Genomic DNA, 110,800 nt, shown 5'->3' with positions numbered 1-110,800 from the left:
TTTGTTCTCTATCTCTGTAAAAGGTAACACTTAAAATAATCTTTTTATTGTAAAATGCATACAGATTAAAAACTATATCAAACAAATCTGTAGCTAATAATAATTACATGAGTATATTATATATTATAAATATAATCTATTTTAAGATAAACACTGTTGCAGCTAACTCAGATCAAGACATTAAAACTTTTCCAGCCTACAAGTTCCTCTATGCCACCAATCATAATTACAATCTCTTCCTTCTTCCCCAAATTAGATTATCTTCTTGATTTTTATAGTTTCACTTCCTGTATCTCTTTACATTTTTATTACCTAAATATGCATACTTTGATATTGTGATGGTAAATTATATATGTTGTGAAATAACAGAAAATATATATTGGCCTCTGCCCCAGTTCCTAACACAAAGATCCTAAAAGCTCTCATATTTTCCTAAGTGATAAGAGGATTAGGTTTCCCAGCTAGCAGCTAGTGGTAAAGAACCTGCCTACCAATGCAGGAGACATAAGAGATGAGGGTTCAATCCCTGGGTTGGGAAGATTCCCTGGAGGAGGGCATGGAAATCCACTCCAGCATCCTTGCCTGGAGAATCCCACGGATAGAGGAGCCTGATGGGCTACAGCCCATAGGGTCACAAAGAGTAGGACACAACTGAAGCAGTTTAACACATGAGCAAGAGCATTAGGAGCATCCTTAGTTTTAACATTTGGTCTTCGATCCCCATTCTTGACATACGGTTTCTAAATCCCTTGGGATTTTGTGAGTGATAGGAGCCTCTTTTGTTCTTTTGAGGTGACTCTTGGGCTTCTGGATAGGGGCTAGTCACCGGAAAGACCAACCCATGATTAGAAGCTTGAAATCTTCACCCCTTCATTCTCTAGAGGGGCTGGAAATAGAGTTAATGATCAGTCAACGTATGTGATGAAGCCTCCATAAAAATCTTCAAGGTATAGATTTTGGAGAGCTTCTGGGTTGGTGAATACATGGAGCTGCTACCAGAGTTGCCCACTCAGAGAGCACATGGAAGCTCTGTGCCCTTTCCTATACACCTTGCCTCTCTCGACTGGATGTTTACTTGTATCTTTCATCATATCCTTTTAAGTAATGGTCAGGCCAACAGTAAGAAAACTGTTCCCCTGGGTTCTGTGAGCTGCTCCAGCAAATTAATTAAACCCAAGGAGAGGATTATGGGAACCTTCTATTTATAGGTGATCAGTCTGGATCATAGTAAAACCCTGGACTTGCAATTGGCATCTGAAGGAAGAGCAGCCTTGTGGGACTGAACCTTTAACCTGTTGGATCTGACGCTATCTCCACATAGTGTCAGAATTGAGTTAACTTGTCTGGCACCCAGCTGGTGTCACAGAATTGGCTGGTGCATGTGCAACGCCCCACATATTTGGTGTCAGAAATATTGTGAATGTGGTAGTAGTGTGAGAGTAAAGGAGAGACACACAAGAAGAGAAGAGTGAATATTTTCTAAACATATGTCCACTTGCCTAGGCCATGGTACCCATATATCAGTATTTGGTCAGTCATTATTCTAGATGTAAAGGTATTTTTTTAGATGAGATTAACATTTAAGTGAGTAGACTTTGAGTAAAGCATATTGCACTCTATAATATGAGTAGGTCTTTCAGAAAGGATAATTTAAATACGATAATTAAACATTTACTCTGCCTTGGCAGTATGAAATGTATATCTGAATATCCAGTATTTCTAATAGATGAGGGAGAATTCTTCTTTACAAGAAGATTTCCAGCAAATTTCTATCAAATAAATGTAGAAAGAATGATAGAATTATAAAATGATTTTACTCCACAGTTCACTGATTAAAGTGAGTCTTCAACAGATAAAACTATCAGATGAAAATTAATGATATATTTTAACAACATTAAATTGGGGATAACTAAAAATTATGTGCCTTCTGATTTGATTCAAAATGAATTACTTCTTGTAGAAGGCAGAATAATGCCTGCTCCCTCTGCCCTGAAAGATTTCCATGTTCCTAATTCTAGAATCTGTGAATGTGTTAGGTTACATGACAAAGGGGAATTAAGGTTGCAGATGGAATTAAGGTTGCTAATTAGGTGGCCTTAAAACAAGGAGATTCTCCTGGATTATCCACTTGGTCCCCAGTAATCACAACAGTCCTCAAAAGAGGGAGAAGGAAGGAGAAGATTTCAGGATGATGCAATATAAGAAGGACTCAGCCTGTTAGCTTTGATGGTGGAGAAGCAAAGCCAAGAACTGAGGAACACAGGCAGCCTTGAGAAGCTGGAAAAGGCAAGAAAACTCTGCCCTAGAGACCTCAGTAAGGGATGCAACCTGGCCGAAGCTGGATTTTAGTCCAGTGAGATCCACATGGGATTTCCAACTTATAGAATTGAAAGTAAAAAAATATGCATTGTTTTTAAGCCACAAAAAATATGTATTGTTTAAAGTCTGTGTTGATTTGTTAAAGCAGCAATAGAAAACTAGTATACCACTTATAAAATTGTTTTTGCTAAAAAGTTAAACTTGAATATAATGAATCAGAGATCAAATTATCAATATTCGCTGGATCATGGAGAAAGTGAAAGAGTTCCAGAAAAGCATCTACTTCTGCTTCATTGACTACCTAAACTCTTTGAGTGTGTGGATCACAACAAATTGTGGAAAATTCTTAAAGACATGGGAATACCAGGCCACCTTACCTGCCTCCTGAGAAACCTATATGCAGGCCATAAGCAACAGTTAGAATTAGACATGGAACAACTGATTGGTTAAAAATTGGGAAAGGAGTATGTCAAGGCAGTATACTGTCACCCTGCTTATTTAACTTATATGCAGAGTGCGTTTTCCTGCATGCTCAGTCGATCAGTCATATCTGACTCTCTGCGATGCTGTGGATGTAGCCTGCCAGGCTCCTCTGTCCATGGGATTCTCCAGGCAAGAATAGTGGAGTGGGTTGCCATGACCTCTTCAAGGGGATCTTCCCAACTCAGAGATCAAACCTGATTCTCTTATGTCTCCTGCATTGGCAGGTGGGTTCTTTACTGCTAGCGCCACCTGGGAAGCCTGTATATGCAGAGTACATCATGTGAAATACCAGGTTGGATGAATCAAGCAAAAACTGAAATCAAGATTACTGGGAGAAATATCAACAACTTCATATGCAGATGATATACCACTCTAATTGCAGAAAGTGAAGAGGAACTAAAGAAACTCTTGATGAGAGTGAAAGAGGAGAGTGAAAAGGCTGGCTTGAAACTCAACATTAAAAAACTAAGATCATGGCATCGGGTCCCAATCACATTATGTCAAATAGAAGAGGGAAAAGTGGAAGTAGTGACAGATTTTATTTTTTGGGGCTCCAAAATCATTGCGGATGAGGACCACAACCATGAAATTCAAAGATGCTTGCTCCTTGAAAGGAAAGAAATAAAAACCTAGACAGCATATTAAACAGCAAAGGCATTACTTGGCTGACAAAGGTCCAAATAGTCAAAGCTATGGTTTTTCCTGTAGTCATGTATGAATGCCAGAGTTGGACCATAATGAAGGCTGAGCGCCAAAGAACTGATGCTTTCAAATCGTAGTACTGGAGAAGACTCTTGAGAGTCCCTTGGACAGCAAGGAGATCCAATCAAGTCAATCCTAAAGGAAATCAGTCCTGAATAATCTTTGGAAGGACTGATGTTGAAGCTGAATACTTTGGCCACCTGATAGGAAGAACTGACTCACTGGAAAAGACCCTGATGCTGGGAAAGATTTAGGGCGGGAGGAGATGGGGACGACAGAGGATGAGATGTTTGGATGGCATCACCGACTCAATGGACTTGAATTTGAGTAAGTTCTGGGAGTTGGAGATGAACCAGGAAGCCTGGCGTGCTGCAGTTCATGGGGCTGCAAATAGTTGGACGTGATTGAGCCACCAAACTGAACTGATTTGTTTGTTTGAAATGCTTCATATGAAAACATTTTTAAAGAAAGAAAAAACACTTCCAAGGGAATCACTTTTTCATGAAATCATAGTGCTTGGAGTGTTTCATTGCCTTCCAAGGCAATTTTACCACATGAGGATCACAGTTAAGGCCAACCCTAAATAAGATTATGACTTTAGTATTGTTTACACTCAGAGCTCCTGTTACAGTAGAACTTTCTAGTGTTCCTGATCATAAAGCCTCTGAGGGAAAAACTTTGATAATTTCACTCTTATTAAGGTATAAATGAGTACTTTTGTAAATAAACTAAAATAAGAATGTTTTAAATAAAAAAATTTCAGACTGTGGAATACATAGCGCCATTAACACTATTTTTGTTTTGTTTTGAAAGAGGGTACTTTTTCTTGAATTACTTAACAAACTTGACTAAGCTGCCTAAGGTAGTTTAAGAGAATTAAATATACATGGACCAGAAACCATGTGTTATACATTCCCATCCAGAGAGTAGACTAATTTTAACTTCATCAGTTTATAAAGGGGCATGGTAGAGATCTTAGGGAACTTTGAACAGAAAGGATCTGATGCTGAACTGCCTGGTTTTAATACCTATATCACCACTTACTGGCTGTGTGACCTGGGCTGTTATCTAGCATCTCATGCCTCAACTTCCTCATCTGTAATGGGGCTCATAGCTGCTGCTGCTGCTGCTAAGTCGCTTCAGTCGTGTCCGACTCTGTGCGACCCCATAGACGGCAGCCCACCCGGCTCCCCCGTCCCTGGGATTCTCCGGGCAAGAACACTGGAGTGGGTTGCCATTTCCTTCTCCAATGCATGAAAGTGAAAAGTGAAAGTGAAGTCGCAGCCTACCAGGCTCCTCCATTTATGGGATTTTCCAGGTGAGAGTACCGGAGTGGGGTGCCATTGCCTTCTCCGGGGCTCATAGCAGTACCAACCTAAACAATGGTTGTAAAAATTAATTAAGTTAATACATAGAAAGCAGGTAGAGCAGTATTCTCACCTAAAAAGGATTCAATAAATATTAACCTGTTATCTCTGACACTCCTTTCTACAGGAATAATTAAGAATCAATTAGCTACTATGTTTTTCAGAAATAAGGTGTCTGAATAAGTGAGAAGGTCATTATTCTGAGAAATGGCTACTTCTTGGCTAATATTATGGTATAAGATTCATGTATTTGCCAAGCAATTAGTACCTACTTTTTATTACTTGTTACCTTGTGCAGAGTTTCTGAATGAAGCAAAAAGACTGAAACTTCTTCCTTTGGAAGAAGTAATCAAACAAAAAAATACCCAAAGACTTTCAAAGTGATTTCGATCTAGCTCTTTTCTTCACTCCAAAATATTCAAAACTCTGTAGCTCATCAATCCACCCACTTCCCCGCGAAATTCAAGGCTCTGCTCCTACAATCTTACTTCCTTTTCCCACCTCATACAACTTTATGCGTTTATACACAAACCCCTGCAATATTACTGACATTGCTCAGCTAACGTTCAAGGGCAGTTATATGAGCCACTCCCTGGATTAGAAGGGAAAGGAGTCTTCTAGAGGCTGTACACACCCTTTGCAGGGAGCTCAGGAGTGTTGTTAACTCCTGCGATTTTACGAATTTCTTTCCTCAAGACACTTTGTGACTCCGTGGACTGTAGCCCACCAGGCTCCTCTGTCCATGGGATTCTCCAGGCAAGAATATTGGAGTGGGTTGCCATTTCCTTTTCCAAGGGATCTTCCCAACTCAGGGATCGAACCCAGGTCTCCCACATTACAAGCAGATTCTTTACCGACTGAGCCACCAAGGAAGGCTTCCTCAACACTCACACCCCCCAACTTTTCTTGCCCAAAGCAGGTAAGTGAGGGAGTGTGACTCGCCGCTGGAAAGGGCCAGTGAACTTGTCTTTCCTGGGGGGGGGAAAGCGCTGACATCCAGGAAGATAAAGTGCTGAGAGACTGCACTTGCTGATTTGAACGCTGCTCTCAATAAAGCATTTATTTACACGACTGGTTAGTACCAACCAGAAAGCAGAAGGACAGGGATAAAGGGCAGAATCGGTGAGTCCCGGCGGACAGTTCGCTCCCTGGGCAATAGGGGTCGGAGTGCCTGCTGGCGGAGGTAAACAGAGCTACCACGCTTGCGCAAACCCTCCCAGGTCACGTGCTGGCTCCGGCCCGGCCTCTGACTTTCTCTGGAACTGAGGGCTGGCGGCCCTAAGGGACCGTCAACAAACAGACGAGAGGCCGGCAACCTTCTCCTTTAGGGGGCGGATTCCGGGTAGGAGCCGAGCGTTCGGTTGGAAACGCCCCCTTCTTTTCGAGGCGGGGAAGTGCGACCTTGTCCTGGGCGTGCGTGGTGGCGCCGTGCTGCTTTGGGACATGGCCCGCTGTGGGGAGGATGGCGCGCCCCCCGGGGTACTTCTGGGATCCCCCGGAGTTTGCAGTAAGGGGTTGCAAAGGAAGGGACCCTGTGAGCGGCGCCGGCTGAAGGCGATGGTGTCGGAGCAGCTCAGCCAGGATCTGCTCAGGTAGGAGGAGGCGGGAACTCAGGCTCCTTCCGTTCTAAACGCTCCCCTCTCTGGACCAGAAATTGTAGCTCCTCTGTTTCTCCATCCCTCCCTTCTTTGTTCTCCCCGCCTCGGGCCACCGAGGGAGGCTCTCTGGTCTCTTCACTAACTGGCGGGTTCGCTCCGCTTGTGTAACCAATCCGGAGACCACGTACCAGATTCAAGAGGAAAAGCAAAGTTACTATCATAATTCTGTGCGGCATCAGTTGATGCCAAAATACTCCCAACACGGGCAGACTTAGGTCTTGAAAGGCTTTCGCTAATGTCGGGTGGACCCAGGTTTCGGGGTCCTGAAATACAACTTTATACAAGTTTAAACGATTCTAAGAAAAAAACGATAAAATTTGGTAGAAGGGTGAGTATTTACAATGAGTAAAAATGGAACAACCCACTTGAGCGTTGGAGGTATCTTCTTAGCTTTCTTTAAACGGTTTAGCAGAAATGCTTACATAGAAAAACTTCCTGATTCCAACCTGACTTCCCCTCTCCTCCTAGAATACTCTGCGTCTCCCGGCAACTCCCAGCTCCCCTGAGGACTTAAGCAAATGCAGAGTTGTTGTGAAGCTTAACTCAGGCTGTGATGAATCTCGGGAGAGTCATCCCTGTTTTTAAAGAAAAATGAAGCTCAGAAATATTCCCTATTTTCCATTTCTACCAAAACAGTGATTCTTGAACTTTAGTGTGCATCAGAATCACCTGGAGAGCTTAGCTATACTGGGGCCCAGACCCTTGTTCTGGTACTATTGGTCTGGGATGGGGCCTGAGATTTTTAAATGTCTAACGAGGTCCTAGGTGACTTTTGCATTTTTAACAAGGGTCGCAAAAGTCGGACGTGACTGAAACAACTTAGCAGGCACGCACCCCAGGGAATGCTGATGCTGCTGGCCTGGGTTTCTGGTTGAGAACTACTCAACCAGTATACACCTAATTACTGTCAATACTAATAACCAACAGTTGTGCAAAATTTAAAAGTACTTATTGTGGCTCACAGTTAAAGCTCCAGAAGCTATTAATATAAACTGAACTTTATAAAGTTAAAAGAAAAGTTCTTTTTTTTTTTTTTTTTTTTTAGAAAAGTCCTTTTAATGTGGGCATTTCCATGAGAGATTCTGCCTTGTCTCCACCACTTGGGGAATTGATGTAAAAGACAGAAAAAAAGAGTGACGTTGTTCTGCTTCTAGGATGAATCTCTTAAGGATGAGGCACGCCTTTTCTTAAGTGGCTTTATTCTTCTGGCTGTATTGTTAACCCTGAAGTTGTCAGGAATTTAAGGATGGTAATGCACCTAATTTATATAAAAATGAAGTTAAAAGTATAGCAGGTGATGGATTTTGCCCTAGAATAACTATAGCATTTATGGAGACTTAGTTGTATTTCCCAGTAGATAGGAACCGACTCCAACAATAAATTTGATAATAAAGAAAGTATTGCAGATGAACAATTTATCCTCATTCTCGCAGCAAATAAGGATAGGATCCTGAACTCCCAAGTTCTTGTTACAAGGAAAGGTTTTGTTTTTAAAACAACAAAAAATTTTCATATGCTCACCCAGCCACCTTGAATGCTATGTTAAATTCATCTTCAAGCACAGCAATATCATTGATTAATTCTACAAATATTAACGAAGTAGCAAGCACCCCCCATGTACTTAACACTGTATTACATTTTAAAGAATCAAAGGTTAGTAAGATACGATTTTGATATTATGCTTGCACTCTGTAGTGAGAGAGATAATAGCCAAACAAAAGGAATGGGGAAAGGGGTGACGTGGGTGAGGCTTTGTAGGTGATGGTTGAGTGATCTCTTGGGGATTGATTAAAAATTTATTACGTAGAAATTAGGAAAGGAGAAGTTGGAGAGTATCTAAGGGAGGAGAATGGCTTTTATAAGGGCATAGAGATTTGGAAGAACTTAATTTTTGGGGGGGGAAAGCGAGTTATATTGGATTGTACCAAACAGCAAGGAACAGAGACACCTCTGGGTTACCTGAGGCAATAGGATATATGGAGAAGTGAGGAAAAATGGGAAACAGTTTCAGTTGTTAAAAAGCTAGATTTGATGTAGAATTGGAAAGTTGATTGGGATGTGACAACAATTCTCTTGTAAGACCTCATTGAGATATGGATGATTGTTCAAGACAATTGTAATAAAAATACCTAATACTTACTACCATCCTACTGGACACTGGGCTGACATGCAATGTTTTATTTATTCCACTGTGAGGTAAATCTTGTTGTTGGTCAAATTTAACGGATAAGGAAACTAAGCATCAAGTTCAGTTCAGTTCAGTCGCTCTGTCGTGTCCGACTCTTTGTGACCCTATGGACTGCAGCACACCAGGCTTCCCTGTCCATCACTAACTCCCGGAGCCTGCTCAAACTCATGTCCATTGAGTCAGTGATGCCATCCAAACAACTTATCCTCTATAGTCCCCTTCTTCTGCCTTCAATCTTTCCCAGTATCAGGTCTTTTCAAATGAGTCAGCTCTTTGCATCAGGTAGCCAAAGTATTGGAGTTTCAGCTTCAACATCAGTCCTTCCAATGAATATTCAGGACTGATTTCCTTTAGGATGGACTGGTTGGATCTCCTTGCAGTCCAAGGGACTCTCAAGAGTCTTCTCCAACCCCACAGTTCAAAAGTATCAGTTCTTCAGCACTCAACTTTGTTTGTAGTCCAACTCTCACATCCATACATGACTACTGGAAAAACCATAGCCTTGACTAGACAGACCTTTGTTGGCAGAGTAATGTCTCTGCTCATGCTGTCTAGGTTGGTCATAACTTTCCTTCCAAGGAGTAAGCGTCTTTTTATTTCATGGCTTCAGTTACCATCTGCAATGATTTTGGAGCCCCCCAAAATAAAGCCTGCCACTGTTTCCACTGTTTCTCCATCTATTTGCCATGAAGTGATGGGACCAGATGCCATGATCTTAGTTTTCTGAATGTTGAGCTTTAAGCCAACTTTTTCACTCTCCTCTTTCACTTTCATCAAGAGGCTCTTTAGTTCTCCACTTTCTGCCATAAGGGTGGTATCATCTGCATATCTGAGGTTTTTGATATTTCTCCTGGCAATCTTGATTCCAGTTTGTGCTTCATCCAGCCCAGCATTTTGCATGATGTACTCTGCATATAAGTTAAATAAGCAGAATGACAATATATAGCCTTGATGTACTCCTTTTCCTATTTGGAACCAGTCTGTTGTTCCATGTCCAGTTCTAACTGTTGCTTCCTGACCCACATACAGATTTCTCAGGAGGAGGTCAGGTGGTCTGGTATTCCCATCTTTTTCAGAATTTTCCAGTTTATTGTGATCCATACAGTCAAAGGCTTTGGCATAATCAATAAAGCAGAAGTAGATGTTTTTCTGGAACTCTCTTGCTTTTTTGATGATCCAGAGGATGTTGGCAATTTGATCTGTGGTTCTTCTGCCTTTTCTAAAACCAGCTTGAACATCTGGAAGTTCATCTGGAATATGCCAGCAAATTTGGAAAACTCAGCAGTGGCCACAGGAATGGAAAAGGTCAGTTTTCATTCCATCCCTAAGAAAGGCAATGCCAAAGAATGCACAAACTACTGCACATTTGCACTCATCTCGCACGCTAGCAAAGGAATGCTCAAAATTCTCCAAGCCAGGTTTCAACAGTACCTGAACCATGAACTTCCAGATGTTCAAGCTGGTTTTAGAAAAGGGAGAGGAAGAAAAAACATCAAGAGAAGTGGTTAAGTCTGAATAAGAACCTTGACAGTCTGGTTCCAGGGACATTAAAGTGACTTGCCCAAGGTCTCATGGCCTGAATAGAGACCCAGTCAGTCTTCTTTCTCTAAAGTATGGTAGTTATGTGAAATGATCTTCTAGTATCTTTATTCCTTCATTTCTGCTTCTCTCCTTACCCATTCCCTTTTCTTACTGTACCTTGGATTTTCTTTGAAACTCCCTTAAGAGTTCTATCAGTTGGCTCTTGATTATTATAGAATATCTCTGCTAGAGTTCACTTGTTTAACTACCACATTGGCTAATGGTTAACCTTGGCTCAGTCGATTGTCCATTCAGAGGTGACTAAGAGCTTCAGGGACATGTGGCACAATTTGGTAGCTTTATTTAGGAGGGGACTGTGGGTATGGCAAGCAAAGTGACAGTAGATGAGGGTGAATGGGTAAAACTAAGACTCGATCATAGAGACCTTTCTTCAGTGAAGAATTTGGAATGTATTCTGGAAGCAGTGGAGAATCATTGATATTTTAAAAATAGAAGATTTGCATAATTAGATATTGAATTGAGGAAAGAAATTGGAAAAAAAATAAAAGGAAACCAACTAGATTTTGTGATAGTCAGGGGATACATAATGGCAGTGAAAAAGGAAAAGATAAAATGGATTTCTGTGCAGTTCATGAGCATGGTGACCAATTACATGTGGAAACACAGAGAAAGAGGAACAGAAGATGGTGCTGAATCTTAGGACATTCAAAAGAGAGGAGGATGGTGAATATTCAGGAAGCCTTATCCAGGGGACAATTGAAAATATGTCTGGAGTTTAGGAGGGAAGTTAGCATAGAAGATAAAATGACTGGTGACATCACCAGCACCCAGCTGTTTAAGCTAAATATGAGAGAGATCCTAGGTTATTTCCTTTTTTTTTTTTAAGATCATTATGATTTTTTTTCATTTATTTTTATTAGTTGGAGGCTAATTACTTTATAATATTGTAGTGGTTTTTGCCATACATTGACATGAATCAGCCATGGATTTACATGTGTTCCCCATCCTGATCCCCCCTCCCGCCCCACCCCATCCCTCTGGGTCATCCCAGTGCACCAGCCCTGAGCACTTGTCTCATGCATCCAACCTGGGCTGGCAATCTGTTTCACACTTGATAATATACATGTTTCAATGCTATTCTCTCAGATCATCCCACCCTCACCTTCTCCCACTGAGTCCAAAAGTCTGTTCTATACATCTGTGTCTCTTTTTCTGTCTTGCATATAGGATTATCGTTACCATCTTTTTAAATACTGTATATATGCATTAGTATACTGTATTGGTCTTTATCTTTGGGCTTTCTTCACTCTGTATAATGGGCTCCAGTTTCATCCATCTCATTAGAACTGATTCAAATGTATTCTTTTTAATGGCTGGGTAATATTCCATTGTGTATATGTACCATAGCTTTCTTATCCATTCGTCTGCTGATGGGCATCTAGGTTGCTTCCATGTCCTGGCTATTATAAACAGTGCTGTGATGAACATTGGGGTGCACATGTCTCTTTGAGATCTGGTTTTCTCAGTGTGTATGCCCAGGAGTGGGGATTGCTGGGTCATATGGCAGTTCTATTTCCAGTTTTTTAAGGAATCTCCCCCGTCCCTGCAACACACTGTTCTCCATAGTGGCTGTACTAGTTTGCATTCCCACCAACAGTGTAAGAGGGTTCCCTTTTCTCCACACCCTCTCCAGCATTTATTGCTTGTAGACTTTTGGATAGCAGCCATCCTGACTGGTGTGTAATGGTACCTCGTTGTGGTTTGATTTGCATTTCTCTGATAATGAGTGATGTTGAGCATCTTTTCATGTGTTTTTAGTCATCTGTATTTCTTCTTTGGAGAAATGTCTGTTTAGTTCTTTGGCCAATTTTTTAATTGGGTCATTTACTTTTCTGGAATTGAGCTGCAGGAGCTGCTTGTATATTTTTGAGATTAATCCTTTGTCTGTTGCTTCGTTTGCTGTTATTTTCTCCCAATCTGAGGGCTGTCTTTTCACCTTACTTATAGTTTCCCTAGGTTATTTCCTTACCTTCACCTTCTGCATCCAGTTACCAACTCCTGCCATTTTATTATCTAAATATATTTTAAGTTAATCCCTCATTTTCTATCACCATTGTTTCTCTCCTGGCTCAAGCCATGTACATCATTCATTTGTGTTGTGCAGTAGGTTTTCTCCCTCCAGTCTCATTTTCCCCTGATTCCTTTTCTACACAATAATAGATGATATTTTGAAAAATAAAATTGCCCATGTTGTGAACTATTTGGTCATTCCCCTTCAGCTGTGAGGTAGAGTTAAGCTCTTTGCCTCTTACTCATCTTTATCCCTGCATCTTCATCTGTCACTTCTTACCTCTCAGTACTCTATTGACCAGTTTGTAGCTCCACACTCACACAAACCTTTGTAAGGAACATGGAGGCAGGAATCCCTCCTACTTTGCATTGCTTTCTTGACCAACTCTTACTCAGTCTTTAAAATTCCATATGGTTTTCCTGTCCTCTATAAGGTTTTCTCTTATAACTGTCCCTGAAAAAATTTTACTGGTTTGTCCTATTGAATATTTCATACTTTTTAATTTTCAGACCTGGCCTCCATCTCTTCTATAAACTCCTTGAGGGCAGATACTATATTTTAGTCATCTTTGTGTCCCCAGTGCTTAGTTCATATTACACGCTCAATAAATTTTTAGTGAGAAATTTGGTTTAATCAGTGGACCAAAATGCTTTTGATAGGTGAATCCAGTACCTGACAGAGAAATAAGATGCAGGGAAGCTGGGTCTGGACACCACTGAGCCTTTCCTCCAACCTATCCTTCTAATAGGGTTTATTATTAGATGAACCATTAACCTCCCCTTAGCCAGATATTGTTACTTGTATCAGATAACAAGGGCTTCCCTGGTGGCTCATTGGTAAAGAATCCTACTGGTAATGCAGGAGACTCAGTCTGATCGCTGGGTCAGGAAGATCCCCTGGAGAAGGAAATGACAATGCACTCCAGTATTCTTGCCTGGGAGAGTCTATGGACAGAGGAACCTGATGGGCTACAGTCCATGGGGTCGCAAAAGAGTCAGACCCAACTTAGCAACTAAACAACAGCAACAGATAACAGGATATAACAGGATCCAAGTGGTTTTATATAATAAAAAGCACTGTATTTTCAGGTTAACGTTTTTAGAAACACATTGACTTTTTTTATTTGACAAATACTTATAAGCATCTATTATAAACAAGGCAGATTCCCTAATAAGCTGTATAGCTATCAGCTCCCCCAAGTAAATTCTTGTTTATTTATTTGGAGAGGAGCAGGGGAAGGGTAGAAGATGGGTGGAAAGGAGAATAAATGGAGTATTTGTACAATTTGAGTTTTTGTTAATGTTTGGAAAATCAATATATTTCTGTGTAAATTTAACAATCACTTATGAAAATAATTTATTAAAATAGTAACTAAAATGCATCTTGTTTGGTCATTGTTTCCAAGGTTCTAAAAGCTTTGTGCTCTGAAACATTTGTTTTGTTTAGGGTAAAATACAACAAAATCCAAAAAACAGATATTGAGCTATCTAATGAAGATACACAGTTTTTGCCTTTAGGGAGTTCATTATCTGGTAGGGAGAAAGATATATAAAAATAATAATGATGCAATGACAAAAGTGCTATAGAGGTATGTACTGAGGGACCAGAGGAAGGAGCCATTAACTGAGTCTTGGGGGAGTGTATCAATGGCAACATTCTAAGCTTTTACTGTAATGGATGTCTTTATCCATACTTGTACCTCCTGTAGTGTTTTAGTGCGATCACCAGTTATATCCTGCAATACAGAAGTCCTCTGAGAATGCATACCTTGCTGATGATAATGTTATGTAATATGAAGTATTATTTAATGTTTGCAGAGTAAAAATACAGAGTTAGCACACAGAAAAAGAGATTGATGACAGTTTTCTCTTATGATGCTGGTTTCTGTTCTTCTGTCACTTTACATGACAACTTTACCATAACTATGCCTGCACATTAGCTATTGTCCACACTGAATGGGCATTCCACATCAGCCCATCATTTTGATAATAGATTAGAGCATGATTAGTTCTGTTTTTTTTTGGGGGGGGGGGGTAGATGAAAAAAGGCTTAAATGTCACATTCTTGACAGCTAAGCCTGCATTTCAGACTTGTATTTAACAATGGAACACAATAGTGTACCAGTTTCTTACCACATCTGGTTTGCTGTTTAGTTTTTTGGCTTGTTTTAGTAAGATTTTTAAAAGTTGATTCAATAGTCAATGAACACATGACTTTGTGTTCTTTCCAAAATAAATCTAAAGTATGTACATTTTAAAGGAAAATCAAACTACGTAGAAGAGAATTTTATTGTTAGAAGGAATTGAAAAGATATGTTTTGAAAAAGTAATCTTACTCTTTCAGTGTAATTACCTTCGTTTTCATTATAAATTTTAGAGAATTGCGTTCTAAACCAACATTAAACAATGTTCTTTGAATGAGTTGAGAATAAACTCATTTTCATATTATTTTGTTATCTGTATTTTTAGTTTATGTATTATTTTAAAAACTTATTTTATAAAAATGAGTGCATTATATATTTCTAAGCATCACTAATTAAACTGTGGTTCCTTTTTATTCCTTATAGGCTTCTAAGAGAAGAAGTGCATACAGATGTTACTTTCTCTATAGGTTGTACTTTGTTCAAAGCACACAAAGCAGTCCTTTTAGCGAGGGTTCCTGATTTCTATTTTCATACTGTTGGACAAACAAATAACTTAAAAAATCATGAACATGTCACTCTGGAGAACTTTGAAGCTTCAGAATTTAGAACATTTTTACAGTAAGTGCTTTGTTTACCTTTTTTTCTCTTACTTAAATCTAGTATGTATTTGTTTATTTTTTAAACATGTGTGTGTGTGTTTCATGTATTTTCATAGCTGTTTTATAGCCTTCTAAGAAATCCATTCATTTAAATTTCATATTGTCTTAATAATTAGTGTTAGTAGAGTCTTAGTATTAAGAGTTTTTAGAGGATTAGTATTCAGAAAGGCTAATTTCTAATTTGAGATTGATCCTGAGAGAGGAGAAATGGTACCACTGCCCAGTAATTTGAATGAATTACTCTATGCTGAGGTTTCTTAACCCTGGCACTATTAAGTTGGATAATTCTTTGTTGGGTGGGAGCTGTACTGTGCATTTTAGGATGCTTAGCAGCATCTCTGGCCTTCAGCCACTAGCTGTCATTGGCAATTCTCCTAGCCTTCCTGAGTCCTGACCCCAAGTTGTAAATACCAAAATGTCTTCAGAGATTGCCAAATGCCCTCTGTGGGGTAGAATTGCCCCGTGTTGAGAACCATTGCAACATACTGACTTCTGTATTATTGTTATGTAAAGCATTAAATTATATATGTTTACAAAAATATGAGGTCATAACTTTTTAATCTCCTGGCTTGTATGTGGTCAAAATTTTTGAAGAAATGACCCAATCAAAAAATGGGCCAAAGAACTAAACAGACATTTCTCCAAAGAAGAAATACAGATGGCTAACAAACACATGAAAAGATGCTCAACATCACTCATTATCAGAGAAATGCAAATCAAACCACAACGAGGTACCATTACACGCCAGTCCGGATGGCTACTATCCAAAAGTCTACAAGCAATAAATGCTGGAGAGAGTGTGGAGAAAAGGGAACCCTCTTACACTGTTGGTGGGAATGCAAACTAGTACAGCCACTATGGAGAACAGTGTGGAGATTCCTTCAAAAACTGGAAATAGAACTGCCATATGACCCAGCAATCCCATTCCTGGGCATACACACTGAGGAATCCAGATCTGAAAGAGACACGTGCACCCCAATGTTCATCGCAGCACTGTTTATAATAGCCAGGACACGGAAGCAACCTAGATGCCCATCAGCAGACGAATGGGTAAGGAAGCTATGGTACATATACACAATGGAATATTACTCAGCCATTAAAAAGAATTTATTTGAATCAGTTCTAATGAGATGGATGAAACGAGCCCATTATGCAGAGTGAAGTAAGCCAGAAAGATAAAGACCAATACAGTATACTAACGCATATATATGGAATTTAAAAAGATGGTAACGATAACCGAATATGCAAAACAGAAAAAGAGACACAGATGTATAGAACAGACTTTTGGACTCTATAAGAGAAGGTGAGGGTGGGATGTTCTGAGAGAACAGCATTGAAACAAGTGTACTATCAAGGGTGAAACAGATCACCAGCCCAGGTTGGATGCATGAGACAAGTGCTCAGGGCTAGTGCACTGGGAAGACCCAGAGGGTTGAGATGGGGAGGGAGGCGGGAGGGGGGATCGGGATGGGGAACACATGTAAATCCATGGCTGATTCATGTCAATGTATGGCAAAAATCACTACAATATTGTAAAGTAATTAGCCTCCAACTGATAAAAATAAATGGAAAAAAAAAAACCCCAAAATTTTGAAGAGGACATCCATCGAACTTCTTAGTAATTTGGGGTACTCATGTTTGGTAATTGTCATTAGCTAAATCATGGGAGATACTAAATTAATCTGTATTCTAATTAAATAGAATTCCATTTTAATGCTTTACTGTTATCTGCATAGATGTGTAATTATTTGACCCTCATTCTTTGCCAAATGTATCCAGAAGGGAAATACTTTCTAAGGTAGTTCTTCAGAATTACATCTCTTTTTAAAAAAAAATCTATTTCAATTACTTTAGAGGGGACTTTAACACTTTAGAGTTTAAGAACATGTACTGTAGAGCTAGAGGGCCTGGATTCAGATTCCCTGCTCTGCTATTCGGTAGCTGTGTGCCTCAGACTTCATCCCTCCTGCCTAGAATTTCCTCATCTGTAAAATGCCTGGCACACAATAAGCACCATAAAAATTGTTAACTAAGTTTTTGCACTTGTGAAGCTTGAGGTGCTAATTTGTACCTCATTTCATTCATTTAAATCCTGCCCTCTCATAACTTCCCTTTCTCCAGTATATGGAAGGTAGTATTGTTCTAATGATATTCTAAATTTTTCTGTCACACCCCCATCACATACACTTATTCAGCAGATATTTATTTGGTCCTGTTTGTGAAGTCCAAGTATGTACTGATTAGTGATTCTTGATTTTAGTGTTTAATAATTGATGTTATGTAAATGTGGAACTAAGTTTTGAAGCCAGTACTGGCAGTTGTGTCATTATATAGTACTATAGGCTTATCAATTACTGGTTTTTGAAAGCATCTTTATTGAGGTATAATTCATATATCTCAGATGTAATTCATCTGTTTCAAGTGTATGATTCAATGATTTTAATATTTATACACAGTTATGATCACAGTTTATTTTGGAGCATTTTCAATACCCCCAGAAGAAACCCCTAACCCATTAGCTGTCACTCTACACTCCCTCACTTCCTGCACTAGGTAACACTAATCTATTTTCCGTGACTATTCTGGACTTTTCACATAAATGAAATCATGCAATTTGTGGGTTTTGAGCCTGGCTTATTTCATTAAGCATAATGTTTTCTGGGTTTATCCATACTCCTGCATATATCTACTTCATTACTTCTTATTGCCAAATAATATTTCATTGTATGGCAATACCACATTTTATATGTCCATTCTTCTGTTGATGGACATTTGTGTTGTTTCCACTTTTGGTTAATGTTTCTATGAATATGCCTATGCAATTTGTGTGTGTGTGTGAACCTGTTTTCATTTCTCTTGAGTACATACCTAGGAGTGGAATTGCTGGATCATATGGTGCTATGAGGGCTTCGCTGGTAGCTCAGCTGGTAAAGAATCCGCCTGTAATGCAGGAGACCCCAGTTTGATTCCTAGGTTGGGAAGATCTCCTGGAGAAGGGATAGGCTACCCACTCCAATATCCTTGGGCTTCCTTGGTGAATCAGACAGTAAAAAATCCACCTGCAAAGTGGGAGACCTGGGTTTTATCCCTGGGTTAGGAAGATCCCCTGGAGGAGGGCATGGCAACCCATTCCAGTATTCTTGCCTGGAGAATCCCCATGGACAGAGAAGCCTGGTGGGCTACAGTCCATGGGGTCACAAAGAGTCAGACACGACTGAGCGACTAAGCACACACAGCACATTGTGCTGTGAACACTGCTATGCAGTTTGTCTCTGTGTGTGTGTGTGTGTGAACCTATGTTTTCCTTTCTCTTGGGTCAATATACCTAGGAGTGGAATTGCTGGATCATATGGTAATTCTATGTTTAACTTTTTGAGGAAGTGCCAAACTATTTTTCCAAAGAGGCTATACCATTTTACATGCCTTCAAACCGTGTATGAATGTTTCATTTTCTCTACATCCTTGTAACACATGCTGTCATCTTCTGTCATTTTTATTATAGCCATCCTAGTGTATGTGAAGTGGTATCTCATTGAGGTTCATTTGTGCTTCCCCAGTAGCTAATGATTTGGGCATATTTTCTTGTGCTTGTTATTTGTATGTCTGCTTTGGAGTACTGTTTATTCACATCCTTTGTCCATTTTTCAATTGGATTATTTGTCTTTATATCATTGAGTTATAAGACAGTTCATGTATTTTAGAAAGTAGGCTTTTATCGGACATGTGATTTGCAAATATTTTCCTCCGTTCAGTGGGTTGTCTTGATGGTGTCATTTACAACAAAAAGGTTTTAGATTCTTAATGTAGCCTGCTGCTGCTGCTGCTAAGTCGCTTCAGTCGTGTCTAACTCTGTGCAACCCCATAGATGGCCGCCCACCAGGCTCCCTCATCCCTGAGATTCTCTAGGCAAGAACACTGGAGTGGGTTGCCATTTCCTTCTCCAGTGCATGGAAGTGAAAAGTGAAAGCGAAGTTGCTCATTCGTGTCCAACTCTTAGCGACCCCATGGACTGCAGCCCACCAGGCTCCTCCATCCATGGGATTTTCCAGACAAGAGTACTGGAGTGGGGTGCCATTGCCTTCTCTGTTAATGTAGCCTAGTTTATCTAATTGTCTTTTGTCACTTGTGCTGCTGGTATTATAGATAAGAAACTGTTGCCTATTCTAGGATCACAAAGATTTATTCTTACACTTTTTTCTACAAATTTTTTGGGTTTATGCTTTTAGCTCTTACATTCAGATCTGTGATCCATTGTGAGTTAATTTTTGTATATAGTATAAAGAAGGAGACCGACTTTATTCTTTTGTGTTTTGGATATCTAGTTGTCCCAGTACTGTTTTTGAAGAGACTATTCTTTCCCCATTGGATTGTCAATATATCCTGTTGAAAATCAGTTGCCTATTGCTGTGGACTGAGTTGACCCCTGAAAATTCATGTGTTGAGGCTCTACTGCCTAATGTGATGGTTTTAGGAGACTGTGCCTCTGGGAGGTAAAGTAAGTTTAGGTGGGACCTCATGATGAGAACAGTACCATTATAACAAGAGACACCAGAGAGAGTTGTTCTCTCTCTGTTTATGCCATGTAAGGATATAGTGAAAAGGTGACTGACTGCAAGCCATAGAGAGTTCTCACCAGAACCCCAGCATGGTGGCACGTGATCTTGACTCGCTTCCAGAACTGTGAGAAATAAAGTTCTGTTTAAGTCACCAATCTGTGATTTTTGTTATGGCAGCCCAAGCTGACTAATACATAGACACTAGGGTTTATTTCTAGTCTCTCAATTCATTTCCTTTGGTCTGTATGTCTGTCTTTAATACTAGTACCAATTGTCAGTTTAACTTTTATGAGAAATCAGAGTTGGATTTTTATGTTGTTATGTCCTGAGTCCTAGCATTTTTTAGATGCTAGTCTTTTAGTTATTTGCTGACATACTTTTTGCCTATAATAAAAATCATGTTGACTTTAGTGTAGAAAATTCTTTTGGATAATTAAACTTTAAATATATGTGAGTGATTTGGCTTACTTTTCTTCATTTTATGCTCTGACAGTTGCTTAAATGATCTGTTTTTATTATTTCAGAGTTTTTTCATATGAAGCTACAATAAGCATAAACAGAAAATTGTCCAACTTTGGCTTTCTGTTTGTAAGAACAGTATGATATGCTATAATTTAAACAGATACTTTAAGTGTAATTTAGAAAATCATCATTTTCCAGTGTATATCATCGGCTCATTGTTGAGTTCCAACCATCAATTTTAAAATACGGTATACACTTTTGTTTTTCTAGCAGGTGGTGGTGTAGTGGCTTTGTTGTAGAGTAGGCTCTGTGATCAAGCAAGTCTACCGTTTCTAACTGTGTGAATGTGGATCACACTAATCACTTCCCGTTAGTTTTATCACCTTAATAAAATGGATATAATAACAATACTTACCTCATAATGTTGTTGCGAAGGTTAAATTAGATGCTTTTCAAGCACTTAGCCCAGTGACCTGGCATATAGTAAGTGCTGAATACATTTTAGTAAGTATTATTCCTAGTAGTAGCCCTGTGAAATTATACATTTCTCCAGCTAATGAGTGTACATTTAGAAAAAGATGCTTTGGGAAAGGTCAAATTTTGTGTATGAGAGAAAGAGAAATTATATTAATGCTACCCTTTATTTGTTATCATTGAAATGTTAGGGGAAAAGGTCAAACGAGAGACAGTATGGTAGAGGAGAGCAAGCACTGACTCTGGCAACAAGACAGAGCTACCTTCCGCCTGTGCGTTACCTTGTTTTATGATTTCTTTGAGTCTCAGTTTTCCATATTTAGAATAATAAAGTTGGAGTAGATGACTTTGTGCTTCCTAGCACTTCACAATCCTCTATTTTAAGCCCTTAATCACATTCTGCTTCGTGTTAGATTAGTAATGTATGTCTGAAGTATGTTAGGTAAGCTCCTTGAGATTAAATCTGCTCATCAATGTGAACATTCTTAATGATATCTCATCAGTGTCTTCCATATAGAAAGTTCTTGTAACATACCTCCTCCCCCCTTTTTTAAAGTTTATTTTTTATTGAAGGATAATTGTTTTGAAGAATTTTGTTGTTTTCTGTCAAAGCTCAATGTGAACCAGCCATAGGTATACATATGTCCCCTCCCTTTTGAACCTCCCTCCCATCTTCCTCCTCATCCCACCCCTCTAGGTTGATACAGGGCCCCTCTTTGAGTTTCCTGAACCACACAGCCAATTCCCGTTGGCTATCTATTTTACATATGGCAATGTAAGTTTCCATGTTACTCTTTCCTTACATCTCACCCTCTCCTCCCCTCTCCCCATGTCCATAAGTCTATTCTCTATGTTTATTTCTCCATTGCTACCCTGTAAATAAGTTCTTCAGTACCATTTTTCTAGATTCCATACATATGTATTAGAATATGATACTTAACCTTTCTCTTTCTGACTTACTTCACTCTGTATAATAGGTTCTAGGTTCATCCACCTCATTAGGACTGACTCAAATACATACCTTTTTACAGCTGAGTAGTATTCCATTGTGTATATGGCCCACAACTTCTTTATCCATTCATCTGTCAGTGGACAACTAGGTTGCTTCCATGTTCTAGCTATTGTAAATAGTGCTGCAGTGAACAATGGGATACATGTATCTCTTTCAATTTTGGTTTCCTCAGGATATATGCCTAGGAGTGGGATTGCTGGGTTATATGGTGGTTTTATTCCTAGTTTTTTAAGGAATCGCCATACCATCTTCCATAGTGGCTGTATCAATTTACATTCCCACCAACAGTGCAGGAGCGTTCCCTTTTCGCCACACCCTCTCCAGCATTTATTGCTTGTAGACCTTTTGATTATGGCCATTCTGACTGGTGTGAGGTGATATCTCATTGTAGTTTTGATTTGCATTTCTCTAATAATGAACTGTGTTGTGCATCTTTTCATGTGTTTGTTAGCCATCTGGATGTCTTCTTTGGACAAATGTCTGTTTAGGTCTTTTTCCCACTTTTGATTGGGTTGTTTGTTTTCCTGGTACTGAGTTGTATGAGCTGCTTGTATATTTTGGAAATTAATCCTTTGTCAGTTGTTTCATTTGCTATTATTTTCTCCCATTCTGAGGGTTGTCTTTTCATCTTGCTTATAGTTTCCTTTGCTGTACAAAAGCTTTTAAGTTTAATCAGGTCCCACTTGTTTCCTTTTGTTTTTATTTGTTACTCTAGGAGGTGGGTCATAGAGGATCTGCTTTGATTTATGTCATTGAGTGTTCTGCCTATGTTTTCCTCTAAGAGTTTTATAGCTTCTGGTCTTACATTTAGATCTTTAGTCCATTTTGAATTTATTTTTGTGTATGGTGTTAGGAAGTGTTTCAATTTCATTCTTTTACATGTAGCTGTCCAGTTTTCCCAGCACCATTTAGTGACGAGGCTGTCTTTGCCCCATTGTATATTCTTGCCTCCTTTGTCAAAAATAAGGTACCCATAGGTGCATGGGTTTATATCTGGGCTTTCTATCTTGTTCCATTGGTCTATATTTCTGTTTTTGTGCCAGTACAATGCTGCTTTGATGACTGTAGCTTTGTAGTATAGCCTGAAGTCAGGAAACTTGTTTCCTCCAGCTCCATTCTTCTTTCTCAAGACTGCTTTGGCTATTCGGGATCTCTTGTGTTTCCATATGAATTGTGAAATTTTTTGTTCTAGTTCTGTGAAAAATGCCATTGGTAATTTGATAGGGATCACATTGAATCTGTAGATTGCGTTTGGTAGTATAGTTATTTTCATAATATTAATTCTTCCTACCCAGGAACATGGAATCTCTCTCCATCTGTTTATGTCATCTTTGATTTCTTTCTTATAATTTCTGTCTTATCATTTTCTGTGTACAGTTCTTTTGTCTCCTTAGGTAAGTTTATTCCTAGATATTTAATTCTTTTTGTTGCAATGGTGAATGGGATTGATTCTTAATTTCTCTTTCTGATTTTTCTTTGTTAGTCTATAGAAATGCCAGTGACTTCTGTGTATTGATTTTGTATCCTGCAACTTTACTAAATTCACTGATTAGCTCTAGTAATACCTCCTCCCCTTTTAAAAAGAAGATTGTATTGAAATTTGTCTGTTTTAATATAAAACATGAGGAGAGGAATAGAAACTATTGAGATTATGATATTTTTAGTAAAAATTCTGATCAAATAGTCTTTGAAAAAATTTTTTATATATAGCGACTTCAGATATGGCTCAAATGATTGGCAGTGGAAAGTACTGATAGTTTCTTTATGACCTCGTGATAAAAATCTTTAATTTCCTAAGACTTACTGCACTATAGTTGTCCGAGAATGTGTGTGCGTGTTTATGTGTGGTTAAAACGGGAAGACCTTTAAATTTTCGGTTTAACATCAATGCTAGGATAAAATATCAACCAAGTAAACACATAGAACAGCAGCACAGCATGAACAATTCCATTTTCCCTACGCTTTCTCAAGTGGTGGCTGTTTTCTTTCCCAAATCCCTTATACTAGTAGGGCTGAAGTGGGTGGAACAGGTGCCTTGTAATATTAACTATATGTATAGACAGCATGGCAGCCCACTCCAGTATTCTTGCCTGGAGAATCCCGCGGACAGAGGAGTCACGTGGGCTGCAGCCCACGGGGTAGCAAAAAATTGGACATGACTGAAGCGACTGAGCGCAACAGAGCACACGAGTATAACTTGGACCCTCACTGACTGGGGAAAGACTGCCCTGCCCAGAGTTAGCTAATTCCCAGAGCATGCCTTTGATATACAGACCAAGTAATCCTGAATCCATTCCTACACCCATCTTTCCGTCTGGTTCTTACACTCTAGAAGGCAACACTCCTCTGCCCTGATTATCCCAGACCCAGATACCAGACAACCAGAGACCACCTTTATAGCTCAGAGCCCCGTCTTACCCAAATTATTCAAACTCTTTAGTCCTAAACTTACTCAGCTGCTTACTTTGCCTCACTCGTTCCTTCCTCCCAAAACCACTTTTGCCCCCTCCTTTTGCCTCCAAATCTATCCTATTGCTCAATTCTACCCTTTGAGTACTTTGCTTCTGACACTTCCAGTCACCAGAATTGTAGTTTTTTTTCCCCTTACCAAGCAATTTTTAGGTTCTCCAGATACCAGTTGGGTGTCCTACAGATTTAATTCAATTCTGACACTGTCTACCTGGAGATTGTTACCTGTGCTTCTGACCATCTGAATGCAGATTCCTATGGCTCCTCCCTCAGGTTCAGTTCATTTGCTGGAGCAGCTCATAGGACTCAGGAAAATATTTCACTTGACATATTATTGGTAAAAACTGAGAAACAGCCAGATGGAGGTGATGCATAGGGCACGGGTTATGGGAAGGAGCTTCCATGCCCTCTCTGGGTTCACTACTCTCCCAGTACCTTCAAGTGTCCACCAACCCAGAGGCTCACTGAAACCCATCTAAAGATGCAGGCTTCATTACATAGGCATGATTGATTAGTGTGTGTGGGTAGCTCAGTCATGTCCAAATCTTTGTGACCCCATGGACTGTAGCCGCCCAGCTCCTCTGTCCATGGAATTCTCCAGAGAAGAATACTGAAGTGGGTTGCCATTTCATTCTCCAGGGGATCTTCCTGACCCAGGGATCGAATCTGGGTCCCCCGCATTGCAGGCAGATTCTTTGCCGTCTGAACCACCAGGGAAGCCCACTCATTGGTCTTTGGTGGTTAATTCAGCCTCTCTCCTCTCCAGAGGTGGAGGGAAGGGCTTAGTTCCAACCTTCAAAGCACTTGGTTGGTTTTCCTGGATTCCAGTGCCCATCCTTATGGGCTTTCTAAAAGACACCTACCTCACTAATATAAACTCTGGTGTGTTTTAAAGGGGCTTACTATGATTAATGAAAGACATACATTTCATTTTTATCCTTCTGGAGCTATTTCAGGAACTGGGAATAAAACTAAGTGCTGTAATAAAGTTTATTCCCCAACCAGTAATGCTGAAGAAGCTAAAGTTGAGTGGTTCTATGAAGGCCTACAAGACCTTCTAGAACTAACACCCATAAAAGATGTCCTTTTCATTACAGAGGACTGAAATGCAGAAGTAGGAAGTCAGGAAATACCTGGAGTAACAGGCACCTTTGGCCTTAAAGTACAAAATGAAACAGGGCAAAGGCTAACAAGAGTTTTGCCAAGAGAACGCACTGGTCATAGCAAACACCCTCTTCCAACAACACAAGAGAAGGCTCTACACATGGACATCACCAGATGGTTAATACCGAAATCAGATTGATTATATTCTTTGCAGCCAAAGATGGAGAAGCTCTATACAATCAGCAAAAACAAGACCAGGAGCTGACTGTGACTCAGATCATGAAGTCCTTATTGCAAAATTCAGACTTAAATTGAAGACTGTAGGGAAAACCACTAGACCATTCAGGTATGACCTAAGTCAAATCCCTTACGATTATACAGTGGAAGTGAGAAAAAGATGCCAGGGATTAGATCTGATAGACAGGGTGCCCGAAGAACTATGGATAGAGATTTGTGACATTATACAGGAGGCAGTGATCAAGACCATCCCCAAGAAAAAGAAATGGAAAAAGGCAAGATGGTTGTCTGAGGAGGCCTTACAAATAGCTGTGAAAGGAAGGGAAGCCAAAGACAAAGGAGAAAAGGAAAGATATACCCATTTGAATGCAGAGTTCCAAAGAATAGCAAGAAGAGATAAGAAAGCCTTCCTCAGTGATCAATGCAAAGAAGTAGAGGAAAACAACAGAATGTGAAAGAAAATTAGAGATACCAAGTGAACATTTCATGTAAAGATGGGCACAATAAAGGACAGAAATAGTATGGACCTAACAGAAGCAGAACATATTAAGAACAGGTGGCAAGAATACACAGAAGAATGATATAAAAACGATCTTCATGACCCAGATAACCACAATGGTGTGATCACTCACTTAGAGCCAGACATCCTGGAAAGGGAAGTCAAATGGGCCGTAGGACATCACTATGAACAAAGCTAGTGGAAGTGATTGAATTCCAGTTAAGCTATTTCAAATCCTAAAAGATGATGCTGTGAAAGTGCTGCACTCATTATGCTGGCAAATTTGGAAAACTCAGCAGTGGCCACAGGACTGGAAAAGGTCAGCTTTCATTCCAATCCCAAAGACAGGCAATGCCAAAGAATGCTCAAACTATCACACAGTTCCACTCATCTCACATGCTAGCAAAGGAATGCTCAAAATTCTCCAAGCCAGGCTTCAATAGTACATGAACTGTGAACTTCCAGATGTTCAAGATGGATTTAGAAAAGTCAGAGGACCCAGAGATCAAATTGCCAGCATCCACTGGATCATTGAAAAAGCAAGAAAGTTCCAGAAAGACATCTACTTCTGCTTTATTGACTATGCCAAAGCCTTTGACCAAAGCCTTTGACAACAAACTGGAAAATTCCAGACCACCTGACCTGCCTCCTGAGAAATCTGTATGCAGGTCAAGAAGCAGCAGTTAGAACTGGACACGGAACAACAGACTCGTTCCAAATCAGGAAAGGAGTACCTCAAGCCTGTATATTGTCACCCAGCTTATTTAACTTATATGCAGAGTACATCATGAGAAACGCTGGGCTGGATGAAGCACAAGCTGGAATCAAGATTGCCAGGAGAAATATCAATAACCCCAGATATGCAGATGACACCACCCTTATGGAAGAAAAGGAAGAGGAACTAAAGATCCTGTTGATGAAAGTGAAAGAGGAGAGTGAAAAAGTTGGCTTAAAACTCAGCACTCAAAAAACTAAGATCATGGCATCCAGTCCCATCACTTCTTGGCAAATACAAAGGGAAACAATGGAAACAGTGACACACTTTATTTTCTTGGACTCCAAAATCAGTGCAAATGGTGAGTGCAGCCATGAAATTAAAAGACCCTTGCTCCTTGGAAGAAAAGTTATAACCAACCTAGATAGCATATTAAAAAGCAGAGACATTACTTTGCCAACAAAGGTTCATCTAGTCAAAGCTATGGCTTTTCCAGTAGTCATGTTTAGATGTGAGAGTTGGACCATAGTGAAGGCTGAGTGCCAAAGAATTGATGCTTTTGGACTGTGGCGTTGGAGAAGACTCTTGAGAGTCCCTTGGACTGCAAGGAGATGAGACCAGTCCATCATAAAGGAAATCAGTCGTGTATATTCATTGGAAGGACTGATGCTGAAGCTGAAACTCCAGTACTTTGGCCACCTGATGCGAAGAACTGACTCATTGGAAAAGACCCTGATGCTGGGAAAGATGGAAGGCAGGAGGAGATGGGGATGACCGAGGATGAGATGGTTGGTTGGCATCACCGACTCAATGGACATGAGCTTGGGCAAGCTCTGGGAGTTGGTGATGGACAGGGAAGCCTATCGTGCTGCTGTCCATGGGGTTGCAAAGAATCAGAAATGACTGAGCAACTGAACTGAACTGTAATAAAAGATATCCTATGGCTTTTACATAGGAAGTTAGAAAGGTTTTGGAATCTATGTGCTGGGAATGGTGTACAAAATTCATATTACAAATCACCATGTCACAACACCCCTGTCACTTCCCTGGTGGCTCAACGGTAACGAATCCGCCTGCCAATGCAGAAGACGGGTTCAGTCCCTGATCCGGGAAGATCCCATGTGCCTCGGCACAACTGAGCCGTGTGCCACAACCACTGGGGCTGAGCTCCAGAGCCTGGGAGCTGCAAGTACTGAAGCCACGTGCTTAAGAGCCCAAACTCTGCCACAATGGAAACCACCGTCGCGAGAAGCCCAGGCATAGCAACTAGAGAGTAGCCCTCGCTTCCCTCAACTAGATAAAGGCCCGCGCAGCAACGAAGAACTGGCACAGCCAAAACTAAAATTAATAATAAAAAAAAAAAAAAACACCCCTGTCAAAAATCAGTTGCCTATAAATGTATGTTCAGTTCAGTTTCATTGATCCATACATCTGTCCTTATGCCAATACCACACAGTATTGATGGCTGTAGCTTTGTAGGAAGTTAAGAATTCAGAAAATGTGAATCCTCCAAATTTGTTCTGTTTAAAGATTGTTTTGGCTATCCTAGCATTTCTATTTTAATTTGAGGATTGGTTTGTCAATTTTTGCAGAAAACTAGCTGAATTTTGATAGGTGTTGCACTGAATCCATAGATTAATTCAAAGAGCATTGCCATTTTAAAAATGTTAAATTATCAGTAGAATGTGTTTCCATTTGTTGAATTGCTTTCAGCATTGTTTTGTAGCTTTCAGCATATAAGACTTGTGCTTTTTGTGAAATATTAAGATATTCCTAAGTATTTTATTTTCTTGATGCTGTTGTAAATGGAGGTATTTTCTAATTTAATTTTGGATTGTTTGTGATTTTTGCATTTTGATCTTCTCTTTTGCAACTTTGCTGAACTTGTTTAGCAAACAGTTTAGGGATGAATTTCCAAGGATTTTCTATGTATATGTTTGCTATTTGTAGTTGAAGATAGCTTTACTTATTCCTTTCCAGGCCAGCTATTCCTTTTTCTTGCTTAATTGCTCTGGCTGGAATCTCCATTTAAATGTTGAACAGAAGTGGTAAGAGCAGATAGACATCCTTGCTGATCTTAGGAAGAAAGTTTTCAGTTGTTTACCATTAAGTCTGATGTTAACTGTGGGTTTTTCATATGTATGTTTTATCGGGTTGAGAATGTTTCCCTCCATTCCTAGTTTGCTGAAAGTTTTATTATGACAGGGTGTTGGATTTTGTTAATATACAATTTTAGGGGACATAAACGTTCACAGTAGAGCATATGGTGTATAACATTGATTTTCATATGTTTAATTACCCTTGAATTCCTAAAATAAAGCCCAGTTGGTCATGATGTATAATTCATTTTATATGTTGTTGGATTCACTTTGCTATTATGTTGTTGAAGATTTTTTCTCTATATTAATAAGAGATATTGGTCTGTAGTTTTCTTGTGATGTCTTTGTCTCCTTTTGAGTCAAGATAGTACTGGCTTCACATAATGAGTTAAGTGTTCTGTCTTATATTTTTTGGAAAAGTTTGTAAAGGATTGCCATTAATTAATTTACTTTCATTTGGTAATGTTCACCAGGGAGGCCACCTGGTCCTGTGTCCTTCTTTGTGAGAAGTTTTTGAATACTAATTCAATCTCTTTACTTGTTATTTGTCTATTCGGATACTCTTTCTTTTTAAATTAAGTTTCATAGTGTGTGTCCTTCCTAGGAATTGTCCATTTCATTTAGGTTATATAATTTGTTGGCATTTATACATTCCTTTTTAACATTTTTTTATAGACTACTTTTCAAACTTCCTGCTATTTTAGATGGACCTTTCTTTAGTTAGTATAGTTTAAGAAGATTTTCCAACTATGTGGCTGTTATCAATGAAAGCCACACATTGGGAAACTAGGTTTTAAGAATAACCAGCATTATTTTTACTAATATTTTGCATTTTGTCTTTTAGGATTGTATACTCATCAAACAGAAATATAAAAAACTACGAAGAAGAAATTCTTAGGAAAAAGATAGTGGAAAGTGGAGTACCACAAAAGAAATGTGACTTCAGTGTTGGAAATTGTACTGACAATGATAGAAGGTTATCTGTAGAGTTCTTAAGTAAAAGATCATCTGATAATTCTCTTCTGAAACATGAAATTCCAAAAGATATCAACAGCAAAGAGGAAAATGTAATTTCTACTGGTGAGGTATTTTTTGTGGATTTTTATAAAATTTTATAACCATGAAAGTAATTATATTCTGAACACTTAGAGAAAAACATACTTCAAAGATCAGCTCTATTGAACATTTTTTTATAAGTAGATGAAAGTCAGTGTAAATGAAAGTAAATAATTTATGAGTAAATGGAAATAATAATATGGCCTACTCCCATTTTTCCCAAGTAATTAGAGATGAAGTTATTATTTAAATATAGACATAATTCACAATTTTCCTTTTAAGCTTCTATATATTTTCATTCTTATTCTAATGTACACCAGCAAAAGCTTTAGCAAACTGTGGAATCAGTTCTAGCACAATATATGTATTCCTTAAAAAACTCCATGCAACACAAAAACACCAATACATTTTGTTATGACATAAAGTCACTGAAACTTTTGTCATGACACATTTTTAAAAGATAGGAACCTCATAATGGTGGCATAGTTTTATCCATATTAAATGGTTCAGCAATACATAAATACTACAATAAATATGGCATTTGACCTTGAAAAAGAGCTCTAGTTTGTAGAAGTGGGTGTCAAAAGGATTGCAGCTTGTGAATTACTGTGAATTGGTGGAAGGAGGATGTTAAGGGTGTAGATATAGATACAATAGATATTCCAGCAGGAGACTCAAGAGCCTTGAATAAGAGAACAAACTGTTTACTACTTATAGAGCATCTCAGAACCACTTCCCAACCCTCAGTCCCCATGAGGGCTTAATGTTACCTGCCGTTCACATGCAATGGGGTTGCACCATAGGAGGGGAACACCAACTTCATGAGACTTTTATAGGCTTCTGGCAGACCTGCTCATCTACCTGCACAGGGGGAGGGACCTTTTCTTTGAAAGGTAGATAAATCTTCTCTGGTGAGGGGAAGGTAGGAGTGTCAGGAGGTGATTTTGAGGAGAGGATAGTCTCTGAATCTTTCTGGAGCATCTCATTATCTCTTAACTTCCAAGATGTGTTTCTTGTTTAATCACCCTTTATCCAAATTTGCCAGTGCTCTGCTCAGAAAGGACAGACCATACTAAAACACAAAAATGTTCATAGAAAATGGTCTCCAAGCAGTTATCTAAAATCAGATGGAAATTTGTAACACCAGAAATGAGTAGGCATGGGTGAACTGAGGTTTCTGGTAGGTGTTTTAGGTATTTATGTCTTATGTATATTCTTTCCTGGCTCAGTCCAACTGGGTACAGTTCCTTGCATTGACTTAGTATTTCTCATGGATTACCTTTCACCTAAGGAAAGGAAAAATTCCCATTATGCAAAAATTGTTCCCTAATATGTCAGTTGTGTTGGATCAAACTCGTTTTCAAAACATGTGTTATAGTTGAACTGACTGTACGTGATAGTATCTGTTAACTAAAGGATTTTTATTACTGATGTTTAGTGCAGCAACAATAAAAAGAAACAAACAGATTTAAGCTCAGTTAGCTTTCTTTTATATATGTTCACCATATTGTATTATGGTAAATGCATGCAGGCATGCATGCATGCATCTTCTAGACTTGAGATAGATCTGTTCACTTTTTAAACTATCTCATTTAGTCTCAGTCCTACAAAGAAAGTGGTTACAGTCTGATTTTATAGATGAGGACAATAAGGCTCAGAGAGTGTAAGGGACTTTCCAAGACCACACAGATGGAGCAGTTGACCGAGCGGATATTCAATACCCATTTTTCTTGCCTCTAGTCTAGAACTCTGCCATGGGCCCACAATAGCCGATTAAAGTGGCCAAACAGATTTTTAGTGTAAATAGAAAGAGTTCATTTACCCCTCAACCCCTTGCCTTTTTCTATTTTCTCCTCCATCACTCCATGGAAATCCCACCCCCCGCCATGTTGACCAGTTTTATAGACACTTGTTTGTCCACATCTTAGAAAGTCCTTTGCCATCCTCCATACTGTCAGTGCCACCCTCCTTGAAACTTCTCTGTCTTCTCTGACACTGTGCTGTCTGGATTTTCCCTCTCAGTCCCTGCTCATGTCCTTCACCGGCACTTCCTCTTTAAATTTTTTTTTTTTTTTGAGCTTCATATCCAACCACTGACCAGACATATCTGTCTAACTATACCTCTAAATATAAATAACTCAAAATTTAACCCGTGTCAGACTGATCTAATCACCTGTCTTTCCCAGCCTGCTCTTCTCTTAAATACTGCATAGTGTGAATTATATTAATTATATTACTATCTTTCTTTCTTCCTTTTTTTTTTTTTTGAGTCTTTCTTCCTTATTTTTTTAATTCACTCTTTTATTTATTTATTTTAGACCTCACCATGTGACATTCAGGATCTTTGTTCCCAGCCCAGGGATCAAATTCATGTGTTATATTGTTTCCCACACTTCTACCAACCCAGATTTTGTGTTAGAAAAATGTATATAAAATATTTGTTAATGTTGCAGGCTTTGTGGTCATATCTTTTTGCCTTTTCATGCTGTTCATGGTGTTCTCAAGGCAAGAATGCTGAAGTGGTTTGCCATTACCTTCTCCAGGACGCCATATACCTTCCAGTTATATTCATTTATTGATGCTTTGGCTTATAGGACTAAAAGTTAGTAAACAAGACTGATATTTCCAGAAAACATTTTAATGGCCTTGGAAGTTTTATAATCCCTTCCTGTTATTGCACTGTAAGTATTAAAGGGGGGTAGAGCCTGCCACCATGAATATGTGTCTTTGGCATAAGGTTTTATCGTGCCCCCTGCAGTGGAATCATGGAGTCCTAGCCACTGGACTGCCAGGGAATTCCCTATATTAACTATCTTTCTTCTCGGTTACTCTTTTACCCTTCATTCAGTTCATGAGCATGTCTGTTGATTTGCCTCCTAAATATTCTTAAATACTTCTGTCCTTTATCTTCCTGCCATTTCTTTATTTCAGTAAGTTGCTATTTTCCTTGAGTATTTGCACCTCATCTGGTCACCTGCCTTCTTGTGCCACCCTCCATTTCTATTGTATAGAACAAAATTTGTTCATTGCAAGTCTGACCATGGCACTTGCCTTACTAAAATTCTTTAGTAGTCTCCCATAGCCTTAATATAAATCCCAGCTTCTTTCCCATGGTATAAGGGGATTTGGGAAACTGACTGCCGCCCAGTACTCTGCTGCCTCCTGTCTTCACAACCGCTCACACCCGCTGAGCTCCGCTCTCACTGACTTGGCATTTCATCTGAAACAACTATATTTTGTCACTTCTGTGCTTTTGTACTTGCTATTTGTTCCTGGAATGCCATTCTAATCATCACATTATTCAAATACTAACTTTTGAAGATTTTATATTTGAACAAAAGAGATAGTGTTACTGTCCTGCAGTTTAGTAGGAGGTATAATCAGATTAGTTATGTTCCAAGTGTGTTAAGGACTCAAACAGGGCACATTAACCTAGACTTATGCCTTCAGAAAAAACTACATGGAAGGAATAATAGGCCTTCAGTGAAAGCTGCATGGAAGGAATAATATCTGAACTGAATCCTGAAGAAAAAGCAGATGTTGACCAGATGTAGAGAGTTTAGGGAAGAAGTATTCCAGGCAAAGGAAACAGCACTCCTGGAGGCAAGGAACCAGGCACATAGCAAATTTGGAACACCACACATGGTTTGTTGTGGGTGTAGGGTGAAGTAGGGGAGAAGAATGGTCACAGTAAGGGATGAACCTGGATATGTAAGCAGAAGACAGACAATGAAGAGCCTTATTATATAAAGGATGACTTTATATTTTGTGGTTCAAACAAGGATTCTTTTGAAAGAGTAAAAAATAAAAATTATCATTGCTGTTGAATATTATTCTGGGGCAACAGGCATTAACTGGACTGCCCCAGGCAAACCAAGAGATATGGTGGCCTTATTCATAAGCTCTTGTAAGGCATTTAAGTGGTACTATTTTGCAGGCTTAAAGAGTATGAACCAAGCAAGTTTAAGGTAGAATGGAATGATGACTTCAGATTGAGGAACAGTTTTGGGTTTCTGTAATTGTGTGTTGTTGTTGTTTTCCTTTTCTGGGTACCACTTCTGACTCCAAATGTGTGTGGGGTTTTTTTTCCCCACACATAACCAATTCTCCTAACACCAGCTGGGCATCCAACAGTTATTCTAACGGTAACTGTCCAGAGTTAGCAACAGATAAATCCCAAAGGTTAAGGGCCTAATCCTGTAATATTCTCCCCACTTCAGATGTTAAATGCAAGTCGGGTGCCTAGGCTACTGTTGGGGAGGAAAGAGTTCTTTCTACCTTCTTAGGTTCTGTGACTGACCTAAAAATTAAATTGAAATAAGATTAACAGGAGGGGGGAGAAAATGGTTTTCATCACTTATTTTTGCACCAGGAGTTTCACCAAAAAAAAGGAGATTCAAGAAGATGGCTAGATAATCGAGGATTATTTATCATCTTGACCTTCCCTGGTGGCTCAGCAGTGATGAATCCTACTGCATGAATCCACCTGCAATGCAGGAGACGTGGTTTCGATCCCTGAGTCAGGAAGATCCCCTGGAGAAGGAAATTGCAACCCACTCCAGTATTCTTATCCTGGAAATCCCATGGACAAAGGAGCCTGGTGGGCTACAGTCCACGGGGTTACAAAAAGAATTGGACGCAATTTATCGACTAAACAACAAAATATCATCTTAGGCTAAGTGAAGGAAAGGCATTCTGGGCTACTAGATGGTGGAGGCAAGTTATGGGAAGGTGAGGGGATAAAATGTATGGTGAATAAGGGTTGTCTTGTTACACAGATAATAGTCAAGTGAAGAGAATAGTTTCTTCCTAAGAAGGAGAAAGCTTTGCACGTGGAAATTTCCTTTACAAAAGGGAAATTTTTTACTTTTATTTTTAGGCAGTTGGGGGCTGTAAATAGCTTTCCCTGCATCTGCTCCTTCTCAAGTACCTTTAGCTCAAAATAATCCTCATGCCAGAGTGGCATGTTTTGGGGTGACATATCCCCATTACTACCCACGCTTGTGCCCAGCGACTACAAATTCCGGAGTTCTTATGACCACCCTCCTCCAAAGTTCAATAATTTGCTAGAATGACTCACAGAACTCAGGAACACATTTCACTTATATTCACCTATTTATTATAAAAGATATAATTTAGGAACAGCCAAATGAAAAAGATACAGGGCTAGGTATGCGGGTTGGGTGGAGAAGGGAAGGTACACAGAATAGATATCCATGCCCTCTCAGGGTGTGCCATCGCTTCAAAAGTCAGTGTGTTCACCAACCCAGTAGTTTTCTGAATCTTATTGTTCAAGAATTTTTATATTTCAGTCTATAGCCCCCTCTCCCTCCCTAGAGGTAGGGGGAAGGGCCTGAAACTTCCTCCTCTCTAATGACATATTTGTCCTTTCTGGTGACCAGCCCCCATCCTGAAGCCCTTTAGGGGCCTTAACCCAGAGTCACCTCATTAATACTCTGGTTTCTAAATATATAAATCTGTAAATTGGTTACTGGGAATCTGTTCCCAGGGACCCATTCTCATCAGTTATACTAACAAAAATTTCCAGACTGATAGAGCTATAATATACAAAGTAGTATTTTTCTTTTTTAATATATATACATGTTTTATATTTCACTTCCCAATGCCTAAATTGTGAATCTTTTGAAGTAGAGGTAGTTCTTAAAATATTTTCTATAACTCTCTATACTGTATAGAGTACTAGACTCATAATAAGTACTCTATAAGTCCCATTGATTTTAGTTGAATTTCTGTTGGTTCACAGATCATCCTAGCCATAAATCCATGAACAGAAATAGGAAGAAACTAAGTGATGAAAAAGAATATCAAACTTGGGAAATTTTTTTCATTTTTAAGTCAGATGTTTGTGAAGTGGCTTCAATTTTGGTGTATAATTTGTAATAATATTACTATATTTAAATGTGTATCTATATTTAAAGGTATATCTATATTTAAGTATAAGTAGAAATATATATTTCAGAGCAGAAAGAATTGATGATTTTAAAGTTTCATTCTACTTTGAATTTACCACTTAAATATTTCAGTCACTGTTATTTTGTTTCAGTAACTAATCAGGATAACCATGTGGAAAAACATTTTGTTAGTATTAGAATACAATGGACGAGTTTGAGCTAAACTCCGGGAGATAGTGAAGGACAGCCTGGTGTGCTGCACAGTCCATGGGGTTGCAAAGAGTTGGACACAACTGAGTGACTGAGCAACAACAAGAATACAAAATTTTGAAGTATATATACTATTAAAGAAACTATTTTTTGTCTTGTTTTTCTCTTTTAAAGATATTTATGACTTGGAACCTGCATCTGAATTAGGAGAAGATTTATTGAAGCTTTACGTGAAACACTGTTGCCCAGATATTGATATTTATGTTGATGGAAAAAGTTTTAAAGCTCACAGGTAAATAGGCATGTGATTAATTTGGTGTTCTGGTTGTGACAGAAAAGTGTCAAAGGGTGGCTGTCTTTTTCTAGCACAGTGGTTTTCAAGATCTGATTCACATAGGCTGCAGAGGTTCCATGGTGATGCCTCAGGAGGTCTCTGACGGGAAGAGTTTGGACCATAGACAGGATTTTCTATCTGCAGTTTCACACATGCACAGATGACCCACTGAGACATGTGCACATGCTCAGCTAGAGCAGATCTGTGCTGTGCATTGGGCATGAACCTAAGATTTCATTAGAAGAAAATATACTGTTGCCTAAAATAGATGTGAAAGCCACTGAGAATATCATTAAATGCAGTTTTTAATTTCATAGTCATTATGGTATTGAAAATGATTATTTCTACATGAATGACATGTATTTTCTCTGAATGCATTTTGGCTCAAAGTCTTTAATTCTGAATAGATGATTCTCATGAATAGCATTGATTAGGAGGTTTAATTTTTCAGTGTACTTTTTAAAAACCATTATTCTGCTGTAGAATTGGGTTGCTTAGGCATTCCAGGCTTTTAGAGTTTAAATTAAAGCCTGCTGCCTGTTTAGGTCAGGCTCTTTTTTTGTAAGTAACTAAAATCTGCTTAAAGAAAGAAAAGATGTTAATAAGAAATAGAGATTTTTTTTTCTTGGAGCTCAAGGGAAAGAGGTACAGCTGGGCCTCACAACAGACTAGAATTGGAAAGCTGAGGAACCCAAAGTTATCTTCCCTGCCTCTTTGTGTTTCAAATAGAATGTTAAGTTATTCTGGTACTGCGGAAGAGGAAGAAACAGACTATTTTTGCAGAGGCTAGAAGCAGTCTTGTAGGTTCAAGGGTGCACAGCCCTTAATAAAGTTAGATTTATTGGGTTTAGATTACATAAATCCAAGCCAAACAGTAGCAATGTTTTGTATTCTCATAGTGGTTTTGCTACTTAATTGACTGAAGTACATTGCTGAACTCTTAAGACTGCCAGTTTCCATCAGACTGCCATTCAGAATTTGAACTTTTCTTTCTGAGAACATATGTTTTGTAAATATATATACACATTTTCCTATTTTTTATGAAATACCCATTATGTATAGTAAAATGCAGAGTGTGATAGAGATTTATTTATATATTTTCCATATTATGGATCTGTATTTTCCTTATTTGGGAATATAAATATACATATTCCCAAATGGTATGTGTGCGTGCCTTTCTTTCTTCTTGGTTAGTGTGGGGGGACAACACAATTTTACTTTTAAAATTAATTTACTTTGAGTTTATTTTATGCCAGATCTTTATTGAAACTTATGGAGGCCTAGGACTATTGTTGTCATACAGGGAAAGCAGGACTCTGTGACCATTTGCAGTGTGTTTTCCAACAGTGTCTGTATTTGGCTTCTTCCTGTGTACTTCCTGACACTGGACTGTTTTAAGAGCTGGATCTAGAATATTAGCTTTGTATTTTAGGACAGCTCTTGCTACCTTTCTGGCTTATTTTGTTCACCTAGCGATAAAAAAGAAATTTATATTAACTAGAAAGGCAATTTCCTGAGGATAGGTTTCAAAAAGATCTGGCTCAAGTTTTCTTACTTTGTTAGTACCCTTATATGAGTTAAAGTGGCAGATTCTAAATCCCAAGCTTACCTTCCTATTCCAAACTTGAGCGTTTTTCTGTTTGTACCTACAATTTTATTATGTCAATAGTTCAGAAAACACAGGCATACTTCGTTTTCCTTTATTGCACTTTGCAGATAATTGCATTTTTTACAACTTGAAGATATGTGGCAGGTCTGCATCGAGCAAGGCTGTCAGCACTATTTTCCCACAGCGTTGGCTCACTTCATGACTCTGTGTCACCATTTTAGTAATTCTCACAACATTTCAGACTTTTGCTTGATCCACAGCCCAATACCTGGAGTCCTTTATTTGCTGCAAGATGATCTGATGCCAGTCACTTGCTTGTGGTGGCACAACTAAGCTGAAGAAGTCATTTATAACTGGGTAATTAAAAGTGTGTGGATTGTGTTGGAACCTGTCTGCCTGGGTTTGAATTCCAGCTTCACCATCTTTAGCTGTATTAGTTTGGGGAAGTTATTAATAATTAATTCTGTGTTTTAGCATCCTCAGCAAAGATGGAGATTATAATAGTACCCATCTTGGAGAGTTATTACTGGGTTTCCCTGGTGGCTCAGTGGTAAAGAATCTGCCTGCCAATGCAGGGGACTCAGGCTCGATCTCTGGATCAGAAAGATCCCCTAGAGAAGGAAATGGCAACCCACTCCAGTATTCTTGCTTGGGACATCCCGTGGACAGAGGACCCTGATGGGCTACAGTTCATGAGGTCACAAAAGAGTTGGACATGACTTAGCAACTAAACAACAACAGCATATAGGGTTATTATGGTGATTAAATTACTAAAAACGTTTAAAATACTTTGAACAATGCCTGGCACGTAGTAAGTACCATGTAAGTGTTTGCTGTCATCATCCAGGTAATAGGCCTTTGAAAAGAGCTGTGTAGATGGTAGCAACAGCTTGAGTGTCCTTTATTTATGTGGGACATGCAGAGAAAGGTGATTTGAATCACTTGCGTTTCTCCCCAATCCAAGGTGCAAAGGGGTAGCAGTAGGCTTCCTACACTGTTCTGTCTCTACACAGGCCTTACCCTCTCCACAGTGTTACTTCTCCATCCTTCCGCCGTCTTAGTTCTTGCTCCCCAAAGGAGATAAGAGAGCTTTTTCTCCTGCTCAAAGGAGAAAAAGAGAGCTCTGTTTATTTGCAGGCAGAGAGGTTATAGTAAAAGGACTCATTAGAGTTCATGGATCCCATTTGTTAGTTACTGCTTTTCTGAGTGCTGCTTCCTGGAGCACTACAACACTTCACTCCTGTTGTGGATCTCTGTAACATCACTTTTCTGCCTGAATTGCTCTCAATCCCCAGATGAACACCATCTGTGTACTCGGCGTTTCTCTCTACTTGTATTTCCTCCTGTCATCTTTAGCCTACCTCAAAGTATCTACCTGATCTCTCATTTCATAGTGTTAATTATTATCCTGTTATTTTCTTAATGAAATTTAATCTATGTTTTTTAAACTAATTTATTTTTGTACTTCAGTATTCCATAATTAAGATTTTCTCATATTACTTTATTGAAAAAGCAGTGATTAGGCAGCGATTCCTAATTTTAGTTTTCTAACACTTAAGATCCTATATCCCTTCCAAATACCTTTTTTATTTTTTTCTTCAGTGCCTGATATTGTACCATCAGACTTTCATTCATGGGGTTAAGATGCTGTCAAATTTCCCTTTAAAATGTAGATTCTCTAGGTCTTTTCTGGTGGGTCAGTGTTGAAGGCTCCACCTGCCAGTGCAGGGGACACGGGTTCGATCCTTGGTCCAGGAAGATCCCACATGCCATTGAGCAGCTGAGCCCATACACCACAATTGTTGAGCTTGTGCTCTAGTGCCTGGAGCCCGTGCCGCAAGTTCAGTGCCACAACTACTGAAATCCCTGTGTCCGAGAGCCCATGCTCCACAAGAGAAGCCACCACAATGAGAAGCCAGCACACTGCAACTGGAGAGTAGCCTGCTCACCACACCTAGAGAAAAGCCTGTGCAGCAACTAAGACCTAAGGACAGCCAAAAGTAAATAAAATTTTTTTAATTGTTTTTAATGCAGATTGTCTGAAACTACAATTTAATAAGTCAGCACTGAGTTAGGAGATCAGTGTCCTTCAGTCAGTTCTGGACACTAGCGTCGCTCAGTCGTGTCCGACTTTTTGCAACCCCTTGGACTGTAGCATGCCAGGCTTCTCTGTCCATCGTAACTCCCAGAACTTGCTCCAGCTCATGTCCATTGAGTCGGTGATGCCATCCAACCACCTCAATCGCTGTCATCTCCTTCTCCTCCTGCCTTCAATCTTTCCCAGCATCAGGGTCTTTTCCAGTGAGTCTGTTCTTCACATAAGGTGGCTAAGTTATTGGAGTTTCAGCTTCAACATCAGTTCTTCCAGTGAATATTCCGGACTGATTTCCTTTAGGATTGACTGGTCTGATCTCCTTGCAGTCCAAGGGAATCTCAAGAGTCTTCTCGAACACTACTGTTCAAAAGCATCAATGCTTTGGCACTCAGCTTTCTTTATAGTCCAACTCTCACATCCATATATGACCACTGGAAAAACCATAGCTTTGACTAGACAGACCTTTGTTGGCAAAGTAATGTCTCTGCTTTTTAATAAGGTTGGTCATAGCTTTTTTTCCAAGGAGCAAGCGTCTTTTAATTTCATGGCTGCAGTCACCATATGCAGTGATTCTGGAGCCCAAGAAAATAAAGTCTGTCACTGTTTCCATTGTTTCTCCATCTATTTGCCATGAAGTGATGGGACCGGATGCCATGATCTTGGGTTTTTGAATGTTGAGTTTTAAGCCAGCCTTTTCACTCTCCTCTTTCACTTTCTTTTCTTTTTTTTTTTTTAATTTTTTTTTATTAGTTGGAGGCTAATTACTTCACAACATCAAGAGGCTCTTTAGTTCCTCTTCACTTTCTGCCATAAGGGTTGTGTCATCTGCATATCTGAAGTTATTGATATTTCTCCCGGCAATCTTGATTCTAGCTTGTGCTTCATCCAGCCTGGCATTTCACATGATGTACTCTGCATATAAGTTAAATAAGCAGGGTGACAATATACATCCTTGACATACTCCTTTCCGAATTTGGAACCAGTCTATTGTTTCATGTCCAGTTCTAAGTGTTGCTTCTTGACCTGCATACAGATTTCTCAGGAGGCAGGTCAGATGGTCTGGTATTCCCATCTCCTGAAGAGTTTTCCACAGTTTGTTGTGATCCACACAGTCAAAGGCTTTGGCGTAATCAATAAAGCAGAAGTAGATGTTTTTCTGGAACTCTTTTGTTTTTTCAGTGATCCGACGGATGTTGGAAATTTGATCTCTGGTTCCTCTGCCTTTTCTAAATCCATCTTGAACATCTGGAAGTTCACAATTCATATACAGTTGAAACCTGGCTTGGACAATTTTGAGCATTACTTTGCTGGTGTATGAGATGAATGCAATCATGTGGTAGTTTGAACATTCTTTGGCATTGCCCTTCTTTGGGATTGGAATGAAGACTGACCTTTTTCGGTCCTGTGGCCACTGCTGAGTTTTCCTGATTTGCTGACATATTGAGTGCAACATTGTAATAACATCATCTTTTAGGACCCTTAGTCTATGCAGTATTAATTATTATAGACCTGTGTGTGCATGCTAAGTTGCTTCAATCCTGTCTGACTGTTTGCAACCCTGTGGGCTGTAACCCACTGGGCTCCTCTGTCCAACGGATTCTCCAGGCAAGAATATTGGAGTGGGTTGCCATTGCCTCTTCCAGGGAATCTTCCCAACGCAGGGATCGAACCCTCATCTCTTTATGTTTTCTGCACTGGCAGGTGGGTTCTTTGCTACTAGCGCCACTTGGAACCCTAGTCTTACTAATTACTATATAATCCTGAGTTGTTTAGTCACTAAGTTGTGTATGACTCTCCTTTTGCAACCCCATGGACTGTAGCCCACCAGGGTCCTCTGTCCTCGGAATTTCCCAGGCAAGAATACTGGAGTGGGTTGCTGTATCCTTCCCCAAGGGATCTTCCTGACCCAGGGATCAAACCTGAGTCTCCTGCATTGGCAGGTGGATTCTTTACCACTGAGCCACAAGGAAGCCCGTATTCTTGAGTACATCAGCTGAAAACTTTTTTCAGAAGTATACACTTTAGTAGTTCAGAAGTTAGTCTTTCTGAGTTTTTATTGCACCATTTATTAATTGTTGAGAAGTTACCTAGGGATGAGGGATCGGGATGGGGACTACGTGTAACTCTATGGCTGATTCATATCAATGTATGACAAAACCCACTGAAAAATAAAAAATTTTAAAAAAAGAAAAAAAAAAGAGAAGTTACTTAATCTCTCCAAGTCTCAAATTCTTTACCTGTAAAAGAAATAATGATAGTAATTATAGCATAGGATGGCAGTGAGGATTGAATCAGGTAATGTACATAAAGTACTTAGCATGGTACTGTGGCACTTTGAAGCATTCAGTAAACATTAGTCGCTAAAAGTATGTATTAGATATCTGGGAGGCAGGCATTTTGTTGTCTGTTTGGAGGTTGGCAAACTGTGGCCCACCCTAAAGAATAATATGCAAAAGGGACCTGAAAAACCTAATATACTTATATTTTTATTTACTATCTGGCCCTTTGCAGAAAAAGTTTGCTGTTCCCTCCCTTACTAGGATTGCCAGGGAGCATTAATGAAATAATTATAATAAAATTCCAAGTTATCATGCAGTAAAGTGGGTTATGAATCTCTGAATATTAATTACTTTATTAATGATAAATGGTCAACCCTATCCTCTTAAAAGGTTTAAAATAATAAATTAGATGTGGGAACAGTAAAGAGAAAAGAGGTGAGATTCTTTAGTACCATGGGCCTTTGAGAGAGGCTGCAGTGGGGAACCAAAGCCAAAGAGAGTGGATGCCTAAGAGGAAAGAAGTCACCTAGAGTAGAAGCTCCTTAACCAAACTTGACTAAACCTGCTCTTCACATGGTCTCTGCAGAACATGCTGACATGGTAGGCAGAACTCTCAAGACTACGATGCCATTCTCTAGTATATCTGTAACATTTCCATTCCTATCATTGAGTTTGTGTCTCTTGAGTCACTTGGGTTTATTCCCAAACCTGTTTGATGCCATTTGAATTTCTTATTTTGATAGCGTGACTAAATGATGTATCATATAAACCAATGATACATGAAATATAAAAGAATTGTTGTTCCAGTGAAAACTAAAGTGAATGTTTTGGAAAGCTTAATAAGGGAGAGGCATTTAAAAAATTGTTATTGAATTCAGTTTAGATGAAACAATACAAAAACTTGAGGGGAAATTATAAAAATCTTAAATGCTTCTATACTTCAGATTGCTTCATACAAGTTTTAAATTTCTTCATTTTAGAGAAGCTTGAATTAGAAATCATAGACAAGGTGTATAGGTGTAGTTTTTGCAAGACATAGGAGGCTCCAATCAGCAAATTCACACTAAGAAAAAAAAAGATTGGCTTTATGGTCGAAGATTTGTGAATGAATACATACTTATTTTCTAAGTTAGAATAAAATGATTATGGTATAGACAAATCATTTTAAAAATTCTCCTGATTTTTTGATTAACCAGACAACTATCAGTCTTCATTGTACTAGATAACAAGGCATCCGCTCTATTTTTCCAACTCATTTTTTAAACTTATGTAATCCTACGAAAGCTGTAGTCAGTGTATGTTAAGATGAATGTCTCAAGAGAAAGTTGACTTACCATTTTTAAAGTTTACATTCTCTAAAATATTTGCAGAGTCATGGGTGATAGTGACAGCTCCAAAAAGTTTGGATTCACTGATGTGGGTTTAACCCTTATTAGGTTATGTGGAACTGATAGGGGGGAAAATATATATACACACACACACACACACATACATATATATATATATATATATATATATTTTTATATATATATATATATAAATATATATATATTCTTGGAGCAAGACTACTTAAAAAATAGTCCTAGTGAAAAATTCTTTATTTAGAGTTTCTCTGAGTAATCCAGGCCATTATTATGCCTGGAGGAGTGAGTCTGGTTGAGCTAACATCAAGAAGTATTGAATAGCAAAGTACTATAAAGCAAGAGTAAGTGGGAAATTAGGGCACCTCTACAGAGCCAGAAGCAGCCTTGTCAGTTGAGATTACATTTAGTCAAAAGGAGAAAATAGTTTTTGGTGTGTTGGAAAATAAGAAATCTGTTAAAGATTTTAACACACCTATCTACAACATATTTTTTTTTAAACTGAGGCTTGAATCCAATTAAATAGGAATGTTTTCATAAGTTTCTCTCTTAAGAACAATGTAATTGTTTAAGCCTCAGTCACTCTTAGTCTTACTTAAATGGAAATGGCTAGCATGCAGCATTTAGTTCAAGTCTTCCATATTCTTAACTGATTTTTTTGTGTACTTGTCCTGTTAATTACTGAGAAGAATGTTGATGTCTCCATCTCATCCTCTGTTGCCCCCTTCTCCTCCTGCCTTCAATCTTTATACTCTGTGACAACCTAGAGGAGTCGGAAGGGGAGGGAGGCTGACGAGGGAGGCGACATATGTATACCTACTATCGCTCCATGTTGATATATGGCCAAAACCATCAAAATATTGAACTCTGTATGGAACAACTGATTGGTTCAAGATTGAGAAAGTAGTACCAGAGGGCTGTCTGCTGTCACCTTGTTTGTTTAATCTATATGCTGAGCTCATCATGAGAAATGCTGGGCTGGATGAATTACAACCTAGAATCAAGATGGTTGGGAGAAACATCAACATCCTCAGGTATGTGGATGATACCACTCTAATGGCAGAAAGCGAAGAAGAACTAAAAAGCCTCTTGATGAGGGTGGAGGAGGAGAGTGAAAGAGTCGGCTTAAAACTAAATATTAAAAAAAACCTAAAATCATGGCATCTGGCGTCATTGCTTCATGACAAATAGAGGAGGAGAAGGAAGAAATAGTAACAGATTTCTTCTTTTTAGACTCTAAAATTACTACAGATGGTGACTGCAGCCATGAAATCAAAAGACATTTGCTCCTTGGCAGGAAAGCTATGACAAACCTAGACAGTGTGTTGTAAAGCAGAGACATTATTGTGCCAACATAAGTCCGTATAGTCAAGTCTGTGGTCTTCCCAGTGGTCATGTATGGTTGTGATAGCTGGACGGTAAAGAAGCTGGAGCACTGAAGAATTGATGCCTTCAAAAACTGTGGTGCTGGAGAAGACTCCTGAAAGTCCCTTAGACAGCAAGGAGATCAAACCAGTCAATCTTAAGAGAGATCAACCCCGAATACTCCTTGGAAGGACTGATGCTGAAGCTGAAACTCCAGTTTTTTTGGTTGTCTGATGCTTATAGCTGACTCATTGGAAAAGTCCTTTTGCTGAGAAGGATTGAGGGCAGAAGGAGAAGAGAATGTCAGAGGATGAGATGGCTGAATGGCATCACCGATGCAATGGACACAAACTTGGGCAAACTTTGGGAGATGGTGAGGGATAGAGAGGCCTGGCATGCTGCAGTCCATGGGATCACAAAGAATCAGACACAACTGAGCAACTAAACAACATCACAATATTGTAAAGTAATTATCCTCTATTTTAAAAAAATGAACTCAAAAAAGAATTCATATACAATCAAATGCACACAACTGAGAGTCTAATTTGATGAATTTTGACAAATATATAAACCTGTGTAACTCCCACCACAATCAAGATACAGAGAATTTTTATTACCTAAAAAACCCTCCTGTGTCCATTTGCCACTAGTACCGTCCTTCTCTCTGTTGTTGTTATTTAGTTTCTAAGTTGTGTCTCACTCTTTTGGGACCTCACTGCCCACCAGGCTCCTCTGTCCATGGGATTCTCCAGGCGAGAATACTGGAGTGGGCTGCCATTTCCTTCTCCAGGGAATCTTCCCAACCCAGGGATTGAACCCATGTCTCCTGCATTGGTAGGCGGATTCTTTACCACTCAGCCAGCAGGGAAGCCCTCTCTCTCTCTATCCTCAGGCAAAACTGAGTTTCACATGCTTATTTTCCATCTGTATTTCTTTGGTGAGTTTTCTCTTCATATCGTTTGCCCATTTTTAATTGGACTTCTTTTGTTTTCTGATTGTTGTGTTTTCTAAATTATAGTTTATTTTACCTGTCCTAGAATTTCACATAAGTGATCTCAGACATATTATTGAACTTCTTTTGCTCAGGATAATGTTTTTGAACCTCATCCTTAGATATTATGTATATCATGTTTCATTCAGGTTTTGTTGCTGAGTAATGCTACACTGTGAGCTTCCCTAGCGGCTAGTAGTACAGAATCCACCTGCAGGAGACGTAAGAGACACGGATTCAATCCCCGGCTCAGAAGATCCCCTGGAGGAGGAAATGGCAACCTGCTCTAGTATTCTTGCCTGGAAAATTCCATGGACAGAGGAACCTGGTGGGCTACAGTCCCTGGGGTCACAAAGAGTCAGACAGGACTGAGCAGCTAAGGACACACACACTGTATTTAGGCTAGATATAGATCACTTCAATCCAGTCAGGGATTGAGCTCATTCAGAGCTGGGCTTCGGTTCTAAAAAAGGCTTATTTATTTCCTGTTCCTTCTTCTTTCAAAGATGTAGTCCTTTAGAGTCCAGCTGAAATTCTGGGACACCCACCAAAGTCTCTCCTCCTTTTTGTTGCTGTTGTTCAGTCACGAGGTCCTGTCTGACTCTTTGTGACCCCATGGACTGCAGCATGCCAGTCTCCTCTGTCCTCTACTATCTCCCAGAGTTTGCTCAGACCCATGTCCATTGTGTTGGTGATGCCATCAAACCATCTCATCCTCTGTTGCCCCCTTCTTCTCCTGCTCTCAGTCTTTCCCAGCATCAGAGTCTGCCAGTGAGTCAGCTCTTCACATCAGGCTGCCAGAGTATTAGAGCTTCAGTTTCAGCATCAGTCCTTCCAATGAATAGTCAGGATTGATTTTCTTTAGGATTGACTGGTTTGATCTTCTTGCAGCCCAAGGGACTCCCAAGTGTCTTCTCCAACACCACAGTTCAAAAGCATCAGTTCTTCAGCACTTGGCCTTCTTTATGGTCCAGCTCTCACATCTGTACATGACTACTGGGAAAATCATAGCTTTGACTGTGTGAACCTTTGTCATCAAAGTTATGTCTTTCCTCTTTGCTGGATCCCAAATTCCAATTTTGTGCCTCCAAGCCTGTAAAGATTGCCAGAAGCAATCTAGATTCAGCTTCTTAGCTTCTCAACCTTACTTTTGCTTTCAGATATATGTGTGTATGTGCCTGTGTGTATGTGTGCATATATTTTTCCCCCTTATCTTTCCAAGCTATTCAGCAGGAAGGTTAGTCTGAGACAACCTAATAAGCCATTGCCAGAAGTGTCTTTTTATTCTTCTTCTCCCCTTCCCCTTTTCCATCCCAGCCCCTGCTAGAATATTCACATTTTTACTGTATCTAATTTACTGTTATAGTCCCTAGAGTAGTGCCTAGCACAGAATAGAAGTCAGTAGGTATTTGTTGAGTTAAATAATGGATGAATTAACATTCAATCTGAGGAGATAGAATGGGCATTCAAAACAAAATATTTTTCCTATAATTTTTCGAATTTAAGAGAAAGGTATCCATGAGCATAATTATGCTGAGTTTTAAACTGGTACTCAGGACTTTTAGAGTTCTAGTCTCTTACTGATATTTCCGCAATGTCTTAACATCATTTGGTTTTTATTTCTCCCTTTGTAAATGATCTGTTATTCTCTCACTGATGAAAATTGTTATTAAAATTTAAGAGCTTTCAAGAGAAAAAATTAAATGGGATTTCCCTGGTTGCCTAGTGTTTAGGATTCTGGGCTTTCACTGCTATGGCCCAGTTTCAGTCCCTGGTCAGGGAACTGAGCTTCTGCAAGCCACATGGTGCAGCCAAAAAAAAAAAAAAGAGAGAGAAGAAATTAAAAAGATGAAAAAAAACACTGGAATTAATGTTCTAATGAAGCAATCAAAATACTTTGGTATAAGTTTAGGTTTATAACTTCTATTATTAAATTCTACCAGTGAATACAAATGACAGGTAAATTGTTATCATGTTTTAAGAGGTAAAGATGAAAAATTTCATTAAAAAATTATATTTTGCAATTGTGCATAAATGTTTGTCTGTGTTTTCTCCCCCTCTTCCTTTAGAGCCATTTTAAGTGCCAGATCTAGTTATTTTGCTGCAATGCTGAGTGGCTGTTGGGCTGAAAGCTCCCAGGAGTGCATTACTCTTCAAAGGTAAGCATAATTTTTACAAGGAAGCTTGACTGCAAATGATTGCAAATAATACTTCATACAGATCGCTTTTCATGAATCTGATTACTCTGTCTGTTCAATGAAATGTTTCTCATGTGATGGAATTCCACAAGTACACTTTCTGAAAATGAGAGGAAGTTGAGAGCGATTAGTGATAGAGATAATGTGTTACTCTTCTCAGACTTCCGTAACAAAATAGCACAAACTGGTTGCTTTAAGCAACAGAAATTTGTTCTCTCACAGTTCTATAAGGCACCAACCAGCAAGGCTGGTGCCTGATGAGAGCTCTTACCTTAGGTCCTTTGAATGTGGATAGGCACTTTCTGCTGTATGCTCCAGTGACCCTTTTTTTAGTGCATGGAGCTGGGGGACCACAGAGGGGAAAGGAAGGTGAAGGGAGAGAGCTCACTCTGGTGTTTCTTATAAGGACACTAATCCTATCATATCGGCTAGGTCCCTACCCTTATTACCTCATTTAACCTTAATTATTTCCCTAGAGAGCTTCCCTGGTGGCTCAGATGGTAAAGAGTCTGCCTGCAATGCAGGAGACCAGGTTCGATCCCTGGGTCTGGAAGATCCCCTGGAGAAGGGAGTGGCTACCCACTCTGGTATTCTTGCCTGTGAAATCCCATAGACAGAGGAGCCTGGTGGGCTGTGGTCCTTGGTATTGTGAAGAATTGGACACAACTGAGCCACTAACACACACACACACACACTTCCTTAGAAGCCCTATATCCATATAGGTACACGGGGTTAGGGCTCCAATATGTGAATTTAGGTGTATGGAGGAACATAGATTTTTAGTCTGTAATAGGTAGTTTCTTTATTAAAGAATAATTTGCATAGGTGTGGATTTCAGTGACCTATGATAGTGCGTTGGTGAATCTACAAAATTGGGGCAGTTTATATCAACTGCTGAGACAGTTATTAAGAGATGAACTACTTCCTTACATGGTGAAATGGAATATTTTTTGGTCACAGATGATCACTGTGAGAATCTAGAGTATACAGTAGTGGGGAGGGCTTTCTCAATAGGAAAACTGCCTGGGAGTCCTGAGGGAGAACTCCCAGCTTTCATCTTCTCGCTGCTGATGCTTCCTCAACTGAGTCAGGCTTGGCTAGAGGCTTGGATGTGGAATGGTGGTAGTGATGATTCCATAACAGTGGATGTGTGAAAAGTACTGATAAACTCTCACTGTTTTTCACACTAGTCTATAATCTTTAGCCTTGTAGGTTACAGCTGTCTGATTCCTTACTAAAATCAATCCCCAAATGCCTCTCATTTGTAATTTCTCACTCTGTTGAAAAATGGAAAATTAAAACATTATTTTTAAGAATATGTTATGTGTTTTTATCTCTTTTCATGTTTCATTTATTTAATAGAGATGAAACATATGCAGAAGAACCTAAACCTCTCTTCTTTCATACCAGCATTTCTAGGGAGTTACGTTTTAGTTCTATCACCTATTGTTTTGATCTGGCAACCACTAGGTAGTTCTTGATTATGGAAGATTTTATATGCCAAGCAAATAGTTTATTAGCCTGTGGGTAAAAAGAATGTGTAGTTGAGTCAGTCAGTGAAATTTTATCATCACTGCTGAATTTTAGTATATGTGCTGCCGAAGCGAGCACTATCATCACTGTTGAAAAACAGCCTGAAAAATATGTGTCCTGCCAATAAGATCTCTTCCTTTATGGTGAATTTAAAATGTCTGATGAGTATTGGAAGAGAAATAATGTTTGCAGAGGCCAGAATTTCTGTAAGTGTGTCAGTTCTAGGGATAATCATCATTCTAGTGTAATTTTGGAAACGTGTCCAGGGATTGTGTTTCAGATGTTTTAGATATCTTTTTAAAAAACTATCTACTCTCATTAGAGGTGAAGTCACTAAAAATTTAAATGGAGAGGTAACCATGTGATTCTGTTCAGTGAGATAGACGTCAAAAGAAGTGTATGATTATTGGACCTTATTTGACAGCAGGGGAAAGTAATTCACAGAAAACACTTTGTCTAATTTCCTAGAAGAAGTCTTAGTTGCTTATAGGTTTAGTGACAGTGTTTTTACTATCTGATACCAATTGCATACACCTTTGTTCCTCTTTCCAAATAGATTGTGTCCTTAGCAGTGATAATACCTTACAATAACATATATTTTCCATGTTACTTCCATAGTTACAATGCTCTTTAATTTTTAGATTCAGTCTTTGAGAGAGCTGGTGTATTCACAGATTACAGATGAGAAGAAAAAGATCAGATAAATTAAATCTCTTCCAGGGGTTCCTTGGCAAATAAGTGCTATGCTAAATATGTTACATGTTTGTTGATTCTTAATTCAAAGTCCTGCAGTCACTGAAGAAATTAAAAGTTTCCCATTGGTATGTGTTCTTGAACTAATTCAGACTGCTCTTTTCCACTGTTTAAATCAGTGATTTTTCCACAGGAATGGAAAGTTCCTGGTAGTTCCTTAGGGAATACATGGCATGGGGTTGGGATATGGGCACATCTTCCACCAGAGCTGCTCTACTGTTATCTGTTCCTTATCACTCAAAACAACCTCTGTGTTTAGCTATGGGAATAAGTTAGAGTGAAAGTCACATCACTCAGTCGTGTCCGGGTCTTTGCTACCCCAACCCCGTGGACTGTAGCCCACCAGGCTCCTCCGTCCATGGGATTCTCCAAGCAAAAATACTGGAGTGGGTTGCCATTTCCTTCTCCAGGGGATCTTCCCGACCCAGGGATCGAACCTGGGTCTCCCGCATTGCAGGCAGACACTTCAAAACTCATGAGTGATCAGATTAAACTTTCAAAACACAGGCTTTTAAAGGTGGAGTCTGTTTATTAAGAGGTTAATAAAGAAGTAGTAGCTTAACTGTTGGTCTTTATTCCACTACCTATAATTTTCCAGCTTCCATTATGATGGAGGTAATGGATAAATATCTCCTCTTATAATATGGCTCAACTGCTGCTGATCAACTTTAGTGGTATGTTCAAGGGAGAACCAAATAGAAATAGCCAAATTTGTTTCAAACTGTCATTACGAATAAGTAGACTGTACGTTGTAGTAGTGCCAGCAGTCATCAGGCTCTCTTCTACAGTATGTTCCCTTTACTTCTGCTGTAAGCTAGGGTCTACTCCTTACTGGCTCATCTTGCACAGAGCTGCTATTTTGTCATTGGAGGCTTATTCCTAATCAGCTCCTTTATTTCTAATGCTGTTGTTGTTAGTTGCTAAGTTGTGTCCAACTTTTTTGCAACCCCATGGACTGTAGCCTGCCAGGCTTCTCTGTCAATGGGATTTCCCAGGCAAGAATACTGGAGTGGGTTGCTATTTCTTTCTGCAGTGGATCTTCCCAACCCATGGATTGAACCCCTGTCTCCTGCATTGCAGGCAGATTCTTTGCCACTGAGCCAACAGGGAGGCCCACTTTTAATACTAGCACATCAGAAATGAAGATGCATTTCTTTTTGACTCTTTCATCTTGTTTGATATAACAAGGCTTTCTAATGCCAAAACAAAAGGGGGATTTCCTGACAGATTCTGGGTTTTATCTACATCTTTTATTAGTATTATCATCACACAATATGTTTTGCTTTCCCCTCTTGTTGTTCAGTCCCTCAGTCATGTCTGACTATTTGTGACCCCGTGGACTACAGCATGACAGGCTTCCCTGTCCTTTGCCCTCTCCCGGCGTTTGCTCAAACTCATGTCCATTGAGTTGGTGATGCCATCTCATCCTCTGTCGTCCCCTTCTCCTGCCTTCAGTCTGTCCCAGCGTAAGCCTTTTCTCCAATGAGTCAGCTCTTAAATAAATAAAAATAAAGCATCGTTTTTTATTTCAGGCGGCCAAAGTATTGGAGCTTCAGCTTCAGCATCAGTCCTTCCAGTGAACATTCAGGCTTGATTTCCTTTAGGACTGACTGGTTTGATCTCCTTGCTGTCCAAGAGGCTGTCAAGAATCTTCTCCAACACCACAGTTCAAAAGCATCAGTTCTTTGGCTATCAGCCTTTTTTATTGTCCAGCTCTCATATCTGTACATGATTACTGGAAAAAACATAGCTTTGACTCTACGGACCTTTGTTAGCAAAGTAATGTCTCTGCTTTTTAATATGCTATCTAGGTTGGTCATAACTTTTCTTCCAAGGAGCAAGCATCTTTTAATTTTCATGGCTGCAGTCACCATTTGCAGTGATTCTGGAGCCCAAGAAAATAAAGTCTGTTACCATTTCCATTTTTTCCCCATATATTTGCCATGGAGTGATGGGACCAGATGCCTGCCATGATCTTAGTTTTCTGAATGCTGAGTTTTACACCAGCTTTTTCACTCTCCTCCTTCACCTTCATCAAAAGGCTCTTTAGTTCCTCTTCACTCTCTGCCATAAGGGTGGTTTTATCTGCATATCTGTGGTTATTGATATTTCTCCTAGCAATCTTGATTCCAGCTTGTGCTTCACCCAGCCCAACATTTCCCATGATGTACTCTGCATATGAGTTAAATAAGCTGGGTGACAATATATAGCCTTGACGTACTCCTTTCCCAATTTGGAACCAGTCTGTTGTTCCATATCCGGTTCTAACTGTTACTTCTTGACCTTCATACAAGTTTCGCAGGGGGCAGGTCAGGTGGTCTAGTATTCCTATCTCTTGAAGAATTTTCCACAGTTTGTTGTGATCTACACAGTCAAAGGCTTTAGCATAGTCAGTGAAGCAGAAGTAGATGTTTTTCTGGAATTCTCTAGCTTTTGCTATGATACATTGGATGTTGGCAATTTGATCTCTGGTTCCTCTGGCTTTTCTAAATCCAGCTTGAACATCTGGAAGTTCACAGTTCACATACTGTTGAAGCCTAGCTCAAAGGATTTTGAGCATTACTTTGCTAGCATGTGAGATGAATGCCAATTGTGTGATAGTTTGAACATTCTTTGGCATTGCCCTTTTTTGGGATTTGAATGAAAACTGACCTTTTCCAGTTCTGTGGCCACTGCTGAGTTTTCCAAATTTGCTGGCATATTGAGTGCAGCACTTTCACAGCCTCATCTTTTAGAATTTGAAATAGCTCAGCTGGAATTCCATCACCTCCACTAGCTTTGTTCATAATGATGCTTCCTAAGGCCCACTTGACTTCCCTTTCCAGGATGTGTGGCTCTAGGAGAGTGATCACACCACCGTGATTATCTGGGTCATGAAGATCTTTTTTGTACTGTTCTTCTGTGTATTCTTGCCAGCTCTTCTTAATATCTTCTGCTTCTGTTAGGTCCATACCATTTCTGTCCTTTATTGTGCCCATTTTTGCATGAAATGTTTCCTTGGTATCCCTGATTTTCTTCAAGAGATCTCTACTCTTTCCCATTCTACTGTTTTCCTCTATTTCTTTGCATTGTTCACTTAAAAAGACTTTCTTATCTCCTTGCTATTCTCTGGAACTCTGCATTCAGATGGGTCTATCTTTCCTTTTTTCCCTTGCCTTTCACTTCTCTTCTTTTCTCAACTATTTGTAAGGCCTCCTCTGCTGCTGCTGCTAAGTCACTTCAGTCGTGTCCGAGTCTGTGCGACCCCATAGACGACAGCCCACCAGGCTCCTCTGTCCACGATTCTCTAGGCAAGAATACTGGAGTGGGTTGCCGTTTCCTTCTCCACAGACAACCATTTTGCCTATTTGCATTTCCTTTTCTTGGGGATGGTTTTGATCACCGCCTCCTGTACAGTGTTATGAACCTCCGTCCCCTTCAGGCACTCTGTCTATCAGATCTAATCCCCTCTTGTATTACATATCAAATTGACTGTGTCAAATTACCACCTAAAATGTTATTAGTATCATGGTGTATAAAACTGTCAGAAGGTTAAAGCATATTTAGGAATTTTACTTTTTTAAAAAAATCACATCTTAAAAAAATTTTTATAACGTAACAAAGTAATCTATAAAACAAATTGTCTTTCACATTAACTTCTATTGTAAGCCTGAGTAGATGTTTCCAGGGGTAGTGTGGCATAGTAAAAAGATCATGGACTTCGGTGCCCTTACAGGAAGTCCTCCATCCAGGCCCAAACGGTTACATGACTTTGCGACGTCACTTACCTTCCCTGAGCTTCCTGAGGTTGTTGAAAGGAAAAGCTAGGCATAGTGTTTGGTGTATAGTCTGTAGTGCTGATTATTATTTGCCTTTTTTTCTTTCCTTAAATGGTGTTGTTCTCATTTTTCTAGAGAGTAAAGGGTTCAAGTGAGGGCCATTTCCAGGACTAGGACAGCAACACCTGCTTTGCTTGGTCAGTAACCTCTTTTGGAACTGTGCCACTGTTATATATCTGTAGGATGTTTTCTGCAATAGATTAAAATTGGAATCTTGTCTGTCCTTACAGAAAAGAACCAATCATTTTTTGGTTCTGTTTTGAGCTGGTAGTTCAAACATGTAATGCATGTGACATTTTAAAATGGGACAGCCTTCAATAAATTAAGGTAGGAATAGTGGAATCCTATTATCCTAGTTTTAGGGCTTCCCAGGTGGCGTAATGGTAAAGGATCTGCCTGTCAGTGCAGGAGATGCAAGAGACATGGGTTTGATCCCTGCATCAGGAAGATCCTCTGGAGGAGGAAATGGCAACTGGCTCCAGTATTCTTGCCTGGAATCCCATGGCCAGTGGAACCTGGTGGGCTACAGGCCACAAAGAGTGGGACACGACTGACCAACTGAGCACACACGTGTAATCCTAGTTCTACCCATGTCCCAGAGTTGGAAGGTGGGAGGGTAAAGCTGAAAGAAAGTTCCCCTGGTGGAAAGGAGACGCTTTCCACATCCAATACTGAAAATTGAGCAGCCAATATTTCCACAAAGAAACCCCACATGTTTCCATTTTATGTAAACAGAAGTCTTCCGGTGGTCGCTTGAGACTTTAGAATATAAATTTGAATTTTTTCATCTCCCTTCAGAGACTCCTGGCTTGCTCTGAACCTTCAGGATGACCTTTTCAAATGTAAGTCAGGTCATATTTCTCTTCTGGTCAAAATCCTTCAATGCCTTCTCATCACAATTAGAATTGAACCCAAATCTTTATCATAAGCTATAAGAACCTGTATGATCTGACCCATAAGATTCTCCCAGACTTCCCCACCTAAAGGAGCTACAGCCCAGCTCTCCAGTTACTCTTTTCTATGTTATTCTGTTGATTGTCTTCATTTTTCACTGTTAACATCATCTTCGTACATTTGTTGATATGGGTTTCCCTGGTGGCTCAGACAGTAAAGAATCTGCCTGCAATGCATGAGACCTGGGTTTGGCCCCTGAGTTGGGGAGACCCCCAGGAGGAGGGCATGGCAACCCACTCCAGCATTCTTGCCTGGAGAATTCCATAGACAGAGGAGCTTGGTGGGCTATAGTCCATAGGGTCACACAGAGTCTGACTTGACTCTTGAGTGACTAAGCACACACACTTGTTGACATATTTATTGTCTGTGTCCTCTCTTTAGAATGTAAGGTCCAGAATAGCGCCTATCATTCAGTAGATATTGAATGTAAATGAATGATGAATGAGTGAATGAGGCCCTATGTTACCTTAGCCCACATATGTAAAAACCTGAAACTTCAGGAAACACATATTTGGCACAGGGATTTTAGACTGGGTGCATGTTACCTCTGATCCTAGTGCTCTGTTCTCTCATGGTCTTTTTATTTTTTCTAACTGTTGAGTGTATATAATACTTTCATCTCCTATAGGATTTTATTCTGTTTACATTTAAATGGGAATAGTGCTTTAAATCTTTTCATTTATTTAAACTGTGGGTTATTGCAGTAATTTTTTTTTTGGCGAGTCAGTTGATCATGTCTTTATAAACATTTTTCATAAAAATACAGATGACTTACAATAATGAGGCTGCAGTTTAATAAAACAGCTGTCAAGACAGCAGGAAAACAGTTTCTTGCTGTTTTTATAGCTATCATGTATATTGATATATAAGCTCAAATATCCAGATTTTGCTGTTTATTTTAATAAAAGTTTTATTTCTACCTAGTCATTATTTTCCTTTGCTTAAATATGTCAAGTCTTAGAAGAAACTATTCTTATAAATATTCAATCCTCATTAACACTAATAAGAATGGCTCTTGAAATTTCAAGGAAAAGTGCATGGGGTGTAACTATTATGCTACTGTTTTTTATGAACAAACTACAGATAATATAGCATAATTATACTGAGATCAACTCTTGTCATATCCATGTGTATAAATGAGCATATTTAGAGATTTGGCTTTTTTCTAAGTGTTAAAGAAGGGATGTGGAGTTTTGAATCAGCAGAAACGAGTAGTTGGCCATTGTAGAAGCCAATAAATTAAGTAAATTTAAAAATATTTATATGTTTTCAACTCAATATTCCTTCTGAAGGTTTGGGAGATGCTTGCAACTACCCTAATAAGCCATTCATTAAATATTCGTTAAACATCTGTTGAGCATGTATTATTTAAGGCCACAGAGTCAAAGCAAACACCTTTCTGAGTCGTACCCTGTGGAACTCCCCTTTCTTTTCTTCTTGCCTTTCTCCTTGTCTCCCTTCAGCAGACATTAGATTCTGTGCTTAACAAACTGTGAATGTCTTATCAGCACTGTCCCCAGCCTGCTTCCAGGCAGAGCTCCAGTATTATGCAGGGAAAGGAAATTCTGATCCTGGGAACATTGAATCAATGCTGACATTCTGCTTCTACTAGAAATGCAAGGGTAAATGAGACACACATCCTGCCCGCACAGAATTCAGTTTAGAAGGAGAAACAAATATGTAAACAAAGATATTATAAGTCAGTTTGATAAATGTGATAATGGAAGTGTGTGTGGGGGAGGTGTATTATACTGCTTAAGAGCCCAGGCATTGGAGTATGGATTTAAATTCCAAATTCCAGTGCAGTCTGCCTGGATTTAAATTCCAGTGCATCACTGGCCACTTGACGCTGGGCAATTTATTTTTTTCCCGGCACCCACCTCCATGGGCACGTTACTTAATTTCAGTTTTTTCATTTACAAGATAAGACTAATAATAATAACCTCCCATTGAGTTGTTATGATTCAATGAGCTAATTGCATTGAAATGCTTATTAGCTCAGTGACTAAATCATAATAAATGCTCAATAAATGTTAGTTATTATTTATGTTTAACATTCCATGCTTTCCTTTTTTTCCCCCTTGGGAGTGTTAAGGAAACAATCAGAGGTAAAGAGCCACGTGTCTTGTGTCTAAAAGATGAAATAAATAGAGAGGGAGAGAATTTTAAGCAGAGTGAACAGTATGTGATAAGGAACGGATGTATAAGGAACTGTAAGTCGTTCAGGTATAGGAAATGGTAGTTTGCTTATCCTGGTCCTGGAACAGCTGCTAGAGAGAGAACCAGAGATCATATAATAAAGAACATTCTATGCCAACCTAAGGAATTTGGGCTTTTTTTCCTAGGTCCTATGGAGAATTGCTAAAGGGTTTTAAAAATCAGGGACTATGTCAGATTTACATTTTAGCAAAGTCACTGATTGCAATGTGTGAAATGGGATGCAAGGAGGTAATTTCAGACAAGAAGCCTACACGAGAGTACTGTGATGAAGTATAGTACAGATGAAAGAAACTGAGAGGCTAAACTGGGGCAATAAAAGGGGGAAACATGTAGCAAATGGGCTTCCCTGGTGGCTCAGTGGTAGAGAATCTGCCTGTGAATGCAGGAGACAAGGGTTTGATCAACCCAGGGTTTGATCCCTGGGTTGGAAGATCCCCTGGAGAAGGAAACAGCAACCTACGCCAGTATTCTTAGGTGGCTCATTGATTAAGAATCTGCCTGCAATGCAGGAACCACAGGAGACATGGGTTCCAACCCTGGGTCAGGAAGATCCCCTGGAGGAGGACATGGCAATCCACTCCAGTATTCTTGCCAGGAGATCCCTTGGACAGAGGAGCCTGGCAGGCTACAGTCCATAGGGTCGCAAAGAGTCAGACACAACTGAAGTGACTTAGCACACACCAGTATTTTTGCCTGGGAAATCCAATGGACAGAGTACAGACCATGGATCACAAGTCAAACACGATTTAGCGACTAAACAACGACAGCAACAGAGAGCAAAGGCTGAACTCAAAAACATTTAAAGGTGTAAAGTGATAGGATATAACGAGAGGATTAAGATGAACCTCTAGCTCTGACTTAGGCATCTAGATTATTCTTCAGTCTTCTGTTATTCCTGTTTTGTTCATAGCACTATTACAGGACTCCTTGCATCTTGTCCCACCTTCTAATCCTCTGTACCAAAAAGAGTGAATCTAGTAACCATTGGACATTGGTCAGTACGAACTCTGACCTGAGAGTTAATCTGATGATGAGAGGTAATTTGATTTCTTTTCTCCTTTCTTTGCTGAATCTGTGGAAAGAGGTGATGGGAAGAAGGGTATCTGCTATCCATCTTTGCTATCTGTTGGAGTTCTGAAGGGGGCCCAATAAATTTCTTCCTGCTCACAATAAGACAAAAGAATCAGCAGGTGAAATTAGAAAACATTTCCTTAATTTTTGATAAGGCAAGCTCTGGGAAATAGTGAAAGACAGGGAAGCCTGGCATGCTGCAGGCCAAGGGTTGCTTTTATGCAAAAGTCAAAGTTGATTTGCTTGCTATGTCTACTCTAAGACAAGCCACTTGAGAGAAAGTCTGAATCTGGATAGCAGTACGCTTCTCCCCCACCACCTCTTACCACTGGCTCAGCAGTGAAAAAAGGAGAAAAGAAATCAGTTTACCTCTCATCTAGAAAGCAGAGAGCCAAAAATTGATGCTTTTGAACTGTGGTGTTGGAGAAGACTCTTGAGAGTCCCTTGGACTGCAAGGAGATCACACTAGTCAATCCTAAAAGAAATCAATCCTGAATATTCATTGGAAGCACTGACACTGAAGCTCTGATACTTTGGCCACCTGATGAGAAGAGCCAACATAAGAAAAGATCCTGATGCTGGGAAAGACTGAAGGCAGGAGGAGAAGGGGATGATGGAGGAAGAGATGGTTGGATGGTATCACTGACTCAATGGACATGAGTTTGAGCAAGCTCTGGGAAATAGTGAAAGACAGGGAAGCCTGGCATGCTGCAGGCCAAGGGTTGCAAAGAATTGGACACTACTGAACAACTGAGCAACAACAAGAAGTTCCTCTTGATCAACAACCAGTGGTTGTTGTCCACCAGCCAGATAATTAACCTTCCTTGATACAGAGGAATAGGGGAGCAGGGGAGGGCCAAGATGCAAGAAGTCCTGTAACAGTGCTATGAACAAAATATAAGAGTAATAGAAGGCTGAATCTGGGGTGCTGGGAGAAGTTGTGAATTGAGAGCCTGAGATCTAGTAGTCAATGGAACATAAAGGTTATCACCTCAGACTACTCTTTAAGTCATGTCTTTTAAATCTGCAAAACGAGGATGTTGGCAGAGCTAGAGCCGCTGGGTAGGTATTACAAATTAAGAAATCTGTATGGCATAGCAAGAATCTTTCTAGTGAATGGAGTAGTTGTTCATCCCAGGCTTTAAGCAAAAGGAGAGGCCATTTTTCAAAGATGCTGAGGAGGATTTCTTAATGAGCCAGAGGTTGAACTATGACCTCTAAAGTCTTTTCTAACTTTATCTCTCATGGAAGATGCCCAACAAAGAATTAATTATTTTATCATATACTAATAACATTTTACAATATATAAAAACCCACACATAGCTGCAGTTATAACTTCATTTTAAAATTAATCATGGGTGTTATTTGAAAATTATGTTCTTCAGATAAAAATGAGATTAGAACTTTATCTTGACTGAAAATTTATGGGAAAATAGAATGTATCATTGATATCAGTTAAACCTTAATTATTTCTGGATTTGAATTTAGTTTTCCTTTATTTTTCAGTATAAGCCATGTAGAAATGAATGTTATGATGCACTTTATATACGGAGGAACTTTGGACTTTCCCGTCAAAGCTAATGTTGGGTAGGTATTATTTTTTAATCATTTTAAATATAAAAATATTGATATTTTGTGGCTTCTGCTTTATTGAGCTATGTTTAAAAGTGTCAGTGAAGTAGAAGTTTCACTTTTATTATTTATTTTACTGTATGTTGTACGTATTTTGGTAATATCTAAAAACAGTAAGTCACCTTATTTAGAAGAAAAGATGATCTAGCAATTCACAGTAGTAACATTAAGAAAAGTCTTTATTAGACTTAAATAGAAGGAAATGGCCACCCACTCCAGTATTCTTGCCTGGAGAATCCCATGGACAGAGGAGCCTGGAGGGCTACAGTTCATGGGGTCCCAAAGAGTGGAACACGACTAAGTGACTAATTGCTGCTACGTTTGAAAAACTTAATGTTTGTTTTGGAAAATAAATGACAGATTTTTGTAAAGTTAATTCAACTTTAGTCAAATTTGGAATTTGATAAATTTTTTTGCTACTTTATTTTTAAATTTTAGAATGTCAAAAGAAAAAAAAACCCTAAAAGTAATTTGAGAATATTGGCATCCTAAAGATCAACAATAGTATGGTTCTTTAGTACTCTATGACAACATGCCATCTAAGCTGCTGAAATCCTACTGAAGAGTGAAGTCTATCTTGCTCTTCTAATTTTCTGGATGTTCTCTCCTTTTATTGCTATTCTAACATCATATGAATGAAGCCTGCTCTTTTCATTGTAAATATTTATTAGTTCCTTTAGTTATAAACTGAATGAATATGATTTGAGGGAGAAAGTATCATGAGTCACAGGGATTGAGTACTGAAGTTTTGCCCCTGGAAACCTGTATGAAATTTTATCATGGAATTGAGACTTGTAGGTTTCCTAAGTGCCTAGCGTATGTGTGGGCACTTAGAACTCCTTGCCAATTGAAAGAAGCAACAGAAACCCTGAGTCATTGGATGCCACCTCTAATCTCATGGTACTCTGTGGGCATTTTCAATGTGATAAACATCAATTAGTTGCCCTCCCCCTAAATTTTTATTTATTGTGAGGAGCTGTAACTGTATAGCCTTTGAAGCAGTTTCCTGGGCCTTGTTGTATATATCACTGAGAATATGAGGGGAAGTTGTAAAACATCTCCAAATTTACTTTGTGTTATTCTCCACAAATCAAATCAAGCTACAGTGCTTTCAACTTTTGACCTATGTGCTTTTTATAATCTGTATAGAGTACTATGTAGGGCAGAAAGTTAGGATTAAAATAATTAAGATTATTATTTTCTCTAAACAAACTATCATTAAGAAATTATTGTGTATTATGCCTTGGTATTTAAATAGAAGAATTAACAGTGCATCTATTTTTATTTTAGTCAGATACTCAATATGGCTGATATGTATGGACTAGAAGGATTAAAAGAAGTAGCAATCTATATTTTAAGAAGAGATTACTGTAATTTCTTTCAGAAGGTAATTATTGAGTCTCAGAAATCTTTTACCTAGTACCTAAAGTAATCTATTATTACCTCCTAGGTTCTTAACTCTGTTAGTATTGTCTTTTTAGCTAATGGTAACTCTGCTGAGAAATAACTCTTAGGACATGCTTGTATAAAACAGAAATCAATTCAGATCATTTTAAATAAGATAAAACTGAGGTGGGGGTTTACTGAAAGAATATGGCAATATCCTATATAATTCGAAACTGGAGTACACAGTTGGGACTCTCAGTTAGTTAGGGTTTGGAACTGAGAGAAAGGAAGCTGGAAACTAGGATTATTTTCTCCGTTTATCAAAGGGCACCACAGTGCTTCGTCAGTTTTTTCTCCTGAAAGAAAACTCCTCCTTCCTACCACTTCTCTTTATAGCATGTACTTGGAGTGGGATATAGTTCTCTTCTACTTCTCCAGGTGCTATATGAATACTGACTTTTTAATTTTAGTTTATGCAAACTTACATTTGTTGTCTAAAGAAAGGTATTGTACTGTTTATTTCAAAGCCATTTGTACATTGTTTTGATTTTCTCTTATTTATTTTCTTATTTATGCTTTTCTTTGTAAACAATGGCCGTGTATTATGTTTATAATCATCAAAAAACAAGTATTAAAAGGATTGCTTACATAAATAGTCCCCTCTTATTGGATACTTGAACCAACAATATGCATTGTAATGAGGTAATTTTAATAATTTTAAGCATATTTAATATTAGATTTTTATGTTGGGTAGGACTTTTCCTATCTCTTTATAAGTTGTATTTGAGATATCACCCCATCGGTTAAAACAGAGGCATGAACTGGGTCTACCACCACTACTAACCCTTTCCGTTTTACTGAGAAACAGTTAAACTCCTCAGGTATATTTATCAAGCCTTTAATCAGTTACTGGTCATTCCAGCTTTTATAAGGAAGGGAACTAGAAGAAGGGGCACAGTCTGTGATATCCTCAGCACTGTAGAAAGTAAAGAATCCTAGTAAAAAGAGTTTTCCTTCTCTTTCATCTTTTTTCCTCATCTTCCCTGCCAAGTGAAAGTTAGCAGGGAGATCCAAGACTATATCCCAAATAAACATTAAAGATAGGGATATTTGCAATGAGGATATAGTGTCCTCTCAGCCCTGAGATGGGAATCTATCATGGACATCTGTATAACCAGACCACTCTGGAACTTCTATCAAAGAAGAAAATACTAAGAGATTTCTTGGAATAGCCTAAAGTATGTCTCAGGAACCAGTGAGAATATACTTAAATATGGAGATTCCTAAAAGGAGGAGAAGGCTTGCTGGAGAAGCCAGTACTAGCCTGGTGACTAGAGACAGTAGTTATTGTCATAGATAGAAAAAAAATAAAAGTCCATTCCATACCCCAAGTATACATGGTATGCAAGGAAAGAAAAGGACCTTAGTGATTCAGTGAAGATTGGAAGAGGCTGATACAGGGTCAGATAACACTGTGTCCCATGTAGGGAGGCATCGAGCATCGTGAATCCTAGAAGAACCTTTGTCCACTGAGAGGCTGGGGAGAACTTCGGTCTGTCACTTAATGAGCCACCACATTAGCAAAGGCCACGATCATCTGGATTAGATCATTCAAGGACATCTTCCTATTACCCTGCTGGTCACTGGTTAGTTACTTAAAGTGGCCATACCCATCCACAGCCCTATTCCAAAGGAGTTAGACCCACAAAATGGAGGGGCAAGGGATCATGCTCTACTCTACATTCCAGATCTCCCCAAATAAAAGTGTAGTTAGTGATGGGAAACAAAAGATTTAAATTGTGAGATAGGTATTAAAATAGTACCATACTGATTTTGAATGCCAAAAGTAACCAGAAGGTTCTGGAATGCGCCTGTAATCATTAAAGAATGGAAAAAAGGTGAATTTGACACAGCTTGGTTGATAGCACTAACTGGGGATAAAAAGTTTTCTGTTAGTATCTGCTTTAAACTGAGATTCCTCAATAAACCAGTTACATGAAACATTTTGAGACTAATCTCTATTATAGATTGTCTTTGGACCATTGCTTCTATTTTTTAGTATGTTCAAGAGTATACATAGATTACGTGCAGCTTTCAAAATTCCACTAAATTTTAAAAAATACAACGTATTTGTTGCCATTAAAAGAATAGAAGGGCCTGGCTAGCTCAGTCGGGAGAGCATGAGACTCTTAAAAGAATAGAAGGTGAAATTCTTTTGAATTATCAATATGGTGTGTTTTGTTGAAAACCTTTTTATTCTATTTTAATATAGTTTATATTACTGTGGTAACAGATATTTAAGAGCAAACTTTTTATTGATCTGATCTTGAAATTGTTTGCTTTACTACCTTGACAATATATATTTTAATAAATATATTTTTGAATATAGAATTTTTAACTTCTAGATCTCAATTATGCAGTTTCTTGGCAGTGACTTAAATATAGTAAATCTGTAGTAGCTCATCCCACAGCAATATATGTTGGGGTAAAATGTGGTGGTGAACTGGCCCCAGAACTCGTCAAGCTAGCTTCAGTCATTTCATTAAGTCACAGTCTTACCTTTATTCAAGTAAATTTTAGAACTTCATTTATATGATTATAGTGGGTTTTACATTACATGCTTTTTGCCACTGATTTAAAAATATATTTTAGGTTATGATTTAAATAGATGTCTTCCCAAATTTTATAAGCAGGTTTTGAAAACAACTAAAAGGTCCATCATCCTATTACAAAAACACTTAGGAAATCAGTATTTCCATATAAGTAAAATTCTTGGAAACCTAAAGTTATCCCTTTAAGCCAGGGATCAGTAAACTTTTACTATAAAAGACTAGATAATTAGTATTATAGGGTTTATGGACCACACAGCCTCCATCACAGCTACTCGGCTTTCTGTTGTAGACCAAAAGCAGATATGGACCATATATAAATGGAATAGCATAGCAGTGTTCCAATAAAACTTTATTCACAAAAAGAGTGATGGGCTAATTTTGGTGCACAAGCTGGTTTGCCAGCCATTGCATATGAACAGCAAATTATTTTGCAGTTTAATATTTTTTATGGAATATTATGGAAGTTATGGAATTTTATGGAAATCCAACATCTGTTGGATCATAGAAAAAGCAAGAGAGTTCCAGAAAAGCATCTACTTCTGCTTTATTGACTACACCAAAGCTTTTGACTGTGTGGATCACAACAAACTGTGGAAAATTCTTCAAGAGATGGGAATACCAGACCACCTGACCTGCCTCCTGAGAAATCTGTACACAGGTTAAGAAGCAACAGTTAGAACTGGACATGAAACAACAGACTGGTTCCAAATCGGGAAAGGAGTACGTCAAGGTGTATATTGTCACACTGCTTATTTAACTTACATGCAGAGTACATCATGTGAAATGCTGGACTGGATGAAACACAAGCTAGAATCAAGATTGCTGGGATAAAGATCAATAACCTCAGATATGCAGATGACACCACCCTTATGGCAGAAAGCAAAGAGGAACTGAGAAGCCTCTTGATGAAAGTCAAAGAGGAGAGTGAAAAAGCTGGCTTAAAACTCAACATTCAAAAAACTAAGATCATGGCATCTGGTCCCATTACTTCATGGCAAATAGATAGGGGAACAATGGAAACAGTGACAGACTTTATTTTGGGGGGCTCCAGAATCACTGCAGATGGTGACTGCAGCCATGAAATTAAAAGATGCTTGCTCCTTGGAAGAAAAGCTATGACCAAACTAGACAGCACATTAAAAAACAGAGACATTACTTTGCCAACAGAGGTCCATCTAGTCAAAGCTATGGTTTTTCCAGTAGTCAGGTATGCGTGTCAGCGCTGGACCATAAACAAAGCTGACCATCAAAGAATTGATGCTTTTGAACTGTGATATTGGAGAAGACCCTTGAAGAGTCCCTTGGACTGTAAGGAGATCCAACCAGTCTATCCTAAAGGAGATCAGTTCTGAATATTCATTGGAAGGACTGATGCGGAAGTTGAAGCTCCAATACTTTGGCCACCAGATGCAAAGAACTTACTCTTTGGAAAAGACCCTGATACTGGGAAAAGTTGAAGGCAGGAGGAGAAGGGGACGACAGAAGATGAGATGGTTGGATGGCCTCACCGACTTGATGGACATGAGATTGAGCAAGCTCCAGGAGTTGGTGATGGACAGGAAAGCCTGTCACGCTGCAATCCATAGGGTTGCAAAGAGTTGGAACTGAACTGAAGGTGGAGGCATTTCTGAAGAAGCTTTTGCCCTTTTCTGAGTGCAGAGTATCTTCAGAAGTACATATTTAGAGACTATATATACAAATTGGCTGATTGCTGGTCTTTATTAAGTATATAAATTCAGATCACAACTAGTGAATGTGTACAAAGAAAAATTGAATTGTATACACCCCAACAGGGCAATAGATGTGCTTAGGAACATAGTCCAAAACCTGAAAATACATGGCACAGGCAATATGTAGCACATATTGAGGCTTACCATTCAACTGTGACTTATATCAAATCCCTTACAATTATACAGTGGAAGTGACAAATAGATGCAAGGGATTAGATCTGATAGACAGAGTGCCTGAAGAATATGGGCGGAGGTTTGTAACATTGTATAGGAGGCAGTGACCAAGACCATCCCCAAGAAACAGAAATGCAAAAAGGCAAAATGGTTGTCTGAGGAGGCCTTACAAATAGCTGTGAAAAGAAGAGAAGGCAGAGGCAAAGGAGAAAGGGAAAGATATACCCATTTGAATGCAGAGTTCCAAAGAATAGCAAGGAGAGATAAGAAAGCCTTCCTCAGTGATCATTGTAAAGAAATAGAGAAAAACAATAGGATGGGAAAGACTAGAGATCTCTTCAAGAAAATTAGAGATACCAAGTGAACATTTCATAAAAAGATGGTCACAATAAAGGACAGAAATGATACAGACCCAACAGAAGCAGAAGATATTAAGGAGAGGTAGCAAGAATACACAGAAGAACTATACAAAAAAGATCTTTATGACCCAGATAACCACAATGGTGTGATCACTCACCTAGAGCCGGATATCCAGGAATGCGAAGTCAAGTGGGCCTTAGGAAGCATCACTACCAACAAAGCTAGTGGAAGTGATGGAATTCCAGTTGAACTATTTCAAATCCTAAAAGATGATGCTGTGAAAGTGCTGCACTCAATATGCCAGCAAATTTGGAAACTCAGCAGTGGCCACAGGACTGGAAAAGGTCAATTTTCATTCTAATCCCAAAGAAAGGCAATACCAAAGAATGTTCAAACTACCAGACAGTTGCACTCATCTCACATGCTAGCAAAGGAATGCTTAAAATTCTCCAAGCCAGGCTTCAACAGTATGTGAACTGTGAACTTCCAGATGTTCAAGCTGGATTTAGAAAAGCCAGAGGAACCAGAGATCAAATTGTGAACATATGTTGGATCATTGAAAAAGCAAGAGAGTTCCAGAAAAACATCTACTTTATTGACTATGCCAAAGCCTTTGACTATGTAGATCACAACAAACTGGAAAATTCTTCAAGAAATGGGAATACCAGACCACCTGACCTGCCTCTTGAGAAATCTGTATGCAGGTCAGGAAGCAACAGTTAGAACTGGACATGAAACAACAGACTGGTTCCAAATCAGGAAAGGAGTACATCAAGGTTGTGTATTGTCACCCTGCTTATTTAACTTCTATGCAGAGTTAAAATGCAAAATGCTGGGCTGGAAATAAAACACAAGCTAGAATCAAGATTGCCAAGAGAAGTATCAATAACTTCAGATATGCAGATGACACCACCCTTATGGCAGAAAGTGAAGAAGGACTAAAGAGCCTCTTGATGAAAGTGAAAGAGGAGAGTGAAAAAGCTGGCCTAAAACTCAACATTCAGAAAACTAAAAGCATGGCATCCGGTCCCATCACTTCATGGCAAATAGATGGAGAAACAATGGAAACAGTGACAGACTTTATTTTTGGGGGCTCCAAAATCCCTATAGGTATGACTGCAGCCATGAAATTAAAAGACGCTTGCTCCTTGGAAGAAAAGCTATGACCAACCTAGACAGCATATTAAAAAGCAGAGACATTACTTTGCCAACAAAGGTCTGTCTAGTCAAAGCTATGGTTTTTTCAGTAGTCATGTATAGATATGAGAGTTGGACTATAAAGAAAGTTGAGCACCAAAAAATTGATGGTTTTGAACTGTGGTGTTGGAGAAGACTCTTCAGAGTCCCTTGGACTGCAAGGAGATCCAACCAGTCTATCCTAAAGGAAATCAGTCCTGAATATTCTTTGGAAGGACTGATGCTGAAACTGAAGCTCCAATACTTTGGCCACCTGATGTGAAGAACTGACTCATTTGAAAAGACCCTTATGCTGGGAAGGATTGAAGGCTGAGGAGAAGGGTATGACAAAGGATGAGACGGTTGGATGCCAGCACCAACTCAATGGACTTGTGTTCGAGCAAGCTCCAGGAATTGGTGATGGACAGGGAAGCCTGTCGTGCACACAAGAGTTGGACATGACTTAGCGACTGAACTGATCTAAACTGACTGATTGAGGTTTAACACCAAGAGCAGTGAGTTTTTCTATACTTATATCTATATTTTATTTATTTACTGTTTTAGTTCATTACTTCTGTATATGTACTTTTTAAAATATGTTCATATAATCACGATCTAATTAAATTCTGTCATTTTGCCTGAGGTCAGTGTAGGATCTCCCATTGCACATGTACTTTTATTTCTACTTTAGGAAGCAGATTAGACCATATGGTTGTGTTTCAGTGTGATGTGCTAGGAATTATTCTACCACATTTAGTCTAGAAAGTATTTATGCTAAAAGAAATTAGAATAAAAACTGTGCATTCTGGCAGCTAAAAGAACTCAAATGCTATAAAAACTAAAGGTTATCAGTGCTACTTGATTTTAAAAGAATAAACAGTTTTGTATACATATCTTTATTCTGTAGTTTAGGTATATAAATCAGATCATTTTTATGAACCAAATACTTTTAGCCTTATAAGTTGAAAAAGAGTAATTGTAGTGTTTTCTATCAATTTTAGCCTGTTTCCAGAAGATTGGCATCTATATTAGAATGCCTGATTATTGCTCATTCAGTTGGAGTGGAAAGTCTTTTTGCTGACTGCATGAAGTAAGTGATCTGAAGTAGTACTGATACTATTGATTTAGGGATTTTGTTCTTCCATTCTCCTAAGTTTCTGGGAAATTTGAAACTTGGCATATTTTCTGGAGCACAATGTAAATAGCTTAATGCTCTACTAGTTACAACAATTGAGAAGTATTGACTTAGATATTACTCAAGATGCTTGGGATCGACTTTTTTAGCTGAACCATGGCTACTTATGTTAAAATCCATGCACATAACCCAAAGTGGGTTTAAAGTATGTGTTTACAGAAAAGGAAGCATACTTAAGTCCTCTACAGCACTCACAAAATTAACTGTTAGTGTTAGTTAAAACATACATATTTAAATTTTATATCATATCATATCATATTTATTTATATCATTGATAACCAAAATGTTATTGAATATTATAATGAAAAATATTTTCATTTCTTTAACTTGCGATTCTTTGATTTTCAATAGATGGATTGTAAAGCACTTTGCAAGGTTTTGGTCTGAGAGAAGCTTTGCAAATGTACCTCCCGAGATTCAGAAAAGTTGTTTTAATATGTTGATTCATTCTTTAGTAAGTATAACCTGAATACTTTTTGTTTGTCATCAAAAAGTTTACTCAGTTTTATATAAGTACTTTCTCAGTGTTTTAAATACAAAAGTAAAATTGTGTTACAAAAGCAAGATGAAAGAACCAATTCCAGATAACCCAAAACCAATTAATAGAACCTGTCTTTAAGACTGTTCCTCCATACCAGATGGAGAATTCAATCAGAGAAGCACAATCACTAGAAAGTATGTATTGGTTGATGAACAAAAGGGGCAAGGGGCATTGGCTCAGTAATATGGACCTCCATTTACTAAGGTGGGTTAGGGTATAACACTGAAACAGTGGCACCATTCTCCAAGAGGTGGCAGATTAACTACATTGGACCATGTTCCTTCATCATGGAAAAGGCAGTGCCTTGTTCTTAGTGTAATGGACATTTTCTCTAGATTTGCCTTCCTTACTCACAGTGTTTTTAGTAAAACTGCTCTGCATGGACTTATTGCATGAACTTATTGCCTTTTACACCACCATACACAGCATCACTTCTGACTAAAGAGCTCACTTCACAGCAAATGAAATACAGCAGTGGGCCCGTGTTTACTAGTTTCACCTGTCTCACCATCGCCCTGTCACCCTGAAGCAGCTGGCTTGAGAAAATGGAAGAATGGCCTTTTGAAGACTTGGTTACAGTGCAGCTAGGTGGCAGAGCCTTGTAGGCTTGGGGCAGTGTCTTCCAGGAGGTTGTATATGCTCTGAATCAGTTTTTGACTTATTGTGCTATTTCTTGACATAACTAGGATTCACAAGTCAGAAGTCAAGGTGTGGAAGTGAAAGTGGCTTCTGATGTAATTATTCCTAGTGATCCACTATCAAAATTTTTGCTTCCCATCTCTGAAACTTTAGGATCTGCTGGTCTAGAGGTCTTAGTTCCAAAGAAATGAATGCTTCTACCTGAGGACACACATGATACCATTGAAGTGGAAGTTGGGACTGCCTCCTTATGGCCACTTTGTAAATCAGCAGATAGAGAAGAGGAATTATTGTTAGATTGAGCCTATTAGGGAAGAATTGGGTTGATGCTCCATAATGTGGGTAAGGAAGAGTACATCTGGAATTCAGTACTCCCCTGTCCTGTGATTAAATCAGTTAAAAACCCCAGTTTAAACAGCACTTCAGGAATAAAAGCTTGGGCCACCTTACCAGATAAAAGAGCTATAAGTAGCATAGTACCTATAAATAGGTACTTGTTGAGGGCAAAGGAAACATGGAATGGTTGTGGGAAAAGGTAGTTATAAACACTAGGTGTGACCACGTGGCCAGGTACAGCCATGAGTACTGTAGTAGTTGTGATATAAACGTATTCATTTCCCCCCGCTCTTTTTGACTGTGCTGGGTCTCCATTGCTACATGTGGGCTTCCTCTAGTTGTGGTGAGTGGGGCTGCTCTTTAGTTGTGGTGCCTGGGCTTCCTATTGCAATGGCTTCTCTTGTTGCAGAGCACGGGCTCTAAGTTCTTGGGCTCAGTGGTTGCTGCTCATGGGCTCTAGAGCAGAGGCTCATAGCTGTGGCACACAGGCTTAATTGCTGCTAGGCATGTGGAATCTTCCCAGACCAGGGATTGAATTCGTGTCCCCTGCATTGGCAGGAGGATTTTTAACCACCAGGGAAATCCTCATTTCCCCTTTTTATATGAATGTTTTTGTATATATTAACCAAGTATTTTTTTCCCCCACTGTCTCATTCCCCTACCATTTAATATAAGACATATTGATAATTGTTAATTTTATATATCTTGGTATCTCAAGATACCAAGGGGGAGTTTGGATCAGTTTGAAGAATGTGAATATCACCCAAAGACAAAACAAGAGACTTTGTATCCTATTTTAGGGAAAGGGTTAGCATATTTGTTGTATAGTTGTATTTGTCAGGCTTTAGCACGACTTTTTGTCTCCATTTAGGAGTTAACTATGATTTAAAGAAATTGTATGGGTGCCTATTTAACAAGGGATGGACTGTGGGGTCTCTGCAGTATGTCAGCTTGGTTAGGATGAACTGTGCTTCCCAGAATTGCCTTCTTTGCACTGCTTCACTTTGCTCCCTATCCTCTTTGCTTTCTCTTACCCCTGGGCCAGGGACATGTTTTGCTCTGTGATGAAGGGCTCTAGCATCTCCCAAAGGACATTCATTGCATCCAGGTTGGAGGCAGTGAGACCTGAAATGAGCCCATCCATGTGGGTTATAGCTTGCTCTTTGGTGTTAGCTTGTCCTTACCCCTCCATCATCCCTTCTCAACTGCTTTCCCTGTGAACTTCAAACCACACCATCATATACAAAGATTGCTCAGCCAGCTCCCATAATAGCATATGGTCAAATCCCTTTAATAATACTTTATATATATAAATATATATATATACCTCTTAGTGGTTCTGTTTCTCTGTTGAACCATGAACAGTATGTCATACTGGGTTACATAGAAAATGATATCTAGATCTCACTAGGGAAATAAGTTTAGGCCATCAGTTGGTGAGATACCACTGTAAAAAATAAATCTAAATCTGTTTTTATGGTGATGAAGGACATTTTAGTTTTGTTACTTACTGTTTTGCATTATTTAGTATAATTGTTCTGCAGTTTGTGGGTCTTCTGCTCAGTGGCGGGGTTAATGGCAACCTCCTCCAAGAGGGCTTTGACCACACGCTGTGTGATCCAGGTCTGCTGCCCCCAGAGCCCCTGCCCCTGCGGCAGGCTGCTGCTGACCCGTACCCCCATAGAAGACATTCAGACACTCAAAGGCAGCTCTGGCTCAGTCTCTGTGGGGTCTCTGGGTCCTGGCACGCACAAGGTTTTGTTTGAGCCCTCCGAGCGTCTCTGGTGGGTGTGGGGTTTGATTCTAAACACAATTTCTCCCCTCCTACCATCTTTCTGGGGCTTCTACTTTGCCCTTGGACATGTGGTATCTTCTTTTGGTGGGATCCAACATTCTCCTGTCGATGATTGTTCAGCAGCGAGGTATAATTTTGGAGTTCTCGCAGATGAGTGCATGTCCTCCTACTCCGCCATGTTATTCTTAAAAAAACAAGAACTATTTTTGAGCTATTTCAAATCCTAAAAGATGATGCTGTGAAAGTGCTGCACTCAATATGCCAGCAAATTTGGAAAACTCAGCAGTGACCATAGAACTGGAAAAGGTCAGTTTTCATTCCAATCTCAAAGAAAGGCAATGCCAAAGAATGTTCAAACTACTGCACAATTGCACTCATCTCACTTGCTAGCAAAGTAATGCTCAAAATTCTCCAAGCCAGGCTTCAACAGTATGTGAACTGTGAACTTCCAGATGTTCAAGCTGGATTTAGAAAAGCCAGAGGAACCAGTGATCAAATTGCGAACATCCTTTGGATCATTGAAAAAGCAAGAGAGTTCCAGAAAAACATCTACTACTGCTTTATTGACTATGCCAAAGCCTTTGACTGTGTGGGTCACCACAAACTGTGGAAAATTCTGAAAGAGATGGGAATACCAGACCACCTGACCTGCCTCTTGAGAAACCTGTATGCAGGTCAAGAAGCAACTGGACATGAAAGCATAGACTGGTTCTAAGTCGGGAAAGGGGTACGTCATGGCTGTATATTGTCACCCTGCTTATTTAACTTCTATGCAAAGTTAAAATGCAAAATGCTGGGCTGGAAATAAAACACAAGCTGGAATCAAGATTGCCGAGAGAAATATCAATAACCTCAGATATGCAGATGACACCACCCTTATGGCAGATAGTGAAGAACTAAAGAGCCTCTTGATGAAAGTGAAAGAGGAGAGTGAAAAAGCTGGCTTACAGCTCAGCATTCAAAAACCTAAGGTCATGGCATCTGGTCCTATCACTTCATGGCAAATAGATGGTGAAACAATGGAAACAGTGACAGACTTTATTTTGGGGCTCCAAAATCACTGCAGATGATGACTGCAGCCATGAAATTAAAAGACACTTGCTCCTTGGAAGAAAAGCTATGACCAACCTAGACAGCATATTAAAAAGCAGAAACATTACTTGGCCAACAAAGATCCGTCTAGTCAAAGCTATGGTTTTTCCAGTAGTCATGCATGGATGTGAGAGTTGGACTATAAAGAAAGCTGAGCACCAAAGAATTGATGCTTTTGAATGGTGGTGTTGGAGAAGACTCTTGAGAGTCCGTTAGACTGCAAGGAGATCCAACCAGTCCATCGTAAAGGAAATCAATCCTGAATATTCATTGGAAGGACAGATGCTGAAGCTAAAGCTCCAGTACTTTGGCCACCTGATGCAAAGAACTGACTCACTGGAAAAGACTCTGATGCTGGGAAAGATTGAAGACAGAAGGAGAAGGGGATGACAGAGGATGAGATGGTTGGATGGCATCACCAATTCAATTGGACATGAGTTTGAGCAAGCTGTAGGGGTTGATGATGGACAGGGAAGCCTGCCATGCTGCAGTCCATGGGGCTGCAAAGAGTGTGACACAACTGAGCGACTGAATTGAACAGACTGATTTTGCATTAGTTTCTTTAGTCATTGAATAGTTAATCTCTATTCATGAAGGCAAATAAATGGCCCAGTTGTAATTCAGTTCAATACAAGTGAAAATATCATTTATTACTATTGCATCTATTATTATTATTTAGTGGATTTTTAAAGGACCTCTATGGTTCAAAGTATACTTTTTATTTTTTGAAATTATGTATAACATAGGTACTATTACCTCCATTTTATTTATGAAAAATTGAATCAGAAAGGTAAATGCTTTATTCAGATTCACAGTGTCAGTAAATGACAAAGCCAGATATTAAAACCAATTGCTGCCATTCTAAAGGTAATATAATAGATGTTCAACATGGGCAAAGAAGCTTTTTTTGGAAGTGTGGGCCCTGACTTCAAGGAACTCACAAATCTCTGGAAGAATAGTCACTTAAATAACAATGCAAAGTACAAGTTAGACTATGATGAATATGAACATTAAGTTCCATGTGAGTCTAATTTACCTTTGTAGCTCCAGCCTTAGGGCAATGCCTAGCACATTGTAGGTACTTGGTATGTTGATTGGTAAATAAATGAATAAGTATAATTTATAATTCAGGTATATACATGGAATCACAGAAGTAAAAAACAATTGATTCTGATTAGGAGGATAGAAGTAACATGAGATGAACCTGAAGACAGAGGACAATTTCAAAATTAAAAAGTATGTTAGGGCATTCCTGACAGAATTTTAAAATGTGAGCAGGGCCCTGGAGACCACGCAGTGCCAATATTCTGTTGTAACTGAAATAATGAGAGAAGAAGAGTCTGGGGAGAGGCTAAGGCCAGATGGGGAGGGATCTTAACTGACTGTCTCAAGAAGTTTTTTTTTTTAAACAAGTGGTAAGTGTGTTTGAAGAATAAGCTCTTCATACTATGCCTCTCACTCTCCTACAATATTTTATGTTGGTTTTATAGCTCTAATCAGTTTCTTGTAAGCTTTGTAAATCCTTGACTTTTCCTTTTAAGACATATAAAAATGAGCATCAGAACAACCAAACATTCCATATGATTAAAAGCCTTTTGACATCATGGTGATTACAATGAAAATGTAAAATCTTGTCTTTCTTTGTGGATATTCAAACCTTAATGTATTCTTCATATATTATTATGTAGATAAAATATATTTGCTTTTTTAAATAAAAATAGAATGTTTTTAATTTTTTCAAATTAAAATTTAAAATATGTTATCCAAAAAAAATGAAAGGTTAACTGAGCGGTTTTTTTTCTTTGGCTCTAATGCAGTTCAATGGCAGGGACATTACTCTATCAGTAATATGCCCAACACTGTGCTATACCAGTGGAGGTAAGAAAGTGCTGCATTGGACTATTTATGGAGAATTTTTTTAAAATTTTAATATGAGGGACTTCTTCTTGGTCACTCTGCTGCAGTTCAGTAAGAAGTGGCTACTCCCTCCTACCAAGTACAAACTATTGCTTTGGGGAGGAAGAGACAGCAGGGTAGAGAAATGAGTAGAAAGAGAAAGGTGTTGTTAGGGTTTCTGATTACTTGAGCTATTTCAAAGCATGATTAAATTTTGTTTCAAATGTTTTGTTTAAGCCTTTTTTTAAAACAAATTATGAATCATTCTTAAATATAGAAAAATTGAAACAAAATTAGTTACTGGGGTAAAACTGAAGTTGTGGGTGGGTGTGTGTGTGTGTGTGTGTGTGTGTGTATACACACACATATATATATATAAAATGCTGTTAGTTCTAAGACCAAAAGATAACTGAAGGCTATTTAATTGATACAGTATCAAAAGAATTAAATAGTATGAGTCATAGTGTTTATTCAGTATATGATGTCAGGACAATAACCAGGAAGTTTGCTGCAAAAAAGCTGGATCTATACATCACATCCTGGCATGCCAGTATACATGCCAAATGGATCAAAGATTTGAAAGTAAAGAAGATGAGGGCATTAAAATACTACAGTAAACCCTGGAAAAATTAGTTTATAACCTCATCAGGGCAGTGAGGATACAAAATTTAGAAGCCATAAAATAATTTAGTTCCATAAAAATGCAAAATTTCTATATAGTAAAAATTATCATCAGTTCAGTTCAGTCACTCAGTCGTATCCAACTCTTTGCAACCCCATGGACTGCAGCTTGCCAGGCCTCCCTGTCCATCACCAACTCCCGGAGTTTACTCAAACTCATGTCCATTGAGTCGGTGATGCCATCCAACCCTCTCATCCTCTACAAAATCAAAAGGCAAAAGACAGTTTATATCATACTGTTACTCTAATTTTTCTTTTACAGAGAGTTCCTACCGGTCAATTTTTTTAAAATAGCTAAATGTAGGATAAGATTAGGTAGTTCACAAAGCAAATACAAATGCCTATTATTTGATGAACTGTCCTCAGCTTCATTTAAGAGAAATGGACATTAAAATTACAGTGTCTCGACTTCCCTGGTGGTCCAGTGGCTATGACTCCATGCTCCCAATGCAGGGGACCCAGGTTCAATCACTGGTCAGGGAACTAGATCCCACATGCTGCAACTAAGACCCAGTGCAACCAAATATATAAATTTTTAAAAAAATTACAGTGTCAGACCATTTTCTATCAATACATTTTAGTAGGGGACAAAAAATGGAAATTTGTACTATTTTAACAAGGATGTAGGAAACAAGAACTCCATTCCTGGGAAAGGAATATATTGGCACAACTTTTGCTGTGTTTTTCAAACTTTCTTGACTGACCCAGAGCAAGTTCTTTTTATATTATAACCCAGTGCACTCACACATGTAGAACTGAAACAAGTTTCAAAAGTGAATGCATACCATATTAAATATGATGTTCTGATATTTTATATTTTTCTCCTTTCTCTTTCTTGTTTTCTAATGCTGATTGTAAGCCACTAAATATATTGCTCTAGGTTGCTAGGGGAGAAAACTACAGTTTGGAAAACAGCACTCCGTTGAATATGTGCTGGCAATGTTTTATATCCTTCTGGTGCCCCACCTCATGTCCTCTTGACCCAGGTGTGTGCTTCAGCCATTGCTGCAGCATGCAGCTGCACGCGGGTGTAACCTGACAACACTGTCCTCATCCACATCACACACACTTCTCACTTTCTGTTCTGAGGCTTTACTGCTGCTCCACCCTGGGCACCCACAGTTACGCAAACCTGGAAGTGAAAGGGAATATCCCAGGGCACAAACTTTCACCAACAGGAGACGGGAACCAGTGATTAAGTATATCCCTGATCTAGCCCTTGGATCAGGTGAATAATTCAAATTGTATTATCTGTAGCTCTTCAGGGGGTACCCAGCAAGACTGATCCCCTGTTGCCTGCAACAATTGCTATATATCATTGCTTCTCAAACTTTATATACAAACAGGATCAGGAATTCCTTGGCGGTCCAGTGGTTAGGACTCCATGCTTCCACTGCAAGGAGCACAGGGTTCAATCCCTGGTTGGGGAGCTGAGATCCTGTACGCAGCATGGCATGACCAAAAAAAACCACTTCAGAGTCTTGGTCAAATGTAGATTCTAAATCAGTAAGTCAGGGGTGGAGCCTGAGATTCTGCATTTCTAACAAGCTTCAGGTGATGTGTATTGTGGATCACACTTTTGTTACCTAGGAGCTAGGAAACATACCCTTCCATTGACTCTCTCTCCTTCCCTATTTCACTCTCTTGGGATCACTGGCATCCAAGCCTCTTCCTTAGGCTCAGTTATTAGGCAGTTCCTTGATAAGACTTGGAGAAGGCAATGGCAACCCACTCCAGTACTCTTGCCTGGAAAATCCCATGGATGGAGGAGCGTGGTAGGCTACAGTCCATGGGGTCACAAAGAGTTGGACACGTATTGATCCAGCAATATTGACCCAGCATATTAAGTTTATCCCATAGATATTCTCACATTCATGTGGAATAATGTTATCTACATGGTTCTTCATTACAACATTGTAATAGCAAAAACTGAAAACAACATAAATATCTACAGGTAGAGGACTGGTTGTATCTTATATCTGTATTAGGGACTGTTCTGTAGATGTTGAAATAATAATAAGGCTCTTTTTATTTTGATAACAAAAATATTCAAGGTGTGCGCTCAGTATAAAAGCAAGTACAGAGTACTGTGCATATTAATGCCTCCATTTGAGCAAAATGAGGGAAAAATTACCTTTTTTATTTGTTATACATAAGGTAACTCTGGAAAAATACAGAAAATAAATAATATTGATTGGGACAAGGGAAAATAGGTGGCTCAGGACAGGAAGGCGTGGGAGACTTCTTAGTAATGTCTTTTATATATTGTTGAAGTTTGAACCATGTGGTAACTATTGAATTTAAAATCTTATGTTTGCTCTAAAAGTATATTACATTTCCTTCCTTCTTTGAACTTCAAGCTACTCTTAACATTTAATGTTATTATATATTCAGATCAGTATGGAATAAGATGACATACCATCTGTTATCATTTATGTCCATATTTTAGTTTTCCAATAAATTTCAAGCTAAATTATGACAACTATACATCTATATTTTTTAAAAAGATTACTGTCAGAGCACATAATATTATGAATATAGTAAGCATTTCATAGATACCTGCCAAGTTTATTTGAATTATCTATACTTGTCTCTAATACTAGAACAGTCCCTATAGTAGAACAAATTTGGTTTATTGCCTAAAACTCTTAGTAATTGCACAATTACTCAGGAAGTCACCAGAGGAGGAAAGGATAACAGTAAATTATAATAAATATGTAAATTTTTAAAGACTTGAATTATAGCATATTACAATTTTTTTTTACTCAAATAAAGTAGGGGGAATATATGTTTTGAAAGAATTCTTGCTAAATGGGTGAAATTTTTAAAGTTTTGATGTTCAGAGCTTTAACTTAATTTATCTTAAGAATTCACTTACAGACTCTAAGTCTCTGATGTGCTTAGAGATCAATAAACATTTGAGTGTCTGCTATGACCCTGTTCTATACTAGGCCCTGTGGATACAATGATAAGCCAAAATGAACATGGTTTCACATTCCGTAAACATACAGCCTGGTGAGAGAGATGAGTATTAATCAAATAGGTATTTCGTCATTGAAAAATTACAAATAAAGTAAATGCTCTAAAGAGAAGGGACAGGTTCTCTGATGACATGTATAAAAGGAATCTGATATAGGTGAAGAGACCGGGGAAATTTTCCAGGTTTTCTAGTTATTTATTGCTGTGTAGCAAATCACCCCAAAACTAAGTGGCTTTAAACTATTGATAAAATTTATTCTCCTCTTGAGAAACCTATTATGCAGGTCAGGAAGCAACAGTTAGAATTGGACATGGAACAACAGACTGGTTCCAAATAGGAAAAGGGTATATATTGTCACCCTGCTTATTTAACTTATGTACAGAGTACATCATGAGAAACTCTGAGCTGGAAGAAGCACAAGCTGGAATCAAGATTGCCGGGAGACATAGCAATAACCTCAGATACGAAGAAGACATCACCCTTACGACAGAAAGCGAAGAGGAATTAAAAGGCCTCTTGGTGAAAGTGAAAGAGGAGAGTGAAAAAATTGGCTAAAAACTCGACATTTAGAAAACTAAGATCATGGCATCTGGTCCCATCACTTCATGGCAAATAGATGGGGAAACAGTGGCTGACTTTATTTTGGGGGGCTCCAAAATCACTGCAGATAGTGACTGCAGCCATGAAATTAAAAAACGCTTACTCCTTGGAAGGAAAGTTATGACCAACCTAGATAGCATATTAAAAAGCAGAGACTTTACTTTGCCAGCAAAGGTCTGTCTAGTCAAGGCTATGGTTTTTCCAGTGGTCATGTATGAATGTGAGAGTTGGGCTATTAAGAAAGCTGAGCGCCGAAGAATTGATGCTTTTGAACTGTGGTGTTGGAGAAGACTCTTGAGAGTCCCTTGGACTGCAAGGAGATCCAACCAGTCCATCCTAAAGGAGATCAGTTCTGGGTGTTCATTGGAAGGACTGATGTTGAAGCCGAGACTTCAATACTTTGGCCACCTGATGCAAAGAGCTGACTCATTTGAAAAGACCCTGATGCTGGGAAAGATTGAAGGCAGGAGAAGGGGATGACAGAGGATGAGATGGTTGGATGGCATCACCAACTCAATATACATGAGTTTGGGTGAACTCCGGGAGTTGGTGATGGACAGGGAGGCCTGGCATGCTGTGGTTCATGGGGTCGCAAAGAGTTGGACACGACTGAATGAACTGAACTGAACTGAACTGAATTCTCTGTGAGTCAACTGGGTGATATTTTTTTGCGTATCTTGCCATAGTTTAGTCCTGAGGCAGCTTTCAGCTGATGGCCAAGTTGGAGGCTGGGCCTCCTGCACCCTTGGTCTTTCTTACTGGGCTTCTTTTTGGCTTTGTGGTCCCAGAACCAAGAGGGTAAAGATACAGGCTGCAAGGATATTTGAGGTCTAGGCTCTGAAACTTGCACAATATCTTTGTTTGTGCCAGCAAGTAAACTAGCTAGTTCAGAATCAAGGGATGAGGAGTCAAGTCCACCTCTGGAAGAACTGAGCTACAAAGAATTTGTGGCCATGTTTTTCAGTCTACTACAATTGATCAGATAACTATTTATTCCGTAAATAGGTATGTCCTAAGGATTGTTTAAGAATTTAAAATGAAACATGAATAAAATACAGTAATTTATAAGTTGCCATTTTTTCCTTTTCCTTGGAGCACATGGTATTTGTGAAGTGTCATTCCATTTTTTCATAGAGATAAGTATTCATAATATTCTTTCCTATGGTGTAAAAATGAATCGTTATTAAATAAATAAAATGTAAAAAGAAGAATCTTACCTAGTTAGAAAGGAAGGAGCAAGTCACTTGGGTTTAGAAGTAATTTTTACCCTTACTAAATTTATAATAAAGAATATGTATTTTATAGTCAGAAAAGAAATAATACTGTGTCAATGTATCTCCATGCAGCTGTGAATATCTGTAAGCACAGAAATTAATTCAGTAGTGAAAAATCTCAGGGAAGTCAGGCTTTTCTTTGTAGTTATTTTGTAACTTTGCTCTCATGTTTCGTTTAACTATGCTTTAAAGGTGATTTGTTTCCAGCTCAAAGTTGGCCCTTTAGGATAATTTTGAATAAATGAATAAATATATAAAGCTAATGACAAAGATATTAGCTATCTGGAATTTGGGATTTTTACAGGAAGTATCACAAGAAAACAAAAGTATTTAATTTGCTTGGAAAGTTTTTTTTTATGAGCAGTAATCTAACTTTTTCCCCCAATATTTTCAAAATTATAAGAATGATAAGAATGCTGCTTTTCTTCTGATGGAAAGTGACAGGCTAATCGTCAGTTTACCCAGAGTGAAGTGGACAGAGTCAGCATTGATCATGGCATCTCAGCTCCAAGAAGAATGTATTGCATTTATTATAGAAAATTTCTCCAAGATCATTCAAAGTGAAAATTTTGCTCTTCTCTTACAGGTACTATGTCTAAAATTATATCCTATATTTAGTCCCATCTTTGTGTTTTGATTATAATTATGTAAGAGTTTTCAAATGCAGGTTCCCTTTGATTAAATTAGTATGACATAAGTAAATTCCATACCAGATGGCATGTTTGCCTAGGATTTAGGGCAGTGATGGACAGGATTTTTGGCTCATACATGAGATAATGAAGGGAGGAGGGGACAGGTTGGAGTGCCCTGGCAAGGCACAATGTAACTCTAGCCAACTCCAATCCTCAATCAGCTAAGCCGTACTTTAGAATTGAAGTCATAAAGATGTTGTTTGGAGCAGTAATACAATTATGGTCCATGCAAAATTCTCTGTCTTACTGGGACCCACATTCTCTAAATTTTGTTACTAAAGAACTTTTATTACTCATTTCTAGGCTCTGTCTTAGCACTGTTTTGGCTCTTAGTGTGCGTGTGTGTGCACACGCAGATATTTTAAACAGAGGAAAGGGGTTAGCATAATATTTATTATTATAATGATAATTATTAACAGAAGAAATATGATTTCTGATTGAATTCATAAAGCCAGTTATGATAATGGCCAGATGTTATGCCAGACTTCCATGTTTCTTACACATATTCCTATTAAATGTCAATTTCTGTGTTTTATAGTCACAAGCAATGAGTAGCACATCTGATCTGTTGGACAAAATTTTAAAAGCTGTTGAAGAAAACATTACCACTGAGAATAGTTGCTCACTTCTTATGGCTCTGGACACATTACTGAACTCTGACAGTACAAAAGAAATGGTATTAAATGTCATAAAAATTAAATAAAATGATAGAATATTTAAAGTGTTATAGGATTTAAAATATATACATATTTTAAATGTTGCATGATTCATTAAAACTAAGTGTTTGATACCTGAGGGTTGGTTATAGTCTGTAGTTTTATGTATATTTGGAATTTCTTGTAATGCATAATTTTTAAAATTTCATTTACCTCTAAATGGACTTACTATAATTATAGGAGTTTAGAAATTTAGAAGTTTGGCTAATTCTAAGCATAGTTTGGTAGCAATATTAATTGGTACAGCCTAACTTTAGTATTTCTTCCCAGTCACTCCAGTAAATTTCCTAATATAAAACTTAAAGAATTTTAAAGAATGTTTTAGAGTTTTAATCATCAGGGTCTTTTAATTTTACAATATATCTTTTAATTCCTTTTTGTCTTAAGAATAAAATCATTTAAAGCTGGGTTGACGGGGAAAAAGAAAAATTAAAATATATTTTATTTTTAAACAATTCATGAATGGTAATAAATAAGCTAATTGCAAATATTGACAATTTGTTCAACAAGAATGACAAAAAATCATCATCATATTTATTATTACTGCATAGGGTATTTGACCTTGTAATGTCATAGTTGATTTGAAAAGGATGTGGACGGTATTTATATAAAGGTTATTGGTAGTTTAAAACAGTGTTTGGTTAAAAGGACAAGACTGAAAGAATAAGGTTCATGTTCACTATAAAATTCTGTTGTTGAAGAGTAAGCCTTCATAAATAACTTGTACCCTACGATCTTAAAAATCTAAGTGATGACATCATTGATCTAGCTTAGGAGTAAGTAGATTCGGAAAGGAATAATGACTGGTTGCTATGACAATGTGGCTCTCTCACCAGCTGCTGATTTGTTGCCTGAACACAGGGTTTTACGTGCAAGATCCAGGCTCTGCGTGATAAGCTGTGGATCTTCCTGGTTCAGTCTTTCTATGCTGTTCGTCACACAGAAAACTGGAAGCTGATGAGCACAGATGATCAACAGAAAATCCAAGCAGGTATGTAGCCTTGAGATTTTTTATTCCTATAATTGTGACAAGGGATATTTTAAAGGAATTCCAATAAGTGGTAGGGTTAACGTTTATTTGCTTCTGTTCGATAATAGCCTGCTGATTGAAACTAGTGATAGTATGTTTAGGCAGTTTAATACATCATGTTTTATTTTTGTTCTTCGAAACTGAAACTCATTTTCTTTATACATACATATATAATTCTACTTTGTATTAGCAAGTGTTCTAGCAAATTTGCTTAAAAGCATTCTCGTAGAGAGATTAGAAGTATAGAAAATGTAACCCATACAGAACAGATTACCAAACATACTTTCTCTCCCTTTCAAAATATATTTTTCCATAAAGCTTTTCTATCTTCTTTTGCATAAGATACCCTTTCTTGTGGTTTTGCTTAGATTAGATGGCTTTATTTCACGATCGATTGGTTCAGTGATATGATGTGTGCTATTGCAGAGTGTCCCTCAGGAGCTGCACAGTGGTCTTTGACATTTAATAGGTACCATTTGAAATATTAGCATTAAACAAAGGAGGTATACTGCTCAGAATGTGTTCAAATGTTACAATAGAAAATTGAGGGTGTGGAACTAAAAATGGCTTCATGACTATTTTTGGATTAAAGCAGGTACCTTAGGAAAAATATTGACAGATTCAGTAAGTTTATTTTTTAAAACATTTTAAGAGACTGTATTTTATGAAGCAAACATTTCTGTACTATAAAACATGGAAGACGTGATATATTTTTGATAATACATGGATATATTAAATTCTTTAATGGTTTAGTCAGAATATGATTTGCTCTGTCTTGTGTTAGGAGTATAACATGCTAGTGTAGCTAGATGTGATCTCAGGAATACTTTGCAAAGAAATCCAACAAAATAATAAAACAACAAAACCTATGAAACAACAAAAGTCATGAGAAGGTCTTTAGAAATTGGAATTTTTTTCCTGTGACTATTTCTGTACTGATTTTTAGATGACAGTTCATCTGTATGATTCAGTGTGAAAAAATAATATCAGCATTCCATGCGTAGGTGTCAAGTCAACTCTCTTCTGTTTGAGAGTAAACTTTGCTTTTCTCTGTTTTTTAAAGGATTTCATAGTTAAGTTGGGTCCCAAACAATCTCCTTTATCTTAGTTCTGCAGAGTGCTAATATAAAATACATGTAAATACACACACTTATATACACATATCTACAACAGAATGTTATTGGCATTCCAACTAATTTGTCAAAAAGAACTTTTCAATCTACTACATCAGTGTAAAAATGATTTTTAAAATCTTACATATGTTGAATTATAATGAGTACTGACCTATGCATAATTACTGCATTGGTAAATTCCAGATAAAGGAGTAATTCTGGGTTCTCTTTTTTTTGGGGGGGGAGTTGTCATTTTTATAACATTTCTTATGTTCTAGTTTGAGTTACTGATCTTTAGGAGAAATCTTATATTAATTTCTGCCTGTATATTTTTGTGCAGTCATTTGCTGACCACAAACTAGTCCTTGTAATGCTATTTCTAGGAACCTGCTTTGCCTTGTAACATAATTCCTATAAAACAGAGATAGTAGAATGTGTATGGTAGAATTACAGATAATTTAATGTATTTTTCATCAGCTGTTTTAATAAAAATAAATTTGGAAATTATATGTATTTCTTCAAAATATATTTTAAAGCTACATGACCTTCAAAAGGAAGAAATCCATTAGCTAAACTATATTTATAGCTCTTGTATCATTATTCCTATATTTTTCTCTGACGTCATTTAAATTCTTATTTGAAGAACATCAACTTGGTTCCCAATAATCCCCATATAAACCTAAATCTATAAAATGAATTTTTATATAATTCTAAAAAGAATGATATAAGTTTAAGGATTGTCTCGTGTTTTATTTTCAACAAAACCTTATTTTTTCTCTTTACTCTTTCCTCCTGACATACCTGCAAAATTAGAAAATTTTAACAGTGCTTTTATATTTTTTAGGATAGAAATTTTCTCATATTTGATGGTTTATAAAATATTACACTTGCCACAATCTGTAATTTTTTTAAATTTGGAAAACCAGCTAAAAGTAAGTTATCTCTAAAATTTTACAACTTGAGAAAATTCTAGGTTTTTGTAAATGTACAAATCTTCTCCACAAGGCTATATGTTTCTCATGTATTAATTTTAATAACATAAAATCCATAGGAACAAGAAAATAAGATTCAAAATAAATTTCTTTAAGATAACTTCTAAAACAGATAATTATTTAGTATATTAGATTGGTTTCAGCTTTTTAAACATTATTTCCATCAAAATGTAACCATTTTCTGCTGATATATTATTATCCCTTTACTTCTGTGGTAATAAGAGTGCTTCCTATAAAAATAAATTGCTTTTTTTCCCCTACAGCTGCATTTGACAAAGGTGATGACCGAAGGCTTGGCAAAAAGCCTATATTCAGTAGCTCTCAGGTAAACTTTTACAGTTTTATAAGCCCAGATGAAAAATAATTTAAATTTTATTATTTTATATTTCAGAATAATTTTTAAAAATTTATTCATTAACTAAAGCTGTTCCTGGATGGAAATAATTTTGAGTCTTTTTTAAATCAAGTAAACAGTTTAAAATTTTTAAGTGATATGCATTTTTTATATCTAGTTGACATGGAAAGTGAAATATTGTCTACCTATTTTATTTCCTTGAAAACTTTTTTGGCAACTAGCATATTGGAACTATTCCAGATCAGAAATTGTCCAGAATTCTAAATCCATTTCCATGTCTATTTTTCTAATTAACCTACTTCTTAAAAGGATTTTAGTTGTCCCAGTTTTCTCTAAACTAAGATTTTAATCCACATAAGGTATTTTTGATGTGAAAAAGGAAATTAACATCAAGAGTACAGTTGTGTTCACTTTAAAAGTTACTTGGCGTACTTATATGAGGTAACTAAAATAGTCAAACTCGTAAAAACAAAGTGAAATGGTGGCTGCCAGGGTCTGGGGAGACAAAGCAAAGGGGAATAATTGTTCAATGAGGATGAAGTTTCAGTTTTGCAAGGTGGAAAAGTTCTAGAGGTTTGTTGCACAGCAAGGCATATATAGTCAGCCTGACTGTACTGCCCACTTAAAAATAATTAAGATGGTAAGTTTTATGTTATTTGTTTTTTAGCACATTTACACATACGCACACATACACACACATTATTAATGGTGGTTAGAGTTTCAGTCTAGCTAACTTAGTATATGTGAAATACAAAATTATCCTAACCTAGACGTGCATTCCAATGATATGGAGACATACACTGAGAGTTCCAGTTTGAAATGCAAAGAATATATTGCCCTTGCAAGAATGGAATAGAAAATCTTTTCTTCCTTATCAGCTAGTAGATAGGAACTCAGACAACTCCAAGCCACAACCAGTAGCTCTCATGGCTGTGGCAGAGGTCAAGGTGTAAATGTCGGGTGAAAAACTGTGGGAGACTGTAGCTTTTGCTAGCATACCTCCTAGGACTATTTTCCTAAGTCTATTTTATAACATACTAGCTCCATCATTTAAAAAGTTAAAATATAGTAACAACAATGTAAAGGAATGGTACTACACCTGAAAGTGTGTCTAAGAGGCAGGCTTTAGAGGATTACTCTTTTTCTTTACCATGTGCTGACCATTCCTAATTGGCCAATTGTATATAAGAAACATATGTAAACTTCGTAACTATAAATCACAGATTGTCCAAAAATGTATATACATTGAATTCTTACCATGCAATGTTAATGGTGAAATTTCTAAAGGAGTATAGTTACTCCATATACTATATAAATACTTTAAAATAGATAGTCTCAAGGATAGAGTAAATTAAGTAAGATTAGTTTTAAAGGTGGGAAGAGATCTAATATCAGAGTCTTCCTGGTCTTAAGTATTAAAAATAGAGAAATTTATTTTTTGGGCTAAGATTTGATCAAGAAAACAAAACGCGAGGACCAAGCCTATTTGAAATTTACAAGTATTACAAAGAATCCTAGTACACTCCGCTGAATGGGACCAGTCTCTACCCCTAAATATGCATAATCTGAAGCCCAGAGATGTTAATAATGAGTTCTTAAATATCTGAAATTTTTTTTCTTCAGTTAGAAGCAAACTTAGAATAAGAATCTAATTATTCTTTATACCTTGCTTTTTGCTAAACTTAACTAGCTTATTTATTATTTATGTATGTATGTGTGTGTGAATATAAACACACACTTACCTATATGTTATTTTTATCTTAAACAAATTTTCATTGTAAATAGAAGCTTTCTATATTTAGAAATAACTAGACCCTGAACTGTATATCAATATACGCTCAAGGTTGATAACCATCATCACATGTTCTTTGAGTACCCAGTGTGTGATGGGCATGATGCTAAGGGATCAAAGAAGACGACAGCACAGGTTCTACCTCATACCTCTACAATCTCATAACAGCCTTCCAAAGGAGGGGGGGCAGTATTTACATAAAAAATGGCAATATATTCTTAAAATTTTATCTTATAATTCATACCAGTTATATTCCCTTCCATACAAGGTTGGTTCTAACAAAAATGATAAAGTAGGTGAATTGAATTTAGTGCCCTTATATTTTCCTCTTTTTACCTATTTTATTTGTTTTTAGGACCCCTTTTCTTTTCTCCAGACAACCAATGCTGTATTAAGATGCTGTGGGCGGTATTTATGGGTTTGGGTTGGTTTTTTTTTTTTTCTGGCTTTCCCTTTCCCCCAAAACCAAACTTTTCAAATGTCAATGTGTTATTTCCCAGGAGCTTCCCTCTGGCCCTTGCCTCCAGAGGACTAAATAGTCAATGATAAAGTTTCTGGCATTCGGTATATAGGATTGAAGAGAGAATTTTTGGTGAAAAATCATTATAATGTCCCTCAGAGTTTACCATATAATGGCTACCTGCTTCAGGCAGTAAATCTTGAGCTCAAGTCCTAGTTCAGTCTCTTTTCATCATGTGCATGCATGTGAATGCTAAGTCGCTTCAGTCATGTCTGAATCTCTGTGACCCGATGAATTGTTTAGCCTGCCAGGCTTCTCTATCCATGGGATTTTCCAGGCAAGAATACTGGAGTGGGCTGCCATGCCCTCCTCCAGGAGGTCTTGAGCCGGATACTGAACCCGTGTCTCTTACATCTCCTGCATTGGCAGGTGGGTTCTTTACCACTAGCATCACCTGGGAAGCCCATGGCCTTGCGTAAATTACATACCTGTTTTAACCCCCAGTTTCTTGTCTAAGAAATGGAGGTAGCAGCAGGAGATATCTTACAGAATTGTTGTGAGGAATAAACGAGATGATATATGAAAAGCATTTTAGCACAAAACCTGGGAGTGGGCCCTCAAAAAATGTGGGATACTATCATTTACCCAAGGCATCCTAATACCATTAAGTGTTTATCTCTACCATAATTTCATAAAATTAAATAGTATGCCTTTTTAAAAGTAGAATTTCCTATTAATTATTGTTTGTTGTATTTCAGATTTGATTAAGGTAAGGTGATCAAAGACACATTTAAGTGATCCAAGATAATTCAAGTTTTAAGTGGCCCTAAATCATAATGTGAATTTTGCTGCTTTTTCCTCTTTGAAAAACTGGCTATTGAAACATAAAGCATTACATGTCAAAGACTTTTGTCAGAATACCAAGTATTTTTTTTTCTTTTTTGTAGCAAAGAAAACAGGTTTCTGACTGTGGTGCTATAAAAAACAAATCCTCTGGCGGAAGTAACAAGAAAGAGTGTCTGAGTTATCTCTCTACTCATCAGAAGATGAAATCTGATGGATTAGGAGCATCTGGACATTCATCAGGTACTAATAGAAATTCTATAAATAAAACTTTGAAGCATGATGATTTAAAGGAAAAGGATCCAAAACCAGCATCCAAGAGTACAAAAGAATTAAAAACTGTGGGAAAAAATGTTTCTGGAAAGCCCAAAGCTATCATAAAGCCCAAAACGGAAAACAGTGATAATGCAAAATCAACAAACCTGTCACCTAGACAAGCTGTGGAAAGATCAGCAACAGCAGCAGCAAATGAACAGAAAAATTCAGAAAACGGAAAAGGAGTGAGAAATCAGGAAGAACAAATTACAGGTGCCAGACCCAAGGTACTCACTGGACATTTAAATGTGCAAGCCAAAGCAAAGCCTCTGAAGAAAGCGACAGGCAAAGAGTCTCCACACCTCCGAGCTGCAGGGCCCTCGAGCAGATCTACAAATTCAAGTATGGAGTTCCTGACTGCCACTGACTGTCTGGATGAACCAAGAGAAAACGGGTCAATGAAAGGGAAGCTTTCTGGTCATAAGCCTTCCTCTTGTGACTCTCGGGGACAGAGTGTGAAAAACAGTGTAGAAGGGATCAAAACTTCCACTGTAGGTGAGTTTTAGCGCTCTGATACTTTTATTTCGTTTCAAATGCCAAAAAGAATTTAGTTACATATATTCATGCAAACTGAGGAAAAAGTTTTTCTCACTCTAACATTTTATTTTGTTAATACTGTATGACCAGTGAATTTATACATAATGGTTACATATTTATTGTTCAGTCTCATGACTCACTCATCTTCATTTACAGCAATGAAATCTCGACCTGTTTCAAAAGATACCAATGGAATTTCCAATAAAAAAAGCACTCATGAACAGGAATCTAATACACATAACAGGTAAGTCTTCATTATTTTACCTAGACATTAACTTTCTCTGGAAGTCAATCATATACTAACTTCTAGCTAAATATTGTTAAAATATTTTTCCTTAGAAAATTTAATATATTTACATAATGATACTTTAAAACTTATTATACAAAATGATAGAAGAATAATGTATCCTTGTGGCACCTAATTATGCATTGCTTTCCCATAGTTGAGCTATAGTTTTATAAACTTAAACACTTACAAACATATGACTTTTTCTATTTTCAGAAAGGAGATATTTTTTACTTCTTTGAGAAAAAGTATTTTTCTTTTTGCTTTTTTTTTAAATTGAAGTTTAATTGATTTACAGTGTTGTAAAAAACTATATTTCATGCATGGGTCTTTTAAAAAATTATATTTCAGAGTCTCAGTGTAATACTGAACACAAATAATTTTTCTTAGTGTGCTAAAGAAGATCACCAACAAAGGATACAGTGATCCAGTACCACAGGCAATTTTTAAAAAAAGAGGAAATGGCAATGGATGTGCTACAGCTCAGCAGAGGACAAAGAATGCCACAGCTAATCTTGCTAAAACTCAAGGTAAAGTTGGAATACTCCCAGGTCTTACTTCTTTGTTTAAATGGAATAAGCAGAACTCTGATTCTGGAACTTCAGCAACAAATAAGCAAAATACAACATGACTTCAGTCATTTTACATTCATTTCATACTTCAGAGACAAGATTTTATTCTTCCACTTTTCAGACAGGTATTTTGGGGTATAAGTTTACTCTTTATTTTCTTTTGTGAAAATCATATTAAAGGAGTCACTACGTTATCTGCATTTCTGGTCCTTCTATATATTATGCCTGTGTTTCTTCAAGGCTTCATTGATAACTCTAAGAATTCTATCTGCAAAGCCAACACGAAAGAGCTCTTTAAAAACTAGTGGTACAATCTAGAGAGCTGTAATACATAGGAAGGAAGAATTTTCTCTCTAGACTCTGTGCTGTGCCTGTTGTTTTCCATGTTCTAAGAAAGAAGACTACTGATCAGATTGCATAATTTGCTAATATAATAACAGATTTTAAAAATTAATTTGCTTCATTCATTAAGCATTCATATATGTAAGAGCAGTTTGTAAAATGCTAAATACAGTTCTGAGGTAGGTAATGATTAATACTGAAAGTAAATTTTAAAATAAGCCAGAGAAAAATTGTTTATGTTCTAGTAACAGATAAAAATTAAACATTTACAAAGATTTGGTATTTCTGTTTGACAGTTTTAAATGCTCAAAATATCATCTCTAGAACTTCAACCATTATAAACAAGTGAATTCTCAAAATCAATCCTCCCTTCCAGTAACAGCGTTAGTTTCAACTGCAGATTCATGAGAGTTGTTAACCCTCATGACCTATAATAATAATGATCTTGTTATGAGAAATAAATTAGTTTTGTTACTGTTGGAAGAAAAAAATTGGAACAATTTCAACTGTGTGGAACAGTCTATTTTCCACCCCTAGAGCTTCAAAGGGAAGATGCTTACTACTCTCTTGGCATAAGAAAACCAGATTTTTCTACTTGCATATATTTATGCAAATCCAATTCTGGCATAATGCTCAATGCTCTTTGCTTGAAGAAGAGAGGACCTATTTTAATAATTTTATTAAGCTGCTGCAATAGGTTCTCTATATTTGTAGTAAAAAGTACTTTTTAATTTATCAAGTCACTAACTCCTAATTTGTAATTGTCCATTTGATCTTAGGTTACCATTTTATCATGTTATCTTTTTGTTTCTTTTAAAGGATTTTAAAAACCATATTGAATTTCACTCACAAACTGGAAGATATATTTTTAAATTTTCTTTTCTTAGGATCCCAAGGATCACCAAATTCAGTAAAATCTTCAGTCTCTTCAAGGCAATCTGATGAAAATGTGACAAAATTGGACCACAGTGTAACTACAGATAGACAAACACCCAAGAGAAAAATTGTCAAGCAAGGACAAACAACTTTGCCTAAGATTAGTGCAAAAACAGTCACAATGCCTAAAAACTTAAATCAATCTAAAAAAGGTGAAAATTTGAATAATAAAGATTCAAAACCGAAAACACTTCCTGAACAGGTTATACCGAAGACTCTGCCTTCTCCTCAGAGACCTTTAAAAAGTGAACCATCTATTGTCCAAAGAAGTGTGTTTCTTGACATATGTGATAATAATAACAAAGGCAGTATTTCTGAACAGAAGCCTCATGAACCTCTAACTAATCTCACAGCCAAAACCAGTGATGCAGAAGCATTTCCGTCACCGTGCATACTCGACTCAGAGAAGACACTGAACAATCAAGAAAAAGAGAAGGTGGTGTTAGAGTGCCAAAATATTTCAAATCTGGATAAATTAATAAAACATGAACTGGAATCAAAACTGATGTGTTCAGTTAAAAGTGAAACAAATGTTTCTGGTCACAAAAAAATAGATCACTGCACCACAGCTAAAATACCTTCTCATTCTGATGAGAGTGACAATGTCGATCCAAAATTTTACAGTACCACTGTTAAATCCATGATTTCAAATCCAAAAGAAAACTCTTTGAACTCTAATCCAGTTTGTGACTTAGACTCAGCACATGTAGAACAACTCCATTCAGAATCAGATAGGGAGAAGCAAGTAGGTAGAAAAGATATAAACCAAAAATTAAGCATTAAATGTGTGAACGATGTTTTACCTTGGGTTCCTGAAAAGACAAATGGTACCTTAAATTCTGGTCAAGATGACAAAAAATCTAAAATTCATGTAGAAGACTCAATTCCTACTCAGTTGTCTGATGACTCTGCCATGAATGAAGACAATCATGCTACAGTAGATTCACATATTTCCTCCAAGTGTTTTTTGGAACAAATATCAGGGAAAAATTCTCCTAAAGATACAGAAACAACAGAAACTCCAGAGAGCCACGAAACTCCAGAAGCGCCATTCATGAGTCGCTGGAATTTGAGTGCCAGTGTTCTGCATCAGAGAGAGAGTCCTGAATCAGACAGTGGCAGTGCTACAACATCCTCTGATGACATAAAGCCCAGATCTGAAGATTATGATGCGGGAGGGTCTCAGGATGATGACGGGTCAAATGACAGAGGTGTCTCTAAATGTGGCACTATGCTGTGCCATGATTTTCTTGGAAGAAGTAGCAGTGATACCAGTACTCCTGAAGAATTAAAAATATATGATAGCAACTTAAGAATTGAAGTGAAAATGAGAAAGCAAAGTAGTAGTGATCTTTTCCAAGTTAATTCAACAAGTGATGATGAGATTCCTAGGAAAAGGCCAGAAATTTGGTCTCGATCTACAATAGTTCATCCTAGGGAAAAAGAAAATATTCCACGAGGCAGTGTCCAGTTTGTACAGGAGGTAGATCAGGTTTCTTCCTCAGCAGATGAAACAGAAGATGAAAGGTCTGAAGCTGAAAATGTTGCAGAAAATTTCTCTACATCTAACCCAGCTCTTCAGCAGTTTCAGGGGATAATTAATCTAGCTTTTGAAGATGCAACTGAAAATGAAAGTCACGAGTTTCGTGTAACTAAAAATTTTAAAAGGTCTGTTTTACTTTCTGTAGATGAATGTGAAGAGATAGGATCTGATGAAGGGGAAGTCCATGCTTCCTTTCAACCTTCTGTAGATTCTCTTTCACCTTCTGATGTTTTTGATGGTGTTTCTCATGAACATCATGGAAGGACCTGCTACTCCAGATACTTACAAGGAAGTGAAGGTAGTGTTTTAGAATGCAGACAAAAGAAAAGCAATAGTATATATAAAAACAAAAGCTCTCCCTTGGGTCTTAGTAGCATTGACTCGTCAAGAAAAGATAAACAGAGTGCTTCAACCACAGAAAAAAAGGGCACAACAGATACCCTGTCCAAAGGAGGCAGACAGCTTCCTCCAGGAGATAAAAAAGTATATAGTGGAAGCAATGTGGATAATGACTTTGAGACACACAGCAAATTTTCAGATAATGATATAAAATCTCAAGAAAGACCATGTCATTTGGAACTTCATCAAAGAGAATCCAAATCTGACATACCAAAGAACAGCTTCACAAAGTCTCTGGACTCCTGTCGGAGTCAAGTTCTGTCTCAGGAAGGTCAAGTGAAAGAAAGCCATTCTACAGCTACTGAAAAAGCTAATATTGCTTTATCTGCAGGTAATGTACAGAAATAGACATGCTAAATTCATAAGAAAATGAGTTTATAGAATCTTAAAGTTGTCGGTAGCCCCTGAATGTTATATTTTAGTTAGAATAACTGCTTAAGCAACAGATTGAAATTTTAAATGAAAACTGAAATTTCTTAATAGAATGAAAATTAGCTAGTTGCTCTTAATTGTTCACCTAAAATCTTAGTGAAAAATTAACATCTAATACAAATTTTGGTTGTTTATTAGAGCTAACCTACTGAGAGATTTTACATGAAAGGATAAAGAGAAAAACATAGTTTGCTATTATTTAGTTATTTATGTCTAATTTAACATAGGAATTCTTGACTATTAGAAATTTTATTATACATTGGATATGATTTATGAACTATGCTAATATATATCTAAGAGGGCTGTGCAATAAGTATAGTAATATGTAACTAAAAACACTGAACTATTTTAACTAGATTAATTATTAAAATTTATATACATTTTACAGAGATTAAGACCTTCAGGATCACTATAATTATGTTCTAAAATTTTCAAGTAAAAAGATAAATTTCCTTAAAGAGATTATATTTAGAGAAATGATAACATATGAAAAAAGCCCAGGCTTATTTCATATGTATAGATGGTTTCCTGTCTAGTTGTTTTGTGTGTTTGTCTTCCTTATTATTGTAATTTGAACTATGACCCACATTTAAAATATGCAATAGTGGCTGATTGAGTAGCTATTGTATACCAGAATGAAGAAAAATAGTTACCAATAGTCCCTGTTCAGCAAAATCACAAGAGTAGGGAGCTCTTAAAGTTGTACTTTTTTGTTTGTCCTTGCTTGCATCCTTCTTTGCATGTGCAATATACAAGTAAGTCTTTAGATAAAATGTATTGATTCTCCCTTTGAAACTGACTTACCTTAAACATCACCATCAAATAACCATGTCCTTTTTTCTCTTTAAGTTTCTATTGTAGTGAATTAGATATATGTGTGCATTCTGTTTATGTTTAAATAATTTTTGTTTTCTGTATCACAAGCTTTTAAATTAAATTATGGAGAATTATTGTTAGTTTCCTATGTTGATTTTCCTGCTAAACATTACCATCAAGTTTTTTTTTTAAAGAGAAAAAGAAATGCCTCAAAAATCTTCTCAATTTTGTATAAATGTTATTTTTCCCATTCTGTGGGGGTTTCTTTGGACTATAACTGTTATATTGTGTTAATAGTTCTACAGAACTCTGAGGGATACCAACATGTGCAACTTTTACATTGTGTAGTATTATGAATCATTTCAGGAGACATAGATGGTTGTGACACAGTGGCACAAATCTACATGTATGACCATCGGCCTTCAAAAACCCTATCTCCAATATATGAGATGGATGTAACAGAAGCATTTGAGCAGAAAATGGAATCAGAAACACAAGTTACAGACATGGATTTTGAAGATGAGCAACACTTTGCAAAACAAGACTGGACACTATTAAAGCAACTGCTCTCTGAACAGGACTCTAACTTAAATATCACAAATTCTGTTCCTGAAGACTTAAATTTAGCACAGTATCTAATTAATCAGACACTACTTTTAGCACGAGACAGCTCAAAACCTCAGGGTAAAGCACATGTAGACACTTTGAACAGGTGGAGTGAACTAACATCTCCATTTGATGATTCCTCAGCAAGCATTACCATGGCTAGTTTTTCCTCTGAAGAATGTTCACCCCAAGGGGAATGGACAATTCTGGAACTGGAAACTCAGCATTAAGAGTGTTAACACTTCAGAAAATGTTAAAATATGCCACCTCTTTATTTTTTTTGATGTTTATATTGTATGCAAATGATACCTGCATTAGCCAGAGATAGTCTATCCTTACTACTGAGGAAGTCTTTGCAATTTAGTTCATTTATTAATATGATATCATACATAGAAAAAAGTGTTTTTTTTCTAAAAATCTTGAGCATGTTTTCTATAATTATTGGAGAATTTAGAAGACCTATAAGGAAACCCTTGCTTTAGTTTTCCTTTCCTAACTGGTCAGTTACTTGTTTATCATTCAATAATTTAAAATGTGAATGCACAAGTAGAACAGTCCCTTTTTGCTCTGCATATGGTAACAGTAATTTAACAATAAAAAAAACTTATCATGCTTGTGTCAATTTATGTAGAGTTCATCTGTGACATTCAAACTTAAGTTGGTGTGGTTAGGCTGATAGCTAATATTAGGAAAAACCTTCACTTTTCCAGCCATTAGATCCAGGAAATTGTTAAATAAATGCATCTCAAATTTCATTGACATTTTTACTAAAAGAGAAGCAGAATTTCCTGTACCTCTTTTGGGGGATATATCCAGAGAAAGACATCTGCGGTTATTCAAAAGAAGTGGGAAAACTGTCCATCGGTTTTATCTATACAGTAATTCCTTTGGGTGAGGGGATATAACAGAATTGGCATCTCTCAAAGCTTTGTAACTGACTCATAATTTCTCTAAAATATATCAGAAGTAAAAAATTCTTTTGGTTTAGAATTTCTTTTGTAATTTAACAGTTACAGGGGGAATTCCCCAGTTACAGTGGTTAGGACTCAGTGCTTTCACTGCTGTGGCCCAGATTCAATCCCTGGTCAAGGAACTAAGGTCCCATAAGCCAAGCAGTGCAACCAAAAATGAAAATAAATTAATTCACAAAGTTTTCAACAAATGACAGTAGAGATAATCTGTAACTATTTTGAATATCGACAACTATATAAATATACAGTCATTTGGTATTCTTACACATTAGCTAATATTAGCTACTAACCTCTTATATCATAAATTCGCTATGCTTTTTTTTAACTAGAAGCTCTGCAGGGGGCACTCATTCATTCAGTCAAGACACACATTTGTTCTAGGCTCTGAAGAGTGAAGATAAAGTTTGATTCCTGCTCCTCAAAACTGAGTTCAGTTTCTAATGAAGAGAGGAAACCATAAAAGGTCAAAAACAGTATTATAGGAACTTTATACCTTAAAAGCTGGATGGAAATTTAGAGGTTAGTTTAATCCCTTCAAATTCCTAAGGAGGATTCTGAAGCCCAGAGGAATTTTTATTTTATTTTTTTTTTCTTTTTTTCCAGAGGAATTTTTAAAGTGCCCAAGGTCCCACACTGATTTGTGAGCCAGAATCCAATATTCCTTAATTTCAGTTTGATGTTATTTCTACTCCACGACATACTTCATTTGGTATATGACAGAGTCAGAAACAGCACAGATTCTCAAGACAGTGTGTTATTTTCTTTTTCTCCAAATGTAAAATTGTTATTTTAATAAACTACCTCAGAAGTTTACAAATTTATTACTGAAACTTCATTTCTTTCATGTCATACATGCAAATAGATAGTAGGGAACAAAATTTGCTTAAGTATGACCCCTTAGGTAATTTCAGGAGTATACTTTCTTATGTGCTTTTGTGAACAACATATCTACCAGTCTGTTTCCTGTGGGACTCTGGGCTAGTTCTTTATCATTCAGCAAACATATATTGAAAAATACTTGCTGAAATGCATTTAGCACTTATTAGATGTTAGACACTGTGCTTGTTGTTAGTCACTCAGTCCTGTCCAGCCCTTTGTGATCCCGTGGACTGCAGCATGCCAGGCTTCCCTGTCCTTCACTGTCTCCCAGAGTTTGCTCAGACTCATGTCCACTGAATTGGTGATGCCATCCAACCATCTGTTGGATCTGTCCTCTGTTGTCCCCTTCTACTCCTGCCTTCAATCTTTCCCAGCATCAGGGTCTTTTCCCAGTGAGTCAGCTGTTCGCATCAGGTGGCCACAGTATCGGGAGTTTCGGCTTCAGCATCAGTCCTTCCCGTGAATATTCAGGACTGATTTCCTTTAGGATTGACTGATTTGATCTTCTTGCTGTCCAAGGGACTCTCAAGAGTTTTTTCCAGCACCACAGTTCAAAAGCATCAATTCTTTGGTGCTCAGCCTTATAGTCCAACTCTCACATCCATACATGACTACTGGAAAGACCATAGCTTTGACTATACAGAGCTTTGTCAGCAAAGTGATGTCTCTGCTTTTTAATACACTGTCTAGGTTTGTCATAGCTTTTCTTCCACAAAGCGTCTTTTAATTCCATGGCTGCAGTCACCGTCCGCAGTGATTTTGGAGCCCAAGAAAATAAAGTCTGTCACTGTCTGCATTTTTTTCCCATCTGTTTGCCATGAAGTGATGGGACCAGATGCTGTGATCTTAGTTTTTTGAATGTTGACTTTTAAACCAGCTTTTTCACTCTCCTCTTTCACCTTCATCAAGAGGCTCTTTAGTTCCTCTTCACTTTCTGACATTAGGGTGGTGTCGTCTGCATGTCTGAGGTTATTGATATTTCTCCCAGCAATTTTGATCCCAGCTTGAGCTTCAACCATCCCAACACTGTACTAAATGCTTTAAATGCACATTAACATTTAATTCTCACAACAGTTCTATGAGATATGTGTTCTTACCTTTTTTTTTTTTTTTCCCCCCAAAATGAGACACCTTGGGAAGGGGCACCTGGCCAGAGAGCAGCAGGGTAAGGGAACCCAGGAGAGCTGCTCTCTTCTTATCTTTGTTACACCTGAGGAAACTGATGTGGCATCCTTACCTGAGATGAGTACCCCAGTGGAAGGAACTAAAAGAGAATTAACACATTATACTGTTGTTTGGTGGATAACAATTGTATATGGTCACAGTTGTAAGAGCTCAGAAAAGCTATGAACAGATTGTCAGGAAGAAAAGATTAGAGAAAGCTTCTTAGGGCAAGTAATATTCAGTGAATGACTTTATAGAATTTATTTAAAGAAAGGGCTTCGTGGCTGCAATCTTGTTGGAAATGTAGGTCAGGCAACTTGACTTGAAGATGCACTTTTATAGAAATTACTTTGCTTTTTCTTAGATTGTGTGTTAGAGGTCAATAAAAATACTGAATAGAAATGTTTTTAAAAGATGCTTTTATACATAGTTTACCTAAGACTCAAAAACTCCATACCAAAAAAAAAAATCTAACTTTTTAAAAAATTTGAGTTCTTGGTGCAGGACTGATAAAGATTACCAAGAGAGAAGCACCTGAAACTCATATATTGGCTGTGGGAATACAAACTGGTACATTCTCATTCAAAAACTGACAGACGTAAGTAAACATATTCAAGAAATACTAATGCATATGCTCTAAATAAAAAGTACCTGTACTAAATGGTTCACAGCAGTAATGAGGTATTGCCTCACATCAGTCAGAACAGCTATCATCAAAAAGTATACAAATAATACATGCTGAAGAGGGTGTGGAGAAAAGGGAACCCTCGTACACTGTTGGTGGGAATGTAAATTGGTGCAGCCACTATAGGAAAAAGTATGGTGCTTTCTTAAAAAACTAAAAATAGACTATGGGAAACAGTATGGTGTTTACTTAAAAAACTAAAAGTAGGCTAACATACAAGGGAGGTAGAGTCCAGAGAGTAGAGTAGAAGGATCAGGTTTGCATTTTAGAATGATGACTCTGGAAGCAGTAAGTAGGACTGCATGGAGCAGGATTCAAGGCAAGGAGACTAGTGATGAATGTTAAAATAACCAAGTCTTCAATTAGGGCAATAGCTGTGGAGAGAGAAGGGAGTGGACACATCTGAGAGATTTAAGATGTGAGTTGGAAAAACTTACTGAATTGGGGACAAGAGGACGGAATCATCTTGCAAGACTCAGGTTTCTGACAGAAGTGCCTGGGTAGTGGATGATGTCATTAGCCCAAAAAAATGAAGCAAGCTCAGGAATGAGGATGAGTTTAATCTAGGACATACTGAGTTTGAGATGCCTGTGGGACATTCAAGAGGCTTGACAATATATTGTGGAAGAGTCAGAAAAACATGAGAAGGAGATTGAAAAGGAGTGTTCAGAAGTAAGAGAACTACGGAGCCAAGGATAAGAGGAGACAAGTGGTGTATAATCACCCTCATCAGAGATGGGCAAATCAAGGCTGAGATTCTACCTTAACCTATCAAAGTGGCAAGGATTTTAAAAGGCCAGTAAAAACAAATTCAACGTTAGCAAGAGAATTAGTAAGTTTGGGGTCCTCTGAATGTTGTTATGGGAGTGTAAATTACCTTTGCGGGAAGTAATTAGGCAGTCTATGTTAAGAATGTTCATAACGTCATATCCTTAACCTAGTCCTTTCCCCTCATGGGGTCTACCATTAAGAAATAAGAATTTGAGACAAAATTTGTCTACAAAATGTTTATCAGAGAGATCTACAAGTGAAAACTGACAACCAGCTAAACGCCAACAGTAGGAGAAAGGCTAAATTATGATACAACTATATAACACATTATGCAATGATTAAAATTGCTTTCAAAAACTTCTGTTTAATGTCAAGAGAAAATACACGAAAAAACCCAAAGTATTTATTTATAAATAAAATATCCAATTTTATATACTAACAAGTACATAGAAGGAACTAAGTGTTAATTTAACAGTGGTTGTGATTAAGTGGTGATTACTATTTTTATCTTTTAACTCATATTTTCCATGTTTTCTACAAGGCACAGAAGAATAGGTAGAGTTTTGGTTTGTGTTTAGGTAAGTTGTAGTGGTTAATAGTGCCAAATGCTGTTTGAAATATCAAGGTGCACTCTGAGACTAGTCCATTGGATTTGGACATTAGGACTTTATTGATAGTTTTCGTCAGTTTTCTTTAGAGTAGTAGCAAGTACAGCAACTAGACTACAGTGGGTTGAAGGGTGAACAGAAAGTAAAGAAGTAGAACTTATCTTTTCAAGGAAACTGACTGAAAAAGAGAGTGGTAGCTTTAAGTTACTGTTGTTTTTAAAAGTAATTTTAGCACTTTGAAAATAAGAGGTTGAGAATAATCAATGAATCGGGGACAATCAAGGAAGAGGCAGGAGGAGGTGGGATCAAGCACAGAGAATACTAACTGATAGGGGGCATTTCAAGGAACTTCAGGTGTTTAACATAAATAAAGCGCTGGATGCATGCGGGACAGCAGTGGAAGACAAGGCTGGCAAAGTACAGGCAGGCCAGGACATGAAGAACCTGAAAGCCATGCCAAAGTCTGCGGGAAAGCCATTTAGGCAAAGATATTAAATATTTAAATGTATTGTCAAAGGCAGACATAGAACTATTTTCTAAAGATTACTCTAGCTGCATGCGTGTGTACTAAATTGCTTCAGTCACGTCTGACTCTTTGCGACGCTGTCAGGGGTCTGTCCATGGGATTTTCCAGGCAAGAGTGCTGGAGTAGGTTTCCATGCCCTCCTCCAGGGCAACTTCCCCACCCAGGGAATGAGCCCTTTTCTCCAGATTCCCCGGTACTAGCGTGCAGGTTCCGTACCCCTAGTACCACTGCTTTGGGAACACAGAGAGGAGACTGCAGGAAGGAAGGGTCCTGCTGTGCTGTGCTTCGGCACTCAGTTGTGTCCGACTCTGCAACCCAGTGAACTGGAGCCCACCCGGCTCCTCTGTCTATGAGGATTCTCCGGGCAAGAGTACTGGAGTGGGTTACCGTGCCCTCCTCCAGGGGAACCTCTCGACCCAGGAATTGAACCGGGGTTTCCTGTATTGCAGGTGGGCTCTTTACCAGCTGAGCTACCAGGGAAGCCCATTGGAATAATTAAGGAGAAAAGGAGACCCAAACTAAGGAAAAAATGGCCAAGTTGGAAATAAGAGGATGGATTTAAGAGATAATTAGGAGGAATTTTGATAGAATGAACAAGTTCAGTTCAGTTGAGTTCAGTTCAGTCACTCAGTCATGTCCAACTCTTTGCGACCCCACAGACTGCAGCACGCCGGGCCTCCCTGTCCATCACCAACTCCCGGAATTTACTCAAACTCATGTCCATAGAATGAACAAGAAGTGGTTACAATATGAGTGTGAAGACCTGCAAGAAAGGATGAAGGGAACCCCTGTTCATACCCCAGATTTCAAATAGGTAAACAAACAGAAGGCTGATGGTTTGTAGTTGGAAAAAAGATAATTTTCAACTTGAACACATCTTATTTGAGATGCAATTGAGATAACCAAGGTATGCAATATGTCTTTCAAAATTCAGAAACCTAACAAATTAGTGGTTACCAGAGGGGAGTGGGGAGGGGCAAGATAGAAGTAGAACATTAAGAAGTACAAGCTATTATGTATAAAATAAGCTACAAGGGCTCTTTGAGGAAAACACAGTCGCTGCTGCCACAGCGTCCCAAGGTCGCCGGCTCCGGTTCCTGACTCACCGCTGTTTGGGCAGCCATGGCTCTTACAGATACTTGCAAGACTCCTGTGGACCCAGAGGTGACCATTCACCAGATTAGGATCTGCCTCACCAGCTGCAACTGTGAAGCCTCTGGAGAAGGTATGTGCTGACCTGATCAGAGGCCTGAAGAAAAGAATCTCAAAAGTGAAGGGATGCGTTCAGATGCCTACCAAGACCCTGAGAATAGTTACAAGGAAAATTCCTTGTGGTGAACGTTCTAAGACCTCGGGATCATTTCCAGATGAGGATCCACAAGTGACTCACTGACCTGCACAGTCCTTCTGAGGTTGTCAAGCAGATCACTTCCATCAGAGTTGGATCAGAAATGGAGGCTGAAGTCACCATTGCAAATGCTTAAATCAACATTTTTAATAAATGGATAATCAATTGCTATCCATAATAAGCTACAAGGATACACTATATAGCATAGGAATATAGCCAATATTCTATAATGACTATAGATGCAGTATAATCTTTAACAATTGTTAATCACTATATTGTACACCTGTAACTTATATAATATTGTACATCAACTATGAAAAGTGAAAGTGAAAGTTGTTCAGTCGTGTCTGACTCTTTGCAACCCTGTGGCCTATACAGTCCATGGGATTCTCCAGGCCAGAATACTGGAGTGGATAGCCTTTCCCTTCTCCAGAGGATCTTCCCAACCCAGGGATCAAACCCAGGTCTCCTGCATTGCAGGCGGATTCTTTACCAGCTGAGCCACAAGGGAGGCCTGTACATCAACTATACTTCAATAAAAAGAAGAAAAATAAAACATGTAACATGTGATACTTTAATATAATCTTGCAATAAGAAAGCACATGAAACCCAGAAAAACACATAGAACTCCAAAACAGAAAATGTAAAATATGGGGACTTTTCCAGTGGTCCAGTGGCTAAGACTGAGTTTCCACTGCAGAGGGTCTGGGTTCAAGGCCTGGTCAGGGAGCTAGATCCTAGATGCCAAGACTAAAGATCCCGCATACAGATCTCTCATGCTGCAACTAAAACCCAGCACAGCCAAATAAATAAGATATAAGATTGTTCATTTAGTTATTTAAACTTTGGAACTAGTATATGTCCCAGATATCACAAACAGAATGAAGGGGCAAAAGATAAAATGAGGGGCAATTTTTTTCTTTTTAACAAAAGTTAAAGTACAAATGGTTGGTAAATGATCAAAAGATGTTTAACGAGACTCAAAGAAGCATCAGAAAAAGAACCATAAAAGTTTTTGCAAATAATTGTAGATTAATAAGTAATAAATTTGATAATTGAGATTATTATTACTGACTACTCACTAAACATTTTAATTACTTAGGAACTATGAATGAAAACTACTTAGACACTGGCAACATAAAAAATTATTGGAGTTAATTAGATTTAACTAAGCAATTGAAATATATTAAAGTAGAAAAACAACTCCAAGTATTATACTATACAAGTTTACATTATTGGTCAAATCAGATACCTTGCTTGCAATTCAATTTCACTTCTAATTTTGAAAATCAAGCTAAAATTCTGGGCAGATTACATTAAAATCAGTCCAAGAACAGTGTGTGGGATATATTTTTCATTGTCAATGAGGCAAGATTTAAGGAGAAAATGAAAGCATTGTGGGCTGTGGTGTGTGGCACAAATACCTGTCAGTTTGTATTACCACACAGATCTACTTACAGCATATCAGTTTCAAACAGCTATTAACTGCCATCACAGTTTTAACACCCTTATTTGCTGATTTTAAATATTTTTTAGAAACAAATAAATGATAAGATCCTTGTTCAACTCCTTTTGCCATAATTTTTTTCTTAAAAATTACTGGTCATTTTAAACTTTATTTGAACATAATGTTGATGTAACATCTTAGAAACAATAATTAAGTCAGTAGACCCTAAAGTTAGTAATACTACTGCTAACTGAAGAAAAATATTACATAGGTAAGAATTCTTAGGGGAAAAAAAAAAGTTTTCTCAAATTCTTTTTTTGGAAAGATGTGACTAGATACCTGACTCATCTGTGGGAGTAATGCTTCATTTGTATCTGAAAATATAAATCATCTCATTATCATGTTTCAGTCCCCTTTATTTTAGTCACCAGTAATATGATTGTGTCTTTATCAATTTTTATTGACTATTTACCCTAAGTGAAAAGTTGAAGTATATATAGTTTCTTTCTTTAAGTAATTTGTATCCTAAAAACTTCATAAAGAAAAAAAGTAGGAAAGCAAATTAGGAATATTTACAAGAATATGACAAAGATTTATCTTCTTAATATATATACATCATTTATCAATCAGAAGAATGCTAACAGCCCAATAGAAACCTGGGTTAAAAGTAAAAAAAATTAACAAAAGAAAAAATAGATGGTCAATAAAAATACAGGGATGATATAATATATTATATACTAGTTAGTTCAGTTAAGTTCAGTTGCTCAGTCATGTCCGATTCTTTGTGACCTGCAGCGTGCCAGGCTTCCCTGTCCATCACCAACTCCCAGAGCTTGCTCAAACTCATGTCCATCGAGTCAGTGATACCCTCCAACCATCTCATCGTCTGTCATCCCCTTCTCCTCCTGCCATCAATCTTTCCTAGCATCAGGTCTTTTCCAATGAGTCAGTTTTTCACATCAGGTGGCCAAAGTACTGGAGTTTCAGCTTCAACATCAGTCCTTCCAATGAATATTCAGGACTGATTTCCTTTAGGGTGGACTGGTGTCCTTCCAATGAATATTCAGGACTGATTTCCTTTAGGGTGGACTGGTTGGATCTCCTTTCAGTCCAAGGTACTCTCAAGAGTCTTCTCCAACACAGTTCAAAACCATCAATTCTTTGGCACTCAGCTTTCTTTATAGTTCAACTCTCACATCCATATATGAGTACTGGAAAAACCATAGGTTTGACTAGGCGGACCTTTGTTGGCAAAGTAATATCTCTGCTTTTTAATATGCTGTCTAGGTTAGTCATAACTTTTCTTCCAAGGAGCAAGCGTCTTTTAATTTCATGGCTGCACTCAACCATCTGCAGTGATTTTGGAGCCCAGAAAAATAAAGTCTGTCACTATTTCCACTGTTTCCCCATCTATTTGCATAAAGTGATGGGACCAGAAGCCATGATCTTAATTTTCTGAATGTTGAGATTTAAGTCAAGTTTTTCATTCTCCTCTTTCATTTTCATCAAGATCCTCTGTAGTTGTTCACTTTCTGCCATAAGGGTGGTGTCATCTGCAGTCTGAGGTTACTGTTATTTCTCCTGGCAATCTTGATTCCAGTTTGTGCTTCATCCAGCCCAGTATTTCTCATGATGTACTCTGCATATAAGTTAAATAAGCAGGGTGACAATATACAGCCTTTCCCAATTTGGAACCAGTCTATTGTTCCATGTCCAGTTCTAACTGTTGCTTCCTGACCTGCATACAGATTTCTTAGGAGGCAGGTCAGGTGGTCTGGTATTCCCATCTCTTGAATAATTTTCCACAGTTTGTTGTGATCCACATAGTCAAAGGCTTTCACGTAGTCAATAAAGCAGAAATAGACGTTTTTCTGGAATTCTCTTGCTTTTTCAATGATCCAACGGATGTTGGCAATTTGATATCTGAGTCCTCTGCCTTCTCTAAATCCATCTTGAACATCTGGAAGTTCACCGCTCACATGTTGTTGAAGTCTGACTTGGAGAATTTTGAACATTACTTTGCAAGTGTGTGGATGAGTCGAATTGTGCAGTAGTTTGAGCATTCTTTGGCATTGCCTTTCTTTGGGATTGAAATGAAAACTGATCTTTTCCAATGTGTGACCACTGCTGAGTTTCCCAAATTTGCTGATTGAGTGCAGCACTTTCACAGCATCATCTTTTAGGATTTGAAATAACTCAACTGGAATTCCATCACCTCCACTACCATTGTTCATTGTGATGCTTCCTAAGGCCCACTTGACCTCACATTCCAGAATGTCTGGCTCTAGGTGCGTGATCACACCATCGTGATTATCTGGGTCATGAAGATCTTTTTTGTATAGTTCTTCTGTGTATTCTTGCCACCTCTCCTTAATATCTTCTGCTTCTGTTAGATCCATACCATTTCTGTCCTTTATTGTGCCCATCTTTGCATGAAATAATACTAGTTAGTAAACAGGTATAAATATATATTCATCTATTTAATTGTAAAGATGAACTTATGAAACCTAATGTCTAGAGTACAGTGAGATTGGCACTGCATTCATATATGTTTGTGGAAATATAACTTGGTGCAAACTTTCTGGAAAGCATTTTGGCAACTGGAACAGTGTCTTAAAAAACTTCATAATTGTTGAATCAGTATCTCACTTTGAGAAATGTAGTGAATAATCAGAAATGGTTAAAAATAAGTATATACATGTATATAATATTTTAAAGTCCTAAAACATAATAATGGATAAGTTATTTTGATATGTTGGGATATTAAGCTACTTTATTAAGTGTCACATTCAATAAGAATATTTGATGATTTGGGGAATGTTCACAATAAATGAAGGGGTTAGATATTAATATGTATGTATATGTAGTATAAAATATTTATGAAAAACACTGCTGTGATAGTCTTATGTATCAATCTGGTTGGGATGGTATCCGGTTATTTAATCAAACACTAATCTAGGTATTGCTGTGAAGGTATTTTATAGGTGTTTATAATCTCTACAACCACTTGGCATTAAGTAGAGATTATCTTCAATAATGTGAGCAGACCTCACCAATCAGTTTAAGGCCTTACGAATACAAACTGAGATTTCCTGAAGAAGTTCTGTGTTAATATTGAAACATTAACTCCTACCTGAATTTCCATCGGGCCCTACAAATTTTGGACTTGCCAACCCCCATAATCCTGTGTGCCAATTCCTTAAAATAAATCTCTTTAATATACGTGTCCTATTGGTGCTGTTTCTCTGCACAGTCCTGACCGGTTTAACTGATAATATCCTATCCTAAATTCTAGTTTTCTTTTCCTTCCCAACAGAATTCTGAATTTTATAGCTAGGCACTTGGCTACTCAGAATGAAGATTAGATTTCCCTGAACCATGTGACAAGGTTCTGACCAATGCGGTATAAATAAAATTGCTGAGTGATACTTCCTGAAAATCTCTCTAACGTGGATGGGCAGTCCTTCTCTTCTTTCCCTGAAAATTTCTCTAAAGTAGATGGGCATTCCTTCTCTTCCTTTCCAGAGCACAAACGTATTCTTTTTCTTTTCTAAAAATATGGAATGCTTCATGAATTGGCATGTTATTCTTGCGCAGGGGCCATGCTAACCTTCTCTGTTTCATTCCAACTTAGTTCATGTGCAGCCCAAGCAGGGCTTCCCAGATGGTGCTAGTGGTAAAGAACCCTCCTGCCAAAGCAGGAAATGTTAAGAGACGCAAGTTCAATCCCTGGGTTTTTCCTTCTTTAGTTGCAACATGCAAACTCTTAGTTGTGGCATGTAGGATCTAGTTCCCCAACCAGTGATCAAACTCAGTCCCTCCTCCCTCCCACCCACCCACATTGGGAGTATGGAATCTTAGCCACTGGACCACCAGGGAAGTCCCTCAACATTCTGTTTTTAATTCTCCAATCAGTTAACCTTATTTTCCCTAAAACACTCTTGGACTTCTATTTCTCCAATTTACAAGAATCAAATGTGTAAGTCCACTTTCTGAGTTTCCCCTATTTAAGATGAGGAATTAGTACACCTCTCTCTCCATCACTCTCCTCTGTTACATCCTTTTCTTCTTTCTCTGATATTGAGACATTTTGAATGTATAGATCCTGATTATGATTCAGAATTTTTACATATCGTCCCTTTTAAGAGTATTTTGACTTGTTTTAGCCCAGCTTCCCAGAAAACAGAAGCTAAGGCAAAGCTTGGGGAATTAATGTTTTGTTGGAGGGTTCAATCTCAGGCAAGTGGTAATGAGGGAAAAACAGAGAAGGAAAAACAGAAAAAAATGAGGAGTAAAACAGAGAAGGAAGCAAACAGAGGGTGGCAAACTGTGCTCAGCTTTACAAGAAACGGCTGGTTTCTCGGTTACACAGGACAGCTTAGGAGAGGCTAAGGGAAGTTCTGAAGTTTGGAACAATCAGGGAAGAAGAGTGAACAATTTATGTGGTCACTCCTATCTTTTCTCCCATTGCTCAAAATATCCTCAGTGGGGGTTAACTCAGTTCTAGATTGTGACAGGGCCCCTACTGGCAGCTACTGGAGAATCCAATGCCTACGTGGATACCACTGGGCCTTACAGCTCCCACTGCAGCGTGTATGAGAGAGCCCATGACAAAGCTGGCCTGAGAAGGCTGGGCCAGCTGGTGTTGTCAGGAGATAGAATGCAGTTGGAGCAATCAGGACTTATTATTAAAGGAATGATGAGAGCCCTTAACAGAGTTGCTTGGGCTGGGAAGCAGAGCAAGTGTTGAGCCTTGGGGGACAAGAAGTGGAAAGGATCTGGAGTCGTGCGTAAGTGAGTTGCATTACATTTGTGCTTAGCTTTGTGTGGCCATATTTATAATTCTTTAGATTTATATCTTCATTTAACTTGTCTAGTACCTGTTGTCAGTCCTTCTTATCCCTCAGTTGACAGAAAAATAGCATGTAGTAATTAATTTGGTGTGGCAGCAGAAAAGGGCAAGGCAAACATGATTTTTTGTTCTTTCTAGGTATCATCTTTTGTTTCCTTCACAGATGTCTAAACTGCTTATTCTATAGCACTGCAATTTAAAAATCGTTGTCAGGCCATGTCTAGATGTAGGTATCTGACATTTATTTTTGCAAAAACATTGCTATTCCTCTCTGCATCTATGGGCTTTTTTTCTCATCAGGAAACCGTTCTTCCCATCAGACATTTGATTTTTCTCCCATTTGTTTGGTTTCTTTTTCATGAATACCAATTATCTTTTCTCTGTTTTCTTTCCTTTATGTGTATCGCCAATCTCTGACCTTTCTTTCTTCATCCTGGAGTATTTCAAGTAATCCTCATTATTTATTAAATATTCCACCAAAATCAAGTCTTTTTAAATTTTTAATTGGAGGATAATGGTTTTACATTGCTGTGTTGATTTATGCCATACAACAATGAAAATCACTCATAAGTATACATATGTCCCCCACCTCTGCAGCCTCCCTCCCCTGCCATCGCACTCCTCTTGGTCATCACAAAGCACCAGGCCAATGTCCCTATTATACAGCACCTTCCCATTAGCTATCTGTTTTACACATGCTAAAGTGTATGTTTCAATGCTAGTTTCTCAGTTCGTCCCACCTTCTTCTCCTCCCCAGAATCAAGTCTTTCTTTACTGCCAAGGTGGTTTTTAATTCTGTGGTTGCATATTTTTTTGTAGCATTCCAATCCTCCTTTATTTTATTCACAACTTTCTCTTTTTTTTTTTTTTTTTTTTAATTCATAACTTTCTGTTGACTTTTCCATTTCAGCCTGTTGCTTATTTCTTTCTTCTCATACTTTGGTTACATGTCTATAGAACAAGTATGGCTTTTTGCATGCTAAGGATGCAAGTTGTCTCTTAAAGTTTTCTTTCGGATCATGCTTTTCCTCTGAGTCTTTATGATGCCATTTTCCTTTCCCTTGTTCTGAAATATTTTGCCATAGGCCCCACCTTGATTTTTTTGTCTACTCATAAGTAGAAGTCCTTAGACTTAGTGATTATCAGCAGACAAAATATGTATATTTCTCTTAGTCCTGTTCCCTACCCACTTGTATGTATGCGATTTCTTATTTCAATGTCCATGTCTACTAGGCATTCACCTGCTGTTTTGCTCTAGTGACTTTTCCTACCCCACTGTTTGAGCATCTGTTACTCTGAAATGATGGAACGAGCACATGAAAAATTACAATATTCTCATTCTAACTGCTCTTAGATTCATCCTCTCTCTGCCGCTACCTACAATGCTATACTAGGCTGGGACACTACATTTTTCAACATGCAGTCCACTCCCTCTTCCCAATCAGATTTTTTCTTGGAGCTCATCTCTCTGTGATGTAGAACAACAGGAGAAGATAATGAAGGTAGAAGGAGGAAAAGAGAAAGAGGTGATTAATACAATTCTGGCTTCCTCAAATAATGGGGCCTACCAGGTAAAGTGATAACCACAAAATTTTCTAGTTGGTGCAGACCCTTGATCCAAAGGGCAAAGAGACAGATATTACAATTCTTTTATCCTTTTTCAGACAGTGTCTGACTTACATGTTAAAACTTGACTAGGCTTTGAAGGGAAACCTAGATAGGAATTCCTTCTTGTTGTTATTTAGTTGCTAAGCTGGGTCTGACTGCTTTGTGGCTCTAGAGACTGCAGCCTGCCAGGCTCCTTTGTCCATGGGATTTCTGAGACAAGAATAGTGGAGTGGGTTGCCATTTCCTGCTCCAAGGTATCTGCCCAACCCAGGGATCAAACCCGAGTCTCCTACATCTCCTGCACTGGCAGGCAGATTCCTTACCCCATGAGACACCTGGGAAACACCAGAAATTTCTTTATCCAGCTTACTATTAAACTTAGGAATTTTTATGTTGTCAGACTCACCTGTTCACTGGTGTGTTGAGTTTTCATCTTAGTTTTTTTTTACATTATGGCTGAGGACTGCTGGCTAAAAATAAGAATCTATCAAAGTATCTAAACCTTGAGGAAGTCGCCACTGAATTACAGCTGTGCTCAATAATCACGC

The 110,800-nt window shown here is 38.0% G+C and overlaps 1 protein-coding gene, 1 non-coding gene and 1 pseudogene across 10 annotated transcripts; 2 read left to right on the top strand and 1 right to left on the bottom strand.

Annotated features, from left to right (window-relative positions):
- The first annotated feature begins 6,144 nt into the window (after window positions 1–6,144).
- Window positions 6,145–97,149, top strand: BTBD8 (BTB domain containing 8). Of its 9 annotated transcripts, none has more exons than XM_065908812.1 (18): window positions 6,145–6,463; window positions 14,897–15,091; window positions 29,604–29,839; window positions 36,112–36,229; window positions 48,041–48,130; window positions 60,025–60,105; window positions 61,441–61,537; window positions 68,590–68,678; window positions 69,135–69,237; window positions 81,021–81,203; window positions 81,848–81,985; window positions 82,887–83,016; window positions 85,423–85,484; window positions 88,714–88,852; window positions 89,618–89,705; window positions 90,138–90,277; window positions 91,549–93,870; window positions 95,154–97,149. In XM_065908812.1, exons 1-18 carry the CDS (start codon window positions 6,315–6,317, stop codon window positions 95,621–95,623), a joined length of 4,830 nt encoding a protein of 1,609 aa, XP_065764884.1. In that variant the 5' UTR covers window positions 6,145–6,314; the 3' UTR covers window positions 95,624–97,149. The 9 variants fall into 9 exon arrangements, with proteins under 9 accessions (XP_065764884.1, XP_065764856.1, XP_065764865.1 ...); XM_065908784.1 differs by having other exon boundaries at window positions 88,714–89,419; XM_065908793.1 differs by lacking the exon at window positions 81,848–81,985 and having other exon boundaries at window positions 88,714–89,419.
- A 4,970-nt stretch (window positions 97,150–102,119) lies between these two features.
- Window positions 102,120–102,481, top strand: LOC136163421 (small ribosomal subunit protein uS10-like; annotated as a pseudogene).
- Window positions 102,482–107,344: 4,863 nt separating this feature from the next.
- LOC136156756 (U6 spliceosomal RNA) lies at window positions 107,345–107,452 on the bottom strand. Its single transcript, XR_010661239.1, has one exon. It is a non-coding gene; the product is annotated as a U6 spliceosomal RNA (small nuclear RNA).
- Between the last annotated feature and the right edge of the window lie 3,348 nt (window positions 107,453–110,800).

Source organism: Muntiacus reevesi, chromosome 1 (genome assembly GCF_963930625.1).
Source record: "Muntiacus reevesi chromosome 1, mMunRee1.1, whole genome shotgun sequence".
Taxonomy (NCBI): domain Eukaryota; kingdom Metazoa; phylum Chordata; class Mammalia; order Artiodactyla; family Cervidae; genus Muntiacus; species Muntiacus reevesi.
Note: the sequence above shows the minus strand (reverse complement) of the source record. Positions and strands in the feature narration are given on the sequence as shown.

Coding starts and splice junctions, on each gene's coding strand:
- BTBD8 (XM_065908784.1), top strand. CDS start 6,315: ATGGCCCGCTGTGGGGAGGATGGCGCGCCCCCCGGGGTACTTCTGGGA. Junction 68,679..69,134: donor CTTTTTGCTGACTGCATGAA/GTAAGTGATCTG, acceptor GATTTTCAATAG/ATGGATTGTAAAGCACTTTG. Junction 85,485..88,713: donor CTATATTCAGTAGCTCTCAG/GTAAACTTTTAC, acceptor TCTTTTTTGTAG/CAAAGAAAACAGGTTTCTGA.